This window comes from Amblyraja radiata, chromosome 2 (genome assembly GCF_010909765.2).
Source record: "Amblyraja radiata isolate CabotCenter1 chromosome 2, sAmbRad1.1.pri, whole genome shotgun sequence".
Classification (NCBI taxonomy): Eukaryota; Metazoa; Chordata; class Chondrichthyes; order Rajiformes; family Rajidae; genus Amblyraja; species Amblyraja radiata.
In genome coordinates this window covers 61,578,233-61,722,411 of record NC_045957.1, presented here as the reverse complement: position 1 = coordinate 61,722,411, position 144,179 = coordinate 61,578,233, and the positions used below count along the sequence as shown (strand labels likewise).

The 144,179-nt window shown below is 40.7% G+C and overlaps 6 protein-coding genes and 3 long non-coding RNA genes across 14 annotated transcripts; 3 read left to right on the top strand and 6 right to left on the bottom strand.

Moving 5' to 3' along the window:
- Positions 1 to 81,601: 81,601 nt before the first annotated feature.
- Positions 81,602 to 84,074, bottom strand: hoxa1 (homeobox A1). The gene is made up of 2 exons (XM_033047630.1): positions 83,308 to 84,074; positions 81,602 to 82,855 (listed from the first exon to the last, which is right to left on the bottom strand). Exons 1-2 carry the CDS (start codon positions 83,930 to 83,932, stop codon positions 82,503 to 82,505), a joined length of 978 nt encoding a protein of 325 aa, XP_032903521.1. The 5' UTR covers positions 83,933 to 84,074; the 3' UTR covers positions 81,602 to 82,502.
- Positions 84,075 to 84,093: 19 nt separating this feature from the next.
- On the top strand, positions 84,094 to 87,714 carry LOC116990151. Its single transcript, XR_004416445.1, has 2 exons — positions 84,094 to 84,345; positions 87,544 to 87,714. It is a non-coding gene; the product is annotated as an uncharacterized LOC116990151 (long non-coding RNA).
- A 162-nt stretch (positions 87,715 to 87,876) lies between these two features.
- hoxa2 (homeobox A2) lies at positions 87,877 to 102,455 on the bottom strand. The gene is made up of 5 exons (XM_033039426.1): positions 102,402 to 102,455; positions 96,654 to 97,230; positions 94,501 to 95,270; positions 89,540 to 89,933; positions 87,877 to 89,026 (listed from the first exon to the last, which is right to left on the bottom strand). The coding sequence occupies exons 2-5, from the start codon at positions 97,114 to 97,116 to the stop codon at positions 88,287 to 88,289; spliced, it is 2,367 nt and encodes a 788-aa protein (XP_032895317.1). The 5' UTR covers positions 97,117 to 97,230; positions 102,402 to 102,455; the 3' UTR covers positions 87,877 to 88,286.
- LOC116990140 lies at positions 90,709 to 93,322 on the top strand. Its single transcript, XR_004416438.1, has 2 exons — positions 90,709 to 91,438; positions 93,161 to 93,322. It is a non-coding gene; the product is annotated as an uncharacterized LOC116990140 (long non-coding RNA).
- Positions 101,413 to 123,723, bottom strand: hoxa4 (homeobox A4). 2 transcript variants are annotated; one of them, XM_033047665.1, is made up of 5 exons: positions 123,633 to 123,723; positions 120,652 to 120,817; positions 115,553 to 116,188; positions 110,852 to 115,205; positions 101,413 to 102,455 (listed from the first exon to the last, which is right to left on the bottom strand). In XM_033047665.1, the coding sequence occupies exons 3-4, from the start codon at positions 115,968 to 115,970 to the stop codon at positions 114,880 to 114,882; spliced, it is 744 nt and encodes a 247-aa protein (XP_032903556.1). In that variant the 5' UTR covers positions 115,971 to 116,188; positions 120,652 to 120,817; positions 123,633 to 123,723; the 3' UTR covers positions 101,413 to 102,455; positions 110,852 to 114,879. The 2 variants fall into 2 exon arrangements, with proteins under 2 accessions (XP_032903556.1, XP_032903566.1); XM_033047675.1 differs by lacking the exons at positions 120,652 to 120,817; positions 123,633 to 123,723 and adding an exon at positions 118,384 to 120,645.
- Positions 101,413 to 130,925, bottom strand: hoxa5 (homeobox A5). Of its 3 annotated transcripts, none has more exons than XM_033047640.1 (4): positions 128,367 to 130,925; positions 125,852 to 127,908; positions 123,633 to 123,784; positions 101,413 to 102,455 (listed from the first exon to the last, which is right to left on the bottom strand). In XM_033047640.1, exons 1-2 carry the CDS (start codon positions 128,941 to 128,943, stop codon positions 127,658 to 127,660), a joined length of 828 nt encoding a protein of 275 aa, XP_032903531.1. In that variant the 5' UTR covers positions 128,944 to 130,925; the 3' UTR covers positions 101,413 to 102,455; positions 123,633 to 123,784; positions 125,852 to 127,657. The 3 variants fall into 3 exon arrangements, with proteins under 3 accessions (XP_032903531.1, XP_032903537.1, XP_032903544.1); XM_033047646.1 differs by lacking the exon at positions 101,413 to 102,455 and adding an exon at positions 121,467 to 121,887; XM_033047653.1 differs by lacking the exons at positions 101,413 to 102,455; positions 123,633 to 123,784 and adding an exon at positions 121,467 to 121,887.
- Positions 129,691 to 136,803, bottom strand: hoxa6 (homeobox A6). Its single transcript, XM_033047685.1, has 3 exons — positions 136,670 to 136,803; positions 131,424 to 132,559; positions 129,691 to 131,221 (listed from the first exon to the last, which is right to left on the bottom strand). Exons 2-3 carry the CDS (start codon positions 131,851 to 131,853, stop codon positions 130,962 to 130,964), a joined length of 690 nt encoding a protein of 229 aa, XP_032903576.1. The 5' UTR covers positions 131,854 to 132,559; positions 136,670 to 136,803; the 3' UTR covers positions 129,691 to 130,961.
- Positions 136,804 to 138,135: 1,332 nt separating this feature from the next.
- hoxa7 (homeobox A7) lies at positions 138,136 to 141,446 on the bottom strand. The gene is given in 3 exon segments (XM_033047611.1): positions 138,136 to 139,950; positions 140,925 to 141,324; positions 141,327 to 141,446. Coding segments are annotated over 3 exon segments (699 nt in total). The 5' UTR covers positions 141,393 to 141,446; the 3' UTR covers positions 138,136 to 139,717.
- A 133-nt stretch (positions 141,447 to 141,579) lies between these two features.
- On the top strand, positions 141,580 to 143,877 carry LOC116990083. 3 transcript variants are annotated; one of them, XR_004416409.1, is made up of 3 exons: positions 141,580 to 141,670; positions 142,399 to 142,589; positions 143,697 to 143,877. It is a non-coding gene; the product is annotated as an uncharacterized LOC116990083 (long non-coding RNA). The 3 variants fall into 3 exon arrangements; XR_004416407.1 differs by lacking the exon at positions 141,580 to 141,670 and adding an exon at positions 142,144 to 142,308 and having other exon boundaries at positions 142,402 to 142,589; XR_004416408.1 differs by lacking the exon at positions 141,580 to 141,670 and adding an exon at positions 142,144 to 142,308.
- The last annotated feature ends 302 nt before the right edge of the window (positions 143,878 to 144,179 follow it).

Sequence of the window (144,179 nt, the reverse complement as noted above, 5' to 3'; positions counted from 1 at the left end):
ATTAGAAGTGGAGAATATAAGCCAACATAAAATCATGAGCAGATTGATGTGCTGTTATTCCATTTAATTGGGAATCATTTTGGACCATGTGGAAGTGAGGACGCCACTGCCAGAAGAAGGAATAAAGGAGGACCAGGCATGGGGGGACTGCCGTGAGGGAGCGGGAACAACAATGGACAATGGAGGACCTGGGAACTGCTATGAGGATGGGGGGGGGGGGGGGGGGAGGAGGGTGAGGGAGGAGAGAGAACAGAGGGGGACCTGGCACGGGGGTACTTTGTAATGTTGTAAGCACCCTCTGTGTGGCAACTATTTGCATGCCTTGGGTATGTAAGCAAAGAATTTCACTGTGACTTGTCACATGTTACAATAAAGCATTTATTCATTCATTCATTATTGATAATTGATATTGATATGCGTGGTATTAAAAGAGTTCTCAATGTAATAAAGAATGAGTACAGAGTTTCATGATGCCTCTCACCACATTCAGAGCACAAAAATTATCACCGGTATAAAATATATGATTTGTTGAGTTGAGAGTCTTTTGTGGGAATACTGGGAGGTGATGTGTGAACGTGTACATTTACTTCCTTCCCAATCTTTAGGTTCAAATCAAATCTGCATTGAAGGGTTAATGGTGTCTCGCCTAACCACCATGGAAGAATCGTTAGCTGCAAACCTACTGGTGTTCTTACTGGCTTCTAGACCTTCTGGTTATTCTGTAGAAATAAAGCAAATCAATCTTACAATATTAGATTATTATGAAGTCCAGACATTATTAATCAATGCTTGAAACTCATCAAAACAATCGCTCAGCCTTGTTTTAAAACTCTTCTCAATGGCCACTTGATTGACCACTCAAACTAAATCATCACACCAGTTTAGAAAAAAAAACTTGCCTCAAAATTAATTTCGTAACACTGCAAATCTTCTTCTATAAAACATCTTCCAATGCCAAGCCAAGACATCATCATAGTTTTTGATTCTCCATCTTTGCCAGATGGGGTTAGTGTCTTTTGCTGAAAATGGTCATCCCAAATTTATCTCTCAACTTTATTTTAAAATCATAAACTTTTTTTGTGCAGCAATAAAACATCTTCAAACTTCCTAACTTCCAATTCCAACAAAACCCACAGCCAACATCTCTTTTGAAAAGTGAAGACCAAGATGCCATTAGGCACCTCGAACACTCACCAAGTACAGATAATATTAGTCTTTGACGCTGGCAGGTAGTAGCTCTACCAGCTGCACCACTGCACTGCCACTAATATAATAGTCCTATACTACAGCACGGCTGATGTTTGGGCCCATGGTCTTTGATATATTTCTCCGGAATCTTTTGATATTGTGTGGAATGCACAACATTCTGCAATGCTGGAGTACTTGGGAAGATGCTTTGAAGGATCAACACTCAGCAGTTTCCTTAGAATTTAATACTGGAGGCTTCAGCTTTGTCTTTACCACTTACATGGTGTCCTTTGCCATCTCAAAGATGAATATACTCTTGGAATACCTTCTCCCACTGACTTCAATTTCTTATCATTATTTATGGCAATATGTAGCAGGAGTCCAGAGATCTGTGGAATCAGCTAACAATTGGTTATTGCAATTTAGCCAAATAGCAAAAGGCAAAAGGGCAAATATTTGGCACCTCATTCTTATATACATCAATTTGTCAAACACCATGAAAACAGACCTTTTGGCCCAACTCGTCCTTGCCAAGTTCAGTGCACCAGTTCCCTTAATGCCCTCTGCAATTCTCATCAAATAAGGTTTGATCCCCTGACTTAATGACAACAGTAGAGTGAGGGATCTGATGGTGGTGGTGCACCTCTCTGTTACTGTTAATGGTCTTCAGCACCTCAGGGGTGACCAAATTTGAGCTGTCAGAGTTCTGTCTGAGTCTCCCTCATTTCCTCAGATGTTGTGCCATGCAATGCGGTGGAGGGTGTCCTATCCATGCCCAGCTATACCCAGGGACAGTGCTGGAGGAGTCTGCAGGTATGATTCTGTGAGGATGACATTGTCAGGCTGCTGTTCACCTATATTGCAGGTCATTGCTCCCAAGCATCATTGACCAGATGTTTATGAAGAGGACTGTACAAGGTCAAATGGGCTGGGAGCAACCTTGTTTTCTCCAGGGCAAAGGTCACTGTCAGGTGGCCATTCTTGTTTTAAATTACTTCTGCATGAACAGGGCAGCAATGATAAAACTGCTGGGCCATTTCAGAATTATGGGTCAACAGTATTATGCCAAATCTGCAGTCTGAGCTAAGCCAAAACAATTCTGTCCCCCTATCCTCCCCATCAGAAACAAGATGTTTTTTTTACTGATATCCATTACTTGGCCACAGTGCTTTTTTAAAGTCCCAGAGATTAATTGAATTTAAATCTCATAGATACCATTTTGGGATGTGAACAGATATTTCTGGATTGTCAGATCAGATCTCTGAGTTACACGTCCAGTAATTCATGATTCTGTGATTCAACCCAATGATTCACTGATCCAGAGTGAACCTTTACAGAAATTTGCAACTGAAATTGCATGATGAATCAAACAAACAAAGATATCTTTAGCCAGAGGGTAGTTAATCTGTGGAACGCATTGCCACAGAGGGCTGTGGAGGCCGTCAGTGGATATTTTTAAAACAGAGATAGACATATTCTTGATTAGAACGGGTGTCAAGAGTTACGGGGAGAAGGCAGGAAAATGGGATTAAGAGGCAGAGATCAGCCATGATTGAATGGCAGAATAGACTCGATGGGCCGAATGGCCTAATTCTACTCCTATAACTTGTGAACTTGTGACATTATGTCTTTTCCATATTTTCGATTTTTCGATTTTTATTTCAGAGATTGCGTTCCCCATATTTTTGCATCTTAACGATACCAGAACGTTTCCACCTTCACTCCATTGAACATGTGTCTGCACATTCATGGCTCTGCATGTAAGAGATTTCCTGATCACAGTCTTAAAATTACTGCTTTGAACTTCTGACTCAATTGACTGATCTTGTTATTTCATAATTAACTAACTTGACGAGAAACATGAGATTTTACCTGGAAAGCTAGAAGCCAAGGGACAGTCTCGTAGGAAAAAAATGATAAAATTTAATTTCCAGTTACTGATCTTTAGTTTAGATTGACACGTCGCTTTGTATTGCACGGTGAACAATAAGGGTGAGATTTCTAACTGTGATGCTTAATTTTTCATACAAATCATGAGAGCTATTTTCAAGATGTCCTTCAGAGGCACAGACTGATGCTGAATAATGCAGAGGGAAACATAATACAGGTGAGCACAATTCTCCCTGTTACTCTTTAATGTGATAGTGAAATACGATACGCTAGGAATAAATGCAGAAATTTAGCAAGAAGTGAATTCAGAAATCTAGCCAAGTAGACATTGTCAGATAAGTTCTAATATCAAAACACAGCTGGATGGAGCCTGCAGTCAGCCTCAGGGAAACCATTATCTCAGCTCTGACATACCCATTGATTTAAATGATGGATATCTTTACAACACTACATTTATGATGACATGACAATGACAAAACATATCATCCTGGGGATTCATATTATTTATTAAAAAAATTACAAGGAGAGTGTACAGCAGTTTCTGTTAAACTATCAGTTTGTTAATTTGAAATGGCAGAAGGTATTTCATCAACATTAACTTCCTGCAAGATTTATTCTTCTGAAGATAGAAGGAAGGTGCTGTTGTAAACCATATTAAGTATTGCTAGTTAATTGAAAGACTAAAACCATGACTCGCCTGTTGCTATTAATGCAATACTATGGATGGCAATTTGCTTTCAATTTCTTTCAAAAATCCTGAATCTACATTTTTGACGCAACCAATACAAAACAAATTTATTAGACCCATTGCATGTAACTATTAGGTCAATCCAGATGCAATACTAATTAGAAACCAGTGCTGTGAAATTGCACCATAACAATCCAGCTATTGCTGTGATAATGATGCATGTGGGAACCAACATTTAGCAGATAGACAAACCACTACGTGGGTTTAAAAAAATCAAAACATAACTTGGAATGATAGTTGTGAAGAAGTATGGTGAGTGCTAATAGTCACTTGATTCCACACTCCTGAATAGGTTTTGCAAAGAACACGTCACCTTTCCAGTGATAGATATGGTGGATGCCACCTGCAATTACCTTTGACCTTTGCCACGTGGTTTGCCGTGACATTGCTACTGAGGAGGAGTGGAGGAGGGGTCATAGCCCTTTACACTTTAGTCTCACTTTTTGGGGGCTGATTTGTGTCACTGAAGTACTGAGCAATATCTCCAACAATAATGTCTAATCTTCTCCCTTTTAATACTGTGGCATCATTGTCACCAAATCCTTTCCAAAACAGGATAGGAGTAGAATGTTAGCAGGCAAAGGAAATGCCGGAAAGTGGGATGCTTGTAAACGAGTGAATTGTAAGAATTCAAGGTGTGCATGTTTCTGGTAGAGTGAAGGGCAACACAGGTATGAGTAAGGAAGCCTCTATAATGAGAAAAGGTAAGACTTTTGTCAGGAAAAAGGAGGCATGGGCCAGGTAGAGGCAGCTGGGATTAGCTTAGTTTAGTTTAGTTTAGTTTAGTTTAGTTTAGAGATACAGCGTGGAAACAGGCCCTTCGGCCCACCGGGTCTGCACCGACCAGTGATCCCTGCACATTAATACTATCCCACACATACACTAGGGACAATTTACAATTTTTACAGAAGAAAATGAACCTACAAATCGTACATCTCTGGAGTGTGGGAGTAAACGGAGCACCCGGAGAAAACCCACGCTGCCACAGGGAAAACGTACAATCTCCATACAGACAACACCTGTTGTCAGGATCGAACCCAGGTCTCTGGCATTGTAAGGCAGCAACTCTACCGCTGCACCGCCATGCTGGGATTAAGTGTATTCCTGGAGGAGTTTAGGGAACTAAGGGGCATACATAAGAAGGAAATCAAGAGGGGAAAAATGAGGAGGAAGTTAGCTTTGACAAATAAAATTAAAGAGAATCTAAAGAGATTTTGTAAGTACATTAAGGAAAGAGGGAAAGAGGGTAACTAGAGAAAGAAAAGGGGCCCTTAGTAACTAAAAGGTGAAGTGACATGGGTGAAGTGCCAGATGACTGGAGACTGGCTAACGTTCTGCTTCTTTTTAAGAAGGGCTGCCTTACATCTATGATAGGTAAGTTACTGGAGAAGATTCTGAGGGATATGATATATGTACAGTAGATGCATTTGGACAGCGGGGTGATTGGAGATCGTCATCATGGTTTTGTACATGGAAGATTGTGTCTTACGAATGTGACTGTTTTTTGAAGAAGTAACCATGAAGGTTTATGAGGGTAACAAGGCCTTTGAAAAGGTTCCGCATTGTAGACTGTTCTGGAAGGTTAGATCGCTTATTATCCGTGGAGAACTAGCTGACTGGATATAAAATTGACTTCATGGAAGGAAGCAGAGGGTGAAGGTGAAAGGTTGTTTTTTTGGATAGGAGGTCTGTGACTAGTGTGGCTTGGGGATTGATGCTGCATTGATTTTTTTTGTGGTTTATATCAATGATTTGGATGAAGAATGAGAAGGCACAATTAGTAAGTATGCAGATGACACTAAAATAGATGGTATTAGTAGAAAGTGAAGACGGTTAATGAAAATTACAACCGGATCTTAATTAGCTGGGCAAGTGGGCTGAGGAATGGCAAATGGAGTTTAATGCAGATAAGTGTGAGATGTTGCATTTTGGGAACTCAAACCATGGCACATTCACTGAGCCCTGTGGAGTGTTGTAGAGAGACCCATCTAGGAGTACAGGTACATAGTGCCTTTGACCTCTATCAGTCAGGGTATTTGGTATTTGGGCGTTATGTTACAGTTGTACAAGATGTTGGTGTGGCCACATTTCAAAGTATTGTAGACACAAAATGCTGGAGTAACTCAGCGAGTCAGGCAGCATCTATGTAGAAAAGGAATAGGTTACATTTCGGGTTGTGACCCTTCTTCAGACTGAGATCTGGGGGAGAGGGAAACTAGTGGTATGAAAAGGTTCAGGACAAATAGAGAGGAGGAGAACTTTTCCAAAATAGGCATACCTTGAGGCGATATTGCAGTGGAACAGGCAAAATGTGTAGGAAGTGTTCAGATTTGGTCATCCTGATTTAGGAAAGGTGTCGTTAAGCTGAAAAAAGTGCATAGAAGATTTACCAGGGTGTTGCCAGGACTCGAGGGTCAGTGCTACACTGAAAGGTTGGGCAGACTTGGACTTTATTCCATGGAGTTCAGGAGGCTGAGGGGTATGACAGTACCAAACAGTATAAAACAATGAGGGGAATAGGTAGGGTAAATATAGAGTATTTTACCCTAGGTAAGTCAATCAAGAAACAGGCGACATAGGTTTAAGATGAGAGGGGAAAGATTTCATAGGGACCTGAGGAGCAACTTATTCTCTATGACAATTCCTGAAAATCTCCTTTGCCCAGAATTGTACCCAGATCAAAGGCACCAATACTTTGGCTGTGAGAGTACGTTAAAAATTGGGTATCCCTCAGAAAGGAATTCAGCTCCTGGCTCACCAAACCAATTCCCCACATCTACACAACACTTTGGGAGCTTCAAGAAATTCCCAACGTTTGCTTGGTTGAGTATTGTTCTGACATTCAAGAAGATTGACTACATCCAAGACAAAGCTGCATACTTGACTGAAACCTCATCCATCACCCTGACCTTTTTCCCCTTTCCCACCAAAATCTTGTTGATTCAATGCCTGTCATCTACAAACTGCATGGATGAGAATTAACAAAGCTTCATGAGAGTGCCTCAACATTTCTGATCTCTTTCTGTACTGAGGGCAAGGCCACCATTAGCATGGGAACAGCAATAAGAGTACTGCCACCATCAATGCTTACCTCATCCTGACCTGGGTGTACACCCACACTGCTGTATTTACACTTTAGAGATACAGCATAGAAACAGGCCCTTTGGCCCGCCGACTACGCTGACCAGTACATAAGCAGTATCTTACACTAGTAGAATTTACCCGTAGTCAGGATAGAACCCAGTTCTCTGGCGCTGAAAGGCAGCAACTCTATCGCTGCACCATTGTGCTATTCTGGGTCAAAATCCTTGAATCCACCAGGGTTTTGAAAGTTCTTCGTGACCTGAATACCAGCATTGCACTGGTTCATGAAAATAGCTGCTAACTGGTACTCAAAGGCAAATATAATTGATGATTAATTAATGACCTGGGAGTGATGGTTCCATTCCATGAGTGAAAGAAAGTATAAAAAGAACAATCTACTTTCTTCCATATTTCCCACCTTGCCCTTCCAATATTGCTGTAATGTCTGCTCTCACATTGGATGAAATAATTATAGTTATACTGCAGGGAAACAGGTTGTTTGGATTAATATGGCCACACTGACCATCAAGCACACATCCACACAAAACCTACGCATGCCTTTAGGGTGTGGTAGGAAACTGGAGCACTTGGAGGGAATCCATGCTATCGCAGAAAGAACATATAAACCATGCAGATTAGGATACATCCCTGGTCACTGGAGCTGTGAGGCTACAACTCTACTCGCCATTTCCGAATACTTTTCAATTTAATCCTTAAACAGCTCCATGTTTCCATGGCATATCGTTTTCAAACTTTACTTGGGTTTATGCATCATTGGTGCTTTTTTTGATGAGAAGTGAAGACGGATTATTCGAGTGAACTCTTAGTTTGTTGACTGTGGAAGCTGCAAGTTACATAAATCGGCACCTCAGCCTTTCAACACATAAGGCCCAAGTTTGAATGGATTTGTGACTTTTATTCAGCACACAATCATATTTGAGACCGGTGCTGTTGCTGCAGGAGTAGAATGAAAGTACAGGGACTATTGAAAGTATTTTTTCATGATACAAATGATTAACTTTGCAATATGATCCACATGACCAGAGATGACCATATTCCTGCTTTCCTTGTTCAAATTTTATTAAAATTGAAATTGAACACAGTAGTAGATTTGAAAAACCATAAATATGGTTTTCTGAGGTACAATATTAGGTATAATATTTTGTAGGTGTACAATCTATTAATCAGGTATACAATTAATCAAGTATACTATTAATTTAGGTATACAATTTATTGATCAGAAAAGGTTTTTACCAGCTAAATTTAGGTATTTTACCCACAACCTTCAATACCATGAAAGCGCACAGAGTCTATCATTACAAGTAAAGGTCAGAGAATCCACCATATATTCTTGAATATGGGTGTACCTGGTTTTAGTTGTTTTAAAGCTTAGAAACTGAAAAACTGAATGTTATCTGATGTGATTCCACAATGAAATATATGACTTTACCAGACTTGATGCACTCAACCTTATCCTTTATTCCTTAGCCAGATCCACCAATTCTTTATTTACACAGGTCATATCAGGTTTACCGTGAAATGCCTCATAAAATGAGATTGGCCTCAGTCTGATTCTGCATATAGGCATAGCTCTAATAAACTGACTCTCGTGAATACAATGAGAATAATCATCATGATTACAATTATGATGTGCTTGAAGTTGAAAAATATGCATGCAAATTTATTTTTTCTGATCCATTACCTACTTAACACTTAGATGCTAGCATCTATTTCCAAAATAACCTGATGCAACCATTCTGCTACACAGTAAAGGACATGCTTACATAAAAATAAGAAAACATAAATAATTATTTATTGTGTATAATCCATCCCACTATAAAATAGTGTACAAAATCATGAAAGGAATAGATTGGGTAGATGCAGCCCAGAGTAGGTGGATCGAGGACCAGAGGACATAGTTTTAAGGTGAAGGGGAAAAGATTTAATAGGAATCTGGGGGGTAACTTTTTCACACAAATTGTGGTGGGTGTATGGAACAAGCTGCCAGGGGAGGTGGTTGAGGCAGGGACTATCCCAACATTTAAGAAGCAGTTAGACAGGTACATGAATAGGACAGGTTTGGAGGAATATGGACCAAAATGTGGGCAAGTGGGGCTAGTGTAGCTGGGACATGTTGGCCTGTGTGGGAAAGTTTAACCAAAGGGCCAATGGCTATGCTATGTCTTTATGACTCTATAAAAAGGTATTGAAGTGTGAAAATGCACACCACCAACTTCGGGGATATTTTCTTCCCAGCTGTTATCAGGCAATTGAACCATGCTACCACAACCAGAGAGCAGTGCTGAACTACTATCTACCTCTTTGATGACCCTCGGACTATCCTTGACCGGACTTTGCTGGCTTTACCTTGCACTAAACATTATTCCCTCATCATGTATCAATACATTGTAAATGGATCAATGGTAATCATGTATTATCTTTCTGCTGACTGGTTAGCACACAACATAAGCTTTTCTCTGTACCTCAGTATACATGACAATAAACTAAACTGATCTGAACTGAAATCATTATTATCAGCCCAGGGGCATTGAAAGCCAACTTTCATTGTGAACACATTGAAGAATTAGATCTTGGAAATATATATTTTGCATATTGCATAACAGCACGACATTTTAGAAAATATTTGTTGATTGCTTATTTATTTGGAATAATTGCTGATGCATCTTAATGTTTGACTGAATAAGTATATCACCCTCGTAAATGATCAAGATTTACTGAAATATGATCAGTTTTAAGTGAGGATGCAGTAAGGCACCTAAGGGTTGATTTCCTGATAGTAGAAAACTGTCAGGACAGCCATCCCATTGACAGCATGCATTCAGAAATTAAACCCTTAAGGGCCTTATAATTCAATTTTTGACAATGAAATGGAGACATACTTATTTTTCCCTTAATCACAGACAGCATCACAGAAATGCTTAACCAGGAAATGTTTGAATTCTAATGATTCTAAGAAGGCGATAGATTTGCAGAGCTGGGGGGATGGATTGCAGCTTTTGTACGTGGGACTAATTGGATAGTTACTGTATTTCCAAGATCTGGAAGTGATATGATGGGGTGAATGGCCTCATCCTGCTTTGTACTTTGGATGCCGTTCGTAAGCAATTTTTTTCAGAAGTTTTGAAAGATATTAGCCAATCTCAATGTATCTGTAGTAATGAGGTGAAATATTTCTCTGGCCCTTGAGAAACCACTTTAACTAGCAGAAATGTTGAAAAGGCCATCAATCTAGTTGTGCAGAGTGCAATATTTGGTGCAAATTATGGAATAGCAAATGAGTAACACCTGATGTTAGGATAAGGCCTTGCAAGTGCTGCTAACCTCTGGAAAGAGGAATGTCAGCCGCCTGGAGCAGCTGTCTAGAATCAGCTACACAATCTTCGCAGCTGGGATTCTATCCAGTGTAGTGATATATGGCATAAGCATAAATGATACCTGACACCAGCATTTCATAATAAAGCTGCTGTTCTTGCGAAGCTTGAAGGTATCTATCTCAGTGAAGTAGCTGTTCAAAATGCTTGCCATTGCTGTGTGTAAGTGATTTGATTGACAGCCAGGCATATACTTGACACAGTAACATATATTTCTTTCTCCCTGTTATGTCTTCTATGTCTAACTTTTGCCTCCAACTTTTACCAATTTTTTTTTACCTCAGTTTGCTCTCAAACCACCGCTTTACACCCTTTTCTTGTAAAGCTTGTGTTGTTTGTGTCTTTACATAGTAAAATTAGTGTAAACAAGTGTCGCTGCAGTTACCTTTTAAACTAATTGTGATATCTAATCGGTTGCTGCTGCAATGGAAGCCTGTTGAAATGTCATCATTATACATCAAGCAACATCTCCGGCTGCCTTGATAAATCTTTCAAGCCAGAACCTGTTATCAAATGCCAGATGCAATTCTGACCTGCCAATTTACACCGCAGAATTCATATCACAAGTAGGTTGCCAAGAGTATTGTACTTTGATATGCCTTCCTTGAACCAAAAACAAAAGCAGTTTGTTATATCTGTATATCAATTGAATAAATATTGTTTCTAAAGTCGATATACAGTTGATGATTCAAAAATAAATGTAATCAATTTTGGTTTCAGTTGGCTGTTAAACATTATTGTCATCTGCTTAACTCCTTCTTCCATCCATTTTTTCAGCTTCATTTGTTTTATGTAACTTCTGCTGGATCTGTTCATTTTGTGGTGACCTTGACAGGGACACGCACCAAGTGGATAAAGATAAAATGAATTCAATTGTTCCGATACTTTATATCTAATCGGGGGAGGGGGGTGGGGGAAGCATTATCTTACACGTAATCTGATCTCGGATGATTACAATCGTTTTACATGGTGTTAAATATCATTACATTCCGTTGTAAGGAAATGGTTCTATGCTTTCATTGTGAAGTCAGGTTTATCTTCTTGTGGCTACATGTCTAGCTGTCGAATAATATAAAACTGCCATACAAAAATTGAAATAGCAAGTCTACCAGGCAGATTGTAGGAGAGCAGGGGCAAGAACTTGACCAAGAATTGGATAAGAACGGAGACAGAGGGACAAACAACATAGGCAGATACTTGACAGATAGGGAAAAAATCAGAGAAAAAGATATAAATGCATTTTATGTTTTACTTTTCAACTTTGGTCATTGTCCTCTTTATAGATCTTAATTACATTATCATATTTACAATTATAATGTAATATCAATCAATGGTATTTAAATGTTTTAGAACTTGCCTTTGCATATGATCAAAGTCAAACTCGGGCAAATACAAAACTTCAATAAGAACTTAAAAGGGATTTTTTTCAAAAACCTTTTGCCGATGAATTGTCACATCTGAAATATGGCTGGAATAGACCATACGTTAACTATCTTAAATTCTCAAACCCAAAACCCTTTTTGCCTGTCCCAATCTCATTGTTATAATGGAATAATCTTAACTTGCAAGATGAACCTTGGTGATGTGACAAGCTTCTCAACAAGATATAATGTGAACATATCTTATGTCCACCTTCATCAATGACATAAAGCTAATTTGGGCTCTGGGATTTGTGCATGTGAAAATACTGTGAACCTGATGGTCTAACATCAGTAATCATCTTTTTGCCTTTGTACATTTGCATCAAAAAGCCTCATTAGAAAAAATCAATATACAAACAGAATGGTATAGTTATAACAAGTGGTTGGTAATGTACTGGAATAAACTTCAGAGGAATGAAGCTTTAATAATTCAGAGCAAATTAAATCATCCCGAGTAACAAAGTGTTTTCTTACAGGAGTCAATTAATATATGTTACTTTTACTGTGATCAGATCACTTAAACCTATTTATTGCAGAACAGATGTGGTTTCCCCCATTTCTTTTCATCAAGTACAAATGATCTGCTTATTATTCCGAGGCCATATCTTGATTTTCTTAATAAATAATATTACAAATTGAGGGGCCTCACATTTACAAGTGGACATCTAAAGGACATTATGAACTCAACCCATATAAAGGACATTATGAACTCAACCCTACAGATAAGTACTTTGCTGTTAAACATAAATTATACATTTATGATCTGTATCTATATCTATATATACTATTAAAGGTCTCGTCTTGTTTGTCTGTCTGTCTGTCTGTCTGTGAGATCAAGGAACTATGCCAAAATGGTACACAATAGTGCAAAACCTTTTGTAGAATCTTACTCAACTGTTTCCTGTGGTCGTTAGTATCATGTTTCTTCACATTTTATGCTATATTTCACAAGTTATTGATATTTAAAGTTTTTAAAAAGCCCAGTTTGAGAATAATAATTTCCAGCAGCTTCCAGGTACAATGTCACATTGGCATCTCACAGTCCTCCAATCACAATGGCATTCATTTACATATGCTGCCTTGAACATTCTGCACGCCAACAATGACATCACAATGGGATCTCAGCTGCCACTCCCCACAGCCCCAGCCCATTCCCCGCAGCCCACTCCCCACAGCCACAGCCCACTCCCTACATCCCACAGCCCACTCCCTACAGCCCACAGCCCACTTCCCACAACCCACTCCTCACAGCCCAATTTAGCACAGCTTCCAGGGGTGTAAGGAGAGAGTGAGTTTTTTCTTTAAAAACCATTGCGCTGCCAACGGTAACGGCAGCCCCATGTGCGACGCAGTCGCTACCCATAATGGCAACCTGCTGCGCTCCACCATTTTCAGTCCAACTGGCTGCACACGGGCATGGGCAAGATAGACAGACAGGGAGAGAGAGGGAGACAGAGAGGGAGAGAGAGGGAGACACAGAGAGGGAGAGAGAGAGAGATACAGGGAGAGAGATACAGGGAGAGAGAGATACAGGGAGAGAGATACAGGGAGAGAGGGAGAGAGAGGGAGAGAGAGGGAGACACAGAGAGGGAGAGAGAGAGAGATACAGGGAGAGAGATACAGGGAGAGAGAGATACAGGGAGAGAGGGAGGGAGGGAGGGAGGGAGGGAGGGAGGGAGATAGGGAGAGAGGGAGAGAGGGGGGGGTCCATATACAGGTGGACCCATGGGTGTCCAGGGTGAAACCGGTTCTCCTGCGGAGTTGCCCTACATGTATTCCGGATGCGACACTCATTCCGTACCTATCTCAGATTGGGGAGGTGCGGTCTAAGTGCTTTAGGCTCATGCACCCTGGGGGGGACCCGGAGGAAAAAGGGATTCTCAGTTTCAAGAGGAGGGTGTTTGTGAAGGTGGGGGTGGGGGAAGGCGATGAGGGGAACTTCGAGGTGGAGTGTAGGGGTCTCCCTAGAACCGTGTGCTGGAGTTGGAGAAAGGCACGGTGTCATGCATGCGGTGGTTATGGACATCTCCGTAGGAAATGTCCTAATCACGGGGTCGCTGCTAGAACTTCTAGCGCAGCGGCCCAGGAATGCGCTGCTGGCCCATCAGGGGTTGCTCGTCATGCCTCGGAGGGGCGGAGTGGAATCGCTGACCTGGCTGGGGCTGCCGGCTCTGCCTCGGTGATCCGGGGCGGCGGAGATAGCCCTTCTGGGTCTGCAAGTTCCGCCTTGGGGACCCGGGGCAGCGAGGGCCCCCGCCCCCTATGTCCTGAACCTGTGGTGGTGGCTGAAGGTGAGGTACAGAGGGAGGGTGGAGAGAAATGGGAGCAGAAGAAGAAGAAGAAGAATAAGCAGAAAAAGAACACCCAAGCGAGTCAAAAGCAGGCGGGTGTGCAACTGCCGAGTGCGGAGATCACCCAAGGGGCACCTGTCAGCTCCAGTGAGGTCCAGAGTGCAACTGCTGTGGCCCAGCAAGGAGCTGAGGTGGCTCTGACGGGGGTAGGGAAGGTATAATGTGCGGGTGGTAAAGTGGCTGGGGGTAGTGTGGAGGAGGAAGACCCTTTCCTTATGGAGGTCACACACCGCCGCATGCTAGTGGGACAAAAAGGAGGTTTGGGCCTGGCGAGGAAGAGCAAGGACGTGGGTCCAAAGTTAGGGGGGTGTATTTTTCCAGACCTTCCACCACCGATGTGGTTGGAGGTCAGGAACTGATGTCTTCTGGGTTGGAGGTTGAGCCTCCACCTCAGGGATCTCCCGATGGTACCACAAGATCAGGTGATAGGGTAGACCCCTCTGGAGCTGTGTCCTCTGGGCGGGGGGATGTCCTTTCATCTCAGGGGCCCTCCGAGGGAGTTATCTCATCGTGTGTTGAGATTAGCTCCTCTGGGGTTGTGTCCTCTGGGTCAGAGGAGGTCCCCTCGTTTCAGAGGCCTACTGAGGGTGTTGGCACGCTGGAGGGTGGGGTAAGCTCCCCTGGTAGTGTGGACCCTGAGACGGGGGATGAGCAGAGTCAGCCCGAGGGGGGGGGGATCGGGGGGGAATGGTGTACCAATCTGTGCTCCATATTAGAGCCAATGGAGGTGCTGAGGTGTGTATTGTACTGCCGGCTGAGTTGGCAGGGGAGAGTAAAAAAGCAATTGGAGAGCCTCTGGGTGTTGCCAGTGGAGGGGGTGCTTTAGGTGCTGTGGAGGTCGGAGCTATTTCAGGCAGCGATCCTCTTTCAGATTCTGGGGGTGCCAGTTTACCACAGACCCTGGGGGTGCCTCTTGTTTTTTCTTCCCCAGGCCCATATGTAGAGGGTGAGGGCAGAGCGCAGGAGCCCAGCCAGTCAGTGGGCTGCGTGATGCGGATAGGGGCTTCGGGATCCTTCCCCGACATTGATCCTGGGGGTGGTGTCATGTCGGAGGAGGGGGACAGTGATGGGGCCAGTTTGTGTGGAGGGGTTGGCGAAATTCCAGAGAGCTCTGGTCTTTCGACTTCTGAAAATGACCTTGGTGATGCTGAGCTTGTTGTGTCAGGTGCGAGTAACTTGGCCGATAGCACAGGATCCAAGGACGAGTCTCATGCAATTGTTATCTGTGAGGTGCGGGAGTTTCTAAAAACAAGCGTACCAGCAGGACAAAGATTGATGCTGCTAAGGGACGGTGGGCTGATCCGCCGGGTTTAGTTAAAACTCTCGAGGCTATTCTTGCCACCAAGGATAGTGATCATCCTGACTCTGAGCAGTGCCAGTTTAGGGACTTTTTGGAGTTCCTAAGAGAGAGGGCTACAGAGCCCACGAGGAGAAGTGTGAGGGTTTCAATTTAGTGTGCCAGTGCATTCCAAGTAGCCACATTAAACTTAAACGGGAGTAGAGCGAGTTTTCGCAGATTCCAGCTTTTATCAGTCCTTAGGGAGGGGAAATTTGCAGTGTGTTTTCTGCAGGAGACGCATACTGTTGTCAGTGATGAACCCATCTGGAGATTGGAGTGGGAAGGTGAGGTCTACATGAGTCATCTTAGCTCAAATTCGAGCGGGGTAGCCTTTCTGTTGGCTCAGAATTTCCTGCCCAATGTTATAAAAGTGCAAGATGTTGTGCCAGGACGTTTGCTCCATCTGGCCGTGAGCCTGGATGGCATGCCGTTGCATTTCATTAACGTGTATGCCCCCAGCTCCGGCACGATGCAGGCCGGCATACTTCAGGAGGTGACTGCTCTGTTGAGCACTATTGATAGGGGAGAGTGCGTCTTCCTTGGGGGGGACTTTAACTGCACACTTGAGGTGCGAGATCGTTCTGGTACTCAGTGTGCCCCTGCTGTAGCGAAGAAGCTGAGAGGGTTGATTGATTCTTTTGAGTTGGTTGATGCGTGGCTGGACCTCAACCCAGATTCCACTGCTTTTTCGCGGAGGTCTGAAGGCGGTGGTTCCCGCATTGATCGAATATATATCTCTCGAGCGTTTGTTTCCCGTGTCTCAGCGGCCTCAATGCAGCTGGTGCCATGCTCGGACCACTGTCTGGTGCGTGTGGATTTTAATCCTGCGCGCGCTCGGGCCGGGTCTGCGTACTGGCACTTTAATAACCGGCTGCTGGAGGATCGGTGTTTCCGGGAGTCATTCAGTCGGTTTTGGGTGAGGTGGAGAGAGAGGCAGAGGTGCTTCTCTTCCCTAAGGCAGTGGTGGGATGTGGGGAAAGCTCACATCCGTCTTTTTTGTAAGGAATACACGTGGGGGTCGACCGGGCGGCGGGACTCAGCGGTCGAGAGGCTTGAGAGGGAGCTGATGGACGCAGAGTCTTGCCTGGGTCGGGTTGGAGATGACTCTTGCGAATGGGGTGTGTTTCAGGAGAAGAAGGAAGTCTTGAGGAACCTGCAACATGAACGGTCCCAAGGCGCTCACGTGAGGGTGCGGGTCCAGATGCTGCACGATCTGGATCGAGCTTCGCCTTTCTTTTTCTCTCTGGAGAAGGGGCGGGGAGCCCGCAAGCAGCTCGTAGAGCTGCTCGCAGATGATGGCTCCTCTGTCACGGATCCAGAGAGGATTAGTGCCTTGGTCAGGTCCTTTTATGGATCCCTGTTCTCCGCAGGTGGAGTCAGTGGGGAAGCTCAGCAGGACCTGTGGGAGGGTCTACCGATTGTAGATAGGGAGGTGGCCGAGCTTCTTGATGGCCCTTTATCTTTGGAGGAGTTGACTCGTGCATTGCATCAGCTCAGGAGGGGTAAGTCCCCTGGGCTAGATGGGCTGATGGTAGAGTTTGTAAGAACCTTCTGGGGTATCCTGGGGGGTGACTACATGTTGGTTCTGGGGGAGAGCCTGGCGACCGGGGAGATGCCCCTCTCGTGGCGTAGAGCAGTTGTTGTCCTGCTGCCCAAGAAGGGGGAACTCCGCTTGTTGAAAAACTGGCGCCCGGTCTCTCTCCTATGCACAGAGTATAAAGTTTTTGCACGGGCGATGGCAAATCGCCTGGGCTCCGTGCTGTCTCAATTCATTCACCATGACCAGTCCTATACAGTCCCTGGCCGGTCCTTCCAGAATAACATCCACCTGGTTAGGGACCTGATTCATCTAGCACAGGGTACTGGTCAGTCAGCTGCTTTTCTGTCTCTTGATCAGGAGAAGGCTTTTGATAGGGTAGAGCATGAATACCTTTTCGGGACGTTGCAAGCGTTTGGATTTGGACCGCATTTTGTGGCCCGGGTCCGCCTCTTGTATGCTGCAGTGGAGTGCCTTGTGAAGGTTAATGGTGCGTTGTTGGCTCCCTTTCATTTTGGGAGGGGGGTCCGTCAGGGGTGCCCCATGTCAGGTCAGTTGTACTCGGTCTGTGTGGAGCCGTTCCTGTGTCTTCTTCGGAGGAGGTTGACAGGCCTGGCCCTACCTGGCCCGGGGGTGGAGGTGGTTCTTTCGGCATATGCCGATGATGTACTCCTTATGTTCACCGATCCTGGTGATCCTAGGATGCGTGATTGCCAGAAGATTTTCGCGGCTGCATCTTCTGCCAGGATTAATTGGAGCAAGTGCTCTGGACTTTTAGTGGGTCAGTGGCAGGTGGACTCCCTGCCAGAGGAGATGGCAATGTTTGCGTGGAGTACCACGCACCTCCTCTATCTGGGGGTGTACCTGAGTCCCACTGAGGATGCTTGACCGGCAAACTGGCAGGAGTTGGTGCCGAAAGTGGTTGCCAGGCTGGGGCGCTGGTCAGGCCTGCTTGGAGCTCTTTCTTTTCAGGGGAGGGTGTTGGTCATAAACCAGCTGGTGGCCTCCATGTTATGGTACCGGCTGGCTACTCTTGTCCCGCCTTCCATTTTTGTAAATTCTTTACAGAAGAAACAGGTGGACTTCTTTTGGGGAAATAGGAAGCACTGGGTTTCCGCAGCGGTCCTGAGTCTCCCGTTAGAGGAGGGCAGCCAGTCCTTGGTATGCGTGCATACCCAGGTGGCGGCTCTCCGCCTCAGGACTCTGAGGAGGTATATGTATATAGAGAACCCCCCCAGATGGCACGCTTTGGCCACGTATTTTTTCCGACGGGGTCATTGTCTAAGGGGGTTCTCGCGGCTCCCGGTGGCAGGCATCAGTCGACCCGCCCTAAGGGGCTTGCCTGTTTTCTACCGGGATGTGTTAAGAGAAAGGAATCTGGTTGTTTTCAGCCAGCGTGTTGGGAGGGGGATGTTGCGGCTGCGGGAGTGGCCGATCCTCACCCAGTCATGGCGGGTGTCGAGGAAAGGCGTGAGCCTAGAGTGGTTTTGAATGAGCTCTTACCCACTCCGTCAGATCTGCTCATCGGACCTCGGTTCCAGGATATATCTCGGGCACCGGCTCCACACAACCTGAGCCGCCTTTCTGAGATGATTAGCGTGCCGTTTCGTGACGCGAAGAGACGCTCACTGTATAGAATGTTCCTGCACATTCTGCACCTCCTTGCCTACGTTTCCCGTCCCGACACACCATGGCGGACGGTGTTACCACCTGAAGGCGGGGAAGGTCCCCAGTGGGGGTCCCTCTACAAGTGAGTTGTCCCCTTTTACATTGGGGACCTGGGGTGGAGAGTGCTGCACAGAGCGGTGGCATGTAACAAACTTTTGAGTCGGTTCACGGGCTCGTCCGCTGCCTGTATTTTCTGTGGCGAGGAAGAGACCGTGTTCCACGTTTATATGGAGTGTGAGAGGCTACTGCCCCTGTACCAATATCTGAAGGGGTTGTTCCTAAAGTTCTGGTTGCATTTTAGTCCAACGATTCTTGTGTTTGGACACAAGGCAGGGTGTGGGGAGAGCCAAGTGGGGGGGTGGGACTTACCTGTCGGTTTACTCCTGGGCCTGGCCAAGATGGCCATACGCGGGTCCAGGCAGCAGGCGGTTGATGGTCAGGCTAGAGTCGGCTTCCTGCCCCTCTTTCGGGCCTACGTCCGTGCACGTGTGTCCCTGGAGAGGGAACATGCGGTGTTCACGGGGACTTTGGAGGTTTTCCGTGGGCGCTGGTCACCACGTGGGGTTGAGAGTATTGTGAACAATGATTGTAATGTTGTATTATAATGACACTTGATATAATGTAATTTCTTTTTTGTTTATGACTTGATCTGTTGTATCATTTGTTGTGTCGAATAAAGTCTTGGAATTGAAAAAAAAAAAGAAGAAAAAAAGAGAGAGAGAGTGTGTGTGTGTGTGGGGGGGGGGGGGTTAGTGTGTGTGGGGGTGGGTTAGTGTATGGGTGGATGGGTTGGTGTGTGTGGGATTTTTTTAGTGTGTGGGGGGGGGTTAGTGTGTGTGGGGGGGTTTGTGTGTATATGGGGGGGGATTAGTGTGTTTGGAGGGGTTAGTGTGTGTGGGGGAGGCTTAGTGAGTGTGGGGGTGGGTTAGTGTGTGTGGGGGGCTTTAGTGTGTGTGGGGAGGGATTAGTGTGTGTGTGTGGGGGGGTTATGTCATAATGGGAACCTATCAGCCACACCTGCGCAGTTGGGGGCTATGGTTGAGTGGTGGAATATTGTGTTCTGGGACCAGCCCTCCCGTGTGATGCTGCCCCCTCCACCCGGCCCCGCGTTGGGGGACAGAGCCCAACCGGTCCCACTTGGTCTAGTATATTACTAAAATTCTCTTGTTTGTTTGTATCTATCTATCTATCTATCTATCTATCTATCTATCTATCTATCTATCTATCTATCTATCTATCTATCTATCTATCTATCTATCTATCTATCTATCTATCTATCTATCTATCTATCTATCTATCCTTGTTTGCCCATGTGATCCTGGGCCTATGCCAAAACGGTACATGATAGCGCTAACATTTTTGCACCACCAAATTATCCTGTGGTTGGTTTGTGTCAAGTTTCGTTCAGATTGATGTTACATTTCACAAGTTATTGACATTTTTAGATTTACAAAACCCCAATTTGCGAAAAAATTATTTGCTCTGCTTATAGCTATGATGTCACAATGGGATTGTAGCCCTGCGCGCAACTTTGTTGCTATCCAAGTACACTGAGTCCTGCGAGCTCTAGAAGGTGCAAATGTATTTTTCTTAAAGTCACAGTGTTCTGAATTTTTTTAAAGTTTAAAATGAGGGAGAGTGAATAAGGCGAAATGAGCAGCCCCTGCGCAGTTGGGGGCTATGGGTGAGTGGTGGAATATTGCGTTGGGGGAATGGGTTGCATTGGGGGAATGGGTGAGTGGTGGAATATTGTGTTGGGGGACCAGGCCTCCCTTTTGACATGGACCCAACGGGTACCACTTGGTCTAGTTTCAAATAAAAATTAAAAAATGACAAAATATGTATGTTTTGACATCTGAGACCATTTCTACATCATGAGTTCATGGTTTAGAGCTAGATAATTGAAGTCAAGCTAATTAACTTTTAAAATATTGTTCTTCCATGCCTAGCCCCACTGCCATAACATGTCCCAAAAGGGCCTGTCCCACTTAGGCGACTTTTCAGCGGACTGCCTGTGACTTTCAAGCTCGCAGCACTCGCCTGAAAACCGCTAACTGGAACGGCGACCATCAGAGCGGAACACACACACAAACACATCGCAAAGGCGGGGGCCAGGGAAAGCGGGGGAGCGCTGTTTGAAATTCACATGGTGCAAAGTCAAGGAGATACAGACACACACCGCGATGAACATGAAGGTTAAAGACGGCTAACACAGTGTACGGTAAGTCCTTTAAAAGAGAGGGGGGAGAAGTGGGGGGGGGGGGGAGGAGAGAAGGGGGGAGAATGGGGGAGAAGTGGGGAGAAGGGTGGAGGAGAAGGGGGAGAAGGAGTGGAGACACCTTTAAGAAGCCAGACAACTTTTAACAAGCCAGAGATACACGGCAGTGAAGTTTAGTGGGTATTTAACATTACTGGTCGGTTTTCCTTGGCTCTGAAAACTCGTGCTTACGTTTTTTTTCCCCCAATGATCCAAAGAAAATGCCCGGTCAGCAAAGGAGATTAACTAAAACTACCTACGGCTACCTCAACTACCTACAACGACATGGCGACTCCACTACCACTGCACCTATGACTACGAAAGTATCGATTTTCTCCATGGCGACCAATGCTTGGTCGCAGAAAAATTTTCAACAAGTTGAAAAAATTGCTACAAACATACTGAGGCAGCGACTAGTTCCCAGAATGCGGGAATTCCTCGCGACCATGAAGGATACTCACCGAAGACCATCATCGAACATGTGGCGACCATGTGGCGATCATGGGGCTAGCGCAGAGTCTCCTGCACTCGCCTAAAAAGTCGCCTAAGTGGGACAGGCACTTTAGATTTCCCACTAATTGTAGAGTCCAGGCAATTTCTCTATTAGTCTAATCCAGAAAACATGGTCCAAATAATCAAGAGTTTTACCCTCATACAGAACAAAATAAAACTATGTTTGGATAGAAATAACATAGATTTATTTCAAAATTGGGCTAACTTAGCTATCCATCATACTAATCAAATTAGCTAAAATTTATTCTCAACAGTGGCTGTTAAAAAAGATATTTCCTGGATAATGTTATTTATCCTTAAAACAGCATACCTTCAAACCTACTGAAACAATACCATGATAGCTCTGGCCAGCTGACATATCGTATCTGCTGGCCTGGACCCAGTTCTTAATGTCTGGACAGAATTTTGTTGGAAATGTCATAGGTGTTGAGCCCACTCAAGCCCCCTAACAACTGCTCATTTTCACATGCTACATATTATATTTGGTCACGCCTAATCATAGCTAAATGCAACTCGCCTAAGTAAGTTTATTACATTAAATTAATAAGATTGTGAGCACTGATCTTTATTAAACAGATTGCAATTGATGAGTCCTCCAGGTAAGTAAACCTTCTAGGAAATTTAATGCAACATATTTGTGGATGATTTTATATCTGTAGATATAGAGTGACTTATACACTAGGACAACGTAAAACTTTTAAACCAAAATATTGACATTAAATATGGAATTAGTTTACAGGGTCGTGATTTATATGCTGGATTTTATGACGTATCCTTCAGCAAGCCTCGCCCTTCTAATAATTCATAAACAAGCAGTGTACTGTCATACTTTCTGAAGTGACACATTTCTCATTAAAAGGTTGAAACAAAGAAATATAATCCTTTACTGAAATTGGTTCTAAAACGTGTGCCTTTCACCCATTGCAGGTGTCCCAATGAATTATGTCATTCTCAAGCTTCAGTGAATGCTACATCTGTTTAGGCTTTTCAAATGTATTGTAAAGATATCAGGTTCAGTCCTATCTTAGGAATAATGTGGAAACATTGTGTTCCTTCACTTGCCATTCTATAACACAACAATCAGTTGTAAAATTTTAGGATGAAGTCTTCAAATTTAATACATTTTTTTCCAAGCACAATAGAAGTAACTGTCAGCAATATGATGCAACTGTTGTCTCGTCTTTCTTGCTTTCTATCATCACACAGGTATCATCATCTCTAGAGGCTGTCTCCATATTTCACTCTTAATATACTCACTTTACTGAGAATTTGCAGGTGGTGTGGTAGGACGTGGATTAGAATCTTTTTTTTGTTGACTTTCTGACTTTAGGGATACCTTCAGGAGAGAATGGTGATCGGATTTTTTTTCCCATGAGCAATCATCAATGGCAGAGACCCCTTGGGGGCACTGTCAACATTTTCCAGCAGCTTGTTCTAGTGCACAAAACTTTTTTACTGTCAAATGAACAGACATCCATTGCCCTCATGGATCTTCAAAAAACTGCTACACTGTGACATATAAATCATGGATCTACCACAGAGTCAATCTGAAGGCAGACTAGGGTCAAGCAAGGCTGTAATATCACACCTGCCCCCTCCTCACCTCTCCATCTTCCTTGCTGCAAGATTACATCTAACATCGAACAAGCTTCTCACTAGAGTGGTATTCAACTCCAGTATTAATGGGAGGCCTCCACTCCAGAACCAAGATCACCCTAACCTCAATCATCAATTTGCTATTTGTACACTCTGAGGCTCAGCTTCAGACCATTACTGAATGTACTGAAGTCCATGTGAAGATTCAATAAGATTACACAATAAACAGATAGCAAAAGGTGTATCTGCCCCTCTTTCATATGCACTATTCCCAGACAGTAAATAATGTGTCCTGAAACAAGGATCACATTCTGTCTCTTATGAGCCATCTCGCAGCCAAGGCAGACAATGATGATGGAATTCATCAAATGCCTCCAGTGCACCAACACAGCGTGACTTTGAAAAAGTGTCTTTGAAGACAATATCCAGCACCAAAATAATGATTTATCAATAATAATAGAAACAATGACACCTGGCTGATTATATTCTTCAGAAAGATTTCTGACAACTAACTGACAAACTAAAATGGCTTGGGCTAGTGGCGCAATGAATAATGCGTCTGACTACGGATCAGATTGTAGGTTTGAATCCTACCTGACATGTTGTCTTGCTCTGCACATCATTTGATTAGAAAGGTGTCAGGGGTTATGGAGAGAAGGCAGGAGAATGGGATGCCCCATTCACCAATCACACAGTACATTCCATAGTCCAACCAACATCTTGGTAAATAAAGGTTAATTCTCAGAGTCTCTCTGAACCTCTTACCTTAGAGCTATACCCTCTAGTTTTAGACAGCTCTCTCATGAAGAAAGATGTCTTACTATCTATTCTACCTTTTGTATACTTGTAGGTCTTGCCTTATCTTCTTCTCCTCCAGAGAAAACAATCCCAGTCTATCCAGTCTCCTTATAATAGAAAGATGAAAAGAGAACTTACCGTTTGAAGTTTGATCTTTATTTTATGAGAAGTTGAAGTGAGGGATTACGTGAAGAGCCCGTCAGTCCGCATGCGCGTCAAACTTTAGAGCAGCTGTATGAAACCACAGAATAGTTGCTGACCTAAGCTGTAGGAAAATTAACAACCTTAGAACTACCGAATGATCTTTATGAGAAGTAGGGTTGGGAGTGGAGGGCACTTAATCCCTCACTTCAACTTCTCATAAAATAAAGATCAAGCTTCAAATGGTAAGTTCTCGATTCATCTTTCTATTTTATATCGAAGTCACGTGAGTGACTACGTGAAGACTTCAAAGCTCTGTGGTTTCATGCAGTGAACCAGTTTCCGTGCAGACACGCTGCTCCAGTTGACCAGACATGGCTGAAGAAACATACTTCATTGAAACATGATGTTAACTTTAAAACATGTCCATGCTTTAATGGAAAAATAGTCCCTTCGCATCAGGGATAAACAGTTGATTTAATTAACAGAACTCAAAATTTTGCTAGCAAATAGACAAGGCCTGGTAATTGGTTTATTATAAAATGTTTGAAAAGTTTGCTCATTCGCCCATCCTTCTGTCGCAAGGATGTGATCCAGCGGAACTTCCATATTTCTCGCTGCAGACGTGGCTGCAGCCCTGGTAGAGTGAGATTTAAATACATCAGTATCCACTCCTGCGAATGCTAATACACATCTTAACCATCTAGAAATGGTCTGCACCGTTACCCTTCTATGTGCTTTTTTATGACTGATGATGACAGCCAGTTCGCTGCCTCGAAGGTCTTTTGTAACCTTTATGTATTCTTTAATATATGTAATCACACATAATCTGCGCTGGTGGATACGCCAAGTGCTCAAACTTAAACCCTAGCGCACCTGATCTACTTTGCTTAATTAGCTCATCTATATAAAAGGTTACTTTATTATTGGATATAACTGCGTTATCCAGCCTTAATTTATGTAACGACTGGACTCGTTGCGCTGAAACGAGCACCATGAGCATGACCAATTTATAGGTGAGCTGGACCAAAGAAAAAGATGCAGCTGGTGTTAATACTATATTAACGTTCCATACTTCCCAATATCTGGTCCTAGGAGGGTTTTTGTTAAAAATACCCTTCATGAATTTGGATACCAATGGGTGAGAGCCGACAGAATAGTGTCCAGATCCCAGCAGCAAATATGACGACATAGCACTACGAGCAGTGTTAATAGCACTATTTTTGTCAAAATATAAGGTTGAAAGAAATTCCAACACATCGGCTATATCTGCCGTAAAGTAAATTATATGCATATTGACACAAAAGTCTTCCCATTGTTTAATATATGAGACGTACTGCTTCTTAGTGCCATCACGCCAAACTGCAGTGATTACGTTCACCGTCCGGTCGGATAATCCGAGCCCCAGGAAAGGTCTTCTCAGATTCTGCAAATTAACAGGTTGATTCTGTCATGTAACGGATGAGGTTCCTGAGAAACGGGCTGAATTAGCAAATGTTCATGTCTATGAACAGCCATGGGCGGTTCCTTTAATACTCCTATCAGTAAAGGGAACCATGGTTGTGTAGGCCAGTTAGGCACTACTAAAATACCCGATGCGAAGTCTTGCATGATTTTTTGCAAGCATCATCCAATGAGGCAGAATGGAGGGAAAGCATAGAAGAACATTCCCCCCCAGTCTATAGAGAATGCATCTATAGCCTCCGCCCCCTGGGTCTGGCTCCCATGCTACATATCTTGGTAATTGGTGATTAAGCCTGGAGGCGAACAAATCAATATCAGGTGTTCCATAACGAGCAATAAAGTCGTTAAATACTTTTTGATTCAACATCCACTCAGTGCGATCATTGAATTTACGAGATCTAGTATCTGCCACCGCATTAAACCTACCCGGCAAGTAAGCAGCTGAGATCCAAATTCTCCTGTCTATACACCAATTCAAAATGAGATTAGCTAAAGTATCACAGGATACTGATTTGTTTCCACCCATGTGATTAATATATGCCACTGCCGTAGTGTTATCGATTTGAAGTCTAACATGCACATCATGTAGCTTCTCACAGTAAGCCTTCAAGGCATAAAATGCTCCCAGCTAATTGATACCATATTTACGACTAAATGGTAACTCGTTCATGTTCCATCTGTCACTGCAACTAGAGATGGTGTTAGTAGCTCTCCATCCCAATGCACTTGCATCACTCTGCAGTGTTGTTATAGGTTTACTAGACAAAGCCCCACCGGAGCAATGTTGAATATTGGCCATCCACCACTGTAACTCCGCATTAGATTTTGGCAATAACTGCATAGGTATGTCGAAATGACCTTTGTGGAATCTAACTGCCTGATCCTTTGCACGCTCCAGATTCCGATAATGCAAAGGCCCAAACCGAGCGGCTGGAAAGGCAGCCATTATTTTGCCAATTACTCTAGCCACCTGGCGAATAGATGGCTCTTCTGTAATCAGAAGATTATAACAAGCTTCCGTTAAATCTAGTTTTTTTCCCCATGGGCAGGGTCACAGACATTTCAACTGAGTTGATAGTAAACCCTAAATAGTCAATAGACCTTGTTGGTATCAATCTGGATTTGGCTGGGTGGATGATAAACCCCAATTTCTCAAAAATGAGCTTGGCAGTTGAAATAGCTAGTTTTGCCAAATGCAGTGTTCTCCCGATGATCAGAATATCATCTATATAGCCCATAATAATATGCCCTTTAGCTCTAAGCAAGCCAGAACTGGTCTAAACAGTTTGGTAAATAACCGAGGGGCTGAGATTGAACCATTAGGAACACTTTAAACTGCCACAGCTGCCCCATCCAGCTAAACTTCAGATATCTCCGGTGATCCTTGTGAATCAGAATCGAACAATATGCATCCTTGAGATCGATGCATGCCATAAAGCAGCCCTTGGAAATTAGTTGCTTAGTAGTAAGGAAATTCTCCATTTTAAAATGTCTATACTGCACATGAGAGTTGAAATTTGCCAAATCAAGGATGATACGGCATCCACCATCTTTCTTCTCTCTGGAGAATATATTAAAGATGTATTGATCTTTCAATTACTCCTTTTTTGTGCAATGCATGTAATTCTGTTGCATATCCAAAGTCTCTTGTTTGGAGCAAGTATACCACCGACTTGGCATATCTTGTGTGGGTGGAAATGAGTTCGGCAAAAACTCAATTTTGAAACCCTTTATACTGTGCAATATAAACGGGTCTGAAGTTATCTGACGCCATTCATGCAAGAACAAACCTCCCACCAACTTGAAATTCCTCTGCACACCCCGTGTGACTGATGGAACCAGACCCACCTACCTCAAAGGTTACAGGTGGTTTGACACCAGAGCCAGCGGACCTTAATTTTGGTTATGTTTTTTCCTCCTCGCTCTGAAAGGTTGAACTGTTGGGACGTGAGGTTGCTGCATCTTCCAGGATGGGCGGGATGGGCCTTGGCCTAAAAAAGACCTGTGACCGGGTAGGACAAATCTGGAATTCCCACTGGCCTCAGAAAACCGCTTCTTGCTGGTAGAGGCGTAGGGGTGCTGACGCCGGAGGAGGGGTCTTGCTCATAAAAGATGCTTTGATCATGCCAGCAGCTATTGACTCCTCATGCAAGTCCTTGACCTGTTTGCTCAAGTCTTCTCCGAAGAAGAATGTAGGAGGCTGAATATTGCTGGCCTTACAAGGATGTGCGAACTTTGGATTCAGTGATGGCGTCTTTCAAAGCAGTTGATTTCAAAATGAGCATTGCACAGCAGTGCCATAGCATCCTGCTGAACCTCCGACAATTGAACGTCATCGATTGACCTAGCAAAGGCCGTGATACCTGTGGACAATAGCCTCAGGATCCGTTGAAGCTTCAGTTCTCTGGATTTCGTATTGGACCCAATATAATCCCAAATAGTGGCGTTATCTATGGGCACATTTATGGTTGCACAATTCTCCGGACTGGGATATCTGACAGCTGTTCCCACCATAGTCATTTCTTTCAGCTGGTGGGAAGTGAGGTAGCTGATGCTTTTGGCCAACTCCCCTTGAAGTGGCTTGCCTGTCCCCAAAGGAACAGCAAATTTGGAGGCAAGAGCGGGCAACTCTTCTTTATGCGATACACGCACATCATGCATTACAGCATGGGCCTCCGGCACACATTCATATTCGGAGTCAGCTGCATACTGATCTCCGAAACTCCCCTCGTCCAACTGGGAGGAAAATAGCAACCCTGGACCAGGAGCTGCAGCAGGCGTTTGAATTGAACTGCCTGAGTATGCCTCTGTAGCACAGAGCATATTGTGTGCCAGCATCTTCTCCATAAGATGCTCCATCTGAGACAAACAGCCTAACACATCAGACATGGATGTGGGAGCAGTATCCTCCTGGCCTGAATCGTCCGACAGGACATGTCTCATTGTTTTAGCTTTGGCTTTTCCCCCCTTCGGGGCTGCCAAGCTGCTCCCTATAGGAGCCAATTCAGAGGTAGCTGAGCAGACCGGAGCTGCCAGCGACTCAAAGGTTCAAAGGTTCAAAGGTTGATTTATTGTCACATACACCTAGATGTAGTGAAATTCCTTTTGCCAATGCAGCACATAAGAAAGAATACAAACATAACAATAATAAATAGCTTTAACATAAAAACATCCCCCCACAATGGTTCCCATTATGGGGGAAGGCACAAAGTCCAGACTCTGAAGTAGAAATGGATGGCCGCCGGCTTCCCGCACTGCCGCGGTCTTCTGCTGCCGGTTTTACCACGGCCCGTCTTGGTTTAGTCCTGGGCTTTCCCATAGTCAAACCTAGAGACAAATAAAGTACACCAAACACACCCAGAGCAAGTTTGCACTTACCTGAGAGGTTTTTAAACTTACCACTGGGGGAACCGACGATCCCCCCAGCCAGTCCATGCGCCATGCGTTTGACGTATTGACGCGCATGCGGACTGGCGGGCTCTTCACGTAGTCACTCACTTGACTTTGATATAAAATTGATAGATTCCAGGTAACATCCTGTTATATTTGTGTTTTAAGAATGTACATCCAAGCAAGTGGAGTTTATCCCTGTACAGTCCTGACTTGTGCCTTGAAGAAGTTGAAGGATATAAGAGTGTCAGGCCCATATTCATTTATTGAAGAGTAACCATTCCCTTGCCTGCTCTTGTATTCGCAGTTTTTATGTAGCTAGCCCAATTTTGCTTCTGATTCATGTTGGGGAACTGAGGCCTGGACCAATATGTTCTCTTGTCTGGTGCATAATGCCCATTCAATTCTTCTTTGTGCCATTTACTTTCTAACCTGCACTTCATTTATAACTGGAAGTGAAATGAGAAAAGATGAGAAAAATTAGTGTGGTAGAAATGAATGTGAATACTTGTATCAAATGCAGCATATAAATCAAGCAAAATCTGAATGTTATGAGAAGCAGGAGTAGGTAAATAGAATTCTGTCATCTTCCAGTCTTGTCATTGGGATGGACTCTCAGATTTAATGGTAGCATTACTGGTTAACTTAGTGATCTGGTATCCAGAGACTTGGGCTATTGATGTGGATGTTTAAGTTTACATCCCACCATTACTGTATATCTGGGGAAACTTACATTCACGTAATTAATTAAAAGGCTCATGTAGATCATCAGGAAGTTAACCATGTTTCCATAAAAATCTGTCCAGTTCACTAAAATCCTTCAGGGAGGAAAACATGCTGTTCTTTGCCACTCTGGTCAAATATGATTCCAAACCAACAGCAGAGATGTGCGATGCCAAACAGGAAAAGATAATGTATTGTCTTTGCCAGCAATATATACATCCATTGAATATATAAATAAAAGGGCAATCCATGACAGTGAGTGTTAACTTGCCATTGGCATAAGATGATGAGTTTGCTGCACTATTAAGAATATTTCATTTAATATTAATTCTTAAAGTAAGCCTTGTTTGTTGCCTACATAATTAATGTTACTAGTTAAAAATGAAAGCTTTTGTTTAGAAAGGTGCACCAGAAACACTTAAAGATCTTAAAGTCAAATAATTAAAATCATGCTTTAAATAAAAAATAATCAATCAGAGCAAAACAATTGTAAATAGTATATGCATATACCAATTCTTCTAAATATATGAACTTTTGAATATGTGCTGCAAAAAAATTTGAAAATAAGATTCCTCAAAAATTCCTGTTATACTGGCTTTGCTACTTTGAAAACCTGTAATTATTTTTTGCTAAATTCATACATTCATACTTCTATCAAAAAAGACATAAATGTTGATTTTAAATCCTCCATTATGGCTCGGGGAGAATAAAAAGGATTGAAATTTTTTTTTTGCAGTACTCAACTCCAATATCCATGGAATCAATTCCTGCCTTATTAATGTCAAAGATGAGCATTTTCAAATGCTCAATAAAATTGTGTTTCGTGCATGAAGAGAAGGACTGATACATTTTATGCTAGCATGCATTTACATGCCTAACCCACTATTCCACTTTCTTTCCCTGCCCCCAAGACACCATTGAAATGAAGTGTCAGCAGAATGAGGAGAGAATTATAGCTCCTGAAAATCCCCCATAATCTGACAACATCCAGTTGAAAAAGCTGAACCATTTACTCTGCACAGCTTTAAATCATTTGGTTTCCTACTCCCAATGCCCATAGTTCACCAATGTACATGCTCCATCGTTGAAGATAATGCTTGACAACAAATTAAGCCAGTTGTGGATTCTTCAGGGAAAATGGGAATATGTGACCCCTGGACATTGTCTCTAAACCAATAAACAATCATGGGTTCCATGGCAAATCGGGAGAGTTAGAATATATACCTTCCGCACACCAAAAAGTAATTTATCCTCCGTAATTACCAAGCTCACCATTCAAATCCCCCTTCCTCCCATCAAGTCCTGAATTTTCTATTACTTTGTCCACAGCCTCCCAGTCCTTTTCAACGTTCAACAAAATATATAACAATACATAATTGACGTGAATCATTAATATCTATATTTGAACATCTTTGTATGCTCATAAATTCTAACTATCCAATCTAGAACTGAGTAGGAAATTGTGCCCATTTGATTCAGTTTTTGTTTCTCTAACTCTCGGATTGCCTCATCATCTCAGCTCGCCTCTTACCAGCTGGGCTAAGGTCAAACACAGGTTGGGCTGGTGAAAGGTAGTTGTCACTTCACCACCTGAGTCACAAGGCATCCAGATTCCTGAATGCTTTTATCTTATTTATATTAGTGAGTGTAAGTGTATACAGAAGACAGGAAGGAAAACAGTAGGTTCATGACATTTTGCCATGCTGCAAATGGCATCATAGGATTTCATTCAAATACACAAGGCCTGTTGTACGGATATTTTGCTGTTCTGTGGTGCTTCCAACACCCACCCATAACTTCCCCCCTCCCCTTCTCTCCCCTGTTTTTCCAACCAGGACTGAGCAGATTAAATCCTATCATGCTTCATGGTTCAGAGCGGCATTAGAAATATGTGAGGAAAGGGATACGATATGACTAGTTTTGCACTTGGCCTTTGGCACTTTGACTCCAGGTACAGAGTTATCTTTAGTTTACATTAAATCTACAGTTCTCGTCAGTGTCTGAATCAGATATTGTTTACAAAAATAATGGCAAAAGAAATGATGCTGGCCTAGCCACAACCAATGGACAACAGGCAGATTTGACAAAATTCACTTGTGTTTGCCACATTGTTCCAGCAGTACCAGTCATGTGTATAAATTGTGAGGGAAACCTAAGGGCAAAATAGGATTTCAGAAATAGAGCAAAATAAATGACACAGAATTATTTGAACACTTTATGACTTACTTTGAATTCTATTTTTTTTTTTTAAACCCTCTCTAACTGTGCAAAGCAAGTTTTAATTTTGCTAATTTAACTAATTTTGTTCATGTTTTAAGAAAGCATTTGCTCCAAAATACAGGATACAACTTTTATTCCCAATCTGCAATGCATTTATTGCATGTGATTGTTTAGATCTGCTGGAGGTTCTGTGTGGTTGGAACTATTTGTGAGGAAATGAAAAAACCCCCACTTTGTTGTTCCCCAAATATTTTTTAGAATTCCATGTCCTTTGCTGTTTATGTAATAATATAGGTCTCACAGTAAACTTACTGTTTACACAACAGCTGGTTAAAACTCCCCATTACATCCACAGATCTGAAAGATCTCAGAAACATTAGCCGCTAATTTTTAAATAATCTGACTGAGTTTCTCCATTTTAAATAGTTAATTTTACAAATTTTCTATTGTAATTGTCAGGTGCAGGTAATTTAAAAAAAATATATATAACATTTGTAATTTGCGTTTACTTATGTTTTTAATGTAGAGAAATGTTAGGACATTGAGTGAATGGTGAAGGCACCAACCTCTTGGTGGAGTCACAGATGATAGCTTAATGAGGTGGATTCTGGCACTCCTTGAAATGTACTGAATTTGTAAGCCTAAAACTTGTTTAAGAAGGAACTGCAGATGCTGGAAAATCGAAGGTAGACAAAAGTGCTGGAGAAATTCAGCGGATGCAGCAGCATCTATGGAGCGAAGGAAATAGGCAACGTTTCGGGCCGAAACCCTTCTTCAGACTGATGTAGGGTGGGGAGGGGGAGGGGAGGGGGGGGGGGTGGGGGGGGGGGGGGGGGCGGGAAGAAGAAAGGAGAAAGGAAGAGGAGGAGCCAGAGGGCTGAGAGAGAGCTGAGAAGGGGAGGAGACATCAAGGGCTACCGGAAATTGGAGGTCAATGTTCACGCCGCTAGGGAGCAAACTGCCCAAGCGGGATATGAGGTGCTGCTCCTCCAATTTCCTGTGGTGCTCACTCTGGCCATGGAGGAGGCCCAGGACAGAAAGGTTGGATTCGGAATGGGAGGGGGAGTTGAAGTGCTGAGCCACCGGGAGATCAGGTTGGTTAATGCGGACCGAGCGGAGGTGTTCGGCGAAACGATCGCCAAGCCTACGCTTGGTCTCACCGATGTAGGTCAGCTGACATCTCAAGCAGCAGATGCAATAGATGAGGTTGGTGGAGGTGCAGGTGAACCTCTGTTGCACCTGGAACGACTGCTTGGGTCCTTGAATGGAGTCGAGGGGGGAGGTAACGTGACAAGTGTAGCATCTCTTGCGGTTGCAAGGGAAAATGCCCGGGGAGGGGGTGGTGTGGGAGGGAAGGGAAGAATTCATCAGGGAGTTACGGAGGGAGCGGTCTTTGCGGAAAGCAGTCAGGGGGGGAGATGGGAAGATGTGGCGAGTGGTGGGATCACGTTGGAGGTGGCGAAAATGACGGAGGACTATTTGTTGTATGTGACGGCTGGTGGGGTGAAAGGTGAGGACTAGGGGGACTCTGCCCTTGTTATGAGTGGGGGGATGGGGAGAGAGAGCAGTGTTATGGGGTATTGAAGAGACCCTGGTGAGAGCCTCATCTATATAGTTGGGGAGGGGAACCCCCGTTCCCTGAAGAATGGGGACATTTCCGATGCTCTGGTGTGGAACACCTCATCCTGGGAGCAGATGCGGCGTAGAAGGAGAAATTGGGAGTAGGGGATGGAGTCCTTACAGGAAGCACGGTGGGAAAAAGTGTAGTCTAGATAACCATGGGAGTCAGTGTGTTTATAGTGGATGTCGGTCAGAAGTCTATCACCTGCGATGGAGATAGTGAGGTCAAGAAATGGTAGGGAAGTGTCGGAAATGGTCCAGGTGTATTTGAGTGCCAGATGGATGTTAGTGGTGAAGCGGATGAAGTCAGTGAGTTGTGTGTGGATGCAGGAGGTAGCACCAATGCAATCGTCGATGTAGCGGAGGTAGAGGTCGGGGATGGGGTCCTGGTACGTCTTGAACAAGGATTGTTCGAAGCACCCTGCAAAGAGGCAGGCATAGCTGGGGCCCATGCGCGTGCCCATAGCTACGCACTGTGGCTCAGCCCTGTGGCTCAGCACTTCAACTCCCCCTCCCATTCCGAATCCGACCTTTCTGTCCTGTTCCTCTTGCAAGGCCAGAGTGAGCACCACCGGAAATTGGAGGAGCAGCACCTCATGTTCTGCTTGGGCACCCGCTGAGTTTCTCCAGCACTTTTGTCTACCTAAGCCTAAAACTTGCTTTATTATCTTTTGGTTGTGAGGAAGCAACAATTTGGATCACTCTAATACAGTTGAGTGAAATTCCCATAAAGGTCAAAATCTTCATCTGTGCGTTTTGCAGAATAGTTATCAGGTTTCCCAGTATCATTGTCAGCAGTTTTTTTCTCTATTGATTTATTGCACGTTCTCACAGTTGCCAGTATTTAGCATCATGGATGCAGTCTCTCTTGCTGGCTCTTAAAGGGACGAATCATCAAGTAATACACTTTCAGATAGTGGGTGATATTGCAGTAATTGGAGGGGGGTTAGTGGGAGAGTTCACCAAAATGCCAGTGAGACCTGCACAGGCCAATGGCACATTCCTTGTGTAAAAGGGAAATATAGAACTTGTAGAGCTATAGCCAGTCACCACTGGCAGGAGATTAACAGGTACAGTTATAAGGCACGGCCTGCACTCTTGGAAGCCTGCAATGCTCTGCTCTACCTGCTCCAGAAGGCTGAAGGAAATGATGATGTCTCCTCTCCATGATTATTTACTTTGGGTGACCTAATGAGATATAACACAGATCAGCAGCAATAGCCTGGAATGACCCTGGGGTAGGACACTAAAAGTGACTGTACCTTTTTATTTAAGGATAAATCTGTCAACAAAGTTGCATTTGAGAATATTGGTGGTTAGGGATCCCTGTGGGAACAATGAACACATTTTGAGTTTTGGCCCTTTATACACCATGATTTAATTGCTTCAACGGGATATCTCCTGTATACCTCCTGCACCCATACAGAACTCATGGACTTTATTAACTTCACCACCAATTTTCATCCTCACATTCATTTGGACCATCTTCTACACCTCCCTCCCCTTTCTTGATCTCACCGTCTCCATCACAGGAGGTAGACTATCGACTGAAGGTACACAAAATTGCTGGGGAAACTCAGCGGGTGCAGCAGCATCTATGGAGCGAAGGAAATAGGCGACGTTTCGGGCCGAAACCCTTCTTCAGACTATCGACTGATGTCTATTATAAACCTACTGACACCCACAAGTATCTAGACTACACTTCTTGCCACCCTGCCTCCTGCAAAGACTTTATCCCCCACACCCAATCTCTCGTTCCTCTTTCCCCTGTATCTCGGTCTGAAGAAGGGTCTCGACCCTAAGTCACCTATTATTTTTCTCCAGAGATGCTGCCTGACCCGTTGAGTTACTCCAGCTTTTTGTGTCTTTTTTTGTGTTTGGTTTAAACCAGCATTGCAGTTCCTCCCTACACATATCTTCCATGGGTGTTGCCTGACATACTGTGTGCCTCCAGCATTTTTTGCTTATTTTAGGAAAAGCTGTCTGTGAGATGTTCTGTGAGTTAATAAGAACAATAATTTTCACTAAAATCTCACCACAGAAGCATTTTGTGTGGTGCATTACTTTTGGAATTGTTTCTAAGAGGGTTATGACAAAAGAAAGATCCTATGACAGAAACAAAAAAAATCACGGAGAAATTAGGAGTTTTCTACATTCATTTTTGTAAAGGCATCAAGACACTTAGAAATGTTATTGTTCAGGTTAAGCTAATTTTCCAAAGCATATTTTCTTTGGAAATATTTTCTCTGGTTGTAAACCTGGATGTTCTCTGTGACTGTCGCACAAGGAATGAAGCTTGTCCAGGTCTTCCTGACATCTTGGAAATGTGCAAATAAATTTCCAGGTCCAAGTCTGCTATGAATGAGACAGCTGGAAGCTATGGCAAAGTAATGGAGTGATAGACCTGACTATCTTTGATGTTCATCTTGGTGCTGACCCAAGATGAAAGGTTCGGCTTTGGTGAATGAGATAACAATAAGTAGTTGACTTCAATGAAAATAAAATACAATGGAAGTGTGTAATGGACAGCGGATCTACAGGTCAATTTTTGATACTTTGTTAATATCGATTGTTCCAGTATCTATAACTGTGGTTAATTTTATCAATGATCACTGACTAGTTCCGTTAGAAGGTGGAATCAATTGTGGATCTTTGAGGGACAGTCGTGGTGATGATGTACAGATGCAAAGGAAATTCATTGTTCAAATACAGTGATTGTAATTAGAGAGTTAAGCGTTAAAAGTGAAATTAATGTAATTGACGCTAACATTGGACAAGAGGTCCAAGAGGGTTGTAGCTTTTTTCGAGGCTGCAGAATTGTCAAAATGAAGAACAACAAAGAGTGCACTGCAGATGCTTTCACAGTAAGTGCAGTCCAAGAAGGGATGTCAGATCATCAGACATTCAGTGAGAATGAAGAATAACTGTGAAAATGTTAGATCTCATGGAGCAGAGCTTATGGAGAAGAGGAGAATACATTAGTGAATGCAAACGTGTTTTTGCTACTTTGAGTGTTGTGTACAAATACAGAAATTCATGCCCATGTTTCTGCAGGATAATTCTGAATACTTTCTTTGCATTATTTTAGAATTATGCTTTGGCCAATCGTCATAGGCTTTATCGTCCTTATTCTCACATTGACCTGTATATTTGTAGCAAGATTTCCTTGATCTTCCAAACAAAATTTCTTGCTATGAAGTCCAACTGTTTCTTCCCAGCTGTTATCAGGCAACTGAACCGTCATCTCACCAACTACACAGCAGTCCTGACCTATCTACTTTAATGAAGACCTTCAAACTATCTTTAGTTGGGCTTTACTGGACTTTATCATGCACTGCATATTATAGCCTTTATCCTGTATCTCAACACAGTGAATGGCTTGATTGTGATCATGTATTGACTGGATAGCACACAACGAAAAGCTTTTCACTGCACCTCGGTACCCATGACAGTAATAACTAAACTAAACAAGCTAAATTTAAAACTAAACTACCATATCCCTACTCAACTGCCGCCTACACCTGCATGTTTGCGTTCAGTGGTTGATGTACAAGAACACCAAAAGCCCCTTTGTACATAAACATTTCCCAATTGCTCACGTTTTACCTTTACTTTGGCCGTGTCCACGGAACCTGCATGGGCTAGCTGGCAATAGTATTCGCAGATATCTTTTATTACGTCTCACTACTCCGAGTTTCCCACCTGCTTTAAGAAGACCACCATCATTTGAGAGCCACTGAAAAAGAAGATAGCACACCTTAATGACTAGAGACAAGTGGCCCTGACATCTCCCGTCATAATGTGCTTCAGGTGGCTAGTCATGGCACACATCAACTCCAGCTTCCCAAACAGCCTTTATCCACTGCAATTTGCCTAATGTTGCAACAGGTCCATGGCAGATGCCATCTCCCAGACTTTACATGCATCCTTGATACATGTGGAATAGCTACTTCAGACTTCTAATTATTGACTATATCGCTTCCTTTAACAACATAATTCCAGCCAAAGTCTTCTCTAAATTCCTGGACCTAGGACTCAACAAACCTTCTGTAACTAGATCATTAACTTCTTGATGGATAGATCACGACCAGTAAGGCTAGGTGACAAAATATCCTCTACAATAATTCTCATCACTGGAGCCCAGCAAGGATCCTTGGCAACAATAGATCCAAATTAAGTGGGTCCTTGCCCATAACAAAGGGTGGAAGTGGTTAAAGTTGGAAGATCAATTCCGAATTGTTCAATGGATCCTATAGTTAGCAGGAAGTTTGTGTTGTTAGGGAGAAGGGGAACAAAACAACAGGCAGATCAGAGCATCTGCTGTCATAGAGTGAGGAAGTAATGGGATTTGTTCTTTAGGCCTAGTTCTGGAAGTACATGAAAGAAGAAGAATTCTCAAGAAAGCACTGGGGTTTGGAGGCTTCAACGTTCAATGGAAACGTTCAGCAGAATGAAGAACCCATGTGCGGACATGGCGCCGATGGACGAGAGGCCGAAGCAAAGAAGTCGAAGCCAAAGAACCGAATGGAAACGAGGCCGAAACGCCAATAAACCGAAAGATTACGAAGACGAAACGCCTACTAACCGAAAGGATGGGACACCTAAATGCAAACTAACCAAAAGGGTGGGACGCCTAAAAGCCAACGAACCGAACAGCTGCGTAGCCAAAAAGCAAACTTACCGAATGGATGCTCTGTCGAAACGCCACCTACCCGAAAGGCGGCGTCGCCTACAGGCCAACAAACCGACTGCCGCTCAACAGAAACGTCCAATAACGGACATGTATTTGCCGGGGGGCGGGACTTGCCAGCGATTGGTCCAGACCCCCACGTCCATCACATAACTGTGAAGGCATGAACATTGTCCCAAACCTCCGCTCCACCCGACCCACAGCCCGCGGAGGGTGGCCATGGGAGAGTGGGGGCTGTCCTGAACGATGCGCACCTTCGGCCGCTTTCAACTTGGTGCTTGGGGTCAGATTGCCCAGTCACCTATGGCTTGTGTGGGAAAATGAACCCCACGCTCCCGTCTCCCGCTTCTCTCTCCCCTCTTCTCCCTCTCCGCCTCTCTCTCCCCCTTTTCTCTCTCCCTTCTCTCTCCCCTCTTCTCTCTCCTCCTCTCTCTCCCCTCTCCTCTTTCTCCTCCTCTCTCTCCACTTCTATCTCTCCTCCTCTCTCTTCCACTCCTCTCTCCCCCCTCTCTCTCTCTCTCTCTCCCTTCTCTCTCTCCCCATTCTCTCCCTTCCCCCTTCTCTCTCCCCCCCCCCCTTCTCTCTCTCCCCTTCTCTTCCCCTTCTCTCTCTCCTCTGTCTCCACCCGCGGGAGCGTCTCTCAGTCACTGACCGCGATGCACCGCCATTGGATCCCAACATCTACACCAGGGTGAATTCCCCCCCTCTGGCCCCCGGACTTTGACATCCACACCGGGTGATTCACCCCAGCCGTGGGGACAGATGTTTTATTTATTACCGTCTCGGTGCTTGCGGAATGCACCCAAGCTCCCACGCAAAAAACAGGCAGCATCTCTGGAGAGAAGGAATGGATCGTGCCGAGACCATTGTTCAGAGTGCGTCTGAAAGGTCTCGACCCGAAACGCCACCCATTCCTTCTCTCCAGAGATGCTGCCCAGTGAGATTGCTGTCACACAGTGACCCAGCCGGTCAAGCTGCTGTCACACAGTGACCCAGCCGGTCAAGCTGCTGTCACACAGTGACCCAGCCGGTGAGACAATGTTCATGCCTTCACAGTGATGTGATGGACATGGGGGTCTGGACCAATCGCTGACAAGTCCCGTCCCCCGGCAAAGTCATGTCCTTTATTGGACGTTTCTGTTGAGCGGCAGTCGGTCCTTTGGCCTGTAGGCGGCGCCACCTTTCGGGTAGGTGGCGTTTTGACAGAGCGGCTATTCGGTAAGTTTGCTTTTAGGCGACATAACATTTCGGTTCGTTGGTTTTGAGGCGTCCCGCCCTTTCGGTTAGTTTGCATTTAGGGGTCCCATCCTTTCGGTTAGTAGACGTTTCATCTTCGTAACCTTCCGGTTTATTGGCGTTTCGGCCTCTTTTCCATTTGGTTCTTTGGCTTCGACTTCTTTGCTTCGGCTTCTTGTCTGTCGGCGCCACATCCTGGTACGGAAGAAACAAGGAACTGCAGTTGCTGGGTAATACACAAAAAGACACAAAGTGCTAGTATAACTCAGCAGATCGGGCAGCATCTCTAGAGAACATGGATAGGTGAAGAAGGGCCCTTCTTCTGAGTTACTCCAATTCTTTGTGTCTTTTTAGGTCAGAATGATTTATCGCTCAAGAAATCGAACAATGTTGACTTCCGGTGGCGCTATGGAGTAGGAGAGACTCGCGCCAACTAGCTCCGTGAAAAAACCAAAAAAACGGGGGGTAAAGACAGATCCTACCTGCAGAAAATGGCACCGATTGTTTTGCAGTAAGCCCGTGACGTCATCAGGCGCGCGACACCGGCAGTATGTCGACTCAACATACTCCCCCCCACAAGACAAAAAACGGCAAGACTAAAGAGGTAGGCGCAACTGAAGCCTCGGCCTCAGGTTTAACAGCATCCCGAGAAGACATCTCAAAGAAGAAGAAAAAGACTGAGATGGAAGAATTAAAAACGTTTCTTAAGGAGGAACTTAAAAATCTTAGACAGAACTTTAAAGAGGAGCTGACATTTTTTTTAAAAGAAATTAAAGAACAAATTAAAGAAGATGTTACAGAGATTGTACACGAAGTCCTTGAAGACTGGAAATTAGATATGGAAAGAAATATGACTCAAAATGTTGAAGAAGTAAATGAAAAACTGAATAAGATGGAATCCAGATTTGATTCTAAACTTGAACCTATTCTCCTGACATTAAACCAACACCACAAGATTGTAAAAGAACTTGAGGAACTTGCTGAGACAAGCACCGCAACTACAAAACAACTCATCACTGAGAACCAACGCCTATCAAAGTTATTGCATCAAATAACTGAAAAATGTACAGACTTGGAGGGACGACAGAGGCGTCAGAACTTAAGAATCGTGGGCATCCAGGAAGGCAGAGAGGGGACTCGTGACCCCCGTGAATTTGCTGCAGAAGTACTGAAAACAATTTTGAACCTGGACCAGGCGCCATTACTTGCCCGAGCGCACAGAGTGCCGAGACGTCCCCCAAAGGTGGGCGACCGACCAAGAATAATGATAGTAAAGGTCCAATATGACCATGTATTGGATGACATGATGAGGAAAATTGGCAAAAGCAGAAATCTTGTATATGAAGGAGACAAGATTAGCGTATTCAGAGATTACCCTGTGGAAGTTGCTAAGAAAAGAGCGTTGTTCACAGAAACAAGAAGAATACTGAAGAACATAAAGAATCTGAGATATGGACTGTTATACCCCGCAACACTAAGAGTCAGTTACGAGAAGAAGGAATACTTCTTCATCAAGCACACGGAAGCATTTGAATTTGCCAAGAACATCGAGGACAAGATCGAAGATTGAAAAATATTCAACACTTAACACCTACCTGGATACTGCTATCTCGCAGAGAAGATATGGAACTCTAAACTTTAAACTATTATATTTAAGAGTTGCCTAAAATTCGCAATAAGAATTGGGTAAATATCCTGCAACGGATATATAATACTAACATTCTAGTACTAACCTCTAACAACTATTAATAATCAAGAATATTAACTAACACTAACTAATGATAATAAGATTATTTAGATTATTTAAGAATTAACTAAAAGTATGAAATATAAGTAAAGTGTGATTCAGGTATTTTATAATGAGAAATGTATGGTGGCTCTCTCTCTGATGTTTTCGTTTTTGATTATTCTTTGATAAATGTTTATATTATACAAAACTAACATTTCAATTTGAGACTACTAATTATACCATTAATGGAATATAATCAATATTTCTTTCCCCCCCACAAATTGTATGCATCGAATTGGAAACTTTCCTTTCAAGGAAAGTACGGAGCTAGTATTTTTATAAACCAAAAGCTACGGAAGTCCATAGATGCTTAGCCACATTAGGGTGGCTATCACTAACTGCACTAATTGTAGTTGTAGTTGCTTTTCTTTTTTACTTTCCACACTTTACTAACCCAATTTGCTATCACCTTTTTTATCTTATATCATATTATATTTTGTATTTGGAATGGAATTGCATATTTTATTTAAGGAGATATGTTCGGATGGAAAACAGACGTGACCTAAAATTCATCTACCTGATGTTCAAGTATAAGGTAGGGTTGAGTGTGCTGAATCATCTGCTCTACCACTTAATCACAAGATGCAAGACATGAATATAAAAATTGGGGGTGAGGGAATTAAATTCTGTAGTTGGAATGTTAAGGGAATTAATGAACCTATCAAGAGAGGCAAAGTGTTTGCTCATTTAAAATCATTGAAAACAGATATAATATTTCTCCAGGAGACACATCTTAAAAAGGAAGCACAACACAGATTGAAAGCAAAATGGATTGCTAAAGCGTACCACTCTTCATTCTCACATAAATCTAGAGGTGTTGCAATATTAATTCGTAAAGGTATACCCTTTAAACATATATCAACGATAGAAGACATTGAAGGCAGATATATTGTAATAATAGGGGAGTTATACTTAAAAAAGGTGACTCTCCTCAATGTGTATGGACCAAATTTTGATAGCCCTCTGTTTTTTAAGAGAATTCTTAACAATATCCCGGAAGGTACACAACAAAACTTAATAATCGGTGGAGATTTAAATTGCACATTGGATGCTTGTTTGGATAGATCATCAACTCAAAGAAAACTAAAATCTCGATCAAGTGAATTTTTAAATTCATACATTAATACTACTAATATTAAGGACGTTTGGAGAATTGAAAATCCATCAGGCCGAGAATATTCATTTTACTCACCAGTACATAAAACTTACTCAAGGATAGACTATTTTTTAGTAGATTCAAAACTTATCCCATTTACCTATAACTCACAATATCATAACATCATAATCTCAGACCACGCTCCATTAACATTTATGATCAAAGTAAACGGAATGGCAGAGACACAGTCACAATGGAGATTTAATCCCCAAATCTTAAAAGATAAGTCATGTAATGAATACCTAGTAAAACAGATTAAAATGTTTTTTGAGGCTAACGATAGCCCTGAAATCTCTGTTTCCCTTCTTTGGGAAACATTTAAAGCATTTGTACGAGGAGCATTAATTTCTTCCCAATCATTTTTTAATAAAGAGAATAGGGCCAAACAACAGAAACTGGAAATGGAAATAAAGCAATTAGACACAGAAAATGCAGCAGCACCATCCACGATAAAACACAATAAAATTGCAGTATTGAAATATAAATTAAACAAGATATATTCAGACCAAGTTATAAAACTTTATCAACATACAAAACAATTAAATTTTGAATTTGGTGACAAACCACAAAAACTATTAGCGCGTCAACTTCGCAAATTGGATGGGGAAAAAACAATATACAAAATTAGAACAGATAAGGGAGAAACATTAACACTGCCTAAAGATATTAATGATAGATTTCTACAATACTACCAAAAATTGTATTCATCTAAAATAACAGAACAATCAACGGGAATGGAAACATTTTTACAGAATTGTAAGTTTGCGGGTCTAGATCAGAAAGAGAGAGAATTGCTAGGGGCTGAAATTACAATAAAAGACATTGAAGAATCAATAAAATCCTTAAAAAACGGAAAGTCTGCAGGACCCGATGGTCTAAATTCTGAATTTTATTAAAAAAATTATGATTTGCTTTCCCCACGCCTACAGACAATGTACAAATACGCTTATACTCAACAGAAACTCCCAGAAACTCTAAATGAATCTACAATCATACTTATACCAAAAACGGACAAGGATCTTGAAGACCCAGGTTCATACAGAGCTATAGCCCTCTTAAATACTGATCAGAAAATATTAACTAAAATTCTATCTAATAGATTGAGCTTAGTGATCAGCAAATTAATACATCCCGACCAAACAGGGTTTATCCCCAAACGGTATTCATTTTATAATCTGAGAAGATTATTTAATATTATATACTCCAATAGAATCCCTAACGCAGAGCTAGCAATTATCTCGTTAGATGCTGAAAAAACATTTGACCAGGTAGAATGGCCATATTTATTTTCGGTGATGGAAAAATTTCAACTAGGAGAGAAGTACTGTACATGGGTTAAATTGTTATATTCTAATCCAACAGCTAGAATATTAACAAACAAAATGTTATCAACTAAATTTAATCTCTCTAGAGGCTGTAGACAAGGATGCTCACTATCCCCACTATTATTTGCTCTTGCAATCGAACCCCTAGCAGAAAGCGTTAGAAACCATCCAGGAATATTTGGATACAATACTAGAGACACAAGGAATAAAATCTCCTTATATGCAGATGATATACTAATATATATTACAAAATTAGAAACTAGTATTCCAAACCTATTAAATCTAATAACTCAATTTGGTCAGTTTTCGGGATATAGAATTAATTGGAATAAAAACGAAATCATGCCAATAACAAAATTCAATTTACATACAATACAACAATCCCCTTTTAAAATAGTTAAAGATAAATTTAAATACTTAGGAATCTATGTAACTAAGACATATACCTCTTTATTTAAACTAAATTTCCCACCCTTACTGAATAAACTACATAAGAATATTCAATACTGGAAAACACTCCCCATTTCTATGCTTGGGAGAATTAATGCTATAAAAATGATTTTTTTTACCGCAACTGCTGTACCTACTTCAATTAATTCCGATATATATCTCAAAAACTTTTTTCAAAAAAGTCGATTCCATTGTTACAAGTTTTGTCTGGGATTATAAGAATCATAGAATAAGTAAAAAACATTTATGTAAGTCAAAGATAAATGGAGGTTTGGCTTTGCCAAATTTCTTATTTTATTTTTGGGCAGTCCATATTAAAAAGATGAATTTCTGGCTGGAAGAAATGGATCAACAACCAGATTGGCTAATGATGGAAAAGGAAGACTGTCTACCTTTTGAAATTGGACCGATCATATTTGCCCCCACAAAACTGCACAAAAAAACCTATAAAGAAAACCCCATAATACATAGTGGAATACGAATTTGGAAACAAATAAAAAAAGATTTAAAATTGAATAATATACCACTCTGCCTTCCCATTGTAAATAATGCTTTATTCAAATCATCCTTTATGGACAAAGGATTCACACAATGGAAAAATTATGGAATCAAAAATATAGGACATCTTTATGGGAAAGGTACTTTTCTTTCATTTCAAGAGTTACAACAGAATTATGGACTGCACTCAAATAATTTCTTCAGATATCTACAAATTAGAGATTATGTTAAATCTAATACACAAGTCTACAGGAATAGGGAATCAGAAATTCTTGATGAATGTTTGAACAAGCATCCTAATACTGAAAAACTAATAGCTTATATTTATAACACCCTACTAAACAACGAGGTACCACCGACCGAACCATATAGATACAAATGGGAAAATGAAATAGGTCACCCTATCACGAAAGATATGTGGGACGAAAGTTTACAACAAATACATCAATGTTCATTAAATGCCAGAAATACTTTAATACAATTCAAGGTCTTACATAGACTACACTACTCTAAAATAAAACTAAATAGAATCTTCCCACAAATCTCTCCTATTTGTGATAAATGTCTACATCTAGAGGCTAATTTAACACATACGTTTGCAAACTGTATAAAACTTAAACATTTCTGGACTGATATTTTTGAAATAACTTCAGAAGTTATTAATACAAAACTGGACCCAGACACAAAATTAATAATACTTGGAATATCAGAACAAAGCTTAACACTCACAACAAACCAAAGAAATGTCCTCAACTACAGTATAATAACCGGGAAAAAATTAATATTAAAATTTTGGAAAGGCCCTACAACCCCCACAATTAAAATGTGGATTACGGAAATGTCGGAGACCCTATACTTAGAAAGAATTAGACTTGTCTTAATGGACAAACAAGATCTTTTCCATAAAATTATAGCTCCATTCATTAACTATCTGAAGGGATAGATTGGCACAGCACGAGGACCCAACTGAAACTTGAACTCAGGAACAGATGAAAAGCTATACTTTATAACCTACGAACCTATCTCCATTGACGTATTACAGGTAACCCATTCCACCTCCCTTGTTTTTCTGTTGTGTTTTTTTTTCTTTCTTTTTTATTTGTAACTTTCTACCCTCTCTTTTTCCCTCTTTCTATAAAAAATAAAAACACTAGTAGCAGAAGTAATTGATAATGGAAAATTTTAATAATGTATGACTGATGTATATGAAAAGTTTTTTTTACTATAATATGTAACTACATTTTATAATATGTCTACTTCTAATAAATAAATAAATAAATAAATAAAAATAAATCGAACAATGTGATCACAGAAACAGTTCAGATATGGTTGGGGTGGACTTAGGATGGGGATGCTGGGCGGAATAACACAGCAGAAATCCTTATTCCTGGTATAAATGTACAATAGCATTTGAGAAAGGAAATGCGTTCAGGCTGGATATATACAAAAGTCAAAGAGAATGGCCAAACTGATTTCATTGAAATGGACCAAGCCTTTACTGATACAGTTATTGAAGTTGCTAAAGCAGCTGTAAATGATGGTAAACCTGTGCACATAATAAGTTAATTCACCAGGTGGAAATGTATTTTGTTCTTTGTGTGCCAATATTCTGCAGTTGATTGTGAGCAATAAAACTGTTTACATCAAAGATCCTATAGCAAGCAAGATAGATCACTCGACGAAAAAGATGTAGTACGGTCATGGGCAGATTCATGGGTAATTTTCGGCCCCATTTCCGTAACCGGCCTCCGTCTCCGCACCAAAGATCCCATAACGGAGCAAAGATACTAGTGTGGAGACGGAAACCGGTTACGGAAACATCCTCGTAAAAATAAAAGTTCTTTGGTAAAAATCTTCTCCTCATTTTCAGAATTATAATTTATTAACACAAACTGTTCCCCCGCAATGTTAATTACACTGCGAGTCGGGTCGGGTCGGGTCGGGTCGGGTCGGGTCGGGTTACTGAAATGGATGAAAAAAAGGCCCACGTTCCGCTCTGTTGCGTACTACACGTCAGCCCATTGCATTTAGGAGTGGTTTATCTTGCTCCGCTATAGGATCTTTGGTTTATATATAATTGTGGACCGCTACTGAAAAACATGGCATGAAAGGGTAAACATGAGTTCTGCTGTAATCCCTATTTTAAAAACAAAACTATTCATGCACATGGTGCTAATATAATGTAGGAAACATTCAATTTTCACATTGTAACTGTTTTTGACTTGGCTCTGGAGAAATAAAGTTGACAAAGACTATCCTCAGGAACTGATTCCACGAGGTTCAGCCAGATGCTGCAAGCTATTTTGTGATTCACACTGACAATGAATGTGCCTTTTGCTTTATCCTGTTTCTTGTCTGGTGTCACAGAAGTCCAGCTGACCACTGCAAAGACAAATGATTTAATGAGGAGGGGATTGTCCTTTTAACTCTTTACATGTGGTTCAAATCAGTTCACTGTACATTCTGTTTACAAGGACCTTTAGAAGTATCAGCATCTCTCAACACATCCTATAATGGCTGTTACAGTGTAAGGGTTCTTCTGAGATATACAATGAATTCTTCACATCCATGTGAATGATATGCTGTCCCAGACTGTGCTGACAGGAAGAAAGACAGGAATAGCCAATCCTTTATGCTGTATTCCCTCCCCTCTCATATTCCTAGTGCATGTAATTTAGTATGAGTAGGTTGTTTGTTTACATGAGTAACAAATGTAAGTGTGTATTTCAGGATAATTCACAAGTGCCTTTTGCATGTACTTCTTTAATGCAATATGGTTCCTGGTCAGATTCAAAGGATAAGGGAATCTTGAAGAAAAACAAGAAGTTTTTGATTAAATGATTATCTGTCTGTATTTCTTAGTAATGTGCAAACCTTGAATAAATTGTTTTACTATTGAATAGGCCATGCCCAAAACACCACTACACTCCTCATACTCTACCCCCACCGCCCACCCTCACAACATTGCAGATTCCCATATCCAGATCAGAATAATGAAAATATCCTTAATTTCCTCAAAACTCAAAGAAACTTTGAATAATATAAGAATATTACAAACAGAAATAGCCATTGGTCATTTTCTCCTCTCCTCCTGCTCCACCATTCAATGGCTGATATTTTATTTTAACACTATTTTCTTGCAATTGCCCCATATCCCTTGATTTCCTCAAAATCTAAACATCCATCAGCCACACTGTCAAAAATACATATCCATTGCACGTCCATTGTCCTCTTGGATAGACAATTCCAAAGAGTCATTACTCTGTTCGTATCTATGCATTGCCTAGACAATCCCTCATTCTAGATTCCTAGGTGTAATATCACCAATAATTTATCCTGTTCGACTGTATTGATTGTATAGCCATAAAAGCACTAACCCCTCTACTTCCTCAGTCTAAAGAAATGTGTCGTATTTCCAATGTCTCTTCTACAGATGCTTCAGAGAAAGCATCCTATCCAGATGCATGTGTAGGAAAGAACTGCAGATACTGGTTTAAATCAAAGGTGGACACAAAATGCTGGAGTAACTCAGGGGGGCAGACATCATCTCTGGAGAGAAGGAATGGGTAACGTTTTGGGTCGAACACTTCTTCAGACTGATGTCAGGGGAGTGAACGGTACCGAGATAAAATGTAGTTGGAGACAGTAAGACTGATGGGAGAACTGGGAAGGGGGAGGGGCTGGAGAGAGATAGCAAGGGCTTTCTGAAGTTAGAGAAGTCAATGTTCATACTGCTGGGGTGTAAACTACCCAAGCGAAATATGAGGTGCTGTTCCTCCAATTTGTGCTGGGCCACACTCTGACAATGGAGGAGGCCCAGGACAGAAAGGTCGATTGGGAATGGGAGGGGGAGTTAAAGTGCTGAGCATCCGGAAGATCAGGTAGGTTTAGGCGGACTGAGCGGAGGTGTTCAATGAAACGATCGCCGAGGCTGCGCTTGGTCTCGCCGATATACAGGAGTCGACACCTGGAACAGTTGGTACAGTTGATGAGGTCCTTGTCGGGGTCCTTGGACAGAGTCGATGGGGGAGGTAAAGGGACAGCTGTTGCATCTCCTGCGGTTGCTGGGGAAAGTACCTGGGGAGGGGGTGGTTTGGGTGGAAAGGGACAAGTTGACCAGGGAGTTGCGCAGGGAACAGCCTCTGCGAAAAGTAGAAAGGGGTGGAGATGGGAAGATGTGGCCAGTAGTGGGATCCCATTGGAGGTGGCAAAAATGTTGGAGGATTGTGTGCCGTAAATGTGTCAAGATGCATCACAGCTTGCTCCCACAACTGCTCTGCCCAAGACCGCAACAAATTGCAGAAAGTTGGGAACACAACCCTGTCCATCATGCAGATCAGCCTTCCCACCTCACCACCTTCCCCATTTACTCTATAACCATATAACCATATAACCATATAACAATTACAGCACGGAAACAGGCCATCTCGACCCCTCTAGTCCGTGCCGAACACATAATCTCCCCTAGTCCCATATACCTGCGCTCAGACCATAACCCTCCATTCCTTTCCCATCCATATAACTATCCAATTTATTTTTAAATGATAAAAACGAACCTGCCTCCACCACCTTCACTGGAAGCTCATTCCACACAGCTACCACTCTCTGAGTAAAGAAGTTCCCCCTCATGTTACCCCTAAACTTCAGTCCCTTTATTCTCAAGTCATGTCCCCTTGTTTGAATCTTCCCTACTCTCAGTGGGAAAAGCTTTTCCACGTCAACTCTGTCTATCCCTCTCATCATTTTAAAAACCTCTATCAAGTCCCCCCTTAACCTTCTGCGCTCCAAAGAATAAAGCCCTAACTTGTTCAACCTTTCTCTGTAACTTAGTTGCTGAAACCCAGGCAACATTCTAGTAAATCTCCTCTGTACTCTCTCTATTTTGTTGACATCCTTCCTATAATTAGGCGACCAAAATTGTACACCATACTCCAGAATTGGCCTCACCAATGCCTTGTACAATTTTAACATTACATCCCAACTTCTATACTCAATGCTCTGATTTATAAAGGCCAGCACACCAAAAGCTTTCTTTACCACCCTATCTACATGAGATTCCACTTTCATGGAACTGTGCACAGTTATTCCCAGATCCCTCTGTTCACCTACATTCTTCAATTCCCTACCATTTACCATGTATGTCCTATTTTGATTTGTCCTGCCAAGATGTAGCACCTCACACTTATCAGCATTAAACTCCATCTGCCATCTTTCAGCCCACTCTTCCAACTGGCATAAATCTCTCTGTAGACTTTGAAACTCTACTTCATTACCCGCAACCCCACCTATCTTAGTATCATCTGCATACTTACTAATCCAATTTACCACACCTTCGTCCAGATCATTGATGTACATGACAAACAACAGTGGACCCAACACAGATCCCTGTGGCACCCCACTCGTCACTGGCCTCCAACCTGACAAACAACCATCCACCATTACTCTCTGGCATCTCCCATTCAGCCACTGTTGAATCCATCTTGCTACTCCACCATTAATACCCAACCATTGAACCTTCTTAACCTATCTGTACCACCCTGCCCTGGAAAAGCAGCTAACATAATCAAGGACCACACACACTCCAGTCATTCTCTCTTTTCTCTTGTTCCATTAGGCAGAAGATGCATAAGCTTGAAAATACATATCACCAGATTCAAGAACAGCTTCTTACTGAAATCAGGCTCTTGAATGGACTCATATGCTAAGAATGAATTCCTGATCCTCCATCCTATCTCGCTGTGCCCTTGAAGGAATCATCCGTATTGTCTGTTTACTGAACATTAAACAATCCTCATCCACTCCAGTGAAATACTCCCATGCTCACTAACTTTGTTCAGTAATCCCATGTGTGACACCTTATGTTATAGGACTCTTAAAAACCAAATGCATTATATCAAGTGGTTTGCTCTAACCTATTCTGCTGGTTACAAACACAAAACATTGCTACAGATTTATGAAACTTAATTTCCCTATCATAAATCCATTTTGTATCTGACAATTTTACTATTTTCTAATTGCCTCAATAATGTATTGCAGCCTTCATTGATGTCAGGATAAGTGATGGATACTTCCCTGCTGTCTCTCTCACCCCAGTGCTGTATTGGAAGTTAACATCCATTATCTCCATAGCCACCTTTTTCATACTATATATAATTCTTCATTGTTTCTGTGAGGTTTAGTGTACCTTCTTCCATGAAGACTTTTACAAAATATTTATTTAAGACACTAACATAAATTTTCCAGTCCTATCCTCCATATAGCCCATGTGTTCTGTTTCACAGAAACATGGCTCACCCCCAGCTCCCCAGGCTCAGCTGTCCAGCCTGAAGGTTTCTCCATCCATCGCATGGACCGTACGCAGGTATCTGGGAAAGGGAGAGGAGGGGGCCTCTGCCTCATGGTCAACTCTTCGCAGTGCTCAGACGTGGCAGTTCTGTCTAACTCCTGCTCTCCGCACCTGGAACATCTGGCAGTGAAGTGCCCTTCTACCTACCGAGGAAATTCACCTCCATCAGCCTGACCATGATCGACATCCCACCCCAGGCAGACGTCCATCTGGCATTGGAGGAGCTGCACGCCGTGGTCAACAAGCACCAGACAGGTTACCCCGAGGTGTTTACCACCATGGCTGGGGACTTCAACAAAGCCAACCTGAAAAATTTACTCCCAAACTACAATCAACATGTCTCCTACAGCACCAGAGGATTAAACACCATTGACCACTGCTATACGACCATCAAGGATGCCTATTGCTCTATCCCTCACCCTCACTTCTGGAAATCTGACCATTCAGCAGTGCTGCTTCTTCCTGCCTACAAGCAGCAACTGAAGAGGGCACCCCCAGAGGTGAAGACTGCACAGAATATGGCAAAATCAGGAGGCAGCTCAAACGACAGCGAACCCTCACGAGCTCAATGCGTTCTACACACGCTTTGATAGGGAGAACAATTATGTGCCTTCCCGAGCCCCCATTCTCCCTGATGGTATTACAGTCATTATCACAGAGGCTGATGTCAGAAGATCCTTCAGGGGGATGAACCCTCGGAAAGTGCCTGGACCTGATGGTATACCCGGTCAAGTTCTAAAAACGTGTGCAGAACAACTGGCTGGAGTTTTTGCAGGCATTTTCAACCTCTCACTTCTGAGGTCTGAACTTCCCACCTGCTTTAAGATGGCATCAATAATATGGGTGCCCAAGAAGAGTAAGGTGACGTGCCTCAATGACTATCGACCAGTGGCACTCACGTCTGTGGTGCTGACATGCTTTGAGAGGTTGGATATGGTGCATATCAACTCCTACCTTGACAAGAACCTCGACCACTAACAGTTCGCCAACCACCACAACAGGTCAGCGGAGGATGCGATCTCACTGGCTCTCCATTCCGCATTGGGCCACTTGGACAATAAAAACACTTAGGTTAGAAAAACGGTTAGAAAGGGACTACGCCCTGTCCACGGGCATCCTGGGGGATTTCCGGGACCGCTGGGCACCGCAGGGAGTTGAATGCATCCTCAATAAAGATTGTAACATAGTCGTATAGTGGTTAATTTAGGATATTTGTTTGTATTGTATTATGGTGGTGGGTTCTGGTTTGTTTTATTGTATTGTAAATATAATTTTTTAATAATTGAATACATTTTTTGATTAAAAATAAAAGCTGGTTATGCGAGGAGGTGTGGTGTTGCGGAGCTCCCGCCCAAACGCAAAAATGAGTGAGTTTCAACATTTTTTTGGAATTTGGAGGAGGTACAGCGGTACATTAAACATCCTTGTGTATCGCTGCAATGGTGCAGAAACTTACTTTAGAGTTTCTGCTTGTTTGTGGGACTGCATGCAGTTTGATCAGCGTACTGCCCAGCTCCCACAATGTGGCTGGCAACTTGCCAGGAACTGCTACGCGCCAGCAAAGGGGAGTAAGTCTTTCTGGACTTTTACACCTCTGTCCAGAACGTCCAGAAATATTTATTCCTTAGCAACAATCAGTACGGGAGTCCCAGTGTTTTCACTTTGAAGGAAATTACCCGAAATTCGGGAAATTCTGGTTGTCTTCGGGTAATTTTAGGGAAATAGAATAATTTAGGAAATTTCTGCATCCGGCCCGCGAAGGGGTGTAAAGGTGACACACACAGCACTGGCGGTTTGGCGCTCAAAGGTTTAATCAGAGAGCTGTCAGTTTAATGCGTGGGAATTTAAACAAAGAGCTGTCGGCTGCAGCTCTATGGGTTCTAAAAATAGCGCTAACGGCTGCAGCGCTATGGGCTATAAACATAGCGCTATGGCCACAGCGCTATGGGTCACAGACTGTTCGGGAAAATTCTCGTATAACAATGAGTCTTTGGAATTCTCTTTCTCAGTGGAAGTTGAGCCTTTGATTATTTTTCAGGCAGTGGTAGAGTTCTGGATAAGCCTAGTGGTGAAATGTTACCAGTGGGCGGTGGGATTGCAGTTACATTGGGATTGGCCTTGATTTTACAAAACGATGGGTGGGCTCAAGCGGTAGAAGGATAGAGGGAGAGGAGGGAGAGGGAAAGAGGGAGGGCTGGAAAGATGGAGAGAGGGAGGGTGTAGAGAGGAAGACAGGGAGAGGAGGGAGAGGGGAGGCAGTGGGACAGAGGGAGGGAGATTTGGGAGAAAGAGGGAGAGAGAGCAAGATAGGGAGGGATTGAATAAGAGAGGGAGGGAGGGAGGGAGGGAGGGAGGGAGGGAGGGAGGGAGGGAGGGAGGGAGGGAGGGAGGGAGGGAGGGAGGGAGGGTGGGAAAAATGAAAGGGGAGAGAGCGGTAGGGAGAGAGGGAGGGAGGGAGGGAAAGGGGAGGGAGAGAAAGAGGGGGGGGAGAGAGATAGGGAGAGAGAGGAGTGAGAGAGGGGGGGAGAGAGAGTGAGAGAGGGAGGGAGGGAGGGAGGGAGGGAGGGAGGGAGGGAGGGAGGGAGGGAGGGAGGGAGGGAGGGAGGGAGGGAGGGAGGGAGGGAGGGAGGGAAAAATGAAAGGGGAGAGAGCGGTAGGGAGAGAGGGAGGGAGGGAGGGAAAGGGGAGGGAGGGAGAGAAAGAGGGGGGGGAGAGAGAGAGATAGGGAGAGAGAGGAGTGAGAGAGGGGGGGAGAGAGAGTGAGAGAGAGAGAGAGAGAGGGAGGGAGGGAGGGAGGGAGGGAGGGAGGGAGGGAGGGAGCAAGGGAGGGAGAGGGAGGGAGGGATGAAGGGAGTGAGGGAGGGAGAGAGGGAGGGAGAGAGGGGGAGGGAAGGAGGGGGAGAGAGAGAGAGGGAGCGAGGGAGGGAGAGGGAGGGAGGGGCGAAGAGAGGGAGAGAGGGAGGGGGAAAGGGGGGGGAAGGCGGGAAAGGGAGGGATAGAGGCAGGTAGGGAGGGAGGGAGAGAGAGGGCGGGAGGGAGGGAAGGAGAGTGGGAGCCAGAGAGAGCAGAGACTGAGACACATGAGAGCAGGTTGTAAAAACAAAGACAACGAGAGCTGTTAGAGGCAATGAAAGCTGCCTTGCATAACACTGTACAAGTGAGTAACAGAAGCAGGCAGATACGCTGTCTATAGATCTATTTTGCCTTGCTCTTTGTATTGTTAAAGTGTGCCCGCAAAAAACCCCACAATAAATAGCCCGCAGGAAGCACTTATGAACATTTCAGGATATACCATCAAATTCCAGGAAATTTGGGGTTCTATTTAAGGAAAAAAAAATTTGAGGTGTGGAAGCACTGACGGGAGCACCTCAAGGCTGCATGCTCAGCCCCCTGCTCTACACTCATGACTGTGTAGCTGGACACAGTGTGAACTCCATCATCAAGTTCGCCGACGACACCACTGTTGTTGGACGAATTACAGATGGTGATGAGTCAGAGTATAGAAGTGAGATCGACCGATTGACCAAATGGTGCCAGCACAATAACCTGGCTCTCAACATCAGCAAAACCAAGGAACTGATTGTGGACTTTGGAAGAGGAAGAATGAAGACCCACAATCGTGTTTATATCAATGGGACGATAGTGGAGAGAGTCAAAAATTTAAAATTCCTGGGCGTGCATATTTCCAAAGATCTTTCCAGGACCCAGCACACTGATGCAATTATAAAGAAGACACATCAGCACCTCTACTTCCTGAGAAGATTACGGAGATTTGGTATGTCAGTGGATTCTCTTGAACTTCTACAGGTGTACAGTTTTAATTGTAGATTAAAACTTTCCATATTATGGTCACTACCTCATATTAGCTTCTTTACCTCAAGTTCTCTAATCAAATCCGGTTCATTACACAACATTAAATCCAGAATTGCCTTCTCCCTGGTAGGCTCCAGTACAAACTGCTCTAAGAATCCAACACGGAGGCACTCCACAAAGTCCCTTTCTTGGGGTCCAATACCAACCTGATTTTCACAGTCTATCTGCATGCTGAAATCTCCCATAACTACCATAGCATTACCTTTGCGACATGCCAATTTAAACTCTTGATTCAACTTGCACTCTATATCCAGGCTACTGTTTGGGGACCTGTAGATAACTCCCATTACGGTATTTTTACCCTTACAATTCCTCAGTTCTATCCATACTGACTCTACATCTCCTGATTCTATGTCACCCTTCGAGTGGCTGAATTTCATTTCTCACCAACAGAGCTACCCCCCACCCCCACCTGTCTGTCTTTTCGATAGGATGTATATCCTTGAATATTCAGTTCCCAGCCCTGGTCCTGTTACAGTCATGTCTCTGTAATTCCCACAACATCATACTTGACAATTTCTAACTGAGCCTCAAGCTCATCCACTTTATTTCTTATAGTTCGCGCATTCATATACAACATTTTAAACCGTACTCACCTCCCCTCTCACACTGGTCACTATTGTCCCCAACCTTACTCTCTTATCCCTTCTCGAACTTTCCTTCCCATTAATTCGGGAGTCTTTTGTAACTTTCCCTGTACTCACTTTCTCTTTAACTCCATCTTTATACTCCCAATTTGTCGGCCCCTCCCCCCTACTATTTAGTTTAAGCCCACACGTGTAGCCCTAGCAAACCTGCCTGCCAGAATGTCGGTCCCCCTCCAGTTAAGGTGTAACCCGTCCCTTTTGTACCGGTCACCCCTACCCCAGAAGAGATCTCAGTGGTCCATAAATCTAAATCCTTGTTCCCTGCACCAGCCACACATTCAGATCCCCTATCTCCCTGTTCCTGCTCTCACTAGCACAAGATACTGGAAGCAATCCAGAGATAACCACCCTAGAAGTCCTGCTTGGAAATGTCTGCTTAGAAATTCCTGCTTAGAAATGTTTAAGGAGAAGGTGATTGTAGGGAGGGATTATCTTTGCTCTTCACTGTGTTTCTGGACCAATAAATGTCTTTGATACTGGAGAATATGTTTTTAATTACCTGTTTTTAGACCAAAAAATGTAAATGCATAAAATATGAAATAAAATCAGGAAAGTATAATTAAGCTAAAACTTTATATTTATTCTTCCACAGATACTCTGACTATTGAGTGTTCCCATCATTTTCTGATTTGTTTTAAAGTTATCTATCAACATTGACTTGTGGGAAATCAGCTACATAATAATAATAATAATAATAATGGATGGGATTTATATAGCGCCTTTCTAGAATACTCAAGGCGCTTTACATCGCATTATTCATACACTCCTCAGTCACACTCGGTGGTGGTGAGCTACTTCTGTAGCCACAGCTGCCCTGGGGCAGACTGACGACATAGGCCTCGCAGGAACTCAGGTATATGTAAATGTTATAGTATAGGTGATGTATATCATCCATTGAAAATATATTCCGTGTGTCCACAGGACTTGTCTCCAGTAACAACTGAAGGGATTCGTTCCAGAAACTATCAAGTAACAATTCAGTTACCAATTCAATGTGCAGTCAACATTCTAATTTCTCGGGGGTTTTTTGAGTGACCCAAAGTGCAGAGCAGTAACTGAAAGTTTGATGAATCCTGGCTACATTTCAACAGCAGCTCCAGTGTACTCAGACATGATGAGTCAAATCTTGTTGAGAATATAATTGGGCTTTAACATTGGGCTTTAACAAAGAATTTAATAATTTTTCCATTTTCATATATTCCACCCCGTCATTGACTTTACATTTCTTTGCTTTTTTTATTTCCGTCCTCTCACCTTAAATATACATCTTAAAAACCTGTTGCCCATCTAACATTTATCCCGTTCTGGTGAAGGATTATCAGCTTGTTGGATTGGAACTGTTTCTCACAGATGCTACCTACATGCTGACTACTTCCACCTCCTTCGATTCTTCTTTCTGATTTTAATCATTCACGACGGTTTACGTCTTTGTTTAAATTATAAGCTAGCACGTCTGTTGTACTGGATTGTGTAAATATTGCTTTCGATACACTGTTTCTTAGAAGCATAATGTGATACCTTCTACTCATGTGTCTTTCTAATTAATTCAGTTAAACACCTGTGACACAGGCAGACAGGATAAGAGATAGTCTTGTACTTCATTTGAACGTAGGAATTTATGTCTGAATTGATATCAATCACCATTCAGTCAAACTCCAATCTGCAGCCGGTTAATCCTCTAATTCATTGGTAGCATTCTCCTGGGAAAGTTGTACACATTTGTTTTTTGGGGGTGTAAATAAAGAGAAAGGCAGCTTAGTAAAAGCCTCTTTATTGTTTTGAATATGAACTTGTTTGTGTCATTGTCTGTTATCATCACTGTAAATCTAGAGCCAAGTATTATTCATTTACTGACTTTATTTAAAAATGGCTGCAGAGTTCAGTATGTGCCTCAATCTGAGTGAATGTATGTTCAGCCCTCCTTGGTTGTTGGTCAGCAGTTGAACCTCGGCGAAAGTCCTCATGTTTTTGCTTACAGTCCCAGCAGGATCTACAATTTTAAAGGTGGAACCTTTGACATAGGAAATTACCACAAGGTGCTTCACTGGAGTTACATCAATCAAAAACTGATGCCAAACCTTTTAAGAAGATAGTCAAACAAAGAAAAAAGTCTTCAAGTTGGTGAGGCAGAGAGGTTTACGGAGGGAACTCCAGAGCTTCGGGAGTTGGGAACAGAGGGCATAAACACGAGTGTGAAGCCATTCACACTGGGGGTTCCCGAAAGCCAGAAATGCAAAGGATGGAGATCCTAAAACATTGTGAGATGAGTGAGGGAGTAAATATGAAGCCATGGTGGGATTCAAAGACAGGTGTGAGAAATGAATCCAAAAGCAAAATATTACAGAATAAGCTACAAATCTCATATGAAGTGATGCTAATGCTTAGCAGCTTTGGCAGTATCTGTTGGTAGAGAAAGACAGAGCTAACAAGTCAAGTTAATGGTCTCATTAGAATATTAAATTGCAGGCATTATTTAACCAAGAGTGAACAGCGGGAGAACTGGATGAAGAAGGTGATACTCATTATTACATCAACTGGAGATTTTAGATGACTACCAGTCTACAGAGTGTAGCTACATGTTATCAATGGTGCCACTGCAAGTAAGAATTTCATTGTTCTGTTTCGAGAACATCTTTTCCGTTGGAAGAAAACAATAAAATTAGGCGAGAAATAGTATTGGGTAGGATAATGGGACTGAAGGGTGATAAATCCCCTGGACCTGATGGTCTGCATCCCAGGGTCCTCAGGGAGGTGGCTCTAGAAATAGTGGACGCATTGGTGATCATTTTCCAATGTTCAATAGATTCAGGATCAGTTCCTGTGGATTGGAGGATAGCTAATGTTATCCCACTTTTCAAGAAAGGAGCGAGAGAGAAAACGGGGAGTTACAGACCAGTTAGCCTGACTTTGGTGGTGGGAAAGATGTTGGAGTCAATTATTAAAGAAGTAATAATGGGGCATTTGAATAGCAGTAAAAGGATTAGTCCAAGTCAACATGGATTTATGAAAGGGAAATCATGCTTGACTAATCTTTTGGAATTTTTTGAGGATGTGACAAGTAAAATGGATGAAGGGGTGCCAGTGGATGTAGTGTATCTAGACTTTCAGAAAGCCTTTAATAAGGTCCCGCACAGGAGACTGGTGACTAAAATTAGAGCACATGGTATTGGGGGTAGGGTGTTGACATGGATAGAAAATTGGTTGGCAGACCGGAAGCAAAGAGTAGGAGTGAACGGGTCCTTTAGAATGGCAGGCAGTGGCGAGTGGAGTGCCGCAAGGCTAGGTGTTGGGGCCGCAACTGTTTACCATATATATTAATGATTTGGAAGAGGGAATTAGGAGCAACACTAGCAAGTTTGCGGATGACACAAAGCTGGGTGGCAGTGTGAACTGTGAAGAGGATGTTAGGATGTTGCAGGGTGACCTGGGCAGGTTGAGTGAGTGGGCAGATGCGTGGCAGAAGCAGTATAATATAGATAAAAGTGAGGTTATCCACTTTGATAGCAAAAAACAAGGGGGCAGATTATTATCTCAATGGGGTTAGGTTAGGTAAGGGGAGGTACAGCGAGACCTGGGTGTTCTTGTACACCGGTCACTGAAAGTTGGCGTGCAGGTACAGCAGGCAGTGAAGAAAGCTAATGGAATGTTGGCCTTCATAACAAGAGGATTTTAGTATAGGAGTAAAGAGGTTCTTCTGCAGTTGTATAGGGCTCTGGTGAGACCACATCTGGAGTATTGTGTACAGTTTTGGTCTCCAAATTGGTCTCCTAATTTGAGGAAGGACATCCTGGGTCGCCGCGTGGAGCGACGCGCTGGAGCTCTGGTGAGCTGGACCGCCGAGAGCAACATCTCCGGGCTGCGGGTCTGCGGAGCGGAGAGGCGGCGCCGACTTTAACATCGGGAGCCTGGGAGCTCCAAACCGGCGCGGCCTTGTCGGCTTCGGAAGCCGCGGTCTCCAGCTAGAAAGCGGCTGTTCCAGGTGGCCCAGCCGCCGAGGGGACTCTCCCGACGCCGGGGCAAGACCACCCGGTGAGAACGGCCAGGGACATCGGGCCTCCGTAGAGGCAATTGCGGTGGCCTCAATAGGCCTGACTTTGGGGTGAACTTGGGGTGGAGACTGGACATTGTGCCTTCCCCCACAGTGGTATCCATTGTGGGGGGATGATTTTTTTGTCTAATGTAATCCTGTAAGTCTGTGTCCAAGATGGCTGCCGTGAAGGGAGAGTGAACGCTGGCGCGCTTTGGCTGCCGCTGCTCTCTCTTCACACTGTGTTTTTGATTTTCTGTTTTTGGACTGAATTCTGTTTTTAATTTGTGTCTCTGTGATGTCTTTATTACTTATTTTATTCTGATTATATGTTTTTATTTCTATGAATCTATGTAAGGTGTCCTTGAGATGTCTGAAAGGCGCCCATTAAATAAAATTTATTATTATTATTATTATCCTTGTGATTGAGGCAGTGCAGCGTAGGTTCACGAGATTGATCCCTGTGATGGCAGGACTGTCATATGAGGAAAGATTGAAAAGACTAGGCTTGTATTCACTGGAGTTTAGAAGGATGAGGGGTTATCTTATAGTAACATATAACATTATAAAAGGACTGGACAAGCTAGATGCAGGAAAAAATTTCCCATTGTTGTCCAGAACCAGAGGCCACAGTCTTAGAATAAAGGGGAGGCCATTTAAGACTGAGGTGAGCAAAAACGTTTTCACCCAGAGAGTTGTGAATTTATGGAATTCCCTGCCACAGAGGGCAGTGGAGGCCAAATCATTGGATGGATTTAAGAGAGAGTTAGATAGAGTTCTAGGAGCTAGTGGAGTCAATGGATATGGGGAGAAGGCAGGCGCGGAATATTGATAGAGGACGATCAGCCATGATCACAATGAATGGCGGTGCTGGCTCGAAGGGCCGAATGGCCTCCTCCTGCACCTATTTTCTATGTTTCTATGTTTCTATGTGAGAAGAAGTAAGAAGAATAGGTATGATAACAGGAGAGAAAATCTTAGAAAGATGACGTGATAAAATGGAAAAAGAAGCAACAGAATCAAAACCAGGAGAACAACTAAAACTTGTAGAAAGGTGGACACAGAAACAAGTCAAATTACATTGATTTGGTGATGAATGATTCATTACGATACATCGTTTTTTGTAATATTAAATTGAGAATGAAGAGTAGAAAGTAGAAGAGACCCAAAATCAAAGTCATTGCGTGTGGGAATTAATTTGATGCAGGTAAAATAAAATGAGAAAATTATATTTTAGAAGATCCAGGCCTGATGGAGTGATAGAAACATAGAAACATAGAAATTAGGTGCAGGAGTAGGCCATTCGGCCCTTCGAGCCTGCACCGCCATTCAATATGATCATGGCTGATCATCCAACTCAGTATCCTGTACCTGCCTTCTCTCCATACCCTCTGATCCCCTTAGCCACAAGGGCCACATCTAACTCCCTCTTAAATATAGCCAATGAACTGGCCTCGACTACCCTCTGTGGCAGAGAGTTCCAGAGATTCACCACTCTCTGTGTGAAAAAAGTTCTTCTCATCTCGGTTTAAAGGATTTCCTCCTTATCCTTAAGCTGTGACCCCTTGTCCTGGACTTCCCCAACATCGGGAGCAATCTTCCTGCATTTAGCCTGTCCAACCCCTTAAGAATTTTGTAAGTTTCTATAAGATCCCCTCTCAATCTCCTAAATTCTAGAGAGTATAAACCAAGTCTATCCAGTCTTTCTTCATAAGACAGTCCTGACATCCCAGGAATCAGTCTGGTGAACCTTCTCTGCACTCCCTCTATGGCAATAATGTTCTTCCTCAGATTTGGAGACCAAAACTGTACGCAATACTCCAGGTGTGGTCTCACCAAGACCCTGTACAACTGCAGTAGAACCTCCCTGCTCCTATACTCAAATCCTTTTGCTATGAAAGCTAACATACCATTCGCTTTCTTCACTGCCTGCTGCACCTGCATGCCCACTTTCAATGACTGGTGTACCATGACACCCACGTCTCGCTGCATCTCCCCTTTTCCTAGTCGGCCACCATTTAGATAATAGTCTGCTTTCCTGTTTTTGCCACCAAAATGGATAACCTCACATTTATCCACATTATACTGCATCTGCCAAACATTTGCCCACTCACCCAGCCTATCCAAGTTACCTTGCAGTCTCCTAGCATCCTCCTCACAGCTAACACTGCCCCCCAGCTTAGTGTCATCCGCAAACTTGGAGATATTGCCTTCAATTCCCTCATCCAGATCATTAATATATATTGTAAATAGCTGGGGTCCCAGCACTGAGCCTTGCAGTACCCCACTAGTCACTGCCTGCCATTGTGAAAAGGACCCGTTTACTCCTACTCTTTGCTTCCTGTTTGGCAGCCAGTTCTCTATCCACATCAATACTGAACCCCCAATGCCGTGTACTTTGGGCTGGAAGCATGAAATTCTAGCCTGGAAACAGACTATAGCTGAAGCTGAAAAACCAGTAGAACAACTAAGCCAAGCACAGGCATAGTAGAAGTGGCAGGAGGGCCGTTCACTGCGTAATCACGTCAACATTTAAGCAAATGAATAGCAGAACTCAAAAGCAGTGTCTGTGTCTATAGTTCAGTCTAGCCTAGACCTGCAAAAGCATAGTCCTGACCTGCAGAAAAGTCAATAGATTTACAAGACTTAATTAAGTTAAGATCCATTGATCATTGTGTGGAAAAAAATAAGTAGGCATGGTCAAAGAAGGTCATGTTGGTTTTCTATAGAAAATTATAGCAGAGGAACAGGACCTTCAGTCGCAATGTCCTCGCTGAACATGATCCCAAGTTAAACTAATCCCCTCTGCCTGCACATGATCCATAACCCTTCATTTTCTGCATGCCCATGTGGATAGATAGATAGATAGATAGATAGATAGATAGATAGATAGATAGATAGATAGATAGATAGATAGATAGATAGATAGATAGATAGATAGATAGATAGATAGATAGATAGATAGAACCTTTATTGTCATTCAGACCTTTCGGTCTGAACGAAATTATGTTGCCTGCAGTCATACACAGAATCAATAATAACAAAACATACAATAAACACAAATTAAACATCCACCACAGTGAGTTCACCAAGAACATCCTCACTGTGATGGAGGATTAAATGCCACATTCTTATCAGTCTCCACCACCACAGATGGCAGCACAATCCTGGTACCCACCACTCTCTGTTAAAAAAAACTTGCCCTGAACATCCCCTTTAAACTATCCCCCTCTCACCTACAAGATATGTGTTTTAGTTCTTGACATTCCCACGTTGAGAGAAAGGTTCTGACTGCCTATCCTATCAATGCATCACATCATTTTACATACAACTATCAACTCTGGACAAACTTGGATTGGTTTCTCTAGAACATTGGAAGTTTCGGGGAGAGTTGATAGTTGATAGACTCTATTCCTTGCAGCGCAGGAGGATGAGAGGTGATCTTATAGAGGTGTATAAAATCATGAGAGGATTAGATCGGGTAGAGTCTCTTGACCATCGTAGGCGAATCGTGGATCAGAGGGCATAGGTTTAAGGTGAAGGGGAAGCAAATTAATATGAGTGGCAACCTTTTCACACAAAGGGTGGTGGGTGCATAGTACAAGCTGCCAGAGGAGGTAGTTGAGGCAAGGACTATCCCAAAAGCAACATTTAAGAAACAGCTAAACAGGTACATGGGTAGAGCAGGATTGGAGGGATATGGACCAAACGCAAGCAGGTATGATTATTGCAGCTGGGACGTTGGCCAGTGTGGGCAAGTTGGGCCGAAGAGCCTTTTTCCATGCTGTATCACTCTATGACTCTATGACAGACCTCTAGCCAGAATAACACCCTTTCACCACAACCCTTTAACTTTAACAACCAGGTCACCCATGCACCTTAATCTACTGGATCAGCCTTCCATGAGGGGCACTATTAACTGCTTTACTAAAATCCATGTAAACAGTATCCACTGCCCTATCTTATAGTGGTTGCGACACAGATTTTTACAGATAATACAGATTTCCAAAACAACAAATATCAATTCATTCCTTTTCAGTTTTAGCACGTCATACTAATTCATACTGACCAAATTCTCTGTGCAGAAATGACACTAATGCCATCATCATTCTGTCCCGACGACTGTATACTAAACCAAATTACTCTTAATGTCATCTCCTACTTAAAGGAGAGATGAGGATGAATCCATTGCAATGATAAACACCATTTGGTTCCATCTCAGCGATAACATCCATCTCCACTCCAACCTCAGTTCATCTGCTGCTGAGACCTTTATCTATGATCCCCCCCCCCCGCCCGTGATTAGTAAAGGTATCAGGTATTATGGGGTGAAGGCAGGAGAATGGGGTTGAGAGGGAATGATGGATCAGCCGTGATTGAATGGCGGAGTAGACTTGATGGGACGAATGGCCTTATTCTGCTCCTCGAACCTTTGAAGTTATGAACTCTATCATCTCAGGAGAACACTTCATTTCTGTACCACTGGCCCCCTGCACATTCCACAATTGCTTCGCTCTTCATTGGCATTCCCAAAGGATATGGTAAAATCAATCAAAGAAAATATTTCCTTTGCTGGACTCAGCAAGGACTTACAATCTATTGATGCTTGATACTGCCTTGAGGCTTCAACTGGAGCCATCAGTGATACACAATCATGAGTCTGATGAAGATTCATGAGGGTGCATCCTCTTCATCATCTTTTCAGGTATGTGACAACATGTACAGCCTAGAACTGGATAATGTGACAGACTATCAACATTTTAATAAAAAACGCAATAACAAGTTTCTATCGATATTTGCTTCAATTTGAATGAGCCCCAGTGGCCTAATGGATAAAGCACTGGCCTCCTATGGCAGGGATTGTGGGTTCAAATACCATCAGGGGTGATGAAACATTTTCCAGCTAGGCTCAGGTTTGAGGGGCTCATAGACCTTACCCCTCCCCCTCATATTCCCTGAACCGTAGCAATCTTATTTTGTCCCATTCCTAGTCTGACTTAAACCTGAAATGTTAACTCTATTGCACTTCCCACAGATGCAGTCTGATCTGCCGAGTATTTACAGCATTTTATGCTTTTCTTTAAGAAGTTCTGTAATTCTGAAATGAAGTTTCAGTCTCAACACTTGCTCATCTTTTCAGGTCCAATTTATGAAGATATGAAGATAAAGCTTTCTTAACGTGGTCTGAAAGGAAACATATGTTACCTGCTTATTTCAGTTGACTATTGGTACCTGCTTATTTGATTTGATTTGATTTTGATTTGATTTAATTTATTGTCGTTGTCTTCAATGAAGAGAACGAAATTGTTTTTCCCTTACAGTCATACAAAAAAATAAAATTCAAAAAACACAGTAGTCCACAACACAAACATCCCCACAGCAGCACCAAAGTTCCCCACTGTGAGGGAAGGAACCAAAGTCCAGTCAACATCCTCGCTGATGTTCCCTAATGTTCACCCATGGTCGGGGCCTCCCGAGCACCCCGTAGTCGCCGCTACTGGCGGCCCGATGTTCAGGCCCTCTCGCCGGGAACCTCTTGTCGGCCACCTTCCACCGGAGTCCGCGGCTCCCAATGTCCACAGGCCGCGCTGGGCGGAGATCATTCCCGACGAGACCCCCGGCAAAGGGTCCCAGGACTCCGCAATGTTAAAGTCGGCGCCGCCCGCGTTGGGATCTCCGCACCCACAGCTCCGCGATGTTGGAGCAGCAGCGCAACACTCCGGAAAAAAGAAGATGTTTCCAGCGCCTCGCCGCCGCTGCTGAAGCTCTGGTCCGGTCCCGGCAGGAAAGGCCGCGCCAATCCAGCTGGTAGACCACGGGGGGGGGGGGGCGGGAGCGAGAACGCGACTCAGATAATAGCTGCATCCTCGCCAGAAGCGACTGAAAGACGGTTTCCCTCTTTACTCTACCCGCTTCCCCCCACATAAAATACCGAAAAAAAACTAAATAAAACACACTCTAAACATAACAACATTTAAAAAGACAGCCAGACCGTGGGCGGAGGCAGCTAGCAACAGCGCCACCGGATGTCCAACCCAGACCACCGGATGTCCAACCCAGTGTCCATTTCAGCTGACTATAGTGGGAGTGGAATATTTTATCAGCAGTAACCTTTGGCAAATCTTGGAATCATCATTATTAGGTAAAGCATTATCATATCCAATACTTCAAAAATGAAAATAAACTGAAAGAACACTCTTCATGGGCTACCTTGGGCATTATTCTGAATTAATTTGAAAATAACAATTTTTTTGAGTTAATTCTAACCAATGTGATTTAGTTGATAGTTTTAGTGATACTGCGAGGAAACAGACCATTCGGACCACCGAGTCCACGCTGACCAGCGATCAGCCCATGCACTAGCACTATCCCACAGACTAGAGATAATTTACAGAAATCAATTAAACTACAAACCCACATGTCTTCAGAGTGTGGAAGGAAACTAGAGCAGCTGGAGAAATCCCACACCATCACTGGCTGGCAGTGTTGGCTTGAAGGGCTGAATGGCCTCTATGCATCTATTTTCTATGTCACAGGAAGAACATACAAACTCCATACAAACATCACCTATAGTCAGGGTCAAGCCTGGGTCTCTGGCACAGCCACCGCGCCACTGTGCAGCCCCTCAAACCTGAGCCTAGCTGGAAAATGTTTCATCACCCCAGATGGGACTTGAACCCACAATCCCTGCCTTAGGAGGCCAATGCTTTATCCATTAGGCCACTGGGGCTCACTCAAATTGAAGCAGAAAACGATAGAAACTTGTTATGGTGTTTTTCATTAAAATGTTGATAATTTGTCACATTATCCAGTTCTAGGTTGTATATGTTGTCACATACCTGAAAAGATGATGAAGAGGATGCAGCCCCATGAATCCTCATCAGGCTCATGATTGTGTATCACTGATGGCTCCAGTTGAAGCCTCAAGGCAGTGTCAAGCATCAATAGATTGTAAGTCCTTGCTGAGTCCAATTACAGAGAATTAATCAATTGTTACCTATGTAAAATCTAGCTTGCTGACAGGAACATCGAGAATATAAATGGAAAAAATCAATGATTACTGGTTTGACTATGATTCGAAAAAATCTAGCCAGTATTACCACACAATTGTATTGAGTTCAATCCTATCAATTCTATTAGACTGATCATTTTTTAAACTGTGTCGGTATATAAAATGTTCAAGATAGACACAAAACACTGGAGTAAGTCAGTGGGTCAAATTGGTTCTTTAAATCCTCTGGTGATATCAAAGAACTATGTGTGTGTTTGATATCAACAGAGTGCATTAGTTGTGAAAATCTAACAGGAAAAGTCATATTCCATGAGGAAATCAGAATGTAAAGGCAGATTCCAGGATTTGTGATCTACCTAAGCAACCAAATTTGCTTAATGATTACATATGTGGACGCTTTCCTTCCTTAACTGAGGCAATCAATGAAAGAGCATGGAGCCAAGTTAGAATTGTATGCGGCACATGTTAACTTGAGGGCTGTCTACATTTCTGGTCATTGCATTATCGGAATGATGTGGTTGTACTGGAAGGGATGCAAAGGAGATTTACAAGACTTTTGCCAAAACTGGAAACTTGCAGCTATTTGGAAAGATTGCTTAAACTGAGGATGTTTTCTTTGGAACGAGGCTGAAATAAGACGATTAATATATGTAAAATTATGAGGGGCCTAGGTAGAGTATCTAAGAAGGACCTATTTCCCTTAGCAGAGTGTCAAAACATGAGGAGGTGCAGAATTAAAGTAACTGATGGAAGGTTTATAAAATGTAATAAGTAAGTAAGTAAGTAAGTAAGTAAGTAAGTAAGTAAGTAAGTAAGTAAGTAAGTAAGTAAGTAAGTAAGTAAGTAAGTAAGTAAGTAAGTAAGTAAGTAAGTAAGTTTATTGGCCAAGTATTCACATACAAGGAATTTGCCTTGGTGCTCCGCCCACAAGTAACAACATGACATACAGTGACATACGAATGACTCAGAAAACACTAAACATTAATAATAATAAAACATTAATGTTTAGTGTTGTTTGTTAATGTTTAGATAAGGGTATGTTGTCCCACCTCAAGGGTTGCAGTGGTTGAGATCTCACTGCTTTAAAGAGAGGAGGAACAGAAACCAACAAAATATAAACCATAGAACAAAGAACAATAAAGCATAGGAACAGGCCTTTGGTTCATGATGTCTGGCCTGACCATGATGCCAATTTAAACTGCACATCAACCTGCACCTGGTCTATATCCGTGAATTCCCTGCCTGTTCATGTGTCTGTTTATATCTTGTTTAAATGTCACCATTATATCTGCATGAAACATTTCCCATGGCTACACTATCCAGAACCTACCACTTTTATTTAAAAAAAAAAAAACATTCTCCTTGAAAGTATCTCCTTCTCATCTCAAAGCTATCTCCTCTAGTACATGACATTTCCACAGTGGGAATAAAAACTGTAAATATATACCCTGACCATGCCTCTTATAATTTTATATTCTTCTACCAAGTCACACTTAGCCTCTGATGTGCCAGAGAAAACAATCCAAGTTAGTACAATCCCTCCTTATAGCTAATACACTCTAATCATAATAGCATCCTATTACACCCCTTCTGCACCATCTCCAAAGCCTTCATGTCCTTCCTGGAATATGGTGATCAGAACTATATATAATATTCTGAGCATGGGCAAACCAAAGTTTTAGACAATTGCACCATAACTTCCTGACTTTTATACTCAGTCAGTACCGCAACCAATGCAGATAAGCATGTCGTGCACTATGTGCACTATATAACATCACCCCAGGAGGGGAGCTTCGACCGCCGGCCCTGCAGACTGCGGTGCTTCCGGCTGCGGCACGGCAGGCACTTTAAAACTTTGACCGCCGGCCTGCGGCCTACACCAGCCTGAAGCCGCGGTCTCTGGTTGGGAAGAGCCGATCCTGGACTCACCTTGACTTTGACTTTGTCCCTTACCATCTGGACGCCCGCAGCAACGGCTGTGGAGGGTGGAGGTCCCGACCACGGGGGGAAATGGAGGAAGACTGGCCAAGCTCTGTGCCTTCCACCACAGTGATGAATGCTGTGGTGGATGTTTGTGTAAAATTTTAATGTGGTTGTGTTCTTTATTATTGTACCGCTGTTGGCAACCCAAATACCACTGACCTTGGTTGTGTGGCAATTAAATTATTTCAATTTATTTCAATTTCAATCTTCACTATGCTATCCACTTGCATTCTACTTTCAGTGAGCTATGAACGAACCCCAAGATCTTTTTGAATGTGAATGTTTCACAGGGTCCCACCATTTACTGCACACTTTCCTCTTGCATTTGATCTCTCAAAGTGCAACACCTCACACTTGTTTAGATTAAACTTCATCTGCCACTTCTCTGAACCACATTTCATTGTGATCCATTGCCACGCACAACGGCGGAGGCCAACTAAATGGATAACTTTAAGGTGGAGGTTGAGAGATTCTTGATTAATAAGGGTCGGGGTTATGGGGAGAAGGAAGGAGAATGGGGTTGAGAGGGAAAGATAGATCTGTCATGATTGAATGGCAGAGTAGACTTGATGGGCCGAATGGTCTAATTCTGTTCCTAGAACTTATGAATTTATGGTCAATATCCTACTGAATTATTTGCCTGCAAACTTACCAATCAGCCCATCAAAATTTCATCCAAATAATTTATATACTGTATATGATAAATGACAGAGGTCCCAGTACCACTCCTTGCAGAACACCATGGGTCACAGAACTCCAGTCAGAATATGTTTTGAAAAGACAATTGAAGAGCCAAGACGTAGGGCTGTACAGTGGTGCAGCAGTAAAGTTGTTGCCTTACAGCATAAGAGATCTGGGTTCAATCCCGACTATGAGTGCTCTACTTCTCCCCGTGACCAGGCGAGTTTCCTCCATGTTCTCTGTTTCCCTCCTACATGCCAAAGACGTGCCGATTTGTAGGCTTCTGTAAATTGTCCCTTGTGTGTAGAATAGAACTAAGTTATAGATGTCCATTGGCCAGTCCTGGCGAAGAGCCTCTTTCCATTCACTCTGGATCTCTGAACCAAACTAAACTAAAGACTATAGATTCAGTTTTGGAAGGTGTGAATTGGCTGCAAAGCTCTTTCTTAATTGATGGATCGAACACACTACGTCTGTGTCATATATTTTCTATAACTCTCTGTACCGTTCTGAAGCAATTATCTTTTCCCATGATTGCAATTTCCTTGTGGCTGACAACATCCAATGAAGTACAAGGTCTCCAGATAGGAGAAATGCTTTCCAAATGATAAATATCTTATTATTTATTTATTTATTTAAAATTCTAGAGGTACAGAGCGGAAAAATGCCCTTTCGGTTCATCGGGTCAGTGCCGACCAGTGATCCCCGCACATTAACACTATCCTGTACCTACTAGGGAAAATTTTTACATTTACCAAGCCAATTAACGATTTACCAAGCCAATCCTGTACGTCTTTGGAGTGTGAGAGGAAACCGAAGATTTTGGAGAAAACCCACACAGGTCATGGGGAGAATGTACAAACTCTGTACAAACAGCACCCGTAGTCAGGATCGAACCCGGGTCTCCAGCGCTGCATTTGCTGCAAGGCAGCAACTCTACCGTTGCACCACCATGCAGCCCTTTTTTCACAATATTCTTTCAAAGTTTGTAGAGTAGTGGTAAATCAAGGAAACATGCTATTATTGTTTACAGGCTGCAGATAGGTAATTTATAAAATGATTGAGGAGCATGTTTTTAATGTGGGAGTATGTGTTTTTGTCAACCCTCTGTTATGAAAATATGCAATTTTACATTGTTATCTATTTTTCATCATTTTAGTTAAATTCTGTAATCATATCAGGTGGCTGCCAGCACAGCATGGTTTTATGTTATATTTTGCAAGGTTATCGTTGGGTGAACCTTTTTTTAACAATTAGGCATTCTCAAGATGTGGCAACACAAGGAAATTTGGCATTTAACATTAATCCATAATTGCCTTGTGGGTCAGTTAAAAGCTAACTATTTGGCAAAAGGACAAGTGTCACTCCATAATAAAATCCATTTGCTTCTTTGTCAGTTTTACAAGGTGAATTTAAACTTGGAATTCCTTTATTAGACCAGAAATATAACAACAGATCTGATGTTTAAGAAAGAAGTGCAGATGCTGGAAAAATCGAAGGTAGACAAAAATGCTGGAGAAACTCAGAGGGTAAGGCAGCATCTATGGAGCGAAGGTATAGGTGACATTTCGGGTCGAGACCCTTCTTCACGGTATTGGGGGTTCAGTATTGATGTGGATAGAGAACTGGCTGGCAAACAGGAAGCAAAGAGTAGGAGTAAACGGGTCCTTTTCACAATGGCAGGCAGTGACTAGTGGGGTACCGCAAGGCTCAGTGCTGGGACCCCAGCTATTTACAATATATATTAATGATTTGGACGAGGGAATTGAATGCAACATCTCCAAGTTTGCGGATGATACAAAGTTGGGGGGCAGTGTTAGCTGTGAGGAGGATGCTAGGAGGCTGCAAGGTGACTTGGATAGGCTGGGTGAGTGGGAAAATGCATGGCAGATGCAGTATAATGTGGATAAATGTGAGGTTAGCCACTTTAGTGGCAAAAACAGGAAAGTAGACTATTATCTAAATGGTGGCCGATTAGGAAAAGGGGAGATGCAACGAGACCTGGGTGTCATGGTACACCAGTCATTGAAAGTAGGCATGCAGGTGCAGCAGGCAGTGAAGAAAGCGAATGGTATGTTAGCATTCATAGCGAAAGGATTTGAGTATAGGAGCAGGGAGATTCTACTGCAGTTGTACAGGGTCTTGGTGAGACCACACCTGGAGTATTGCGTACAGTTTTGGTCTCATAATCTGAGGAAAGACATTCTTGCCATAGAGGGAGTACAGAGAAGGTTCACCAGACTGATCCCTGGGATGTCAGGACATTCATATGAAGAAAGACTGGATAGACTCAGCTTGTACTCGGTAGAATTTAGAAGATTGAGGGGCGATCTTATAGAAACGTACAAAATTCTTAAGGGGTTGGACAGGCTAGATGCAGGAAGATTGTTTCCGATGTTGGGGAAGTCCAGAACAAGGGGTCACAGTTTAAGAATAAGGGGGAAATCTTTTAGGACCGAGATGAGAAAAACATTTTTCACACAGAGAGTGGTGAATCTCTGGAATTCTCTGCCACAGAATGTAGTTGAAGCCAGTTCATTGGCTATATTTAAGAGGGAGTTAGATGTGGCCCTTGTGGCTAAAGGGATCAGGGGATATGGAGAGAAGGCAGGTACAGGATACTGAGTTGGATGATCAGCCATGATCATATTGAATGGTGGTGCAGGCTCGAAGGGCCGAATGGCCTACTCCTGCACCTATTTTCTATGTTTCTGTTTCTATGTTTCAGACTAATGTGACTAATGTGACTAATGAGATACTAATTTAGTATTCTTGCTCTGAGTAAAAAGCCATATGGTTATGCCTCAAATCAGACATGATTGCCCAGCAGTTGTATTTCACCTGATTTCTGTGTGCTAAATCATTATTTTTAATGCAAAAGCGATTTCAGGTCACCACACCAAAAAAAATCATAAAGTCATTTGAAAAAGCACAAGATGGTTTATTCCCAGAAACAGCCATTAAAATGGGAGCTGCACAATTCCCATCAATACCACACTCAGTTGAATGTAGCTTCTGACAATGCACTGCATACCAATCTAAGAAGGGTATCAAACAGAGGAGAGGAGAGGAGAGGAGAGGAGAGGAGAGGAGAGGAGAGGAGAGGAGAGGAGAGGAGAGGAGAGGAGAGGAGAGGAGAGGAGAGGAGAGGAGAGGAGAGGAGAGGAGAGGAGAGGAGAGGAGAGGAGAGGAGAGGAGAGGGGAGGAGAGGGGAGGAGAGGGGAGGGGAGGAGAGGAGAGGAGAGGAGAGGAGAGGAGAGGAGAGGGGAGGGGAGGGGAGGGGAGGGGAGTTGAGGGGAGGGGAGGGGAGTAGAGGAGAGGAGAGGAGAGGAGAGGAGAGGAGAGGAGAGGAGAGGAGAGGAGAGGAGAGGAGAGGAGAGGAGAGGAGAGGAGAGGAGAGGAGAGGAGAGGAGAGGAGAGGAGAGGAGAGGAGAGGAGAGGAGAGGAGAGGAGAGGAGAGGAGAGGAGAGGAGAGGAGAGGAGAGGAGAGGAGAGGAGGGCAGAGAGAATGGGAGGGGGGAGGGAAAGAGGGAGTGGGAGAGGGAGGAGGAGAATTGGTTCATAGATGCTGCACATTAGATGCTGCACTAATCCATGTAGAGATTAGTTGGTAACACCTGGCCTTTCCTGACCGATTATTGGTGTACCATACTTTTGATTACCTTTAGACTCTGAAGAGCTTATTTTGCTTTGCTCATGGGGATGGCAATTTTGCAGATTGGTCATGAGAATTATCTCTCTATTAAGCAGTCCATTCACTGAGTGCAATAGATGGCGAGCACTCTGATGCACCAGAGGCAATTACTGTCCATCAAATGGTTTTGGACTGGAACGGTCAGAGATAGAGGTGTTTGCTCATGTTTGCATTATGTGTATTTCCATTTGCAACTCTTCAGCGAATGAAGCTCCCCATGCCTGTGTGAGCAGACATGGCCATCAGTCAGGCACGTGGTGATAATCTGCAGGTAACAATCTTGCCATAAAGTACCAAACAATGGCCAAGGCCAACAAAAAAGTTTCTAACAACCTAATCATGATATTCAATTGCATTACTATCACCAGGTCCACCATTGTCAACATCCTGGTATTGCCATTGACCAGAAACTTAACGAGACCAGCCAAATAAATATCATTAAAGGATACAAAGTGCTGGAGTAACTCAGCAGGACAGGCAGCATTTCTGGACAGTTGAAGGGTCCTGACTCAAAACGTCACAGATGTGGATATGTTCTTCAGAAATGCTGCCTGACCTGCTGAGTTATAGCAGCACTGTGTCTTTTTTTGTAAACCAGCACCTGCAGCTCGTGTGTCTACATACTGTAAATACCACTTGTAGCTATAATAGAAGGCATAGGTTGGATGTGCTACATCAAAGCCTTTCCCCTATCTACAAGCCAGGAGCTTGATGGAATATTGTGCACTTGCCCAGGTAAATGCAATGCCAATATCTATCAATAAATGTAACGCTATCCAGAACAATGCAGTTCACTTCACTGTCAGCCCATCCACTACCAAGATATTCTTTCCTTCCACCATGTGCGCACAGGTGCTGTATTCTGAACCATCTAAAAAATGCAATGCATTTTGTCACACAAGCTGCCTTGGCAGCACTCTGCATTCTCATGACATCTAACATCAAGGAGGACAAGGGAAGTAGATGCTTGTAAATACCACCACCCACACATTCCCCCACCATGCCGTCCTGGAAATACATCACCATTGCAGTAGGAGTGCCATTGTCAGAACTGAATCAGTTCAAGAAGACCGCTTACCACCATTTTCTCAAAGGCAGTGGTGCAGCGGTAGAGTAGCTGACTGATCCCGACTACCAGTGCTGTCAGTTTGTAGTTTGCACATTCTCACTGTGACCGCATGGGTTTTCTCCAGGTGCTCTGGTTACCTCTGCCATTCCACAAATGTCATGGTTTATAGATTGATTTCTGTAAATTGTCCTCAGTGTAGAGGATAAGATATGGTGTATGGGGTGACCATTGGCCAAAGGGCCTGTTTCCATGCTGTATTTATAAAAACTAAAAATAGAATAACTTTTTAAAAAAGGACAAAAATGCCAGCTACATCAACAATGTTCAGATCCAGAAAATGTATAAAATATTTTATTTGTATATTCTTATTCCTTACATAATTTAAAACACAATAGATGTTAAATGATGAATTATTATTCATATATTTAGTTATGCCATCGAGTTTCTATTATATAAAGACATATGTGGCATCTCAATCATTAGAATACTGGAGGAGTATGAAAGACGTAAGAATTTTAGACTGTTCAATCTTGAGAGGAAGTGATAATTCAGAAGGATAGAATGTACCAGTTCAAACCACAAGGCTCTCTGGAATGAGTTGAGACCACAAGTAATGCAACTCTGGCATTGCATCAAACTAGTTTTAATAAGTTCCCAAGAGAATCCTCGGGCTAGTTAGAATATTCTCAAAGAACTGAGGCTCACTGAAAACACCCATTGCATTCCAAAAATAAAAATAATTTTAACTCGTTGCTCGAATGTGCTGATGTGCACACAGGCCGATAGAAACACACACCCATGGAGCTGGTATGTGAAGGATACTGTAATATTTAATTGCAACCCATCAGCACCTATCATTTGATAAATAGAACAATAAATGGAGCATTAAATCCAACGACGGCCACAGGATAAAGATACACGGGTTCGGCAGCAAAATTGGTGAATAACTGGAGGTTCGCGGTGAAACGACGTGGGGACCTGTCCTTGCAAAGATGAGCTAGCACATGCTGATTGTGTCACATCGGCACTGAGTATGCGCGTTTTAACAAGACATAAGAATGACTGAAATACGTCCACCCTCCAACCGCCACCAATCCTCTTGTATCCTCCAGCCCTGTAGCTATCCCTCCACCCTCATCTGTCAATACTGCTTTACTTGTTTTTAAAGAAAATTTGTGATTCATTAACAAACTCCAGTTATGTTTTAGCAAAGCAAGATAGTTACATTTTACATTCAGCTGAACCATGAAAGCCTCTCCTCTCCGATGCTTTCCCTCAGTTTGATCGTGCAGTTTAAATGCGGTTTCTATAAAGCCTTCAAAGGGCATCCACGGCAAGTTTCAAATGGATGAAATTTGTACTCAGAAATGAAAATTTGAATTGTTATATTCAAGACATAAGTAATTTTACATTTAAAAAAATATGTTTTTATGTGCATTCTATTCACCATATTACCGTCTGAAGGACCAGTTTGGGAATTCACTGTGGTCTAATTTCTAAATTTCCAAATTGATTAAGAAGTTAAAAAAGGATTTGGTGTTAAAGTTAGACAGGTACATATTTGATTTGTACATGGCAGGCGGGATATATCATTTGGAAATTACGTCAACTGATACGAAGAGCTGAAATGCGACATATCTGAAAACTTCAATGTTTCTGAAGAATTCTATTTTCAAAGGATCTGAAATGGGTTTTTTTTTAATTCATGTAATTTACAGTGTAGGTTAATCCATTTGAGTTGAAAACCAGCTCGCAGATCTTAACGGTGCACATTAAACCCAATTCTCCTTCTATGGAAATGCCATTGATTTCCCAAAGAACTCATTATGCCACAGAGCGCCGTTTTATTTCCTCTTGGTTCTGCAGCTGAACACAATTCCGCAGCATGAAAAAAGGAAGAAAACAGGTCAGCAAATCCCATAAAAGATTTTACACAAAACAACACATACAATAGAAACGAATCACGATGAGTATTTTCGGTACTCATCTGTAAATGTACGCTTTCGCACTGAACAGTAAAACTGCAGTGTACGTGCTGATAAAAGCAAGCCCTGTCAAGTTTAACTTGCAAAACAACACAGATTGTAAAGATTATAAAGTAGGCTCATGTCCCTTCAAGCTACTCCTTAACTCAAATGTTCAACAACTCTGCGCTAAATAACTCTATGCCTTCCATCCTAAAGCCTTACAGACATGTGCCGGAGCCAAAGGCTGCGGCCCAATCGGATTCAGAGAGGACAATTATACAAGGAATGATCGGATTATAGCTGCGATTACAACATTATAAATTTCAGTAGATGAATAAAATATCTTAAATTAAATCTTCATTCATTAGTCGGGGCTGGGTGTAGGGGTAGGAGATTGCGTTGGTATTGTCAATTACGTGCGGTCTCACCGAGTTTATTGTTCATTCATAATGATTATAGATAAATTAAAAGGAATTATTTTGAATGCGGGTTATTGTTGACTGGTGACGTTTACATCAATAAAAATAGCTAATATGTTCTCAAGTAAGAGCTGGCCTACGTTTCGAAGTGAAAACAAAAAGCATTGAATTTGTAGGAGGGCTGAATTTACTTGTGTAAAAGTAGCATAATCTAACCGGAAGGAACATCCTGTTTAGCGCAAGTTGGAAACCCACAGGTAGCCTGTGACATTCAGACGCACACTAATCGTGGCTATTAACAGAACCAGCGCCTGCATAACTCTCGCTGTTGAACAATGTAATTTATGACAGAAGTTTAATCTCGCTCCAAGTGTCTAACTGTGCAATACATCTCCCCAGTCGGCATTTTTAACAGACTGGTTGATACTTGTTCAGTTGTCCCATAGAGTGGATTCTGGTTGAAATTATTGAGAGGCGTGTGCGTGTCATGAAAAATATATATTAAAAAATACATCCCCTGAACATTCCATGCTGATTTTCGATGCTCAATGCTTGCAAAATGAATTTCGGCCACTTGGACGTTGTTTGACATTAGTCGGAAAACTTAGATTGTGAAACGTCGCTGCTGCACAGTTCCAATCATACTGATATCCATAGGTACAAATCTGAGGTTAAGGCGTAAACACGTCTGTGGAAGCGAACAAAGTCACAAAGATTGTACTCGGCATGCACTTTAAAATGAGTGAAGTATGTTTGCTTCAAACAACACCAATGAAACGAATAGATATATTGCCTTCTTCAAAATTCGATTCTATTTCCAAAACAGTGTCCTTCGTTTTCCAGCTATTTTGTTTTTGAGTTTCCAATCTGATTCATTTAAATGGCAGGCGTTATCAGTACGTTGGGAAATACAATAATGTGAAATATTTGTATCTATTACCAAGTGTGTGATCTATACACCCTGACCGATATCGATTTCATCTCTTCACACTTCCTGCTATTAACTGGGAAAATTATGTTTAAAGTATCGATCGATACGATTGACTGTCGAAATTGTATATGAATGTTCCAGCGTAAGGGAAAGACCGACCAATGAACTGTGTAAATATGCATAACGACATCTGACAATATCTACAAATACAATATACAATTGAAGAAAATGTACGCCGTTAGTAAAATTTTGTAAACTCAGTTGTATTCTGAACTTGACCTTATTAATGAAAAATGTCAATTCGTTGTATACAAATGATTGATAAATGTGATTGAACATTTCATCCTTTGGGTTATAGGTTGCATATTTGTCGTGAATAGAAACAAAAGTGGCCTATGCATTGCCCCATCTTGCATGCCATTCCTCTACCTCTTTCTTAGTAGTTATCATGTCATTTAAAACACAATATTAAACGTTCCTATTGTTTCCAGATGTAAAATATTTGCCATCACGCACGACCAGCTATTGCACGGCCTCTTAAATTGATGAATCGGCCCTTACATCCTGGAGTACGTTTGCTTAACCTTACGGGAAAAACTATCAAAAGGTCAAAACTGGGATTGTGCAGTATATAGACTCAGTTAATTATTTCGAAACAAATTACTGTCTTTTAGTGTAGATTAATACTGTACAGATTGAATAGTTGTTATTAAAGTGAATTTAAAAATTCAATAAGTTTTCTTTGATCATTGATAACACCAGCTACCAACTAAAATAAACATGTCGACCTGAGCAGGTAAATATTGAAAACGTTTTAAGCGAAGCCCTTTTTGTTTAAATGTCTCTCCAGCAACATGCGATAGAATATGAGAATATCGCTAATCTCTTGATCACAAGGACACAAGCGATTTAGAGTTTGGGAAATAGGCACATTTGACCAGTTACAATTGAACTTTAACTTGTTGAATGTTTCTGAAACTGAAGTGCAATAAATGGTCGGACTATAAATAATTTGACTATTTAAGGCACGCTTTCAATCGCTTTACCTGCCCATGCGTCCAATGGGAATATCGTAAAGCTGCCTGAGGTAAGAATCTCTTCTACCAGTGCTTGCGTAACGGGCGCGTCAAACTATACTGGAAACTAGATGCAGCAATTCGCTGTACTGTGCTATACGAATAATCTCTCTGTATTAAATTGACTAAAATGTCCGCTTTATTTTAAACTTTTCTGCATTCTGACAAGTGTCTGACCTAATATATATATATCAAGTGATAGACACTGGATAGACAATTAATATATCGAGAGGTGATTTAACTATGAGAGAGGCATTTATGTAGTTAAATAGATATTTCTTAATCACTGCACGATGTTCTCATTTGACAGGACATTTGTGTTGCTTTCATGCAACTGAATAGTTCGCTACAGTTTATTTTAAATTAGATCAGATTCTGAAGTATATTAAATATCTCGATTTAGTCCGTTTTATTTGCAGTTTTAAGTGCTGCGGTGAAATATTTATTTAACAGTTCATTTTGAGAATCGCCTTTATTGTACGAATTCCAAATACGGAAAGAAAGAACAGAAAGTTTTCAGAATTCTATGAGAAATTAATCTGACTGGGAATAGCCAAAAATCTACAAAATGGAAAAGTGCTCCCAAGGGTTTACATAACCATGCGTAGTAATATTCTGGTTTTAGGATCTTATTGTAAGTTGATTTTACAAGCTTTGTGAATATTATATAATCTGAATTCCATCGTAATTTGTCATCTTTCAACGAAATAAATCGTTGTATTAAAGCAATGGCTGTAGACGATGAAGTGTAGTTCGACTTGCAATAGTGGCTGGTAATTTCTGTCTCAGTTCTGTCATAAAACTAAACCCCAGTATCGATTAGTACGTCAATGTTTATAGAGAAGATTACTAAGAACGTGACCTGTCATTAGAATAGGGCAATAAAGAATAATTAAACATTCATTTATTCAGTGGTACGATGAACTTTGACCTCAAACAAGGATAACAATTTGCTTAATACCTCGCATTTTGCTCTTGATTCGGTGAAGGGTTTTTTGTGATTATGCGTAGTTAGCTTACAACATGTCGCTGGTGTAAGAGATTTGTCTGGAGTTTGATGTTGGGGCTTACTCCGAGCTGCAAACAGGAGGGCTAATTTGAAAATGAACCAACACTGAATTAATTCGGCTTGAACTTTCAGTGAACTGGAGATTAAACAGGGTTGAACAGGCAGAGTGGGACAGTTTCTTAGCTATAGGGTTTTCAGTAAACCTTTCACGCCGAGTAAATATTGATCAGCTTTAATCTGATTGCCCTGGAGGAAAATGCGGAGACTCTAGATGGAAAAGGTAAAATTCATGATGAATGTTGTGGGCTATCTCTCCTTAATATGAGATGCACTGACTCGTCACCAGTATTAAACAAATCTTCGCCTAAGAAAATTGGTCCTTTCATGACAGACAATAAAATACATAACAAAGTAACCGGGAATAAGAATAGATGGTATAATGTTGAAGAGTCAAGGGTGTTTTATTGTCATATGTACCGAAACGGAAAAATGAAATTCTCACTTGGCGCAACAGCACAACAGGTTTGTAAACCAAGTATTGAATAGGCGGTATAATACACAAAATAAAAAAGGGTGAATCAAAAAACAAACAAATGTAGTGCAAAAAAACACAAAGCACAAAGTTCCCAGTGCAACCCCGGCAGTTCATAGTTCGGAGTTTAGTTGGAGTTCGTAGTGTTCATTAGCCTGATGGTTGTTCTCAGTGTTCATCAAAAACTTGATCCCTGAAAGGAACCAAAGCCTAAATTAGAAGAAAAAGAAACATCACCGCTCGGATTTAGATATATTAGTGAATTGAACGATCATAACAAAGAAGGTAACCGGGAATTTAGATTTTAGTGGGATTTTTAAATATATAGAGATTTCTTATATGTCTTCCAATAGATTGTAACGTGTGGAAACGTAATCTCTCGACATTTATAGTTTCTTGGGTTTAATTTTGAAGTAGTGTCATTTGCTGTTAAGAGTTTCACAGGCGATGCTTCTCGAGTGCATGTATAATTGGTAAGTATATTCATTTCAAGAATACAGTGCTCACATTCCTTTATCCCATTTTCCATGGAATGACACTGAGTGTTTGTTACAGCGAGGGCTAAGATCTGCGGAGTGAGAAAGCAAACGGGATTCATTGGGGACTGCATTTTGCACCTATTCACCAGCAACAGATGGTCAGGCATTACACTCGTGCCTAATGCCTGTGTAAACGCTTTGTAAAGTGTTTACGGGAATCCCTAATAAAAGTACGTGCAGATAGAACATATAAGCACAGCAATTACAAAATCTAAATAGTCCTAAGGAATTATCTTTCTATATAATTTAGACACGTCGCATTTCCTACGTTGCTCAAACTTCAAAAGCACTTCAGTGGCTTTATAATGCTTGGGGTGTCCTAAAGCGAGGATGGGTGTTATATAAATGCAGGTTCGTGTCTTTCTTCTGAAAACTGTTTCCATCACTTATGATTCACATTGCAACTCCAGGTCCGGTTGAAGTATATCAATTAAAGCACATTTAATTGCACGCAACATTTAGTCTGCTAGGTAAGAAAGGGAACAAAAATTGTTGTTTTCGACGTTATTTTGTACAATATTCTTTAGTAAACAAAATGATACTGGCATATTTGAGCATCAAAGAAAACATTAGTTCGTTTCTTTGTAGTTCCTTTGCATCGACTGTCTGTATCTTACATATGCAGACAGTTCCATAGCAGATTTCTCCATTGATGTGGCCGACGTGCCCTAAAACACCATCGACTTTTGCTATTGACACCAAACTGAATCTAATCGTGTTGATTCTGAAGCAAATGCCAGTAACATTCTAGGCACACTGCGTCAGCAGTTTGTTCCGTCCAGATACGAACAAAATAGTTTACTTTACAAAGTTAATTCGATAAACCTGTGTTTTCATTATTTACATTTTGATGAGACTGTGTATGAATGTGAATAAAAAATCAAAATAAATCATGCTGCAATAATCTGAAACTTGTTAATGGCAATGTTTTGGGAAAGCGGGTTGTTTACATATATGTAAATAGGTTGTTCAAGGTGAAAAGGTCAGTCGTTCGATCTGGTATGTGTGGCATTTAACGTTGATCTGAAAACGTCCTTTAAAGTGCCGCTGATGTATCGTAAGAGCAGAGCACGTCCCTTTTTTGGCTTTTAATTCATTTTTCTTGAATCGGCAAGCATCAACATGAATGTTTTTTTTCGTCTTTCCTCGTATTTTATCAATTAAGAATCTAAATTAAATAAAATACGTATAACGTAAAAAATAATACCCAATGTTGTAGGGAAAATGAAGACGTTTTAAAATAATAATAATAAGAAGTTCATGAAACGAGAACAACAAAGTTACATAGTAGATTATAACAAGGAAACGCAGCATTTTAATATAATTTATTATCTGGACCCGTAAATTCTGTTCTAGACTTCAGTCACAGAAAATCTTAGAACTGTCTCAAATCACGTGCTGATTGTATATAACATCTAGTCACACAGAAGAACTGATAAAACTCAGTAATGTAGAAGTAAACACTGACAGCATTGTATCATGCAAAATTCTAGACACAAACCACAGAAAAGGAAACATCTGTCTGGCTTACATTCTTAATTTACTTACTTTAACAGGTAGCTCATAACATTAAGCCCAACAAATATCCGAGTAAACATTATAATTCTGAGGTATTTTAACAATGTGCTACCGCTGGTCTTAAGATAACCAACGTACATTTGGAAGGGGAACATACTTAACACCTTTCACCTTTCACCTTTCACATTTTACATAGCCCAGTGCAATGAAGTATACAGTAATTCCTGTACATCTAACCTTTCACAGTGTGAGGAGAACAACTCTATTTGCTCAGCTCCACTTTCAGCATGAACAAGAAATGCACCACTTCCACACCAATTCATTGATTACATTGTTATATAAAATCTCTACACCTACATATAAGGGCCACGTGACCCTGGCTCTCAGCATCATTTTTAGAAAATATTCGTAAAAAGATAAAACTCTTGACAATATATACAACCAGCGCAGCTTACAATATATATGCAACACGTTAAATTAAAATAGGACAATTATATTATACAGTAGTTGGTTTTTAGTGTAAACGCTTTTGTAATAGTGCATCTCTGGTTCGTTTAGAGATTGGCAGATTTTTATTTCCAAGCTACAATGTTTTTTTTTTTGGTTTGCTTCCCAGAAAATCATACAGAATTACATTGTGTGTTCTTTTTTAACTGAAGATGCATGATTCCAGTTTGGGTTTGTTTTGCATTGTTTCATCCCGAGGTATTAAGAGTTTCTGAGGTAGATGATGAAGGGGAGGGGGTCGATGAGGTAGAGCTGGATTTGTCTGAGGTGTCTTCAGTATTAGCTTCACTCCCAGGCGTGGCAGGCGAAGCTGAGGTAAGACCCTCCTTTTCCCGCTTTTTCTGCTTCATGCGTCGATTCTGGAACCAGATTTTCACCTGGGTTTCGTTCAGCTGGAGAGCAGCAGCAATTTCCACCCGCCTGGCCCGGGTCAGGTACTTATTGAAGTGGAACTCCTTCTCTAGCTCTGTCAGTTGCTTGGTGGTGAAATTGGTTCTCACTGTATTGGGCTGGCCGGCAAAACCATACTCTCCAGCCTTTCCTAAACCGGTAAGAATTGATCACAAAAACAAATGAGTAAGTCAGAGAGGATTTGAAGGGAATAATGTTTCAATTGCTTACAAATTCCGGTCTAGGTTTCATACACCGAAAACTAGTATTCCTGCGTAGTGTTTAGGGTATGTAGACAAACGAAACTATTACCGCCATATCGTCAACTGGTTCATGTTTAACATCGACTTCGGGTGAGGCCCAAAGGAATGGATACACAATTATAGATCACAGGGGGGGAGGGGGGCGGGGGGGGGGGGGGGGGGGCAATACAGACGAAAGGTGAGCTCACCGGGTTAGCTTTAACAATATGCAACAGATTAAGAGTCGTTGGTTTATTTTAGGCATGACAGACTTGGCAATCACTTTTCCAGTATACTTGCGAGAATCTGGCTTCATCCTATAATTTGGCATAAAAAGAGATACACAGTAAATCCACTTTACCTGTCTTTGGCGGATTCCTCTTCACTTTCATCCACTCAAAGGTCTGTGCTGGAGGAGAGGTCTCAGCTGACGGGGAGCAGCAAGATTCCTGGTGACTGCCAGGAGCGGGTGACAGAGGGTGACAGCCTGCAGCCAGCACTAAACCCTGTTGCTCTTGCCTGTAAGGGTGATGGTTATATTGGCCTGGCCTCACCATCCCGCCATAGCTATGGTGCTGTGGGCTAATTGCTGAGGCAAGGTTGCCAGGATAGGCAGCAGGATTACACTGAGGATAACCTCCGTTGCCATCAGTCTCTTGATTTAGTGAGTAGTGATGACTGTAGCCTGTATTGAAGCTTTGTGCTGGGTATCCCGTCCCACAATTAGGGTGGGCACTGTAGGGGATGCTCAGGTTGTTATGTGTGTAACTAGCATGTTGATGGTGATGGTGATGAAGAGGAGCACCTATCTGAACACCTCTGCTCACGATATAGCGGTCATCAACGTTGCTGTTATTATTGCCCACGGCACAAGACTGATAAGTTGTAATTCCTTGATCTGCATGGTAACTTCTGGAAGAACAAGTCCCAGCTTCTCCGCTAATAATAGAATAGTCTAGGAAGGAGTTCATCCTTGCATTGTCCATCTGTCATTGGATAACCAGCCTATAAAGTGACTGTCCACCAACCTGGATGGACCGTGCCAACTTCCCCACTTCCTCAATAGAGCTGAAAGAAAATTATATCAATATACAGTGAAGTGTCGCCACGTGAGTCCAGCCAGCCAATCGCCAGGCTCGCTGCGAAGTTTGCATGCTCTTGCGGTGATCGATCACTGTAGTGGCATTTAAATTACAAACGCTCTTCCATCAAGGTTGCGAGCATTATTAGCCCACAAATGCATTATACTTCAAAGCATGCCCGGCAGAATGCAGAAGGAATTTATTCAAGATACACGTACTGTTCCACTGAGGTCTGCAGTGGTATTAGTGAAGGCGCCGATCGCGCGTCCACAATGGGGAGATATCCGTCTTCTTCCGCACAGTAGCCTCTCAGACAGGTAAGGAAAACTATTCGATGCTTTAATATTAAACACTTTGCATTTTAAAGCGTGCAGAAAGACAATTGTGCCATCCTCGACCTACGGGAATTAGATGTTTCTGTCCAGTGTCTCAGCTACAGCATCGAGGTGAACAATCTTTTATTTATTTGAAGAACACAACTCGCTGATCTAAGGTCGGGAAAATCTATGCAAAACCTATCGAATGTTAGACGGGACGGCGCACTTTAATGAAAGAAAATACAGGTAACTAATGCAGTTCCTTCTGGCATAGGATAGCCCGGTCACATTTATTATTAACTGATTATACCCCCAATGGTAATCTGTGCGACGTAAAGACGTCCTGAAAGCGGAGGACGAAATGATTAATTGGACCAAGAGGTTTATGATGTAGATATTTATAATTAAGCAGTGTGTGATGTGGCGTCCGCTTGTAAAAGGAGGCGCCATGTCTTCAGCGTGCACGGATGTCAGCACAGCCTATCAAGGCCTGGCCTGCGCCTTCCCTCAGCTTTCCAGCTATTGGCATGGAAATGAGCAGCCTCTTCCACCGAACACAGGCTGCTGGGAGCTTCCCCCTCACTATAGGATTACAGGCAGCCAAAGGATACTCCTTACATTGGCAGGCTGCCTATTCATTCTGGTTGCTGCGGGAATCAGAGTGTACCTATTTTTTTTACACACACAGAGTTATGAATAATAACTCCACTTGGCCATAGCATAATGCAGCCCAAACGCGGTCGATTCGAAGGCGCAGCCGCCCATCTGTCAGCTTCCTGTAGAGAGTCCTCTCCGAGCAGAGAGGGTCAGTCATGATTTGAGATCAATCTTTTGCGCATTACAGACTGGCGTGGATCAGGTTTACAGACAATAATTTACTCGGAATAATTAATGATGTCAAACGGTGGATTCTAATCCCATAGGAAAATTGTCATATAACAAAAAGAGGCGGATATCGCCAATATTTCTATATACTTTTAACTTTTTGAACATCAGCATGGGGATTAACAATAATGAAAAGATATCTTTCTTTCAGTGTTATAATATATTCCGTTTTCTCAAATCAACCAAATACACAATTATAACATGAACAAATGAGCTGATTATTGTTATTTGCGGCCTGCGTGTTTGTGTTTAATGCATTAAAAGTATATAGTGAATATATAATACATAGTGAACAAATTATGAAAATAATGTCAGCATATATTCCATATACCCCATACTAAGAAACAATTTTGTAAACACAAAATCACTTTGTAATCCATTCATTGACCTTAGTAAAGCACCAGTTTAAACCAGTGGTAAAATCTTACTGGGACATACCGCTTCATATCAAGCAGGTAACGAGGGGCACAGAAATGAATGGTAAAGTACTGAGAAAAGATATGATACTTTTTTTCAAGTTTATCAAAATATATTTTTGTCACTGATTGCAGCAGTAGATTGTGTCGATTTTCCTTCAAATATTCTTTTTCCAGTCCTGCATTCCTTCAAAATATATTCTTTCTCGTTTATGAAACGCGGCAATTAGATCTTATATTTTAATACATTTCCCCCGCCTTCCATGTGCTCGTAAGTTGAAACAAATGAGCAGCTTTACAGTAACAGGCAGCTCCGCCATTTTTATTCGCTGGGTCTGTTCAATCAATGGATAGGAAACTGCCTTTTGAAGAGATCTGGGATATGTGGATTGTCAAGGGGAAATAATGTAAATGTTGAAGTTGCAAAAACAATTCTCCCCTTCCCTAAAAATAATTTCTTGATTGAGATATCCCACGGACCCTCGTGAGTAATCTACTACCACATCTCACCACCACCCAGCCACACACAAGCACACATACAGACAATATCGTCCGTTAACCAAGGCCGCCTTTGCGTTTTTAACTGTAATTGCCTTAACCATAACATTTGTGGAATAACTGGGCTTGCTTCTCTCCTTGATACGTTTGTAGGAAAGACACATTTCTGGTAGCCTACCCATTATGTCGTGTAAAGACACGTTTCATAGCGACATGTTATTGACAATGTGTCACTGTTTGTCCGTGCCGTTTGCTTTTAGTAGCAAAAAGTATCGTCTTTCCCGTGAACAGAACATGATCAAGTTTTTAAAAAAAGCATAAATGCAGTAATAGCTTACAATTAAAAAAGCTCTTTCCGCCATTTTTCTGCTTAGTCATTAAACAATTTGAACTCCGGAGTAACAGTAACATCGCTGTAAATCCGTAAGTAGTTTGTTTCAAATTCGAAGTGAGTGGCAGCAGCGCAGTGCTCTGTGAAAATGAATTACGACTCAACGCCTACAACCTAGAAACTGACAGAGGATCCCCGGCCAGCCAAATACGTAAGATGACTTTTTTTTTGTTATGTGCTACTGCGATTGATCCATTTGATGACATTCTCATTCATAAAAGAGGATTGATTTATGAGATTGGGAAGTATTACCTCCAGAGCCGTTCCCGTCACTGCCTTATGCAAAAAGCCTAACGTGCTTAGGACGCAAACACGAAGGCTGGAGCATCGCTCCTCGTAATCAAAGTTTCTGTTGAATCGAAATAAGAACTACAACAAATTCTTCGGGGATGGCCATGTGGTGGGGTGGGAGTGGTGGTGGGAGTGGGGGTGGGGGTGGGCATTGTTATAAAAAGGTTAAAACAAAAAAAAAGAATGGTTGCCTATAAATCCCAATGCACAATGAGGATGCATTCCTACAGCTGTTGATTTATTTGTGCAAATACAAACGTGAAAACAAAGTATAACTCATATTGCGTTGTGTAAAATGTGGTCAAAAATATGGTCATGTTTATTGAAGACTTTTATCAAAATGAATCTTTTCACAAAGTAAACATTTGTGTTGAATAGAGAATAGGCTGTACCAACGCTCTCCCGAAGTCCATCTTTTTTAATTGAATACAAGCGTTTCCCCGTATATTTCTCAGAAGGAATTAAAAAAATAAAAGTAGCAAAGGACGTGGTAATATTTTGAATCGTTAACATCCTCTTTTTAATACTAGGTTGATCGCGCATGACATAGTAAAACATATGTGAATCTATATTGCTGATGATGACTGGCAGCAAGCGAGATAAGGGATAGTGGAATCGGCGCTAAAGATTAGCTACTGACATCAATAAATAAAGAGCGTTGTTTGATAACAAGTGCACATGGCCATGGACAAGTAAACTTTTCTCCTTCTTTCCTAGATTTTCAGAGAGGTGGCTAATAATTCCATGGTGAAATCGTAGAGATTAAAAATATCAAGAAGATATTTCTGCGAAATATTGTGATTTCCACCTGTGTCCGCTTGTTTGCATTTATGCAGTTTATGAAAGTGCTCATGTATTGTGTGAGTTAATAAACGTCACTTTATTAGATTTACTTCGTCCTTGGCTCTGTATCACAGTTTTGATAAGTTTTCAACCACAGGTTTATTTTCTTTCTGTGGAGATTTACTACAATAAAGATACTGGATTGTTTTCACCCTTTTCAATAAAATACCGCAAAGAAAAAGCAAAGAACGAGACTGACCAGCGTCGTCGATTTCATTAATGAATTTATGTCAAAAAGAAAACAAAGGATATTTATTAAGTGTAAATAGTCCTGAGAGAGAAAATGCTTCAGGGTGGCTACCTGTAGCGTATAATACTTTATTCTATCAAATTATTAATGGAAATGCACCCTAACATAATACAAAGTAAAAGAGGTAATAGAGCGATTGGTCAATATGTCTGAAATAATTTTCACGTGGACCCATGTATTGCTGAAGAGCAAGTTGTGAAATATGGGGGGAAAGTACAACAATGATCATTGATTTTTGCAATTCTACGTGGTCCTCAACACATTCAAGTTAATTAAAATGGAAAAAAAATACTGACCATTTGAAAGAAAATGAAGGAAAGGAAACGCATTTAAAAGAAGGCATATTTTCCTTACAGCGACTGTTCAGTTAGTAGCTCAAATGCTGCAAATCGATTGTAGTTAGAGTATCCGTAAAAAAGTCAAAACTGTCTGCAGAAAGATCCACAGGGCTGTCCAGAGACCCGGGTAAACTAGGCGATACTCCATCTGAAAGCTGTAAGCAGGATTCTGTAGAAAACACATTAAAATCCTGTAAAGAAGGGACATCAAGGGCCTCTGGACTGTCATTGTCCAGGCCAGCTGCACAGTTCTGGGCCATTGTTGACAGGCAGTTTTGAACAGTGGGTGACTGTTGATGAAAATGTTTTAGATTTTTCTCATTGCTGGGTAAAGGCGAAACTGGAAAACTTTGGGATTCTCCATTGTGTAAATTCTGGGCCTGCTGTTGAGTCAGTGCATTGGTTTGAAAAGTATAGCCTTCCCTGTCCAAGAGAGCGCCAGTAACATTGTTGATGCCTTGCTCAAAGAGTGACTTCTCTTCGTCATCTTCAGTCTGCCCACTGTCCTCCAAATTCTTAAATTTGCCATCTCCGTTTTGGTTTTCTTTGCATTGGGTCTGTCTTTTGTGCTTCATTCGTCTGTTTTGAAACCACACTTTCACTTGTCTTTCAGTCAAATCAAGCAAGGCTGCAATCTCCACCCGCCTGGGTCGACACAGATACTTGTTGAAGTGAAATTCTTTCTCCAGCTCCAAAAGCTGTGTGTTTGTATAAGCAGTCCTTAACCTCCGCGATCCCCCGCCTGTATTATCCGGAATTTCATGAGTTTCTACAGATAAGTGGACGCGAAAAAACAACCATAAAACATATTATAACCACTTGAATCAAAATAATATAAAATATAGACTACCCACTGCAACAAAATGGCCGCCTGAATGCAGTAAATCCATTGTTTCAGAGTCTGCGGCTGTGGCGTTTACCTCTTTCTAAAATATTAAAAATATTGCAAAATACACATGTGCAGTAGCCCCAATCTTACAGCCAAGTTCTCAACAGCCTTTGCACATTTGGTGATCTCTGTATCAGCTGCTTTACCATGAAAGTGCGCTCATCTATCACTCTTCATTACTGTCAAATATAAAAACTCTGGGATGGGGAGAGCACAGAAGGTCATTTTCTGACTAGCTCGCCAAATAAATCATTCTCCATTAAATAAGTAGGAGAAAGTGCTGCAATTTCATAATTATTACCCTGCAGCCCAAATAAATCTGATTAAACACTCCATGCAAATAAGTTAGACTAACTTAAGACAATAATTAGAAAGGAAACTCTTTGAGCTGACCTTTTTGGGAAAGACAGGATTCTGCGGGTCCACAAGAAGCAGGCAGGTGATTCTTCTTGGAGTTTTTTTTCTCTTTCATCCAGGGGTATTCCGGAGGTAGAGTCGCGGCTGGTAAAGGGCTTGTGCCATTTGGGCTCTGTTTTGGCCGGCTTTGGCGAGGGTGACTGCTGGGATTCAGGCTAGGGATGGTTTGCTCAAAAGGAGGAGGAATCACTGTCGAGTGTGAAAGCGTCGAGTTCTTGATTGATGAACTTTGAAATGTATCACCGACAGGGGGAAAAGATGTCAGGCACTCAGCAAGCGACGGCTGACTATTGATAAAACCAATTTCTCGTTCAAATTCGTAATTCATTGCCGTCTCCACAGAACGTAGGGGAAGAAAGTTAGGTGTTAGTTATTTTTTTGGGCCGTTTTAAAAAAATAAATATCGCTGCTGTTTTTTTCTAATTCACTGATTACAGCCGTATGGGGACCGTGCTACTATTAAACTATTGAATTCATGGAGACAAGGTTGAAATTGGACCGAATTCGCTGTCACATGATTGCGTCTGCCCAATGACAATTTGGGGTTTAATCAAAAGAAGGCACTGTCTATGTGATTGATCCAAAAAGTCAGAGAGGAACGCCTCATTCTGGGCTAGCAGTGTTTTGATTCCTACTTTTTGATCCATCTTCCCATATTAAATGTGTAAAAAAATTCAGTTTTAAAGCTTGTGGAAATCAGTTCACACATCCTTGCTTGTTTCTTACAGTCTCCCTCTCTGTCTTCCGCACACTTGCTGGCTCCTCTTTCTCTGTGTGTTACCGACTGTCACGAAGACGACTTGCACCTCACAAATCATCTTGCACCTAAATCTGACGCCTAGAGTCATTAACAAAGTAATCCATTAATCTTCAAAGTTTTGACATTGGACCCCAGAACCCAGCCACATAAGAAGTTACACAAGGCGAAGCTACAGCCATTTGCTTCCATGCTTTCGTTGGGAGTTCTGTCCCCCTATTATTATATGTGTACTGTACCGGATATTCCTTGATTTTTGTGCTTTATGGATGCAATAGTTCACGCAGGAGATCGAATATGGTGGTGATTCTGGAAACTCCATTACATTTTTGTAGTCGTTTGTTTATGGCCAACGAAAAACGTAAACGGCAATTCATTGCAGGTATTGTATTATCTTATTTTAATCTGTAACGTGCGAGGATTAGCTCATAGTTATAATAGGTTATTATATTTAAAACGTTCGCAAAGACACTGACAGACATAACACACAAGCATACGTACAGATAAACGCACGAATCGTGAAATAGATGGAGAGATAGAATTGTTAAAGACATTACAAAACGAAACCGTTTTAGGAAGAAACGACTTTTCGTAGCGTGGCTAAAGAAGTAAACCTATCGTTTGCTTTCAAGTACTTATATTTAAATTATATTGGAAAACATTATGGTCTGCTTTCATCTAAATTATAAAGGGCGGGTATGGCGGTGGGGCGGGAGAGGGGATGAAAGCCAGGTCACGATATACATATTCGTTCTTCCCACGCAGTATTTTATAAATATACCAGCACCTATTAATAATCGCGAAATCTCATTCGTGAACGAGGAATTCATGGGTACTGGAAGTTTATTGAAACGAGTAAGATGAAAATGGTGGTGGTTTGCTAGGCCTCCGTTTTGCTTATACCGCAAACAAAGCTGTAAGGAAGTATGTGCGCTATCAATCTTGTTCGGCTACAGGTCTGACAGCTTCTGGCCCCAAGAACACATTTAAAGCTTCTCACTGCAATGTCGAATATCATCATGAGTGTGAGAACACTGTTTGCTGCTTAAAATTGTTGCAGATAATATTTTATTGATCTTCAGAGCATAAGCAACGCTGCTGTATTATTACACGAAAGGGTGAGTTCGTTACATAAATAAATATTTCATGATTAACACTAGTTTTCCTTCTTCCAAGTTCGGAGTGAGGATTTTGGTGCTAACCTACAAATGGAAAGAGCTTTTGCAATTAAATGAAGCTTTTGTGTGTGGAATGTGAGTAGGTGTTGGCGTTCTGCACATTTCAGTGTCTCTATTGCGAGGATATGTGGGCGAAAGCCTCTTTTATTCAGTTTGTTAGCAACATCAAAAGGAATGAAACAGAAAATAGCATGTTTTAAGAGATGGAAATGTTGATTTTATGAATAACGTAAAATTTGTCAATAAAACAGAAACGCGGGGAGAGAAGTTCAGTGCTGCAACCTAAATATTTTGAAGAAAACATAAAGATCATATTCATCTACGCTATTTAGCTTTGACTATATTGTGGGTAACCCGGTATTTTGTTCTGTGATTAAGATTCGGTTTTATTTCATTGAAGCTCTTCAGCATTCATTTAAAATTGTACGTTTGAATGCGCCTAGAAGAAAATAAATATTGAGTTTAAATAACGCTTTTGCGGGTTGTTTCGTTGCGATTTAACCTTTCAAAATTAAACAAATGAAATTTTACTATATCATTGCACTGAATTGCAGCAATATTTCGGGTCACATCAAAAGGATGACTAATTTACGTTCAACTAATTTGAGGGAAAGTTGAGGCTTCTCCGAAGATTGCGCGCAGTTTTTTCGTACAATCTGAATTTATCAAACTCGAGCTTCATAATAAATTGTTGGCCTGATGCAGTCTACCTTAAACATCAGTTCGATGGGCCGCACTTTAGTTGGATCACATTTAAAACGTTGCTACCTGAGCGAAGAAGGTCTCTCATGCATTTTGAGTAGGAAGATAAATTAGACAACGTGTCCTTTGGGAAGCACGGGAAGAAAGGATGCCGGCATCATGGCGTCTCCTTTCTTAGTGCTTGGACATCGTTCAATGGGAAAGAATCCCTTTTATTACAAATATTGCCTAAAGGGTACAAGTTTACTTTTTTTTAATTTGTTCCACAATTTGAGAAACATGTGGGCATAATCTTACGTATTATAATGGCCTTTCTAAAACCACATTTATATCTGTATATACTGCACGCAAATATATTTGGAGACATAGATCTTGGCTATGGATTTATTAATGAACGTCTGTTGTATCTGGACTTAAAATCTTTTTAAAATTAATAAACCACATGAGGGAATTTTTAATGCAATTATCAGACTAGAATTGTAACGTATCGGGATACTTTTATTCTTTCCAGCTCCTTTGATTGACGCGGGAAACGTGCAATAGGAAGAAAATGCTACCAGAATTCACATTAATTGCTGTAAATATTGAATTTCTCAATATTATTTTCGTGGCATTTTTCAGTTTACACGCAAATACTTCTTGATAAAATAGTAAGTGATAAGTTCAATGGAATTAAAAGGATATTTTGAAATGAATAGGGCACACCACAACAACATTGTTTTAAAAAGGGTTCGTTCGCATTTATTCGTCTATTGAACGTTAGGCGTTTATAGACCTCAACCTGAATGCGTGACTGATGTCACTTCATTATTTAGAATCGGCTTACATATGGATTTTATATAATTATCAGCTGGAATTTTAAACCTTTTCAAGTAATGCTTCTAAATCACGTATTAATTTAAACCACATGAGTCAAATATTTTTGAATCCTGACTTTTTTTTCTTTTTCTCTCCTCTCAGCATGTGGATTATGTACTGGAGAAGGAACGAGGCGATAATGGCAGTACAGCCCGGCTGGTGATCTTTTGAGTGTGCATTGTAATATCTGAACCTTTTAAGATGTGCTATGTACATGTCTTGATCAAACAATCTATTATTAATAATTAAAGAAAATTAATCCAATATGCATCCTTGTCGAGCTTTATTTTCCTGCATGGGGAAAGAAAACGAGTCCTTCTGTTTTGGGGCTTCAATAAATGCAGCATTGGAGACAGATGCAAGCCACATGAAAATGGATGATGTTACAGTGTGGGGGTTGAAGCACTTGGCTGTAGCTACACAACACAAAGGAATCCTGACTGCAGGGCTGTGTGTTTTGCTGTCTACTGCTGAACTAGCTTACATTTACACACACATTTCAAATGGGAAGTAGTGTACAATGTTTTGCAGAGTTAACATTCCAAGCAACGCCATATTGCTGACAAAAAAAATTTATTCTTCAGAACTTGCTGTTCAACGGATATCTCATTTGCAGCATGGAATGCATATCTAAAACAAAATTGTGGCAATTCTGTGTTTCATTTTAAGAATACTACAGTTACAGACTAAATGTTGTTGTCTTGGCATCATTCCCACAATTGACCAAATTGCATTTCTTTATTACATTATGAACAGAAAACTACTTTTCTGTGTATCTTACAGGAATGAAAAAAAAAACATATATATTTACCATGACTTAAAACACAAGGCTGAACATAACCAAGTAAATAGTTAATGTACAGATCTCTTTATAAATATATGTCAATGGGGATAAATAATATTTTAAACACTTAGATTATTCTCCTTTGAAAGAGCAAATAAATAAATTTGAATGTTCACCAGCATACACACATACTGAAAGATGGACAAGAAGTCTTATTTGCCCAGGGAGCCCCTGTACAAATGTATCGATCTTGTTTAACCATCCATTGTAAAGAAGTGCAATATAAACCATTTACTGTTCCTCGTAAGGAAAAATAAAGCACGAACAAATTCACGTTCAGGTATTATTTTTAGAAAATTTGTTCATATACCCTGTTCCATAAGAGTAGAAGATATATACGCAAAGTTCTGGAAGCCTTAGTACTTCACTTCTACTACTGAATGCTAAGGCTGGAGTCCATGAAAAGAACAACCACTAACCAGAGACAGAGCAATACAAGCAAGGATTGGTTATCCATAGAAACACCATTACATGGAAATTATAAAGAGTGGTACTAAATCAAAAAGGAGATAGGAGTGGAAGAAGGAATGTAATTATAGCTAAGATTACATAAATGCATAAGAAAGTGATAGTACACCAGCAACCAACTGGTCCATTACAGATGGGTCAGTTTGGGTGCTTCCTGAATTCTTCCCTGAGACGGATGGTGCGAAGAAAGGTCTGTGTATGTGGGGTGTGGGTCACAAGGTCCATGATGATGGTTGCTGGCCATTGGCCCCGCACTATTATAGTCCATATTCCCAGAAGGAGGGTGGCCAAGATGGGTTAGGCTGAAAAGAGAAGGCCCAGAGCTTGGCATGGTTTCTACAAAGTTCCCTCCAACATACACTGGGCTACCCTGTAAATGAGGCGTCCCATAGCCGCCATTGCCTTGAAGTGGGTGTGTGTCATATTCAGGCGTCACAGCTGTTGTCCCAGCATATCTCTTCTGTAGAGGCGGGCAATTGTTGAGAGGCCCAGGATAAGATGTAGGAATGACATATGCATTTTGATGAGGTTTGCCAAATGAAGTAGGTGAGTGAGGATCATATGGAGCACTGGTTGCCAAGGGATGCATCGAGTTTGCATATCCTCCTGCAGCTGAAGGTGGGATGGGGCTTCTGCATGGTGACTGTCCGCCAGAGGAAGTGAGCATGCCTTTTGCTTTCTGATCCTTCTTGTATTTCATTCTCCGATTCTGGAACCAGATTTTGATTTGTCTTTCAGTAAGGTTTAACAAATTGGCCATTTCAACCCTCCGGGGCCTACAAAGGTAGCGGTTAAAGTGAAACTCCTTCTCCAGTTCCACTAGCTGGGCACTGGTGTATGCTGTGCGTGCCCTTTTGGAAGCAGGGCCAGGTGGGCTTTTTTCACCAGCAGAACTTTCAACTGCAAATAAAGAAAAACAATCATTGAGTATATCTATAAAGGTTAGAAATATGTGCATTAATGTTCTAACATATGTAAAGTTACAATAATTCATGAGACAATCTGTAAATAGACTTACTAAAAAGTACAATGCATATTATTAAGGTAGTTACAGAATATATACATATCTAATCACAACATTTGGTTATGCTTAGAAATAAAAACTAATTTCTAATGCTTTATGTATTCTACATAAAACACTAACAAACCAAATAGAATTCCCCCTCGTCCCATATGAGAAAGGTGCTTGTTTATGTCACCATAGTCCCTAACATGGCATGTTACTTCAAGCTATTGAGTAGTTACTTAAAAATAACACTTCCCACTTGGTTACATACAATTTGCAATGGTCCAAGAAGGTGGTTCACCACACATAATCAAAGGCAATTATGGATGTGGAAAAGATTCTGTCCACAGCAATGTACAGTTATAATAAATGAACACAAATATATTAAATGTGGATAATGCTAGGTTATATCCACTGATTATAATTTGGAATTATGGCACAGAAAATTCATCAAAGCTCCTTACTAACATATTTTTCAGTTTGTGAATATAAATAGAGGTTTGCATAATAGTGGCTGGCAACCGCAGATGCAATTCAGATTTCCAAACATTTCTAATTTATTTAAATTTATAATAGCATTACTGCTGTCCACAAATCCTGGTACTTCTCATATACATATTTATACATTGGAAATATATGTGTGTATATTTAAAATTTTTGCATTTTGCAACTGACAACTGAAGTCCAATCACATATACACTGGGCAATAAAACTTGAAATTACATGAAGAATATGTTATTCACTGCCCAATCCAGGGCACTGACAGTATACTTAATTAACCAATGGGACATTACGGAAGATTTACGAACATATTTCAGATCAGTGCAATGATATTCATAAATAACAAACATTCTTAAAATAAACCTGGTTTAATTTAGGCTCAATATTTTAAAGTATTGAACAAATGTGTATGCATGTCTGTATGTGTGAAAGATATATAAGAGCAGTGGGATAGAAGAATAGGAGAAACAAGAGAGAGGGGGGTTGAACAGCAGTAAAGAGAAGGTAGGATGAAGTTTCTCAACTGATATCTAAAGCATATATCTAAATTTACTTAAACTACATTTGGGCGTTTATGTTTATAGGCTATTTGTCAAATCATTGTGTGAAAATGACCCTACCATTTTAACATATGAGTTCCACAACTATTACAATTATTCCATGTTTGTCCATATACTGTATGATAGAGAGAATGGGAATCACTTCATTAGCATCTAACTCATTGGCACATTGGCATGACAATTAATGCTCAAAGGATAAGATAGGATACAATATACCTGAACTAGAGCTGCTGGTCTTTTGCTTGGTGTTTTGGCGTGAATCTTTCATCCAAGGGAATATTTGTTTACTAATGGTGGTTTGTGAGGTAAGTGGGGGATTTTTGCTTGTGCTGGATTGATTCGAGTTGTTGCTGGTATTTTGGGGTGGAGATACAGAAGGTGGGGGTGGGGGCGGGGGTGGTGGAGGTGGTGGTGGCTTCTGTTGCTCTGCAATAACTGGGAGATGGCTCGTTTGGTTGGCACTGGTTCGCATGCAACTCTCGTTAATATCATTGGGTTTGTGATGAGGGACAGTGCTAGCAGGTGACTGCAGAGAGCAGGCAGGCCGGTGATAGTCGTTTTCCACATGGGATGAAGGCGGATATTGCTGCTGATTGGCATTGTAGTTAAAACCATTTGCTCCTTGGTATGTGTAACCACCGAAAATTGCAGAGCTGTCGTAGTATGTTGCTTTTTGCATCTCGTTGTTTCCCAATATTTATTTCACAAACTGACAGGGTCTTGTCACCCTTATAGAATAACATTGGCACCCGGTGTCACGTGACTCTTCCTCCAATGGCCTCTTCGGATAGACCTAGTGTTAGAAGAAATAAAACCATAATGGTGAAATAGTACAAATCCATCTTACTCTCAATAGCAGCTGACATCAAAAGCCATAAAGGAAAAAGTGTGCAGCAATATATGGTAACACATCTTAGCCCTAGGCATTCTGAGTATAACAGCATTTTAAACTGCAGCAAAGACTCAATGTGGATGAGAACCATGGATTTAGTTTCTACAGATTCTGACTTCTTGCTTTATTTTCTCTGATTATGGAAACACAATACAACACACGATTTTGTGTGAAACATGGATTTCGGTAGGTTGAACTGGAAGCACCCTTTGTCTTGAGTTTTTAAAAAGAATCACTGCATCTCAATAAAACTTTTTTTTAAGCTGCTGGTTATTGAGCTTTATGGCTTTGTCATGATTTTTATAAAAATTCTGTATATCTGTTTAAACTGGTCGGTTTTACATGTGTCATTCATTAATTAAGCAAATACAATGAGATAAGTTCACACAGATGAAATATCATCATTTGCAATATTTGTTTTTTTTATGAGAACGAGCCAAAGCGGAAAAGCACAAACTCCTCAGCAATGAAATGTACAAAAAAGTAAACTAGATTTTGCAAAGTTTCGATATATTTATTTTAGAATTAAATTGATAATCAAGTTAATTGCCGACAACGTGCGCGAATATAGTATTTAGAACGCCATTGAAAACTATTGACAGACTTCGTCGCAAAGTGTAGTTTAGTGTTGGCCAGATTTGAACATACCTATCACATGGAAATTAATCGTATTTTTTGCAGATCTGGAGAGGAAACGCTGTTTTTGACATTCTAATGCCCAAAGCTTTGGACAAGAATTTTAGTATGTGCCCCGCATCGAGTGCATTGTTTTCTAAATAATTTAACTCGTGTTTGTTTTGACTCCCCGAACTTCCCCAGACTGGCGAGTAGAAATGCCTTGCTTTTTGTTGGTTCCACTTTTAACGGGTCACCATTTGGTCGGGCGGAAATTTTCAAGCCTTCCTTTTACTGTTTGAATTCTACCTGCTAAACGCATGATGGATCGGAAAGCGCCAGGAACCTGAAAAACTGGCGTTCTTCGTCATGACCACGGTGTGAACTTTTCTTCCAACCAAACGATAATAGGCTCTGTCTCTGAAACTGCTCGTAATTTGATGTATGGGGGTCACTAGGCCGGGGGAAGAGTTGGAAACCCAGCCTACAGAAAGCGCATGCATCACGAGGAAGCGGTAGTAAACAACCCACTTCAAACCTCAGTTAATTATTATTCCCCACAAAATGTAGCAATCCCCTTAGTTAAATAATAATTATAATCTCTCGCGTGGAATAAGTTGAAAGTGTTCAATTATTTTCGCAGTGGATGCACAAAGTTTGCCATGACCTCGAGATAACCATTTAATGTGGAAATAATATTCGGATAATTGGCACCAGTGCGGTCTTTCGGTAGTTAGGGTATCAAAGGATCCCTGTTTACATTTGAGTATTATTTTCAGCAAGAAGTTAGCCTAACCCAGCAACCTCATTGTTTTCCAGGGCTTTCTTTGCACCAACCACTCTCATACAAAGCGGGTCTTTATGAAATGTAAACAACTGCAGATGATGAAAATCTGAAATAAAAAACAGTAAATGATAGAGATATCCAGCAGGCCAAGCTGAGACCACTATAAAATTACTCAGGCTCCTAGTAAAGCGAGATGCACCGTACAGTTTCAAAGCGTTAATTTCAAAATGTTTTCTCTGTGCTTTGCATAAAGTAATTGGTGGGCAAAATACTAATGAACTGCATGACCATTTTATATTCTTGCACATCCCATATGGCCATACAACACATTTAGCAGCATTCCAGTGAATATGACTTGACCATGGTCTTCAAGGCCGCTGTTATTCTGTACATCTACAAATGAAAACGAAACTGCTGATGTCAGCATGCGAGGACACAATTGCTCTAAGTGCAGGTTTTAAATGACACCTTTGTGTGTGTTTCTGAAAATGGACGCTTTAAGCACCAAATTTAGTTTTTCAAAGATATGTTTAACCTTCTGTCTTCCGAACGAATTCTCTGCCATTGATTTCAGCAGCGTTTAATTACAACAAAACACTTGGAATATTGAAATCATAACAGGAGCATTACGGCGCTGCAAGCTCACGCCAGTTGAGCCTAAACTCCAGGCCGTGGCATATATGTGCTTTAGGACCTAGTTATCACCAAACGTATTGTATTATTGGGTATTAATTTAAGACGTTGCCACTAATTTACATTAATAACAGCTTATTCTGTGTTATCAAAACGTATTCATAAGCATGCAGTAATAAACTAGCTAGGAAATGCTGTGATTTATTCATTCCTTCATAAAATCGCTGCTCAAAAAACAAAAAAAAAGATATTTTGGTATCTTGGCCCATGTCCGCCATTTTTCTTGAACACAACTTTACTCACCTGGATAAACGCTGTAGATTTAATTCTACCTGATTATACTCAATATCACTCCAATATTTTGCAAAACTATTATTCTTCCATTTCACATTTTTAAAGCATCAACCTTAATCTGGATTGTTATTCATTCTCGTTTTGTTTATATGTTTGAGTGTAGCGACAGTTTGTATCAGGGAACCGACATTTGCACAGTTATTGCTGCATGTTTACGTACGTGCATGTATATTACAACATTCTGTGTGTATCTTCAGTTTAAACCAGCATCTACAGTTCCTTCTTATACAAATTGCCATTTGGACAAAGGATGTCTATTGAAGTAACACACAGTATGTTCTCCGCAAACATTCCACCAAGTTGGAAAGCTGTTCAATTGTTAAATTACTAGAGTCCGTGGCTAATTAAAGATAGAAATAACATCAAGCTAGACAAATTGTCATGAAAAATGCCACCATAAAAACTTTGGTCGTTCTATATATCCCTAAGGTTAGAAGGGTAGAAAAAAGTGGGAAGAAAAGCACTGGAACTAAGATTCTATCAAGAACAACAGCGTGAGTGTCTTGGTAAATGTGTGGTTGTATGCCTTGGGCGGCATTGCATGCAATAATAAATTCATAAAACTTCGAAAATGCGATGGAAATAGCTCAAAGAAACGGATCAAGGACGAAGGAGAAGCAGAACATTGAAATAAAAGACGAATTGGGAGCCTACGGGTATCAGTCACGATATGAAAGGAAACTATAGCATGTGAACTTTTCTTGAACCGAGATTTAAGTCATATGGTCATAAATCACTGGGACATAAACTCCGCCATTCACGAGTGATAGCCTATTTGTGTCCAGCTTACCTTAGTCTCTGACGATAGACGCAGACCACGGCACAATATTTTCAGATTCACCGGGGAAATCGATAAGCAGGAGTTTCAAAACTTCGGAATTAATTGGAATGGAGGCAAACAATTACTTTATGCGCTAAAATTCACTCGTTGGCGACAACGACAAATGGGGAAAGGAAAATGGTAGAGCTGCAACAAAAAAAAAACTGGAGAGAAGGCTCTAGCTTTTGGATGGTCACTCTTGTGATTATGGTGGCGCGCCCTGGTCAGGGAGATAGACTACTATCAGCTTCCGTGGCTGCTCTTATCTAATACCAAAGAAATGGGGTATGTTTCTTATGAATATTGAATGCTAAAAGCGCGGATTTTAAGTTTGCTGTCTGGCAGTACTGAACAGACAGGCTGGGTAAACTCCCCCGAAACATAGCGTCACAAGTGAAAAATTATGCAAATTAACCAACACGGAGAACACAAGCGCCTGGGTTTGGCAATCATTGAATCTAGGCAATCAAACTTGAAACCAGTTTTCCCCATGTAAATCAACACACTTTTTAATAATTACTCAAATCATAACAGAGCTTTGCATTCTTTATATGGGCACTTAACCCTCCGCATTAAAAGTACTGGCTTAACTTTTATTAACTCTTTGTTGCGAAGGAAGGCCTTTGTTTGAAGTACAGCATGAGAATAGTTAGGAGGAAATACGGCGCACGGGTGAAAGTGCAGCCGCTTTCAAACAGGTTCGGTTGGTTCGGAAGCAAATCCATTTTTTTTAGTATCCCAGAAACTAAAGGTATTAAAAATGCTAAAGTTAAAGTCTTTCAGCTGTAGGAGTGAAAAGTTACACTCCGGAAGAAAACAAAACGAAGGGGAGAAGGCGAGCAATGAAAGAGTATATGAGCTATAGTCACCCCTTATGCATACCAATGCTTCTGTCGTTTATGGCTACGTAAGATTTATGACTTCATGCACTAAGGCTGTAAACAGAGCACTAAAGAGAAAACACTTGCCCCTATCGCTTATTGCGAAGCAACTACATGAAAGGGGAAGCCAAGCAGCGTAGGAGGGAAGATAGGGCCAAAAATTCACTCGTTTGCAACTTTACAAGTAAGCCGCTCGATGTTTTTCTGTAGTGAAGTACTTTATTGTCAATGATCAGCCTTTCCACTTATCTTAATGTGCTGACTCCAACTTTTCTTTTCTCGTGAGATCTACGAAGGTGGGAAATGGTAACGCCAACGGATGCTGGATATTTTCTTAAACTTTCTATCACTGAGTCTGGCTCCACGAATTTCAATTCAGGATCAACTGGATAGAAATTGAAGGCCCCGCTTATGTCAGTGTGCCTTGTGAAACATTGTCGTTGGATGTAGAGAACTAAAATATTGGATAAGAAATGTTTCATCTCTTTCATTAACGATTTCAGTCAATTGCTACGATTTTTAAAAGGGAACGTAAACGGAGAGAGGAGAATGGATGTAACGTTGATTTGAATTGATATAAGCAATGGATGTTTTTTTACAACAAAAGAGCATATATCATCACAACTTCCATTTGAATGTACCTTGCTTGAAATTCTAAGATATAAACGAAAATATTACATTTTTGTCGCTGTTCTAACGCTTGGATGATGCTAACTATTATGATGTAGCATCCATTTTACGACCTATAGTATAGGTTGAATCTAACTTCCTCTATAACTGATATGTTTCTGGGGTTTATTTTCAGATAATCTAAAGCACACGTGATTTAAATTGTAACTGCCTATTGCGGTTCTTTAATTAGCTCAGTATTTACCAACCGCTTGGACAGGAACTAATAAAAATGACACCTTGCAGTGAGAACATTTCAAATTCTTAACGACCATATATAATTTTACATATTGCAAAAGTTATGAAAACTCACCGAAAGTTTGTACAGTCTCGGATTTGCTTGTGGAAATGTTATTTAGGACAAAGTCTGCAACGAAATCGAGAAACCATTAATTTCCCCGCGGAAAAAAAAGAAAGGCGCCGGGGAGCTAAAATCCTCGATTAAGAACATCGACTGATTCTATGTGAATTATTAACGGACAGAAACCAAGCTAAGATCTTGAATCGATTATATGAAGTTACAATATTCCAATCAATGGGAAAATAGCGTTAAAAATTTCAGTATCTTCGTTGAATATTGAACGGCTTTTTTTTAGGTTCACGACTTATCGTAAAGAACTGTTGTAGACCTACCGTCCGTTATTGCTAATAACTTATTTTATGTATTTCTGCCTTTCCCAAATTCATCTGCACCAAACTTCCAATTAACCCTGCAAAACGCTGTTAAGCTGTAGCATTTAAGCTTTGACCAATTGTTTCAAGATTGGATTGTATGTAAGAAAGGGACTGTAACCGAACTGTAATTAAAACTTTTAAACCTTTACGAAAAATAATTGTCCGTGTTTATATTTAATATTGGGGTGAGAGGGTTGGGAAAAAAAACGGCACTTGCAACACACGAATGGACAAACAAAATCATGCTTTCAGACCTCAGAAAAGGGAGAAAAAATACTAACTGCGGCAGTAACTATTCTCCGCACATGGTACAATATGTGACATTACTATTTGCAAAGTTAAGTTAGTCTTCAATATGTCTATTATTCATTAAATAATCACCCAGGATTCAATAGATCCCGAAAACAAACTTTACTTACTGACAATTATACATTTTTCCACAACAATACACACCTCCCCCTCTTAACCCACACAACCCCCACACCCACCCATCCCACATTTGGCTTAATTTTGTACGATTGGTAGAATTACTATAGGATACTGATCTGGCTATCAATAATTGCCAATGTGATTTGTCATATATAAAAAAGAAGTAAAGCATTCGTTAAAGCAGTTTGCATTGGCATGGCTGTCTCAGCACACCAAAAACATAAATCAAATCGCAGCACCCTGACCTTTTCTGATCAGGGCTCACTGGTGGATGCAATTTTTTATAACATTTTCACCTCCAGCATAACATAACGAATCTTTTCCTGCCTTTCCATCGCGCACATATCCCTTAAACAATGGAGGTATTGGTTCAGGTTCCGTCGCCTATTAATTTATTTCGATAATTTCTTCAATATTCTCACACAATGACGATCTGATAGTAAATAATCCTCCGATACAACCTGCTTTACACGTTACCTTAATCTGATATTACCACACTGATGGTGAAGCAAATGTGGCCAATGTGATTTTAGATCAACCATGGAGAAGCTTGATTATTATTATTTTTTGTTATGAAAACACTGTGCAACGTACACAGAATAGAATATTCAACGTCCTTCCATTAAGCGACGTGATTCATTATGATTTCAACAATTCACACATAGTGAGGAAAAACCTAGTAACCGAATTTCAAGGACACAACAATTCACAAACTAGCTGACAAGGATTTTTTAAAAATGGACGATGAACCTTTCATCAGAGCTTGTTATATAATGAATAAAATATCAGAATAGGTAAATGCAGGTTAGTGGCCATGTGTTATCATGTTCATTTTATTAATGGCCTTTTCAACCAGATATATTGGCGTCGAAATAAATATGATAAACATACATTGTTTTTGTTTGCTCCTATTCGGACAGAGAGCGGCCATTGACAGGATTTTAATATTCAATTGTTCATGTTTTAAGGAACAACACATACATGTGATCCGCACACTATTTTACAAAATAACTTGGTTTATATTTACCATATGGAGAGCAAAACATTCCTGGAAATGGATTATGCTGCGAAACAAGCAGAAAAGGGGAAACTACTCGTGTTCTGGCACAATCTGACACCCGTAAGCTTTTCCACTGACCTTTGCCTTGAACAGCAATAACTCACCACATTAATGAACAATCAAAGGAAGCATTTGAAATACCTCAAAATAAAATCCATTCCGCTAAATGCAGCATCTCTCCCTGCTCGCATATATTCCTTCATGTGAAATCCGGCGTTCAGAGTGCAATCTCTTTAGAAGAAAAAAGCTGGCTCTTAACAGAAAGTGGAAAAGCGTAATCACAGCCGAAGCCAGCCTGGGTCTCCGATCCAAATGCCACAATAATGCGCTGTATTATGTGCTCACGTGGTCATACGTCAACTTAAATCCTTTTATTTGGATTTGGAGATAATTAAAGGAATGCCCTTTTCAGGCAAAGCCTAACTTTTTACCCAACAAATCCTAACAAGTTTCTTAAGATCAGTTTTGTTGGTATTGCAGAAGGTTGTTCCGTGACGATTCTTTGCAGGAAATCCTCGATAAGGTAAGTTGGGTCGTCTGTGTCTCATGGTGTGAAAGACCTCCATCCGGAGCCTGTAGGCTGAACTACTTGGAGCAGAAGAATATCAGTTTATAATGAATTAAAACTAAGGCCTGGAGTTTAAATCGATCTATGAGAAGCGAGCACTCCACATTTTCGACCAAAACAAGCAGGGAAGCCCCACAGCGGTTAAGCTTCTATGCGACTCTTCCTTTTCAGGGCGTGCTTTTTAGAGCGCTATTGTATTGGACTTGCTTAACACCCACACGTTACACCAAGCTACTTATGGGAACTAGAAAAGGTTTGTATTTACCTGACAAAGACAAAGCAGTCACGGAAAGCTAAGGTGATGTTAGTCAGTGCAGCACAGGGTGAAGGGTGGACTTGACAAGGATGTGATGGTACTGATTTTTCCACCATTTGTATCGTAAACCGTGCCCGTGGGGACCCTAATGCAAAATGTATGTTTAGATGCTTTAGGGCAATTGGATAACTCACATACATTTCTTGGCGTAAAAATAGTACAAATACTTTCAAGGCGAAACTTGTTTATTATTCACTGGGAACCTCTGAAGATGATTGAGCAACTGCATTAAATGGATAGAATTGAAACTCGGGAGTAAAGGTTTATTCTTTAAGCTATTCATTGGTACACCATTCACTGAAAGTTTAGGAGCATAAATTATCTAAGGAAATATATTAGTACGCCTATCATTTTCCTGCGAGTGGAATTGTTAAAATACCTTTAATGCAATAATTCGTAATTAATATATTTCTATTCTACGCAAGTAAATTAATTAATTTAAAATTGTTTGTAAAACGCTGCTTCCCTTTGTAAATGATATCCTGCACAAATAACCTTTATTATGTTGTTTTTACTTTCTTAACATCCTTCCACTCCTACTATCTTGCTATTTCTTATTTCGAAAACACATTATTTAAATATACATTCTAATTTAATTTACACACCGTGGATACTCTTAAAGGTCTATTCTCGTCAGTGGATATTGTCTAAGGCCAAGATGGCTCTGAATGACACACTCTGAACTTTTTTTGGAAAAACTCGCATATAATTTAAGTTTTCTGGTGAACGGATAAGAAAATTAAATTAAATTATGATCGTTATAGTGTTTTAAATGAAGGGCGTTGACTAATCTATTTTACTTTTAAACTCAGTAAACTTTTCAATGATTGCATATTCTCAAGATTCATAGTTCCAACCAAATCCGCGCATTCATCATAGATAGATAGATAGATAGATAGATAGATAGATAGATAGATAGATAGATAGATAGATAGATAGATAGATAGATAGATAGATAGATAGATAGATAGATAGATAGATAGATAGATAGATAGATAGATAGATTAGATAGATAGATAGATAGATAGATAGATAGATAGATAGATAGATAGATGGATCTCTAGCTCGCTCTCTCGCTCGATAGGCTAGCTAGCTTCTCTCTCTCTCTCTCTATCGCGCGCGGCGAGCGCGCGCGCCGCCCGCGAGCGCTGCGCGCGCGGCTCGCGCTCAGAGCGCGCGCGCGCGCGCGCGCTCGCTCGCGCGGCGCGCGCGCGGGCGCTCTCTGGCTCGCTCGCTAGGACTCTCTCGCTCTCTCTCTCTCTCGCTCGCTCGCTCGTCGCTCGACAATCAGCTCGCTCAGCTCGCTCGCTCGCTCCTCGCTCGCTCGCTCGCTCGCTCGCCCGCCCGGTCGCTCGCCCGCCCGCCCGCCCGCCCGCCCTCCCGCCCGCCCGCCCGCCCGCCCGCCCGCCCGCCCGCCCGCCCGCCCGCCCGCCCGCCCGCCCGCCCGCCCGCCCCCCCCCCCGCCCGCCCGCCCGCCCCCGCCCGCCCGCCCGCCCGCCCGCCCGCCCGCCGTCCAGCCGCAGCCGCCGCGGCCCGGCCCCCGCCCGCCCGCCCGCCCGCCAGCCCCCACCCCGCCCGCCCGCCCGCACGCCGCCCCCGCCCAAAGGCACACGACCTACCGCACGCCCGCCCGCCCCCTCCCGCCCGCCCGCCCCCGCACGCCCGCACGCCCGCCCGCCAGCCCGACCGACCCCGCCGCACCGCCACCCGAAAGAAAGAAAGAAAGAAGGAAAGAAAGAGGAAACACTGTTAATTGTAGGTATCTTTGGAGAAGGAAACTTCTGATATTTGGACATGGACATGGTCGCATATTCGCCCCCAGAAAAGTTAAAGCAGTGCACTGGGTAGAAGGAACCATCCAAACACTGACTTCCCTTAAAGCCCAAGGCATTTTGTTAGATTTTCCTTTCCAGAGTCAGATTGTTTATCCATTTTAGGATTGTCCGAAACGACTTCTAAAAATATATAATTCGGCCATAAATATTCGAGAACGTAACTTTTATCAACACTGGCATTATAAAGAAAGGAGAATGCGAATAAAGGGGCCTTCGGGCTTGACGATAAGCAATGACTTCCCTTTCCTTAGGTCAAGTTTTGAGCCATCAATTACTAACTAGACTGGAATTTATCCTCTGTGCAGATAGACAGAGCTACAAAGAAGTCGTATAGCTTACCTGACAATTCAGCCAAATCCAATCCAGCCTCAAAGGACAGATAAAGACTGCTGTGAAATTGATAATGTGCTTTACAGGGGGAAAGTTTCAACTGTAGATTCTACATTTTCCAAATTATCCGGCTGTTTTCAATATATTGCTGTGTATTTGCTCCAGGCACATTTCCTTTCTGCAGACCTCTCTCAAACCAGAAAGGCAAGAGAATGAAGTTACTCCACAAATACTGATTCGGTGCCCTCAAACTGCTGAACTGTTTCCCTTATACGTTTCTGCAGCCGTCTGGGGTACTCGTTTTCTGTGAGATCTATGTATTAGAGAAGGCGAGAAAAAAACGACCAGCAAACAAGCAGGGCCAAGCCGACAGGAAAAAAAAACTATGGAATCCGTTCACGTGACTTAAAAATAATTGTTTGCAGAATCTGGATTAAATCTGATTATTAACCGCATACAATAAAGTTTTTGTGGCTCATTGTTAGGTTAGCATGTTTGCAAACTGGCATTACATTATGAAACAGTTGATTTAGAAACAGCTGCACCAGTCTTGCGGAGAGCTAAGTCCCAATGCATTAGCAAGGTAAGGCTGAAGCCGTGCAACATACAGAGTGAATAGGGTTTGCACTTTAAACACCAAACACCGCCACACGTTTATGGAAGATAGGTTAAGTTTTTGTTTAAAAAGACAACCATTTAGACATTAGTAACTAACATATGTAAAACTTCACAGAAAATAATTTATTGCCGTGAAATCGCATAAATAGGTTTTCCGTTCACTTCGCCCAAGAGCGAATAAAATAAATTATTTTGGACGAAAATATTAGACCTCACAACAGTAAATTAACAGGAATTTCACGAACATTTTTCAGACGTTTATGTTCATAAAATTGCGTGATGGTTGAATAATTTATAAAAAGCCAATAAACGAGGTCCAAATAAAACATCAATGTTTGGTTATATTTAATTGATGTAAGCTTTGAAAGGAAGTATTCTTAAAAATAAGGAGCTAAGGATCAGTAAAATCTTAGCTGCTTTCAGTTTACGAGTGGCATATAAGAAACTAATTTCTGCATGCGGGTGCAATTGACAAACCCATCACAACAAAGCATTAAGGCCGAGTAATTTATTGCACTCCTCATTCCACGCCATAAAACTACTCCAGTTATCAAACGACAGTTTAAACTAACCAGAACATTTGTGCTTTCGTATCACTTGTAAACAAGCTGGCAATACTATTTACTCGATTTACTGCGGACGCAATATTGCCAATAACGCGATAGCTATGAAGGAGTAAGCGGACAGACTGAAGACGCCTTTGCCGTTCTTCCCCAAATCAAATCCTTTCTTGTGGCTTCTTCTTACTGGCAGCCTCTTTTTAAAACAAGAACTTAAGCGTGATTTCCCATGTTACATGCTGCTGAACATTTTATACTATTTATTGGATTTTCAATGTTCTATCTCGAGATGGCCGACAATGAATATTTCTCTTTAAACTTTGTTTTCTTTTGCCCGTGATAAAACTGCAAATCAAATCGGAAATGCAGCGAATGGAGATATTTACATGAAATAGAGAGATGAGGGAAACGGAAATAGGCGGTGGTTTTTTGATTTCCTTGTGAGTCGGGTAATAATTAAACAAAGAAACATGGTAGTGTTTTCAAACCCTTTCACTCTATTTTGTTGATTATAGCTGGGGAATCGCGTGTTAGCTTCAATAAATTAGTACGTGGGATGAAACTTGCCTGCTAACTTTATAAACATAGACAGTAGGGAGGTTTACATTGGAATAACATTGGCACCATATACAAATAAAGAGGTAGGTGCACAACGCACTCTCATTTTATCAATCCTTTCGGCAACAAATTAGCATTTAAAGGAACATAATTCCCTTGCTCAATTGTAGTTAGAGTACCCTTCCCTACCAATGCATATGATGGACGCATAAGCGATATTTAATAATACTTAAAAGTTGTTTTCCTCGAAATAACCAGAGTTATTGTGGTCTTGATTTTACTCTCGATTTTTAAAAATAAATCAAGCTCTGTGTTTGTGGCTCTTGTGAATTCTTTGAGGTTGCTGTGAACGCCAAACAAAGGAAGTACCCAAGGCTTTTGTTCCCTCAACTAACCACCAAACTGACACTCTCAAATGGCTCCATGACTACCTTTTGCGACTGGGTAATACATTTTAACATGGATGGAATCAGCTCTGTGGAGAGCTCACAACCTCTCGTCTTATAACGGAGTTGGAAAAATAAATGACATTTTCATTTAGTGTCCACTGATTCCGATGAACTGTAGCACCAAACCACCTGTTACACTAAAACAAAATGAGTCTACCTGAAAGTAGACATGAAATTTCAATTACAATTAATTCTTTTTTTTTAACCTCTTAACTTCGAGATCTAGACTTTCTCAATGCTCATTGGGGTTATTCTGAAGTTGCTTCTTGGATCGAGAGATAAAGATCTGAAAGAAGCATTTTTTGTTAAATTATACTATCGTGCATTAGCTGCCACATAGTAACTCATAATGTCGTTGCGCTGTTCTAATTTTAGGAGGTGGATCCAATTACAGAAGTGTTTTATTGGAATGCCAGCCCGGAAGTTCAAGCATTGTACCAGCCGGTGTACTGTTGCAATTGTCTTGTTTTGATTGATCATAACGAATAGTAGTAATAATAAAATGTACTTGACTGGAGCGATAAGACATTTAATTAAGTGCTATGTACTTTTACTAATTATCTTTCATTGTAAATATTAGGAGCAGTACTTAATTATGAGCATAAGCAAATGCTCGTTTTATGAATGTTCTTTCGCCAGGTAACAACATAAACACTAGAAAAATTGTGAAAATAAGTTATTTTTTTCGCGATAACAATTACGTCCATATGAGTTCTGAGTTTATTCCAATACAGGTGGAACTCAATGAATAAAATATTTGAGAAATATGTAGGGCTGAAAATATATCGACAAATATAATGAAGACAGGTGTTTCTGTGTAACTCTTTAGCCTTATGTGTATTGTCCGGTTCATAGTTACTAGATACAAATCAAGCAGAGTATAGTCAAAATAAGTGCTGCAGTTTGTTTAGAATTACATATGTTAGTGCATTTACAGGAGTACCATAACTCTGTCATTTATTGTAAATCGCTCAAATTAATGAATCATAGAGGAATTTAGCTGATGCCTCTTCATTTCCAAACGCTCCTGCCTACAGTTGCCTTTCAGCCCTGCGCATGTAAGAGATGGTGATTTATTAACGACAGGGAAATTGAACAAAGCAGCACAGCTACACCGTGGTATCCAGGCATACATACTGTGAACTAGAACATCATCATATGTGTTTGTATTTGTTGCAATTAATCATGAAAAAATCTAAAATATTACTGACACGCGAGAGACTGACTAAACACCATCACAGACATGCCGTGATTTAAATCTGAATACTAAAGGGCGCTATTCATCACATTTATGACAGTTTAAAGAAATAAAAAAATCTTAAAACATAAGCAAAATAAAAAACAAATCACAAAGACACTACTTACCACAATTCTGAGCTGATCTGTGCCACTTCACTTTCTCAGACAGATCTTCCAATTATAGACTTATTTTTTAAGGAAAGTTCATTTTCACATCAGACTGAAACAGATCTAGTGCGAATACTGACGACTACATATCTATTCCGGACCGGCTGCATTAATTATTTAATGAGTCACGTGACAAGAGAGATTAAAATTTCAATACATACACGGAGGAGACGCGTGACCCTTTATCTTGGAGTGTGGTGTTTTTTTCTCTTTGCGTCCTTCTTACTTGAATCTTTATTGTTCGGGTTTACTTTTAGTCTTTGGATACTCGCTGGTAAGTGATAATGCAAAAATGACTGGCCTGTGCTGATCCCAGATTTGACAGGTCCGCCATTGATGTCACCTACATTTTGAGCTGCCTCGGTCCAACATTCTTGGGCATTTCTTCAAACTGTCTTTATTGTCCACCTGACAGTTTGATATTGAAGCTCAGTGTTACAGTACCCCGCATACATAACCGTCACACGGAAGGCTAACTCTTTCATATGTGACTTTGCACCCCCCATAAGGCTGTTAAATTTGACACCGAATCGACCCTCACTAGCCGCAGTCGATATTTTATTATACCACCCAAATGTGTATTAGGTTGTATATTGTGTCTGTAGGTCTACAAACGCCTAGCATTATCATAGTGCATAAGACTAGTTATTTTAAGTGTGACAGGGAACATTATGCTGTTAAAAATAGTCGATGATCCCAATAAAATTAACGATTTGTGGCAATTCTGCTTCCTATATCAGTTAAGCTTTACTCAAATCATATTATTGTGTCAAATGTTGTGCATTTGGCGATTATGCACTTCCACATATTTCGAATGAAGAAATGTTTTGGAATAATTTTAATCAATTACCAACAACTCTCTAAAATGTCAGCTGCAAAATGTGTGCAAATATGGAATCAAGAAAGTAAGAAAGTTAGCAGAAAAACATGTTTCAGTTATTCTCTTCAATAATCAGAACAATGTAGTGCCCCGTGGGTGAATTATCTCTCATTACTCGTGAAGGATGGAATCCACCCTCTTAAGTCATTAACTACAAAAATGTTCCACACTAAAACCATTCAAAACAAGCATAGTTTCTCATCACGTGCAATCTTCCGAGCTTGTACATAAATCATGGACGATTTTTCTTTACCCAAGCACACGCTGCACATTTAAAAAAGTTAAGACATATGCAGTTTATCGATGTGCGTGTGTATGTATGTGAGTGCATATGTGTCCGTGAGAGAATGTGCAGGAGTACGGCCGGCTGTGTGTAATATTCAATATCGCTGCACAACTAAATGTAGTTTTAATACATATTGGTTACATTTTTGACATTTTAACTTGGATAACGAGCTGTATTATTTTGGCTCCTACCTATAGGCATAGGAAATAGTGGAAAGAGCATTGTCCATCTCTTAAAGGTCAAGGGTTTGAGGGGGTCAGTCTGCAACGCTAAAAACGGCTAATCGGTCAGAAAAGTTGTCCTCTGGGTGAACTCACTCTGGTTGCCCAGCCGTTGACAAACAATGCAACGTTTTATTACAAAAGACCGTTCCTTGTACAATAAAGCAAAAACATCAAAAGAAAAAGATGCAAACGGGGTTTCGTGTGCTCGTTGCAACAAAAGTTTGGTCATGTAAAGGACAGGGTATTATCAACTTACGCTATCCAAAACTATTTTTACGTTGAAAATTATTGCTCGCCTTTGAAAACATGCGTTTTATAATATCCTCTTGTAATAAACGTTGCCCAGCTAAAGCACAACTGGGGGGGGGGGGGGGGGGGGGGGGGGGGGATTCATGGTGTGTGCCGAGATGGCCACATTTTATTCAAGAGATCCAATGTGTTCATACACTCTTCTAAAAGATCACCCTTCAGACTTGCTGTTGAAGTATACAAAGAAGTATTTATTGAATGAAGTGATTAATGATTCTGGGTAAAATCTGTTATTTTCAATCTGTTTAAAATTCCTTTTTACAGATAAGCAAGCACAGTTGTCTAAAGACTGAAGTTTCTCATCGCCTTTTCTGTGCCTTTTTATATTCGTTTGCCGTGGTCGTAAACCTCATACAAGCCATATTTTATAAAGTTTATGTTTAATGTAAACGTTGTTTATTTGTAATTCCTTAAAAGCAAAGTATCTTCACAGATTACGGTTATATGTACAGGTTTAAAAAGAAAGTGAAGTGTCGAGTCGAGTTTATTTTTTTTCCTCGCAAAGGTTCTGATTACTTGTAGGAAATATTTCCATAACTACAGAGTATTTCAGTTTCTAGACAAAATAATTTTGGGAAGAAATGACTGCATCATGCTTAATTACATTTCCCTCACCACTCATGGGGTGCATAGAGTATATTGAGATCATTAGTTCTTATTATCTGCAGAATTTGCAGAGAAAAATAAAAGCAAGGAATGAATCTTTCCAGTGTGAATTTTAAACAATTGCTACGCAAAGCCATGTATCAAAATCGACATCAGGATGTTGAAGAATGCATCATTTGTTTCACAAAAATACTGCGGTTAGCCTGCTTTTCAGGAGCCATGATATCTGTGGGTTTCTTTCAAGCAGATAATATAATGGAACAGATTAGATTATCATAACGTTAGAAATCGTCAACTAGGACTTTATATTTACATAATTGTTGCTTAATTATTTAGCCCCTTTCAACAAGATGAACAAAATTGTGTCACAGCAAATATTCGCGTATTTACCCTGGCAATTTAAGTTTCCCGGCCCCAGAGAATGAGTGTTGCTGTAAGCATTGATATCGCATTTTAAACGTAACATGTCTCAGGCCCATGAATGCAAAGTCCATCTAAAACTAATTTCACGTGATTACAGTCTCATTCAGGATCAGAAATACAACAATTAGGGTTATAAAAGGACATTCGCCAGATGACTTATTATTTGATCGCTTCACATTTTACTGCATTATTTACGACCTAGTGACGTAGAACTTGATGTGCAGAGGCTGTAGAAAGATGAATTATAGATCTGGACTATAATTTATCCCCTTTCGCTGAGTTATTCTTCGGAATCACACCCTGTTTTTCCTTTTTTTTTAAATCCGCATTGCTAGGGTAGGAATGTGACCATTTTTTTTTAAATCAATGAAATGTATGGTCATGTTTTGGTGTAGAAGGAAATGTTAGTTTTGGTGTGTTTATTCCATCCTGACTGCAAGTAAATTGCACACGTAAGAACTGAGATGGTCCACGAATTAACATTTTATTTAAAGCCTTGGGCTTTGTTTTTACACAGTAAATGGTGTCTTCAATTTTAGCAACATTTTGGCACTGCACATAGCACACTGAAATATCCACAGAAAATACATAAATCTTACCAATGATTTGTACAGTTTCGTCACATTTGGACTGTACCAAAACTGTTAAATATACAACAACTCGTCTGAAATCTCTGAATAAGCTCTTTTCACATTCGTACACTGATATCAGTACCACAACTATATAGAGGATACAGATTTAAAATAAAGAAAACACCTTAAATAACGCTGGCGACATAATTTATTTCCTATATATGTAGCATCTGAACAGTTTATTTGCTCTAAAAAAACATTTCCACATCCACAAATATTGCTGCCTTTCTCATTTTCTACAAACATGTTTATCCTTATATTCTCACAAATATTTCAACAGACTACACTAGTTGAAATGATGACGCTTACAGTTCTTCACAATATCTATTATTCACGGTCCTTTGCTCTTTTTTGCATTGAATATCATGGTAGAAGCCATTTTGACAGAACTTCGCATGTGGGGGTAATGAAGGATACTGAATGTACCCAATCAAACAGAAAACATTTTAAAAGACTGCTGAGAATGGGTTAACACAATATAAATGCTTGACCTCATGAGGTTAGTAGCATATCTCATGGAAGAATATTTTCCTTGCAAGAAATCCTTCCCCATTCAAGTCAATTATGTGGCAAACACATTTTGGTCCAAACTATGTTGTGGGAGAGGGGTTGGAGACGCGAAGCAGCTATAGGCTTGATGAATTTGGTGCTGAACCATCTGGCTGTGGGCCCTGGGAGGATACTTGTGTTTGCTGGCTTGCAGAAGATGATGAGCTAGCAGAACGCATCTTAGTGTTAGGCAGTTTGTGATCTTTCTTCCATTTCATTCTTCTGTTCTGAAACCAGATCTTCACCTGGCGTTCAGACAGGCAAAGAGTGTGTGCAATCTCAATGCGTCGACGCCTGGTTAGGTAACGGTTAAAATGGAACTCCTTCTCCAGCTCTAATACTTGTTGTCTCGTGTAAGCAGTTCGACACCGTTTGGGCTCTCCTCCAGTGTAATTGGGGTTCACTGAACAAAAAAAAGTAACCAAACATAAATACAGAGACAAGCACGAATCTGACAATGGGTTTAAATGTACGTGAAGGAAGGTTATAAAAGTCAGAGTTTTTTGTCAAGTGTTCTGACAACGGAGAACAATCTACTGCAATAAAATGGCTCTGGGTATTTAGGTTAGAAAAGCATCAAAGACACATGGCCAGAAGCGGGATCCAGGGCAATCAAATTTATGGGCTCTGTAATTACCGACCTAACTGTTAGGTGATCGTAAATCTCATGAAAGGGCTAGTTACAGAAAGGGTTCCGCACATCCGATTTCAAGTGAATTTTAATTGTTTCAGTTAGCTTTAGTTACTTACCGTTGGTAACGTGAATTTTCTTCATCCACGGATAAACTATGGGCTCTTTGCTGAGAGTACCCTTCTGTACAGTGGCATTTTTCGCGTTTTGGCTACACAAAGCTGGTGTGGCTACTGGGACCACTTCACAAAGCTGATTCTGTCTCGGTATGTGATTTTGGACGCTAGCCTGCGACTGGATATGACCTCTTTGCGACATGTCTTGGTTGCCAGTGCCTTGGACATTGTTGAAGCTGTAGGTCGGCTCTGGGTAGTTTGATTGTGGGTATAGTGCCTCATGATGGAATCCAGTGTCCCGCGGCCGCTCGTAGTATTCAGGAGATTGGCTTGGTATGTAGTTATTTTGAGAATATTCCTCACAAGGTGGAAATTTTGGCTCAACGTAGTTGGAGTTTATCAAAAACGAACTCATGGTCATTAATTTCTGAAGTGCAAAATACTAATTTTTCTCGCGTTGTCGTTTTTCTGTTCCATAAAACCCTCCTACTTGCTGTCAAGTGTATAAAGTTAGCTGTTCATGTGATGTCGGCAGCCAATGGGAAGAGTGGCTGTGGGTCCCGGATAAGGAAATACACCAATGATGAATGCATGGAGTCCAGTGAAAAAATCCATATTATCATTCAAAATCTCGTTTCCCTGAAATTACATTGCCGCATAAAAAGAAAAAAAGAACTGAAATAGTCAGAAAAAGAAGTACTTGTAAAATAACTTAAAATAAACAATGATGTTGCGATATTTTATCGAAACAGATATTTGTAAAATATGTTGTGACGCGGAAAATATCACAAGATAACATCTACAGCGGTCTGATAATGTCTGAAATAGTTCATTCTTTTCCGAAAATGCGGCGATATAAACAATTTTCGCCCATTTATCGGCGGGACATTAAGGGGATTTGGGAATCAATAATATCATTAAAGGCATTCTGAGATTCAGTCCTTGAAAGAAGAATTCCCATAAAATCCTGAAAATATTATACTTATTATAATAACACATGAGGCTTTTCGAGTATCATACTGCAGAACCTACAGTAAAATTACATTAACTAAATGTTCGATAACCCTAGCGAACGTCGGAAGATGTTGTTATGTTTACTTAATGCATATTACAAAACGTTATGTAATCAATTGGTATTCCTACATGGCATAATAAAATTTGTTAAAACAAACTGTCAGTTTAATGTTCGATTGCTTTTTAAAAAAAAACTGATTTAATTGTGTTGCGTGGAATAAAAATGACATGAAACGAACATTGTTATTGGAAATGCCCAGTAAACGTGGATAGTGATTGCATTACTTTTATATATAAAAAAAGAGAATGCATTCAGCACAACTGTTCAGTAAAGCAATTAATTTGAATGAATCTTTATTGTAGGGAATTTAGTAAACTTTGTCAATTTTGAACATTTGAATTTTGAAATAAAGCTGCTTTTTTTAATCTCCCTGTATAGCTAATAGCTAAAAAAATGAATACCAGGTGATTCTATCATTTCATGTCACGTCTGCATGAAAACAAAATGAAAACAAAATGCTATTTCAATATGTGTTACCTGTTATAGAATTGGATTAAAGCACCAGTAATATTTGATAACACTTTCTATTGTTTACTTCCTTTTTTTTAAAGGCAGTAATAACTTGCGCAAAATTGTACGAACTAATTAGCTTTTTGGATTGATTAACCTGATTAAAATCCTACCATGCTTATATTCGAATTCAGTTCTATCCCAAATAAACATACTAAGTAGTTGCCATAACAGAAAAGTGCCAAGTTGGTGCATTGCGCGTTACAGTTCCAAAGTAATCATATGAAATATGCTTTCTGGACTGTAATAAAAGTGATTCATAACATTCGTTCTTGTCAATAAAGGAAGCGGTAAACTCTCAATTTTATGTGTTGGACGATACACTGCATCCAGACACATTAGGGCACATTTGATGAGAGAGAATATTTTCCAACCACTGGAACACGTAGTTAGTAGAGTACATTTACCAACCCACCCTGTTTTGCAGCGCAGTGTAATCGTCCATTAGAACGCGTTCAATTAAACACCAAGCTGTAAAATCAATTGACTCTCGATGTAATTAATACATGCTTATTTTCACTGCTCACTATTCAAAGAAGCTATGTGTGGGACAATTTAAATAGGATCATTAATATTTTGGGCGATTTTATTTTACATACCACTAGAATAACGTAATTAAATGTGTCTATTTAAACAGTGTATAATATTGTTTGAATATTTTACGAAATAAATTTGTCGAAATTATGTTCATAAAATCTTAGATTCTGCCAAACAAACCCTTTATTCTGACAAACTTCCTAAAATAATTGTGCCCACCCCTCACCTTCTCTTAGGCAGACTTAGGGTGCATCGCTGTGCACCGACCAAGTAACTTGCCAGTAAATAAAGCAGTCCTGTAATTAGCTTGGGCCATGTCTATATTTACGCTCTTTGTCGAAAAATAGGGAATTAGAGGCTCATCGTATAAACACAGAACGTTTCTGAAGACGTCCAAATGCAGGTCAGTCGCCAGAGCATTTTTTCATAATAAACAGAGATGGAGCCAAGACCCCCAAGTGTTACCTCGCCTGCTTGCACGTTTGACATTTTTACTGCAAGGCTAGATTTACAGCCATTTTAAAAAGAAAGGAAAAGTTAACGCTTTTTACGACATTTCCAAATCATGGGCATTTTAAGAACTTGCATCAAATTTTAATTTTATAAAGAGTCGTGGTGAAGAAATCCGTTTCACATTAAAGAGAATCCAAGTTCTGAGGTACTGAATTGAAGATTTGTTTCGCGGTTTAATAAATCAGAAATTACACTTTACCAGCCTTAACTCTTCCGAACAGCAAATCGGTAGTTTAGTTGATTAAGGGTGTAATTTTTTCTTCATTGACCGTCCGAATCCATCTGCACTGCTCGGGGTTTATCAAATAGATTGTACCATGCCAAAATGTACTTGTTTCCCATCTCTATCTGGGGCATATGGTCAAAACAGCCGGAGTCCGAGTCAAAAACAAAATAAAACAAATAAAATTGTACATTTCGAAGATACATCTTCGAGCAAGCTTGCACCGCATCCCACAGAGCTGCACAACTGTGCATTTATTGGACTTCGACCCGGGAAACAAAACAAAAGGTTTTATTCAATGAAATGGGATTTCGTAAGGGATACGCGAAGCTAAGTTTGGAAGTGACCGAAAAGTGACACCGTGTGCATTTTGTTTCTTATTAATCTTATACATTGACAGTCTTTGTTAAGTAACAAGGCGTGCCATTCGTGAGGCGACATTTTCATATTTGTTAGACGCGGTGACCTGAATTTCACCTCGGCCTTGGACTTAGCTATTTCTAAAAGGCCTATAGTGCTCATTCAAATACCAGGGTGTTTTGCCCAGGTCATTACCTTTGTGGAGGGGAGAAAGTAGCCAAAATGCATGGGTTCTACACTGCCTATATAGTCTATAGAGACTATTCGATAACCGTCTTTAAACATTTGTAAATATAACTTCGAGTGAAAAAATCAATAGATCTGTAAATATCTGTTTGATGATCAGAGAAAAATACAAATCGGGACCATACCGACTAATATTTAACAACATCCGTGATCGGATAATTTGCTTTTAGGAATTTGAAATTAATTTAAACTTTCAAAAAAGTTGCACAAAGCGCTGTATTGTTTCACTAATACATCTGCATTTGATTTCAAATCCTCTTATTTGTGCTCCCATCCCTATGCTAAGTGTTCCAAATTTCATCCTCAACATTTTATTTGAGAATGTCATCCTTCTTAAAGAAACCTATTTTAGGCAAAAATCGCTTTTAATCTATAACATTCAGTTTTAAAATTGTGACACGTAGACCTTTTCCCCCTCAAATTCACCGGCCGAGTGTTCCCAATCGATTCTATTGCCGTTTAGGAATATTTTTTTAATTTCTTACAAACTATTCTAGTAACAAGTGTCAACATTGCAAAACGAAATTATTCGTTTGAAATAAGTTTCCGATCATTTTTTAGGGGGGTATAAAGGTCACTTTATGCATGATGGATTTCCTTATTTTCTTTATTTCTATGTGTTGCACTAAAGCATGCCGTTCTCCTCGTTCACCAAAACATGCGACCTCTCTATACGTTTATCACTTACTCTATCAGCAGCTTTATTCCTATTTGTCCATACATACATAAAGTGAGTGTATGTTGAGATCTGTATTGTAAATGAATATTATGTGTTTTAAGAGGAATGCGATCGGGTGGGGTGGGGGAAGAAGAAGGTTAGATGGACTCCGAGTAAAGATGGCTTCTTTACCTACTGAATAATGCATTTATTTTCGTACCGCATATGAAATGGTTCGTCTTTTTGCAAACTCTCGGTATACGGGTTATGCCATTCGACCTGCTCGCAACCAGCATTATTTTCGTTTATCTCTGTAATTTCTGATATTTCTTTAAACTAACCCATTACCTGTGTACCAATGATTTTCGAAAGCACGCATTCTCCAGTTCCAAGGTAGAACTGTAATGTAGTTTTGCGAAATACATTGTCTCCAGTTGCTTGTAACTTGCTACCGTGTAAATCCAAAGATCTAACAAACATATATGTGAAAGCTTTATGGTTTCTAACAATCTTTATATAAAATGGACTTGATCTTTATGTTTAATATGACGAAACGGCAATAGTGCAACTAACTGTGACCAGATATTCGGTATATCTAAAATTAATGCCCTAGACAACATTTGTCCTTCTCTGATTCAATTCTTTACTTTGAACACTGCAAGCACAGTCAATATTAATCTGCAACCCATATTTAGCATTAGCCACGAATCTATAATGGTTCCAGTGCTGACTCATTTGTAAATCATTGCTATTATATATTTAAATGGTAAAGAAAACAAGTCCTCATCATATATTTCTTCAAATAAATAAAAATATTCAAGGATGTAAATAAGATTTAAACAACATTATATGTGTCGTTTTGTTTTTAAAGGCTACACGTCTAACCAAGTGAGCAAAACAGAACTAAATGAAGTATTGCATAGGCTACATCCCTATATAATTTTATGATTTAAACTAGATGTCATTTCGAACATATGTACCTGTGAAGTCTTCATTAATTCTAAATTAGCAGCAGTTGTTCTACATTTCTTTTTTTGCAAGAAGGTTTCTCTGAATCTAAATCTAATTGATGTAAATCTTTGCCTTGGGGTAGATTGTGTACGCTGCTGTATAGTGGAATTCAACAGACAGACTGCATCTTAACCCCTAAAATGTTTTTCAGGCAGAAAAATGAGAATCTAAATAAAACAATTGTATTTTTTTCGACAAAAGTCGTTTGGTTTTTGTACAGTTACTGAAGATTTACCTGATACATTTACACAGCAGATAGAAAATATACCGCAGTCGATTATTCAATATGAAATACAATGTGTCTCGATCATGAAAAGAACATTTTTTTCTTTCCTTTCGTCAGTAATTGAGGTCGTTCAGTCGCTAGGGTTCACCTGGAGTCCATAGCATGATACACGGGTAACTCAAAGCAATTTTATCTTTTGTGCTGATAGTCAAGATCGTGCTATAACATTGACATCAAACTCTGTCTGAGCAGATGATTGCAAGTCGTGCAAAACGTAAACTTTTGACCCTCAACTTTTTGACCTATAGTTGTACCGCCCTGCCAACCACCGTACAGGGAGCCTTTTTCAAAGCACCATTGGGGACTAAATAATATCCCTTTTCGTTCACTATTTTCATGATGTACGGCTAATTTCAAGTTTGGGAAGGCTAAAAGAACCCCACACCACCACCCCTCCCCCTCTACCCTTCACCCAACCCTCTTCCCACCCTGCTCCCCCATAAGCGAAGCGCTCCTTTAATTTCAAAAATGGCATGAACCTCAACAGTCTGCAAGCTGTTCATTCAAGTGCTCCTTTATTTTGTTGGATATTCCAAACTGGGTAAGTTTTTTTATTGCAGCGACCAGCCGATGTAATTATAGATAGCACAGCGAAAAAAAACAACTCAATTTAGCGTGAGTTTACTTTAGCATATTCGTTTTTTCCCTGTTACACAGATAGAACAATGGATACGTGAGCTCTCAGCCCATGCTAAAACTGACTGTGAACTTGGTCTAAAGCGAGCTCTGCTGGTGAGTCGCAGAGTGTGCAGATACAATTTCCTTCAATTCCTTCTTTTTCCTTTCTGGAAACATATTCTCTGTGATTTAAGGAACGAAAATCCCCCACACCATCAAAACATTTCCAATCCAAATTGTATATTGTAGCAAAAGAGGTGCGCATTTTTATGTCCCTTGGCAAGACTGAGGTTCGTTCGTTCTGAAGATAAAACAAAATACACTACGAATTATCTTAAGTTCAACTACAGACATTAAATATCACAAGGAAGAGGAGAAATAATAAACGTTGTTACGTTTTTTTTCTGTGATTCTAAACTGTCTCCAAAAGACTGTTTCAATTTACCCTTTCCTGCCTCCGCGCGTTAACAAATGCAAACGCATAAACACAAGTAATTCAAATTGCTATTTTTATCGTTGGGCAACGATATCTTAAGGTGTGCATGAGAATTCATTTGTACTCTCCCATACCCCCCCCCCCCCCCCCCCCCCCCCCCCACACACACACACACACACACACACACACACACACACACACACACACACACACACACACACACACACACACACACACTTTTTATTTTATGATGGACAAATCTCTGGTAATAAAATAAAAGACAATATCGGTTTATTTAGTGAGTCCACCTATGCTTCCCCCCCTTTCCCACTGCAGCAGGATACAATGAAATGTACGCAATTCTTCAGGCGGTTATTATATCTACTATACCAGCGAACACAGCAGTTATTAATGAAAGCATTTCAGGGGCTTAACAAGGTCTCTATTTCTGCAAGGTCATACTGCAGTCAAAACTTTACGGGTGAAAAAATCATGGCAGCGTTTTGAATAACAATCTATTTCTTAAGATCACTATTTGTCTCGACTGAAATACAGTTAATACCACGAACCTTCGTATCAAGGGACTTCATACAAATAAAGCAATAAAATTTGAATACGACTCAAGTCCTGAGAGCATATGTGTGTTACTTTCTGTTAATATCCTTAATTTTAAGAATTTAGATATTTCATCTAACCATATCGTTAAAAGTCAAACATGTAAACTAAATACAACTGAAGAAGGAAATTAGTCGGCAAAACACTGATTCAGCTTGCTGGGTAATCTGACATTATGTGTTAGGTTAACACGTGGATAATATTCTCACACCTACATTTATATGTATTTACCCTGTGGGTAAGCTGTGTGGTAACGCATAATGTTCCCAAACATGAATATTACCACTTACTACGTGTTATTTTGTGCTGTAATGAATGGCAAACCAATTATCTTACTTTCTCATAAATAGGAAATCTCAATACTGCTAGACGCACTTTCCACCCCCCAACTACCAAAAATCCACTGAAGGGGGGCCCCCAGAAGTGTGTCGCATAATATAAAGCTACATTCGTTTCATACATAACATTTAAATTGCACCATTAAATTGCCTGTACCTTGCTCTAGATTTGAGAAAGAATCTCATGTATACAGTTTAGGGAAACTTCTATTCTATCCACAGATAAACTAGCATACATTGCAATTGAAGAACGTGGTGCCCTTTCGATGCCCTTAGCACAGACGAAACGTAAGCACGTCGCATTCCAGATTTTATGTCGTCCATCTCTTTAGCACACACAACCTTTCATTTGTTTTACATTTATATTTTTACCGCGATAAGAGAATTGTTGCCTGAGAGGCTGCTTTTAATTTTAACCATCGATTAATGAGATGGCGTCTTAAAGGGTAAATATATGACACGTTAAAGCTCTGAATTAAGTTCCTCAAATGAAACTTAACCAATAGCTTATTTAAGAAACTAAAATATTTTTGCAATTATGTCCTATTTAGACATTGCAAAGCAGCTTTTTAAGGGAAATTTGATTCACTATAATTTCAGAATAAATATTCTGTTCTGACGGAAATTTAATTTATTGATAATTTATGTTTGACTCACTGAACAGATTGCCTTTGTACTGCGTGTATGTCTTTGGCCAAGGGTCTTCTTGAAGAACAACTTCGTAAAAGACGCCCCAATAATGAACCCGTGTTTCTAAAAAAAATATCGTTCACGTAAAATGGCAGCCTCAAACCATAGAGAGAAATCATCTGAAAGACAAACACACACAATTCTCCTCAGAAATTAGTTAAACCCATCTCTCTCTCTCTCTCTCTCTCTCTCTCTCTCTCTCTCTCTCTCTCTCTCTCTCTCTCTCTCTCTCTCTCTCTCTCTCTCTCTCTCTCTCTCTCTCTCTCTCTCTCTCTCTCTCGCACTCTCACTCTCTCTCTCTCTCTCTCTCTCTCTCTCTCTCTCTCTCTCTCTCTCTCTCTCTCTCTCACACCGTATCTCTCTCTCCCTTTCTCTCTCACCCACACGTACATGCCCATAGTTTAGTGAAAATGGAAGGAAGGCTGTGGAGGAAAGCTACCTCCTTGATGCTACCTCTTTTAGGAAAGAACCATAATCCATTCTGTACCATTGGTCCCCACAGAATATCTGCATTGCACAACTGTGAGCGGTTACCAATTTGGGCAGCATATATATAATCTTTTAGCCCTACATTATGCCCCTCCGCCTTGTTTGCCCAGTTTGGAGACTCTGGTTTTTTAATGAAATGCTTTCTTAAGTTCCGCATATGATATCAAATGCACAAACCTTTGGGTATTGTTTGAAACGAAATAATATATTAACACTGATGTTTAGGAATTAGTTCAAGTAAACCAGTAATAACTGTTACAAGTAACAAGTAATCTTGGTCTGAATGCCACTCTAGCAGCGAGTGAAACTAAACATCGTTTCGTCTTGTTATAAGAGGAATTTAAGTGATCCGGACAGATGATATATTAAACTGTCATATTTAAATGTAAACTAATACAAAGGAAATTACAACAGATTGACGCGAATGACATGGCCGATCCGGAACTGCTGTACTGATACAGGGGCCGATTTCCTTTATTTACTGTTGGATTTTTATAGCACATCGTAAAACGGACCTAATTACAGTGGAATGTTTTGAGTGGAAGTTTTGGAGGGTAATTGCTTTCAACCTCTTTAATCGCGTAGCCGCCTACCAACTCCACTTCATACACTATAGTCTGCCTTAGACGTTTTAAATGAAATTTGAATATCCATAGAAGGTAATAAATTGTGTTCTCAATTGGGGAAACAATTTTCGTAGTTCAGAAATAGTCTCTTCAAGAAGCCTTAGATTATACTTGGAAGTCTCCTACGTACTAGACTAGCGGAAGCTTCAAAGAATGAAAAATCGGTCATAAAGTTTATGGTTGGTCAGCCACTACTGTGGGAAACCCGCAATTCACCAACAACAATGTTGATGTTACAATAGTTACAGTTAAAGTTGCAGCAGTCCTTCCATTGGCTGCATTTCACTATTTTAAACAATTCATGTGTTACATTTGCACACATGCCTCATCTTAGGTCGTAAATAAGTTTGTTTCCCCAAATCACACCTTTAGTTATATTACGTTATCTAATTCCTCAAAGGAATGATGATTGTCGTCATAAAAGTTCAATTTCGTGAAGGGGGTTGGGGAAGAGAATGGTTTGCCTGAATGTGTGAAAGAATCATGTAGTACACTTTGTGTACCTTAATCAGACCGTGTTTGCCGACTGAGTTTATATTGGAACTCTTTAAGCAACACATATCCTACTCATTAAAGCATCAGTGGCCCGCACCTTCCCAAATTGCAGGACAATTAATACATTTGAAACATAAACTTAGTAATAACACCAATAGGAGACTTGTCACAACAGCAGGATAACACTTCCCTCAAGCATCACAGATAAGAAAATAAAATAGCAGTTATCTGAGTTTGCGGGATAGAAATAGGAATATTCTGTCCACGGTATTGAGGTACTTAACAACACCAATAGCTTTTGGTAAGAAATAATCGTGTCTTTCAAAAACCTCTTACACACATTTTTATTAATGGAACCCAAACGCCTCTCTCAAAATTATTTCCTTGCCTAATCTGTCCTTTTTATTTTCTACCCAGTTTGTAAAGTAGAAGCTTCATTTGAACGCAGAAAGAAATGAATCGGTAGTTTACCCAGACTCATTTCTGCCTCAATGCACTCTGGGTGCTACTTAAGGCCTGTTCTACTGGGCCAAATTTCTTTGCGAACTGTAATGATAATATTTCAACAAAAATTACCTTGTGTTGCAAGAAAATACAACTTTCCTGTACACTGGAGTGGTGGAGCAGTGGATAGTCCTCTGAACAAGAAGATTAGCCATTTGAGTGGCTTGTCTGCACACGCAATCTGCAAAGGAGCCAAATGAAGTCCAGCGTCAGTGAGATTATATGTTATGTAGAATATACTGTTGGTTGTCAACTCCCCAAAACCATAAAACTTACTTTAATGACACCACGTGATTTTTTATAGCCAGTGAGGCTATCAGTCTGTGCTATGGATGATTTTACGATCTAATTCATAGACAAAACCCTATTCATTTGGCACCCAAATGTCATATAGCCGGAACTGAGGTGTATAAAAGTTTACTGTTTATAACTTTAAAGGACAAGCACTCACTCAGCAGAAAGGGTGAAAGTGCTGATCTCTTTGCTGTCAGGAGCTAAGTGGTGACTTTTCTGCCCTGCTTTGTCGCGGTAAGTAAAGTTAACTCTGTAAAGTGAAAATACCTGTTGGAAAAGGTTTACGCTACACTTTAGCAGGGAGTTGAGAGATCGTGACTATCGCCTACCTTCGGGACAAAGTGTTTGAAATGCTTCAGGGTACAATTTTTCCTCAGACCCACACTATACAGTTTCAGAGAAATCGGGTCTATCAAAAAGGTTTGTTCAAATGCAAGAACAGTAAGAGCAGAAACAAAGAAGTAGACGTTGAGCAGTACAGTTGAGCAAACGGTGCGCAAATATCAGTGCGCAAGAAATGGGATTCAAGAGGCGGACGTATTCACTTCGAAATGCGTAAAAAACACCATACTACAATTTAGCACCATGTGTAAATATTCAGTGTACTAATTTCTACCGAATTCCGCCATTTGCACTAATAAGAAAATTTGAAATGCATTGCTTAAAGACCCGCCTTTATAAGTTTGCGCAGCTTCAATACCTACGCTAAACCAATCTGCAGACTTTTCATCCAGAGAAATGGGGCAAAGTTATAAAAAATAGGTCAAACATGTACTTTTCTTATGAGGTTTGGACAAAAACTATGTTAAACGTAATTAGTAGAAATATTTTAATGCACAAGACAACAAAGGCAAGATAAATACTTATTTGGGAGGCTAAAGAGCAGGAAAGTTACTATAGAAACTTTATTTTAACTTCCAGTCAGTTTTAAAAACAAATACAAAAGCTCATCACTAATTTCTTAAACTGCCAGTCTTTTAGGCTTTATATTTATCCTTTGTCACAAAAAACATACACCGACGCTGCGCTAAGAGCCACTTATTGGAATTCGTGCAAAGTCATACAAAGGCACAGCATAGACATACAGTTCAAAGTCGCAATACCCTTCACAAAATTCACTGCTCACTAATAACACAGAATAGGTAGCATTTCAGTGATTTAACACCACGATATCCAATACAGAGGACGATGGTCTGAAATTAAATACGTATTGCAAGCTTGGAGCTATTTTGACATTTAGCAACACTAATACATACATACACTTTTTTTTGCAGAGTGCAACACATAATTACATTTTACTGGACGATTTTATACAGTTACTTCAAGTAATACCGCTTGTATTAATATAAATAAGTTAAACAGCTATAATTCACAAGGCTATCCTATTCCTAGACAATATACTGTAAGCAATGACTTGTACAGGCAACAGTACGACCAGAAAGCAGACTAACGATGCAAAGATTGGAATACGGCAATATGGAAATGCTTTTCTTCATAGAAGTAACACGGGAAAAAGAGTTTTGGAAGTCAGTACTGTATTGACATTATGCTAATTGGTCAGCTACTGCCCAGTGCTTCTATTGATCAAGGACGATATCCGCCTCCTGCAGCGGCCATGCTCATGCTTTTTAACTTGTTATCTTTTTTCCATTTCATCCTCCTGTTTTGGAACCAGATCTTAATCTGTCTCTCTGTTAGGCAAAGAGCATGTGCAATTTCTATCCGTCGTCTCCGGGTCAGATATCTATTGAAGTGGAATTCTTTTTCCAGCTCCAGGGTTTGGTATCGGGTGTAAGCCGTCCTGGCTCTTTTACCTTCTGGTCCTCCCATACTATCTGTAACACACACAAAAATGAATCCTTTGTTTAGTGCAATCAGTACATAGTCTAATATGAAATATACTAAAGAAAACATAAACACTAGGTGAATGCAGAGGTCTAAATTCTACCACCCGCCTATCTACATTAACCTTTATGCTCCTTGTGCGCCTTCATAGTAAAATGACTTTAGAAACTTAGCTGGTACAAAATGTTGAAGTCTCCACTTGGCCGAACCTGTCCTATTATCAACCACACCTTTTTCAACCTAACAATTCTTATTTACCCATACCATAGTGACACGTAACTGGATACCTTCCTAATATTACCCCCCCTCACGCAAATGGTTACAAATATAATTACAACTTATAAAATATGATCCTTACAGAAATCTCAGCGAATATATTTAGCGTTTTGATTTACAGGGTGCAAAGTAATTTGAGATTCCACTAATGCAAAGATGAAAGGTGGTTTACCGTGACTTATGTGCAGTTTTCGCATCCAGGGGTAAATCTGAGGCTGCTGCTGTGCTGTGCCTTGTCCGTTCTGTGAACTTGGAGGGTCGCTGCTTGCCGGGGTGTCATCCTCAGTACCAGGCGACGTGCCAACCCCATCTCTACTGATTTGACTGCTGCTGCTGCTGGAATTTGAGGAGGTAGTTGGGCTTGCTATGGAGTTTTTGATTCCGGGGTGGTTGTCACTGGCAGGCGGACTGACCACGGCGGAGCAGGGCAGAGGGTCAGGTGAAGGAGATTGAGTGGACGTGGCAGGTTGGTTGTACCTGGTGTCTGCTCCTGCTTCTGGTCCTGCTGCTGCTGTTGTTGCTCCTGCAGGGTAGCTTCGAGATCTTTCACTGGCATTAAAGTGGTTAGATGCTGGACGGCTAATGCTGAGATCCATCCCATTGTAACCGTAGCCGTACCTGCTGGAATGCATCGTTGCAGAATCCCTGTATTGCTCGCTCACCGAGCTATGATCTCCATAATTATGTAACTGGTAGTCCGGGCCATTTGGATAGCGACCGCAGAATGAGTTTACAAAGTAAGAGCTCATTTGATTTTTTTATTTATTTATTTTTTACTTGATTTGTGGCTCTTGGTCGTTTGTGCGTCTAGCACCCTGCACAATTTATGATGAATTATGGAAATGACTGGGACATGTACTTCGTTCCCTCCTACGTAGGCACCCAAATATGGGGTACGACTTGTAATCACGTGCTTTTGTTGTCCAGTCGTAAATTCTCGCTGATGACCTCTAGAGGTAAATCCATGCACTGTGGCTACAAATTGGAAGGTTGCGAGGAAGAAAGGAAGAAGGGAACGCGCACGGGGGCGCGCCGGCTGCTCCCAGCACTGGCTTTGGGTTGTCCTTGCGCGCCACCCTCTGGAGACTGAGGCTATGTGACTGTGGTTCTGATGAACGGGGAAATCGGCCTCGGGTCGAATTAAGGCTACCACACATTTCAAACTTAACCGTTACATTTCGTAGAATAAATCACATAAACAAATGAGAAGAGCATCTTTCAAAAAAAGATCCACGCCGCACATCAGTACATTTGTTTAATCCACGAGAGCTGTTTTTTTATATAGGGAAAAAAAAGCTAGCGCTGATGATGATAGAGAGAGGACTCGACGTTTTCTTGTAGCTGGTTTGTTTTGAAATTTTAAAAATTAGGTTTAATTTTAGATGTGAATTTTGCGATGTTCGTACCCTTCGGCTGTCACCGCTGATTAGTTCAGGGGGGGAACGGTATTGTGCAGCATCAAAATGCTAATTCTTTTCCTCTCTTAGGTTGCTTAATTTTTTTTATTTTGTCTGCATGGCTCATAATCTTAGAGTTCTTCGTGCATCTGCGGAAATATCGAAGCCACCCCGCACTTAAATTCTCAAACCAACCTTCGTTTTCTTAAAACGCATGTCACGTATGCTGAAAATGCGTTTAAATCTTTCCAGTTTACTTTATTACTTAATGCATCCTAAACCAGAACCCCTTTTCAACTGGTAAATAAACGTTGTTTTGTGTCCAATTTAGGTGGAATTAATGTTTTTTAGCAGCATTCTGTGTTGGTTCGATTAGCAAATGCTGTATATTATCTAACAAAAGGCAGCGCACTCTACAAATAGATCTGCCTAATCAAAACATAAGCTTTGTGTCTGATACTATGTCTAGGTTCTCTGTAATAAATATTATGAAGAATGTTTTATAATTTAATCGCGGCTCTAGCTACGTCTTTACTTGTGCATTTAGTGAAAACTGCCCTTTTTAATGGACCCAGAAACCAGATAGTCATTCCTACCACGTATACAGTCCATTTTTTTAACCTGAAACAAGGACATCAACCGATCAATTTCACAGTGCTAAGTTTCCTTTCACAGCTTATTTAATACAAAAGTTTTCGGCAGCTTATGTTAAAGGCTAAGCTCAAAAATCGGGCACCTTATTTTCCTTATATATTAATGTATATCTTAATATATATTTAAGACATTTTATCTTCAAATCTTCAATTTAAAGCGAAAGCGTTACCAACCTAGCTTGGTTTATCCTACCAATGTCAAGATAAAAGCATATATAATTGTTTTCTTTGTTGGGGAAAGAATGGCTCGACCTAACTGAATACTGTGCCCTCTTAATTGGCCAAATATAACAGAACATGGAAGCAAATTATGGACATATACAATGCAATATGTATCATTAGCAAATGGGCATATCTACAACATTCATTTATTTTAAGACTGTCAAATTATATCTACGGAGCAAACTATCCATTGAAACAACTGGATCATTATCTGTGGAGCAACCCATCACATAGTAACGACTAGAGAAGCAGAAACATTCACACTTCGCATTTATAAAACAATTAATCCTACACCGTATAATTATTGTATCCTATGGAATGCGAATTATTTGAACACTTCCTCTACCAATTATACATAGACACAAGCTCAAGGGGAGGAACAACGAAAACAAACAGATATACGATTTTTTTTTCTGAACTGTTTAGCAGAATGAGCATGTAATAACTCACTACCAAACAGAAAGGCCCAGGATAACTTCCTTTCAATTTGCGCTCTTACTCCCCTGTTTTATCTTCTGCTTCTTCGCTGTTGGATTCTGTTGTGCTTAGAAGTTTGTTTTCCTTTTTCCATTTCATTCTCCTATTCTGAAACCAGATCTTTATCTGACGTTCTGTGAGGCACAGTGCGTTGGCAATCTCTATCCGGCGGCGTCTCGTTAAATATCTGTTAAAGTGAAATTCTTTCTCCAGCTCAAGAGTTTGGAATCGTGTATAGGTCTGTCGCCCTCGACGCCCATGAGGCCCAAATACAGAACCTGCATGGTGGAAACAAAAAACACCAAAGAAATTCAAGCCAACAAGTAATATTATCAAATGAAACATATTATCCATTTATCCGATTCGACTCCATTTAAACATTGTAATTAACATACGTAGCATTCTATTCGTAAAGTTGAAATTAAGTGTCATAGGTAAAGTTTTTTTCTTTTACATTGTATTCTACTAAAATATACTCACTAGAACTTGAATTCATTCGTTGCATCCAAGGATAAATTGGAGTACTGTACTTCCGGTCGTTTCCTTCTTCACTTAAAATTTTGTTTTGCGCACAATCTGTTTTGTAATGTTGGTCTGAGGAAAAGAAGTCATCCTGGGGTCTATGCTTTCCACTACCGGATGGCGAAATACTGGCTAGATCCTTTTCAGGATAGAAACAAGAAGCTCCATAGTCATACGACGCTCGATTGCAAGCTATTACTGAATTAGATTGTTGATAATAACAAGGTGACGAGTAACTCTTGTCCTGGAGGGTGGTTGCCCCATAGGAAGCTGGAAAGTGCCTTAGAGCATCATAGCCCGTTGTATAGAGTGGGATCTGTCCGAGGAATGAGTCCTGGCCACTGGGCAGTGAAACAGGGAAAGTAGGGTTCACAAAATACGAACTCATTTGCTCCACACTCTGTAGTAATATGATTTGTTATGTATTAGTACACAATGTGGTTTAGCTATTAGTAGTCATCGAGGTGGTTTGTTTCAGGATGGCCGAGCGCCAAAGCGACAGCAGCAAATATAACCAGCTGATCAGTGTCTAGCCAATAGAAAACGACTTTAGTTCAAAAAACTCCCTGGAGATCCGACGACTGAGCTAGCAAAGTTACAAACAACCAAATCAGTTCTGAACTATAACAGAGGTGGTTCTAATAGAATATTAGTGGCCCAATGAGAGCCCTATTAGGTTACAGGGTATAACTATGCATACATATTTCATATAGCCTAACACATGGAAATATGACTCTGCATTACGTATTCAACAATAGCTGGATCAACAGTGATTAGAAGACAGATGATATAAAATAAGAAATAGAGTAACACATTATTATTTCAGTAGATGTGTTTTATAGGAAGATGCACATGGTTAAATCACAATTGTAAGATTAGGTTAATTCTTTTCATGTATTTCTTCATTTGAATTTTTCTTTATACAAGTACAATATCCCTTCATGGTAGCTTGTGAGACTACTTGGGAAACATCAAAATCAGTCCATGGAATATTGTTTCTATAACTATTTTAAATACGAGAAAGAACAACAGCGTCTACAAGTCCTGAGATGCTCACCACCAATAGTCTGATTTGTGCGTTCAGAAAATTCACCCTGGTAAAAAAAAAGGAAAGAACACAGCAACAAGAGTATGTATTCAGGAAGATGATTTATAGATTTAATTTTGATATTCCTGTAAAGAAAATCCCAACAGAAGAGCACAACGCCATATCTCAGCTTTGAAAGATTTCACAGTAATTGTGTGTGGGAGTGATTGTTATTGCATCAGCGCTCTTCATTAAAGCGTGCATGCATCTACATGTGCATTTGGTATACAAACACTACAGTACTTCTGGGGGAAAGTATTTAACAAAACGTTCACGGATATTATTCAAACGTCCAACCGACCTGCAAACATACAAAAGCTGGGTTTTATAGTTGATATTTCCGCATATGGCCTCCTTTCCATCAGAATGTAATTTTAATTGCACGCGATTGAAATTTGTTAATACTCCCCAAATCCCAACTTCGATTTTCCATAATTGCACGCTGTTAAGGTTTTATCGACCATAAAATAGTGGAGTGTTTCTTTTGCAATAATTAGGCATTTTTGAACATCTCGATGGAGTCATTTGTGTTTTGGAATAACAGAGCACTTACTGCGCCTTGAGCGCGGCATCGCAGTGAAAGGACGGAAGCCAAGGGCTCCTTACTAAACATCTCATTATCTCGTTAGATTCCTGTTCTTGACAACAATAGTAACATAGAGATCGAAACATCTGAGCTGGTGTAAACAGTACCTACATACAAAGTATGGGTTCATATATTGTAAATAAGGATAATGTAAGTGTTGTGGTAAATACAGTTGCAGTCCCTGTAACCGAACAAGAAACAAAGCAAATTTAGGACAATGATTGCAAGTTACGGCGAGTGATAAACGCGGTTGTTTAGTAGTCTGACAATTTCGAATCTTTAAGTCATAAAAATAAATCTTTAGGGAAGGATGCTATTACATTTACTGCAAGTTGCTAAAATACCTCGAATAATTAATGTTCAGCTCTGAAAGCTTATATGTGCCTGTTTTCCCTTAAATATAGACCGGCTAAAAATGGAATGCCTACCGAAATCAAAATCTGTAGCTGTTGGAGGTGTGAGTATAAATGCAACACGAGTGTGGAGGGAAATGTGCAAGACCACGCTAGTTCGAATCCTCTAAATGAAAGGCCGACGCTTGCCGCTTTTCTCAGTTACTGCTGTAGTATCGTACCTTGTGTTGCAATTCTTCATGTGCCTGCTCTTGCAAATGTACATACGATTTTAATAAATTTGAAATTATCTCGTCCACGTTTGATCTTTTCTGTTTATGATTTGTTTTAGATATGATTTTAAGCTTTTGTTAATTCGTGCTTCAAGCATCAGTGCAGGATTTCGAAGCACCCCTTCCCACCCCCCACCCCCCCTCCCCCCAACTCCTCCCATCGCACAACTCTCATTGCACACTTAAATGGGATTTTTTTACATGTTGGCAAAGGATAAAAGGGTAAATGTAATCTATGCCTATTATTTTCTATTAGATAATATAGTTAATAACCACTTCACAATTGCTGCTGGACCATTTCTTAGGAAACTGGATAAAACCAGGCAACATAATGAGAGTATGAACACAGAATGGGGTAAATCTCAACTGAAAAACTCAGAACATGTATTAAACAGTAACAATCTATGTTTGTCTTGTGGACGAACACAATGTAAATCAATGTGCATACTGTGCTACACTTTTCCATTATTTGGTTTTTAATTTGCTTGCATCATCTGGAAAATACAGCCCCGATTATTTTTTTCTTCTGTCGTAACTTACAAATAGATGGTAATTGGACTGGGAAAGGTTAAAATATTACGATTCTGATTTATTCTCTCCATTGAGGTATTTGCACTTTTTTTTTGCAAACAGCAAAGCCTTCCCAATAATAACATTAAATAACATACTGCCAACCCGTTGAATCTAGTATTTAATGCTCGGAATTTTCGCACCTTTGAAGTAAAAGAATGTCAGTCGATTCTTAAAATCAAAGTTTGCTTACTGCCAACCACGCAAATATGTAAATTAGATTTTATCATCTAGTTAATGAGAGGGGAATTTTGGCAAAGTCTTTTCGTTTTGGAGGTAATTATGGTTGGTCCAGCCTAAACAGTTGCAGCAGATGCAATTCCAGTCGTAAATACCTTTCGTTTATCGTGGCCTATTAAATATATCTAGAGCCTTAGTCTGGTGCTAATAATTAACTTAAAATGTTATAATCATTGTCCTGCCTAATAGATATGTTGTAATATAATATAATTTAAACACACATTAAACCACGCATCGTATTTTTTTCCAACTAAAATAACGCCGCTTCTGAAACTCTGAAATTCGAGGCCGTGATTCAAGATGGAAACCTACCTGGCACTTTATATTACTTCTTGCTGTGCCCCTTGCTTCTTAACATTTTCATTTTTATAAAATTTAATTAGAACATGAGGTACTATCATCTCCTAATTATTTTCTGACAATTGCAACACTTTCCAAAAACGCAGCGTATCTTGGAAGCATTTTAATGATGATTGTAGTATTTGCAGCCTCTGGATGTATGCAGAGTATGTTAAATAAACTATGTATGCAGTATTTAAAACAAATCTTATCTGTCCACTGAAATCTCGGTTAATCGAACAAACACTGCTTTTTAACTTATTTTTAAAGCACGGGTTAATGTAACTTCGCAAAATTCTTATTAACGCTTCTTTCGCTCTCCTATCGGTATCAAAAACGCTATTTATTCCACGTTAATCACATATTATTATTAAATTTAGGACTATAATTTAGGGTTGCATGGATTTCGAGCAAACGGATCTATTTATCTCAGTTTTCAATAATCAGAAACTCCTTAGATCTTTCATTTAGCGTTTCTAAACATATCACCTGCTACGTTTCATATAAATTGCGCGTAAGATTAAAAAAATAGATCAATATCTAAAGTGGGCGTGTTTTGCAGATGTACAAATATTCAAAATCTTTACATGATTCAAACATGCACTTCACAGGGGTGGGTGTTATTATTCTGCGCGCAATTGAACGCCCATTCTTGAAGACCTTTAACATTTAAAACAGTAAAACAGTAACAGTAAATAAGCTGCACTCCGCACTTGAATCAAACTCAAAACATTCAGGTATGAGGTAAGCAAAATGATGATTACTGGACGAGTTCACAAAACAACTTATATAACGGTTAATTTGAGAGCTGAACTCAACCATTTAATCAGCAACATATGATCAGAAAGAGACGCTGTGCTGGTTTATTCGCACTCCGAACACACGATGGCAGTATCAAGTCCACAACAGATAGCAAACATCAATAACCACACATTTTCACATTTTAAGTCAGACAACACTGTTTCAGTGCCAGAAAGACAACCGCCGTGCTAAGCTCCAACAATAACAGACACGTCTGTGTGCTCACACACGAAACAGGATGTATTTGGGGTTTTTCCCCCATTCATGTTCAACACAGGAATAAACCGCTATCAATTGCGGATGGACCCTCGAAGTGAACGGCGGCAAAGAATGCTCATTAAATAAACTGTTATCAGATCATTTTCAAATACACAATAGACATTTTTTTAAATATATATCATTTTAAACTCAAATTATATAATGTTAGAAAAGGCGATTCATAATAAATAATCAGTTGATTGATGAAAGAAACCCGTCACCATCGCTGCAACCGGCATCTTATTCATTTTAAACTTGTGGGAGAATTTTCTCGTCCTATAAAATGTGCAACAGCACTTGTTAAAATGACACAGAATTCTTCTTCAAAGCAATATCGATCAGGCAAGACATTTCACTTTTTAATATTTGCTCCCCTTTTCCCCAAACACTTTGAATCCATAAGCCGGTTGTCGATCAGATCAACCAGAAGGTACCGCATATTATTCACACTCATTAAAAAACAAGCATATTTCGCAATTCCAAACCATAAAAGAAGCCACTGACAACACTCAAATAGTGTTTTTGAACGCACATCCAATGGATATTTGGAATTAGATATTTCGAAGATTGGTGTCCTTTTTACATCATATACTCTAACTTTGACAAATTAAATAATTTTAGAAAGTAGGTTTTAGCATAATATCTTAAATATATATTTTTTCGGAATTGCAAAGTGACCGATGACGAATGGGCCCTACCTTGCCGCTGAATCGATCTCTCGGGCTGGCTTTCCCGGGCTCTGCTCAGGCCGTGCGCAGGGTTAAGTCAGCCCCAGAGAGAGTGTTTGTAGAGTCCGTGTTAGTTTGACAGCTGTCCGTTCAGCTCCAGCCCAGGCCAATGGCTCTCGCATTCCGCCAGCGGCGTTTATTGACGACTTGCAGGAAATTGTCCTGCGGATAGCAGCCGGCGCTTTTTAGTCCAATGCTCCACCTTCTGTGGAGGAATTCGTGGTTGCCAGCCATGAGATCTGTGCTGAAAGATTGGATGTATTGAGGCTCCATGGGCAATAATCAGTGCGCTGGGAAGGGGAAAAAAGAACAAAATATGCGGCGAAAAAAAAGCCTCCAAGCTCTCACATCCGAACCAAGACGCGTTTAGCACAAGAATGCAGCCCTATAGTCGCAAGGGAAATTATAAAAAGTTCATGTTCACGGTTACTCTCCACATGACTTTCAGCGGCCAATGGAAAAACCGAACAACTCGTAAAGTTCTATTGCAAAGTTGTAAATTTTCATAAAACAACAACGGATTTATGACATTTCCCCATGACTATTAGGAGGCAGGTCCTAGACGCCATTTTTAACAAAGAGACAAGTTAAAATTGCGAAATTATAAAAGATTTTTTCCACAGTTTAACTATATTTTTTTCAGTTTCGGAAGACAAGTTATCATGATCATAATATCCATCTGCAAATTTTAGCTTTTTAAAAAACGGGTCAGTCCTATTTCTACACACATTCTGTTATTTAACCGTATCAAGACGATGTTACGTTTAATCGCAGCTTTCTATCCATATTTTCTTTCCAGTTTACCATTTCCTTAAATATGCTGCAATTGGAAAATGAATATTTCCTCGCATATAATGTATGATTCAACTTCAGGTTCTACTGCCGCAATGCATCCATCACATATTAAGATGCACTTGCCCGAACATTCGTTCAAAGATCGGCGATGACAGTGCACTCGGCTCTTCTCCCCACATCTTTTTCATATTTTATATTGAGTCCGAATATAAAATTATGTCCCTTTTAAAAACTTTTCTAACCGTGCTCGCAAATTGATAAATGGGCACGATTTGGAATCGAACGCTAATTACGCAAGTGTAACTTTTGCCCAGATTCCTCCCCAACTCGAACGCATCTCGACTCAATATTGTCATGCTCAGAAAAATATCTGGCCAATTAAAATCGCACTCACGCAGTTTTAATAATCTATTTTCCTTACATGGGGTTCAATTAAAGTTTAAAAGCTTTGTTTCATTTTATGTCATTAAAATCAGATTACTTGAATATGAGGGGGTACGGTGTGTGGGGATTATGAGTAAAATTTCTGACAGTTTATATTCAATTCCTGTCAGTAATTATTTAACCCAAGCCTTTATCCGAATCATATACCCACTCATTTGGTGGGAGGTGTTTGGATGCGACAAGAAATCCAGACCATATTTATTTAAGCACCGTTTAATGTTTTTTTTGACGTTTGTTTTCTTACATTGTTTCCATTCAAAGTATACATGTCGAGAACGAATATATATATTTTAAATAGATTGCACCTTAAACCGTTAACATTGGTTATTATTGAACAACACATACACAGATTACAAAGCAAACTTTCGATTGACAGATACCACACCGAATATGGAACCACAATATATTCAGTTGACAATGCAGTTCGGGTTTTCTATTATTACATTTGGTTATTACATGTTTTTATATAATTTAAACAGTGCACATGTCTAAGACAACTGATACAACACTTGAGGAAACACGATTACACCATTCAATAGTACATGGTTTATTGAAATCTTTAGCAGGTATATATTTTAATGACATCCATCAAAAAGTAATAATGCAATTTCTCCCGCCTAATACAACTATTTTACTTTTTACAGCATAGTATTGAAGCGTATTGCGAAAGGAATCCATTCGCGTTAAACGTAAACGGGTATCTCTAGGTAGTATTCACTATTTTCCTGTAATAAAGTGGCTACATACACACCTCATTAAAATACACACATCGGAATATATTTCACTATTTTACTCTCATATTATGGTACTGTTATAAGAAGGGCGGGAATTCAAGCCCCCAGAACAACATTCTCTGTCTAGAAACGAATTTTAAATTAAAACATTTAGGTAGTTTCAATAAACGTGCAAGATGTCCACTATTGTGGTTTAGGTAGTTACATTTATTTGCCAAGTGAAAACAGAACATTGCTTTATATCCTTATTGGGACGATACATATATGAAATAAAAGACACACTCAAAACACAATGAAGAATGTGGATAAAAAACGAGGAATTGAGCAAAAATAAAGTATTTTACTCATGACCGTCTTCTATCATGACTAATAATAGGTGATAGGCTGGTTCGGAGGTTTCCCATTGGATTTGAAAGAAGCTTCTAAAATCATAACGCTCTTATTTTGTGAACAATGTGCAGAAATGTTTTAAATGCGTTCAGAATGTGAATTAATGAGGATGAAATAAGTTTGATGAATGGCTCAGTGCATGAGATATATCTAATATCACATAGTGGTAAGTGAGTTACAGACAACAATGGCTACAGCTTGTTTTTTTAGGCTCATATTTTTCCTATCGCTACAGTATTAGAGACCCAGAGTCGAATCCCAGTCTCTTATTTACGTGGAGTGCATGGATTAAGAACTATATTCCCATTATTGCATTTATTGCAACAAGAGACCGTCAAATTAGCTAGGGAAAATATATGACGACCGGGAAAATGGTCTAAATCCATTGGCTTTCACTTTAATTCTGAACCCATTTCCGAATAATTGTTTTACTATTGCCGATAAAGATTTTGCATTTTTTTTATTAAAACCAAATCAGAGAAAGTAAAGTTAGTTTTTATTTCAGAAGATTATTGAAACATATAGGTAGTATAATGAGTGCCACTGCACTGCATCGTTTAATAGTCCACGATTGTGACTAGGTAGTCAAATGTCATTGTTAGCTGGTGGAAAACAGCTTTGCACATTCGCACAGTTCAAGCTTTAGCCGGACGTCTCATTCCTGTTTTTCCTCGGTTGTTGTGCTAGAGCTGCCAGCTTTGGTTTCTTTTTTCCATTTCATCCTCCTGTTCTGGAACCAGATTTTGATCTGCCTCTCAGTGAGACACAGAGCATGAGCAATTTCGATCCGTCGCCTGCGAGTCAGATAGCGGTTAAAGTGGAATTCTTTCTCCAATTCCAACGTTTGATAGCGGGTGTAGGTCTGCCGTCCTCGCTTTCGGTCCGGGCCTGAGGTAAAGAGCAGGAAACAAAACAAAACTACAATTAAACGCCCGTTTAAAATAGGTCAACACGTATGATCTAGCCACTCCATTATTGGTTTCTCCACCTTTCCTGCGTCTATTTCACAACTTTTTTAATTGTCTATGGCTAACCATAATTTTTAAATAGTGATGAATTATTTTAAGATGCAAAAGAGCAATCTTGATCGAAGCGATTACTTCTTCCAACCATGTATTTAAAGAGCAAGATTATTTAACAAGGTTGAGTAAGGCCTCTGTGTTCTTCAAGTATTGTCATTGAATATTAGTGTTCTTTATCTTGAGTGAAATAGGGTTAGAGTTCTCCACATTTCACTCAGATGACAGCGATGGTAATAATTCCGACCAAGAAATTACAGGTAAATTAAGTCTTAAACTTCCAGATAAGATGCTTCGAGAATTGACTTGTTCAATACAAGCAGAATCACAGAAATCCACTTCACTGGCCAGACCACTTGCATTATGGTACTAAATGGTGCTATTTAATCACGAAAACACATATATAAGAGATGAAGCTTTACAGAAGTCAATGGATCTTTCTTGAGACTATATATATATATATATATTCAGTTTCTCGACGTTGTTTTAGGTTTTAAGTTACATTAGGCATGGAATATCTCATCCCACTCGCCCGAGTATATTGTTTCCCGCGTATCTGTTTAAAAAAACTTATTTGATGTTGATAAAAGTGTGTAAATAAGCAATATGTGCCTTGCTGTTAACTTTAAATGAGCGGATGTCGAGTGCTTTTACGAGGATTGTACTGATTAATTGTGCAATAAAACTTTTATGATTGCTATCTGCATACAATGCCACATGCGTTTGAGGAACTGTTCCGTAGCTATCATTAAAACTCTTTAACTACTTTCAGGATGTACTGGCACTCATCTTAACTGGCCGTTTGCACGTCTCCCATAGCCATGTTACATTTATGTCCCATACCTGCATTCCTCATCCAGGGGTAAATCCGGAAATTGCTCTCTGCTTGAGGGTGCACGTTTGTCTGATCCAATTTTTCGCAGCCCTGTTTGCTCAGATCGCTGCAAAGTACTGGAATGTTCTGGTCTAAGGCAGAGCAGCGCAGGTTGTAGGAATCTGAATTTAGGTTATAACCTGTGTTGTACATGGAAGGGCCGTGATAGATTGCACTGTTAACATTGTACAGCCCGGCCATCGGGGTTGGGAAGGCGCTCGCGCCCGCTCCATAGCTCGATCTTTGTGAGTTCGCAGCAAAGGCGCAAGAAGTTGCTTCTGAAAAGCCACTCGTGTTCTGGAAAACGGATGTCCCCGCCGTATATTTGGGAAAAAGAGCATTCACATAATACGACGAACTCATAATTTTGTCTGGTGATTTGTTGGCCGAGACTCTTCAGTGTCGGTTTTACGAGATAGCGTGATATATGGCAGCATTACACCCCCGATTTACACCAAACACCCATTTTCCTTCGGCCCGACTTATTTCTATTCACGTGACCCGACCATGTGATCCCGTCACCCAATAGCATCTCACATCACAGGTGGTAAATATCATGTTATTCGACTATTTTCAAAATAAATTATGCAAGAATCATATAAAATATTACATTATTAATAAAGATGGGTTGTGGAACTTTCCAAAAGTAAGTATCTTCTAACAAGTTCTTGACAAGTCAATCCCCCACACGTATGTGGAAAATTTCACAGCGCAGGTATGTTCCCAACGCTTTTGAATATGAGATGCACGATGAATTTGGAAATGTAATGAAAGGTTTTCTTTGACACAAAAAAAAAAGAGACATGCTGGTTTGACCATAGAAATAAGCAAGATTCGTGCACAGAAAAATATCGATGGACACTTTGGATCAACATTAGCAAGTCCTTTCTGCAATTTGCTTTAAAAAACGATTAAATGGTTTCAATTAAAAGACAAGCGCTCTTCCATTGTCCCTCACACCCCCTGCGCGAGTTTGCTGTTATTTCAGCAATATGAAATCCTGCACGAATCTGGGGGGTGGTGGGAGTGAGGTAGGGGCTGGGGACCTGTGGTACTGCAACCTTACTGAATTACTGATTAGGGTTCATCTAATCTCTAGATTACAGGATAATCTACGTGGTTTTAGTGAGGACTAGAAATGGGAGAGGTATAACCCGCAGTAATGCTGCAAGGGGATTGGGCGGGGCATCACTGAGAAATCAGCTCCTGCTAGGAGCTCTCCATCTTTTTATAGATCCAGTCATGTTTGTATATTGATTTACTGAAATACATAACTTCATTTTGTAAACTACCGCACTTCCTCTGCCGTTTCAATGCTACCGCTATTCCGTGGAAACCTCTTGGAGTTGCTAGGTAATCTGACTAGATCCCCGCAGGGGATTGAACCCGGCATCATTTCCTCCTTTTGTTTTACAACTTTTTACTCTGTCTCCTTTCTCTCAGTAGATCATGGAAGGTGTCTCCGAAAACAGTTTCCTTGCAATTGCGACAGTTACTCTACTTTGGCTTTGGTTACTTCCTAGCGGAATTGTTGCCTTAATGCACAAGATTCAGAGTTATATTTGTTCGATGTTACACGTAGGCAAGGAAACCTAGGCCACTGTATTTACAGCAGATACACAACGATGCACCTGGTACGTTTAAAGTAAAGGCTTATTGCAATAAAATATGTTTCTGCATTTGCGTCTGAAACCCTTAAGGAAGTATAAGCTCATATTATTAACTGCGATTTTCTTTTGAACTCTGGCTCTCTTCGGCTAGAGGCAGTGCTAGTTTTATGCAGAAAGGCTTTCCACCAGCGATGATGTTTTATCGGGAGATTATTGGACTGCATTCGTCCCTCGCTCGTTAAAAGAACAATCTTTAGTTAATATACCTCCAGCCTATAAAACTGTCGGCAATCTCCATGTTTCCTGTACATACCTAAAACGAAACGGCGTGCTAATGTAAATATCTCTGAAACGCATGAAGGAGGGCTTTGTCTTCTAAACTTTTCATACGTTACAAGTGATTTAAAATAAATCCGAAGTCGAGCTGTAAACGATTTTAGCAGTGCGACGGAATGCCAGTTGATTGTTTAAAAATTAAAAAAATAAGTTTAATTAAAATTAGTTAGGGAAATACATAGCATGGGGTTGTCGAGCAGAGAATATATAACACATAACGTGTAAAACAGTCATATTTTCGAAGTTTAAACATTGCTCGCTGAAAATAGGTTACCGCTACCGATTTTGCTTAGATTGGATCTAACAGCTCTCCGACGAAAACACGAGTCAAAGGAAGGGGGTAATGGAATAAAAACTAATGGAATTAAAACTAATGGAATTCAACGGAATAAAATCTGCAATCCGTCCAAGTAATCCTACTTTAATAAAAACAAAAAAAAATGCTCTTAAATTAAGTCAAAATGTGCAAACGTCACCGACACTTTTCAAAGTTGCATATATTAATTTCCAAATAATATGCAGCAGGATTTTGCCAAAACTGTTTTTTCCACTTATATTTGGTACTTTATTTCCCCATTTCCCAGGAATTCTAGTTTCTCCGTACTGTTGCCCCTTGAACATTGCGACCGCGTTGCCCTAGATGCACGTTCATATATTTGGCTAAAATTATAACACTCTATCCTGCATATTGTCCGATTGTATTGGAGTATCTAATAAAATTGTGTATTCGCTAATAAAACACTGATATTGTTTGTGTAGCAATAATGTTAAATTCTTATTTTCTTTTATTACCAGGAGTCAGTGGATGCATTTTACGCAGCATCGTTGTTTCACAGATCGAATTGAAGAAAGTACCGAAACAAAGAAAGCGAAATACATCTCAATGCGATTATACAAAAGTATCGTGGCAGTAACTCCATACATTACCGAATATTGTAGAAATAAAAATGTGGTTTATACATTTTTGCGAGTATCAGCAATGTTGTTGTTATATTCTCAGCAGAATCGGCATATTTGATTTTTCACGATTGAAAAATCGATAAATATTCAATTACTAACAATTTCTCAATTGTATAAGTAGATAGACAGACAGACAGACAGACAGACAGACAGACAGACAGACAGACAGACAGACAAACAGACAGACAGACAAACAGACAGACAGACAGACAGACAGACAGACAGATAGATAGATAGATAGATAGATAGATAGATAGATAGATAGATAGATAGATAGATAGATAGATAGATAGATAGATAGATAGATAGATAGATAGA

Coding starts and splice junctions, on each gene's coding strand:
- hoxa1 (XM_033047630.1), bottom strand. CDS start 83,932: ATGGACAATGCAAGGATGAACTCCTTCCTAGACTATTCTATTATTAGC. Junction 82,856..83,307: donor GAGGAATCCGCCAAAGACAG/GTAAAGTGGATT, acceptor TTACCGGTTTAG/GAAAGGCTGGAGAGTATGGT.
- hoxa2 (XM_033039426.1), bottom strand. CDS start 97,116: ATGCAAAAAGCAACATACTACGACAGCTCTGCAATTTTCGGTGGTTAC. Junction 95,271..96,653: donor GACCAGCAGCTCTAGTTCAG/GTATATTGTATC, acceptor CTTTATTTGCAG/TTGAAAGTTCTGCTGGTGAA. Junction 89,934..94,500: donor CACCCAAACTGACCCATCTG/TAATGGACCAGT, acceptor CCAAAAAAATAA/CTAACACCTAACTTTCTTCC.
- hoxa4 (XM_033047665.1), bottom strand. CDS start 115,970: ATGACCATGAGTTCGTTTTTGATAAACTCCAACTACGTTGAGCCAAAA. Junction 115,206..115,552: donor GAAAATTCACGTTACCAACG/GTAAGTAACTAA, acceptor TTTTTTGTTCAG/TGAACCCCAATTACACTGGA.
- hoxa5 (XM_033047640.1), bottom strand. CDS start 128,943: ATGAGCTCTTACTTTGTAAACTCATTCTGCGGTCGCTATCCAAATGGC. Junction 127,909..128,366: donor AAAACTGCACATAAGTCACG/GTAAACCACCTT, acceptor TGTGTGTTACAG/ATAGTATGGGAGGACCAGAA.
- hoxa6 (XM_033047685.1), bottom strand. CDS start 131,853: ATGAGTTCGTATTTTGTGAACCCTACTTTCCCTGTTTCACTGCCCAGT. Junction 131,222..131,423: donor ACGAATGAATTCAAGTTCTA/GTGAGTATATTT, acceptor TCCACCATGCAG/GTTCTGTATTTGGGCCTCAT.